Raw genomic sequence first — 141865 nt, forward strand, 5'->3', positions numbered from 1 at the left:
TTTCATTAATCCTCACAATAAATCCTAACATCAGTGGTATCACCCCAATTGTCAAAAGGAGGAAACCAAATCTCAGAGAACATCTTTGAGTTTCAAGGTCACAGAGCTAGTAAGTGGTTGAGCTGGGTTCAAACCCAAATTCATTTGATTTCAAAGCATGTGCTCCAATTTTAACTTTTATTTTCTTATTCTGAATAATCTGGGAGCTGAGAATATTCTGGAAATAAAATCCAGGTTAGAGACCTGCCAAGAGCCTAGAGAGCGAGTTAAGCTGGGCTAAGGCACTGAGTAAACTCAGAAATGTCTGTTTGTCATCTCCCTGTGCTTACTGCTCCTGTTGTTAAAGATGTCTTAGCATCTTAAACAACTGAGCTTGTGCTGAACCAATGGACTACACTGGGTGTGGGAGCTGGTCCTTGGGGGAAAAAATCTCTCCCTGCACCCATATGTTTAGAAGCAGAAAGTTACCCATGATTTTAAGAAAGCTGCCTTTTAGGAGACTGCCCTGGGCCTGGCTTATCACATGAATACAGAATACTGGTTTGCATTTCACCAGCCTACATCAGATGTTTGTTTTAGCATACCATACATTCTTAAAGCATGCGGGACAAGGAGATGCACTCCAGGAAGGGCCCTTTCAAAGTTTCGACTGGCTATAACCTCTTTTGACCTTTGCTCTAGTGCACAGGCCATCCTAGTCAAAGACTTGTCTTCAGCATTACAAAATTTAGAAACCAACTCTGAATTCACAGGCATTGTTTGCCAATGTTTTTCAAGTCTTCTCACTTCCAGCTGGATGGTCTTAAATGTACTCTGACCCACACAGTTTCAGGCAAGTTGCAGAGCGCTTTGTAGGTATCCGATAAGTATGCCCTGAATTAAGAGGCTAATTAAACAAGAGGAATTTAGCAATATCACCTCTTGGCATGAGTATTATGTAGCATCTGTAGTCAGGAGGGGTGGAGGGGTTGTAGAGCAGGGGTGACTTCTTTAAAACCTCTCAGTTTGCATATATGCCTCCCCTACGGAGAGTCCTGCTGGTAATAAACATAATCTGCCCTGTGTGTTCCCACCACAGGGGGGACATATAGCATGAATAAGAACTGGCTTCCCTTAGAGAGCTTTTCCAAAGGACACCATCTATTTACTCAGCAAATATTTACTGAGCAAAATGGGAGGAGAAGGGCCTTCCCGGGAAAGAGAAGAGTTTGAACAAAGCTAAAGAGGAGGGAAAACCAGGAGTATGTATGGGATACACTGAATAGTCAAATTCAGGTGATAAAATCTGAAAGGTAGGAGGGAACTGATAAGTAGAGCTTTGAATGCGTGGCAAGGAGTTTGGACTCACTGAAACAGGCAAGAGGGAGCCAAAGATGATTTTGAGCAAGTGATAAACATAATAAAAAATGCTTATTAGGCAAGTTAATTTGCCAGCATTTCCTAAATTGGACTGGGTTGAAGAATAACTACATAAAGCAGCCAGCAACGATTGAGTAGTCACTATGTACCCAGCACCGTGCCAAACTCTTTGCATACATTTTCTCATTTGATGAAAGTAATAGTTAATGCATTTAAGACTCAGTGTCTGGCCCATAATGTATTCCAACCATCACAATCGTCCTGTAAATTGAGTATTACTACTTCAGATTTATAGATGATGTCTATATTGGTCTGTTTGCTATTGCTTATAACAGAATACCTGAAACTGACTAACTTCTAAAGAAGTCTATTTCTTACAGTGATGGAGGCTAAGAAGTCCCAGGTTGAGGGGCTGCATCTGGCGAGTTTAATTAACCATTTAATCCATTAATCCATGAATGAATTAATCCACAAATGAGGGCACTGCTCACATCAAATGTTTGAGAGTTTTTTTTTTTTTTTTCTGTGTCTAAAGGGTTTTTTATTTAAGAGCCTGTAGTGCTGAGTTCCACCAAGGATTTGGAAGGTCACTCTCAGCAGCAGCCACTTCTGCCAGGACCAGTGGTGAGCACCTGGCAGGGCCTTGCTGTTTCCACATAAGGCAAAAGAATCCAGGTTTTCTGTAGGATTTTTGCTGCAGCTGTTCAAAACCTTGTGTGAGCCAGCAGTTCCAGTTCAAAGGTTAAGAGGGCGCATAGCACCTAGGTGGCCAGGTTCCTGTAAGTCACCACTCAGGCCATAAGTCACCATGGAGGGGAGAGACAAAGCAGCCACAGCTGTTCTGTTTCCAGTCCCACCCCTCTGGCAAACAGATGGGGGGAAATGGAGAGGAAAAGTTCACAAAGTCAGTGAAATGGCCAGTCATGGTGGCTCACACCTGTAATCCCAGCACTTTTGGAGGCCAAGGCAGGTGGATCACCAGTGGTCAGGAGTTCAAGACCAGCCTGGCCAACAGGACGAAACCCCATCTCTAAAAGTACAAAAATCAGCCAGGCATAGTGGCAGCCTCCTGTAATCCCAGCTACTCAGGAGGCTGAGACAGGAGAATCGCTTGAACCCAGAGGCGGAGGTTGCAGTGAGCCAAGATCATGCCACTGCACTCCAGTCTGGGCGACAGAATAAGTCTCCACCGAAAAAAAAAAAAGTAGGTGAAATGAAGAGGGCAGAGGAGCTGCAGGCAACTACGTGCAGGCCCCACCACACACTTGACAGTTCTGCCTTCAAGATCCAATCACCTCTTAAAGGCCCTACCTCTCAATACTGCCACAGTGGGGGTTAAATTTCAACATGAGTTTTGGAGGGGACCAATACTGAAACTATAGCACCGCCCAAGGTTCAAAGAGGTTAAGTATTTTATACCAAAGATCAAAGAGCTATACGTGGCAGAGCTAGGATTTAATCTCAGGTTGATCTGACACCAAAGTTGACTCTTAAGACAGGGAAGTATTAGGAAGCAATTTCAAAAGTCCTGACAAGTGGTGATGGACTAGGGGAGGGCAGGGGGAAGAAGACAGGAAAACGGATGTACAACTAATTTACAATTGCATAGCACACATGTCATGGCAATTGATAAACCTTTAGATAGAGAGAATGGTCAAAGATGACCCAAGGTTTCAAACATGAGTGACCAACAGAAAGGTGGCACCAGACTGAAAATCCAGAACCTAAGAGGCAAAGTCAGTTAAAGGGATTCTGAATACGTTGAATTTGATGCGTTGATGATAACCATGTGGAGATAACTTGCAAACATTTGGAAAAATTTTCTTATTCCTTATACTGTGTTCCTCATTTATAACTCCTCATTCTTTTATTTAAAAAATTTTAAGAACAACTGAAAAATCAACAGCTCTTCTTAGATCCTTCAGAGAAGTGAGGTCACGGGACAAATCACTGCCTCTAAAATTAGAGAGACAGATACAGAGAATTACAACTTAACCAAGGCAGAAACCCATGAGCAGAAACTTCTGCGGAAACCAGTATTAGGGTAGAACAACTTAAACTGTAATTGATAAATTGCTAGAGACTCCATTGTGGACAAGTCTGAAAAATAAAAACTCCACGGGGTCCCGGTCAGAGGGAGGCCCCACAAGTTTTTTGTGAGGTTTAGCTGCAGGAGCTCTACCAGGTTCTCACAGAGAGTACTAGAGAAAAAGCCCTTTATACTTCTAGGGAAAAGTAACCATTTTGAAATATGCCAGAGCATTCTGTTCTTCTGGACAAGGTCTGCCTTCAAGGGAAACGATTTTACCAGAGCCTAACCTAATGGGGTTTTATCAGCGCCTAAAACCAACTGGGGGGAAGAGAAATACCCAACTCCAGCCCACTGCAGCCATCGTGTCCCACATTGCAAGTTGAGGTGGATACTGAGAAGCACTGTGAAGTTTACAGCCCAGGGGCACAGGCTTACTAAAAAACTGAGACCTCATTACATAGAATGCTTATCCTCTCCCTATGTCTTAACTCCACACCACTAAGGACTGTTTACCAGAGTTCCTTTTACCCAGTACATTGTATCTGTTGTGCAACAAAAAAAGTATAAGACATACTAAAAGGCAAAAAACATAGTTTAAAAAGACAGAGCAAGCATTATAACCAAGCTCAGGTATAGCAGGGATGTTGGAATTATCAGACCAGAATTTTAAAACAACTATGATTAATATATTAAGGCCTCTAATGGAAATAGTAGACGACATACAAGAACAAATGGGTAAACAGAGGGATGGAGATTCTAAGAAAGAATTTTAATAATGCTAAAGATAAAAAACACTAACAAAAATGAAGAATGCTTTTGATGGGCTCATTAGCAGACTAGACATGGCTGAGGAATCTCTCAGATTGAGGATATGGCAATAGAAGTTTCCAAAGAGAAAAGAGACTGAAAAAAAAAAAAAAGGAAGAGAATTTCAAGAACTGTGGGACAACTACAAAAGGTGTAAAATAGGCATAATGGAAATATCAAAAGGAGGAGGAAAAGAGAAAGAAACAGAAGAAATACTTGAAGCAATAATGACAGAATTTCCCCAAATTAATGGCAGTTAACCAGACCTCAGATCCAGGAAGCTCAGAGAACACAAAGCAGAATAAAAGCCAAAAACAATAACAAAGCCCTACACCTAGTCATATTATATTCAAACCACAGAAAATCAAAGATGGAGAAGCCATGGAGTGGGAAAAATCCCTTTACCTATGGAGGAGCAAAGGAAAAAATTACATTAGACTTCTCAGAAACCATGTAAGCAAGAGAGAAGAGAGTGAAATATTTAAAGTGTTAAGAGAGAGAGAAAAAAGCACCAACCTAGAATTCTGTGAAATTATCCTTCAAAAGTGGAAGAGAAATAATTACTCAGACAAACAAAAACTGAGGGAATTTGTTGCCTGCCTTGAAAGAAATGCTAAGACAGTTTAATGAATGAATGATTAAAAGGATGAGAGGAAGGAATTAAGAATATTTTGTTATTATAAGGTACTTTCACTATCCCTGAAGTGGTATAGTGTTATTTGAAAGTAGACTTGGATTAATTGTAAACATATATTGCAAATTCTAGGGCAACCACTAAAAAACATTTTTTAAAAAGTATATATTGATTAATACGCTAAGAAAGGAGAGAAAATGGAATAATACCAAATACTAAATTAAAGCCACAAAAGGCAGAAAAAGAATAGAAGACAAAAATAGGAACAAAGAATAAGGATAATGAATAGAAAATAGTAATAACTATGGTAGATATTAATCCAAATGTATCAATAATAATTTTAAACATCAATGGTCTAATATACCAATGAAAAGACAGATTGTCAGAGTAGATTTAAAAAAACCCAACTATATGTTGTGTACAAGAAACCCACTTTTAATATAAACATATAGATTAAAAGTAAATTAATGGAGAAAGTCATACTATGCTAGTTCTAATCAAAAGAGAGTGTGAGAAACTATATTAACTTTAGGCAGCAGACTTCAGAGCAAGGAAAGTTATCAAGGGTAAAGCAAGGCATTAGATAATGATAAAAGGGTTAATTCTCTAAGAAGACAGGACAATTCTTAATGTGTGTGCACCTGAAAACAGAGCATCGAAATATGTGAGGCAAAAAGAGAATCGCAAGGGTAAATAGAAGCAACCACTATTATAGTTGGAGACTTCAACACTCCTCCATCAGAAATGGACAAATCCAGCAGGCAGAAAATCAGTAAGGACATAATTGAACTCAATAGCACCATTAATCAAGTGGATATAATTAACATCTATAGACGACTTCATCCAACAACAGCAGAAAACACAGTCTTCTGAAGCTCACACGGAACATCTATCAAGATGATCACATTCTGGGCCATAAAACACACCTTAACAAATTTAAATGCATAGAAGTCATGCCATGTCTGCCCTCAGATGTCAATGGAACTAAACTAGGAATTTATCATAGAAAGATAGCTGAAAAGCCCCAAAATATTGGGACATAAAACACTTCTACACAACACATGGATGGAAAAAAGAAATCTCAAGAGACATTTAAAAATATTTTGAAGTAAATGAAAATGAAAATACAACTTACCAAAATTTGTGGGATGCAGTGAAAGCAGCACTTAGAGGGAAAGTTATAGCATTGAATGCATACATTAGAAAAGAACAAAGATTTAAAATTAATAATTGTTATGTACTGAATGTTTGTGTCCCCCTGAAATTCATATGTTAAAGCTTTAACCTTGAATGTGATGGTATTAGGAGGTGGGACCTTTGGAAAATAATTAGATTTAGATGAGGTCATGAAGGTGGAGTCCCCATGATGAGATCAGTGCCCTTATAAGGAGAGGAAGAAGCACTAGAGCTTCCTTTCTCCACCATGTGAAGACACAGCAAGAAGGCAGCCCTCTGCAAGACACGAAAAGGACCCTCACCAGAACCCAATTATGCTGACACCCTGATCTCAAACTTCCCAGCCTCCAGAACTGTGAGAAATAAATGTCTGTTGTTCAAGCCACAGTCTCTGGTATTTTGTTATAGCATCCCAAGCTGACTAAAACAATAAATAATCTAAGCTTCTACCTAGGGAAACCAGAAAAAGAAGATCAAATTATAGACAAAGTAAGCAAAAGAAAAGAAATAATAAAAATTAGAGGCCGGGCGCAGTGGCTCACGCCTGTAATCCCAGCATTTTGGGAGGCCGAGGCGGGCGGATCATGAGGTCAGGAGATCGAGACCATCCTGGCTAACACGGTGAAAACCCGTCTCTACTAAAAATACAAAAAATTAGCCAGGCGTGGTGGCGGGCGCCTGTAGTCCCAGCTACTCGGGAGGCTGAGGCAGGAGAATGGCGTGAACCCGGGAGGCGGAGCTTGCAGTGAGCAGAGATGGCGCCACTGCACTCCAGCCTGGGGGACAGAGCGAGACTCCGTCTCAAAATAAATAAATAAATAAAAATAAATAAAAATAAAAAAATTAGAGACAAAATCCACAAAATTCAAAGCAGGAAATCAATAGATAAAGTCAATGAAACAAAAAAACTGGTTGTTTGAAAAGACCTATAAAATTGATGAGCCTCTAGCCAGGCTAACTTAGAAAAAAAGAGAGAAGACACAAATTACTAATATTAGAAATGAAAGAGGGGGCATCACTACAAATCTCATGGACATTAAAAGGATAATAAATAGATATTTGAGTGACTGTATGCCCACAAATTTGATAACCTCCTATATGAAATGAACCAATTACTTGAAAGACACAATCTGCCAAAACTCTCATACACACACACACACACACACACACACACACACAATCTAAATAGGCCTGTATCTATGAAAAAAATTGAATCAATAATTAATGACCTTCCAAAGCAAAAAGTACCACACTCAGATGGATTCACTGGTGAATTCTACCAAACATTTAAGAAGAAATTATGCCATTTCTTTATAATCTCTCCCAAAAGATAGAAGCAGAGAGAATATTTTCTAACTCATTCTATGAAGCCAGAATTACTCTAATACCAAAATCAGACAAAGACATTATAGAAAACTACAGACCAATATCTCTCATGAACATAGATGCAAAAATCCTCAACAGAATATTAGCAAATGAAATCCAATAATGTACAAAAAGAATTATACAGGCCAGGCATGGTAGCTCATGGGATTAAATGGTAGTGTAATCCCAGTGCTTTGGGAGGCCAATAGGAGGACTGCTTGAGCCCAGGAGTTTGAGACCAGCCTGGGCAACACAGTGAGACACTATCTCCACAAAAAATAAAAAATTAGCTGGGTGTGGTGTCATATGCCTGTAGTCCCAGCTACTTGGGAGGCTGAGGCAGAAGGATTGTTTGAGCCCAGGAGTTCAAGGATGTAGTGAGCTATGATCAAGCCACTACACTTCAGCCTGGGTGACAGAGCAAGATCGTGTCTCTTAAAAAAAACAAAAAGTATATACCATGACCAAATAGGTCATATCGCAGGTATGCAAGGCTGATTCAACATTAAAAAATCAATTAATGGGATGCATCTCATCAACAGGCTAAAGAAAAAATCATACAATCATATCAATAGATACAGAAAAAGCATTTGACAAAATCCAATACCTATTCACAATGAAAACTGTCAGCAAACTAGCAATAGAGGGGAAATCCTCAACTTGATAAAGAACATTTGCAAAAACCCTGCAGCTAACATCATACTTAAGGTAAAAAACTGAGTCTTCCAATAAGATCAGAATAAGGCAAGAATGTCCCCGCTAACCATTCCTTTTCAAGATCGTACTGGAAGTCCTAGCTAATGAAATAAGACGAGAAAAGGAAAGAAAAGATATTAGGATTGGAAAGGAAGAAGTAAAACTGCCTTTGTTTTCAGATGACATAATTGTCTATGTAGAAAATCTGAAAGAATCAACAAAAATCTCCTGGAACAATAAGTAATTATAGCAAGGCTGCAGGATACAATGTTAATATATAAAAGTCAATCACTTTCCTATATACCAGCAATGAACAAACAGAATTTGAAATCAAAAGCACAATACTATTTACATTTGCATCTCTGAAAATGAAATACTTAGATATAAATCTAACAAAATATGTACAGGATAAATATGAGGAAAACTACAAAACTCCAATGAAAGAAATCAAAGAAGAACTAAATAAGTGGAGAGATATTCCAAGTTCATAGATAGAAAGAGACAATATTGTCAAGATACGTCATTCCCAACTCAATCTGTAGATTCAACACAATCCCAATGAAAATTCCAACGAACTATTTTGTGAATATTGATAAACGGATTCTAAAGTTGATATAGAAAGGCAAAAGACCCAGCATAACCAATCCAATGTTGAAGGAGAAAAACAAAGTTGGAGGACCAACATTACCTGATATCAAGATTTACTATAAAGCTACAGTAGTCAAGACAATGTGCTACTGGTGAAGGAATAAACAAATCAATTAATGGAACAGAATAGAGTGTCCAGAAATAGGCTCCCACAAATATAGTCAACTGATTTTTGACAAAGGAGCAAAGGCAATTCACTAGAGTAAAGACAGTCTTTTCAACAAATAGTGCCAGAATAACTGGATTTCCACATGTGAAAGTATGAATCTAGACACAGACTTTATACCTCTTACAAAAATTAACTCAAAATGATGGCCGGGCATGGTGGCTCATGCTTGTAATCACAGCACTTTGGGAGACTGAGGTGGGCGGATCATGAGGTCAGGAGTTCAAGACCAGCCTGGCCAACATGGTGAAACTCCGTCTCTACTAAAAATACAAAACTTAGCCAGGCATGGTGGCGTGCGCCTGCAGTCCCAGCTACTTGGGAGGCAGAGGCAGGAAAATCTCTGGAACCTGGAAGGTGGAGGTTGTGGTGAGCTGAGACTGGATCACTGCACTCCAGCCTGGCGACAGACCAAGACTCCGTCTCAAAAAAAAAAAAAAAAAAATTAACTCGAAATGGATTACAGCCCTAAATGATGTAAAACTACACAAAACTATACAAACACAAAACTACAAAACTCCCAAAACTCCTAGATGATAACATAAGAGAAAATACAGATAACTTTGGGAATGGCAATGACTTTATAGATACAACATTGAAAGCATGGCCTGTAAAAGAAATATTAATAAGCTACTCTTCATTAAAATTGAAAACTTCTGCTCTGTGAAAGAAACTCAAGAAAATGAGAAGACAGGAATGTAAAATGATATAGTCACTGTAGAAAACAGTATGGGAGTTCCTCAAAAAAATTAAGAATAGAATTACCATATGATCCAGCAATTACACTTCCGGATATATTCCCAAAAGAATTAAAAGTAGGGTCTTGAAGAGATATTTGTACACCCATGTTCATAGCAGCATTAGTCACAATAGCTAAAACATGGAAGCAACTATTGCTTTTGCTTATGCTATTGCTTGCATATTTGGCCCTCCAAACCTCAGGCTGAAATTTAATCTTGTGTTGGAGGTGGGGCCTAATGAGAAGTGTTTGAGTCATGGCAGTAGATCTCTCATGAATGGCTTTGCTCTACTAGAGCAAAGATTGTTAAAAAGTCTGGCACCTTCACCCACACCCACGCTTCTGTTCTCTCATCACGTGATCTCTGCACATGCAAGTTCCATGAATGGAAGCAGCTTGAGGCCCGCACCAGATGCAGATGCCAATGGCATACTTCTTGCACAGCCTGCAGAACCACAAGCCAAATGAACTTCTTTTCTTTATAAATTACCTAGCTCAGGTATTCCTTTATAGTAGCACTAAATGGGCTAAAACACAACTCAAGTGTCCATCAACAGACGAATAGATAAGTAACATGTAGAATGGAATATTATTCAGTTTTTAAAAGGAGGGAAATTCTGACATATGCTACAACATAAATGAAACTTGAAGACATTATGCTAAGTGAAATAAGCCAGTCTTAAAGTGATAAATACTGTGTGATTACACTTATATGAGATACTTAGAGTGGTCGAACTCACAGAGACAGAAAGTAGATTAGTGGTTGCAAAGGACCGGGGAAAGGGGAAATAGGACTTATTGTTTAATGGGCATAGAGTTTCAGTTTCTGCAAGAAGAAAAGAGTTATGGAGATGGATGGTGGTGATGGTAGCACAACATTATGAATGTATTTAATACAACTGAGCTGTGTACTTAAAATGAGTAAGATGATAAATTTTATGTTACATGTATTTTACTGCAATAAAATTTTTTAAAAGAATGCGAAGATAAGCCACATACTGGGGAAAATATTTGCAAAAGACATATTCAAAATATACAAAGAACTCTTAAAACTGAACAATAAGAAAACAAACAACCAGATTTAAAAATAGGCAAAAGACCTGTACAGTCACTTTACCAAAGAAGGTATACAGATGGCAAGTAAGCATGTACAAAGATGCTCAACATTACACGTAACGAGGGAAATTCGAACCAAGACAACAATGAGATACCACTATACATCTATTAGAATGTACCACCATACATCTATTAGAATGGCCAAAATCCAGAAAATAGACAACACCAGGTGTGGCTGAGGATGTAGAGCAAGAGGAATGCTCATTCATTGCTGATAGGAATGTACATTTGTACAGACACTTTGGAAGACAGATTGGTGGTTGTTAAAAAGAACCTGGCACCTTTCCCAACACCCTTGCTCTGTTCTCTCATCATGTGATCTCTGCACATGCCAGCTCCCCTTCCCCTCTTGCCATGAATGGAAGTAGCTTGAGGCCCCTACCAGAAGCAGATGCAAAGGTAAACATACTCTTACTATATAATTCTGCAGTCTGGCTCCTTGATATTTACCCAAAGGAGTTGAAAAGTTACTTCCACACAAAAGCCTGCACATGGATGTTTATAGCACCTTTATTCACAGTTGCCAAAACGTGGAAGCCAAGATGTCCTTCAGTAGGTGAATGGATAAATTGTGGTACATTCAGAAAATGGAATATGATTCAGTATTAAAAAGAAATGAGATATCAAGACATGAAAAGATATGAAGGAAACTTAAATACATATTACTAAATAAAAGAAGCCAATCTGAAAAAGTCACTTACTATCTGATTCCAACTATATAATATACTGGAAAAGGCAAAACTATGGAGACAGTAAAAAGATCAGTGGTTGTCAGGAGTCAAGGGGCTGGGAGTAATGGACTGGCAAAGCACAGACTTTAGGGGCAGTGAAAATATGCTGTACAATACTGTCATGGTGGATCTGTGTGATTACACATTTGTGAAAACCTGTAGAATGTTCACACCAAGAGTGAACCCTGAGGCAAACTATGGACTTTGGCTGATAATGATGTGCTAATGTAGGTTTATTGATTGGAACAAATACACTACCTTGGTGAGGGATGTTCATGGTGGGGGAGGCTGTCCACGTGTGAGAGCAGTGGATACATGAAAAATCCCCATACCTCCTGTTCAATTCTGTTATGAACCTAAAACTGCTCTAAAAAATCATCTAATTTTAAAAATTTTAACATAAAATTAAATTGGCATGGATGTGTGTAGACTTGAAAATTTTAATGTATGTATAGGTTTGTGTAACCACCACCATAATCAGGACACAGAACAGTTCCATCACCCCCAAAACTTCCTCATTCTGTCTTTTTGTAATTACACTTTTTCCCTATGTCTAACCACTGCCAACCACTGATCTGTTCCCCATTACTGAAGAATGTCATATAAATGGAACCATGCAGTATGTAACCCTTTAAAGACTGGTCTCTTTCACTCAGCATGCCTTAGATTCATCAAACTTGTTTCATGTGTCAACAGTTTACTCGTTTTTAATCTATTGTGTGGATGAACTGCAGTTTGTTTATCCATTTACTTGTTTAAAAATATTTGGATTATCCATTTTGGGCAATCATGTATAGAGTTGCTATAAATATTCTTGTATGGGTTTTTGTGTGGACACAAATTTTTATTTTTCTAGGGCAACTATCTAGTTGCCCTATATAGTACAATTGCTGGGTCACATGGTAATTTATGTTTCTTTTTATAAAAAAATTGTCAAGCTTTTCCAGAGTGGCTGTACCATTTTGCATTTCCACCAGCAGTGTATGAGAGTTCCAGTGTAGGACAGCCTTCTCATCAGCACTTTGTATTGTCAATATTTTTATTGTCACCATTCTAATGTGTGTCATGCATCTTATTAAGGGTTTAATTTGCATGTTCCTAATAACTAAGGATGTTGAACATCCTTATTTGCTTTATATATCATCTTTGGTAAAGTGTCTTTTACTCATTTTTTTATTGGGTTGTTTGATTTCTTGTGCGAAGTTTTGAGAATTCTTTATATATTCTGTATTCAAGTCCTTTTAAAAATCTGATTTGCAAATATTTTCTCACAGTCTGTAGCTTGTTTTTCATCCCCCCTTATTATGTATTTTACAGCAGTTTTTTTTTTAACTTTGATGAAGTCCAATATGCCCATATTTTTATTTTATGGATCATGCTTTTTTGTCATGTCTTAGGTCTTTATGCCTAATTCCCGGTCATTAACATTTTCTCCTGGAAGTTTTATAGTTTTATGTTTTAAATCTGTGATCCATTCTGAATTGATTTTTGTATACTGTGAGGTTTAGGTTGAGGTTTTTCTGCATACAGATATCCATCTGGTCCAACACAATTTGTTGAAAAGATTATCCTTTCTCCAGCGAATTGCCTTTGCACCTTTGTAAAACATCAATTGGCCATATTTGTTTGTGTCTATTTCTAGATTCTTTTTTTTTTTTTTTTTTTTGAGATGGAGTCTCGCTCTGTCGCCCAGGCTGGAGTGCAGTGGCGCAATCTCAGCTCACTGCAAGCTCCGCCTCCCGGGTTCACGCTGTTCTCCTGCCTCAGCCTCCCTAGTAGCTGGGACTACAGGCGCCTACCACCACGCCCAGCTAATTTTTTGTATTTTTACTAGAGACGGGGTTTCACCGTGTTAGCCAGGATGGTCTCGGTCTCCTGAGCTTGTGATCCGCCTGCCTCGGCCTCCCAAAATGCTGGAATTACAGGTGTGAGCCACCAAGCCCGGCCTATTTCTAGATTCCTTATTCTGTTTCATTAATCTTTGTATCTCTTCTGTTTCCAATACCACAATGTTTCGATTACTGTAGCTTTGTGGTAAGTCTTAAAATCAGGTAGTGTGATTCATCCGCTTTTGTTATTCTTTTTCAAAATTTTTCTAGCTATTCTAGCTCCTTTTCCTCTCTGTATAAACTTTGGAATCAGCTTGTCTATGCCTACCAAAAATCTGCCAGGGTTTTGATTTGAATTGAGTTAAATTTATTTATCAATTTGTAGAGAATTGAATGTATACTCGATTGAGTTTTCCAATCCCTGAACATGGTTTATCTCTCCACTTATTTAGATCTCCTTTGATTTCTTTCATCAATGTTTTTTAGTTTTCAGTATGTAAGTCCTGGACATGTTTTAGGATATTTACATCTAAATATTTCATTTTTTAATTATTGGAAATGGCATTGGTTTTTTTGAATTTGGTCTTCAATTTTTGTTTTTAGTATATAGAAATATGATTGATTTTTATATGTTGACCTTACATCCTGCAACCTTGTCAAACTCACTTATTAGTTATATGGTGTGTGTGTGTGTGTGTGTGTGTGTGTGTGTGTGTGTGAATTCTTCAGGCTTTTCTACATATACAATCATGTCATATGTGAATAGAGATGGTTTTATTTCTTCTTGTCCAAACTGTATGCCTCTTATTTATTTTTATCATAAATAGATGTCATTTTGTCAAATGCTTTTTATGCATCAATTGCAATGGCTTTTTTCTTTAAATGGCAAATATGGGGATTACATTGATTGCTTTTTTTTTTCCTTTTCAAATATGGAACAAGGCTTGCATTCCCTAGCTAAACCCCACATGAGCATGGTATAGAAATCCTTTTGTGTCTATGTCCGTGAGAGATATTGGTCTGTAGTTTTCTGATTTTTTCTGGTCGTGGTACAGTGATATCCTGTTCATGTACCAATGCTTTATTTTTAAAGGATGGAACTTAAGAAATGACAAGGATTCTGCAAACATCCCATAAAAGACACTTCCTGGCAGCATTTGTTGGTCTGTGAATTGAATATGACTACATTTTGCTCCTGAATTTCAAATACAGATGATAGTCATGTTATTCTCAGTGATAATTGACTTTATAATCTCGCTGTCTTATCATAATTGTTAAAATGGGTTTTTCCTGCTGACATATTTTCGGTCACTGATGCAACAAATGTTTACAGTTTCCTATAGCTGCACGGTCAACTTGATGGCTTTTTCTTCTCTATTTCATAGCCACAGCCAAAGTGGAACAAAATCTACCAACTGGGTCAACTAAGACAAGACCTCTGTGCATTTCACAACTATGTAGATTCCAGGGAGCTGAGGGTATTTCTGTTTCCTTTTCCTCCAGAAAAGTACATATAGGTCAGGTAACCCAGGCCTCTAGCAAAGCACGGCATTTGGCTGAGGAGACTGCCCACCTGAGGCCCATGGTTGTTCAGATAAAGGCCATCCTGGGTCATCGGCTAGGGCATGTGAAAGCAGACAAGGGGAAATTTCCACCAGGCAGCCCCTCTCAAAGTGGTGGGAAGAATAGACAAGAAGTTAGTTATTCATTTCTCTTGTTCCATTTTTTAAAAAAACTATTTTTAAGTTTTTCCTAAGTATTAAATGTATGTAGTCCTAATGTGGAGGGATGTTTATGAAGTAGAGTGGGAAATAAATGATTAATAAGTATATTAAAATAGTTAAAACTCACATGGTGCTTTTTATATGCCAGATACTGCTCTAAGAGCTTTACATGTATTAACGAATTTAATCCTGATAAATATCCTAATAAAGTGGGTATCATTGTTATCTTGATTTTACTAGGAAACTATCACAGGAGGGCTTGCCAAATAATATGGATAGTAGCATATGTACAATTTTAAAATCCACATATGAAAATATGATGTGGAGGTGAGGTTCCCCCACTCTACACCTGGAGTGTGGGAGTCAGTAGAGAGATAGAAAATTTTCTACTTTTGTTGCATGTACAGCTGTTTGTTTAGATTTTTTTACAGTGAGTATGTCTTACTTTTATAGGTTAAAAAATTATTTTAGGCCGGGCATGGTGCTCATGCCTGTAATCCCAACACTTTGGGAGGCTGAAGCAGGAGGATTGCTTGAGCCCAAGAGTTTGAGACCAGCCTGGGCAACATAGTGAGACCATATCTCTACTAAAAATAAAAAATTATCTGGGTGTGGTGGCACATACCTGTAGTCCTAGCTCTGCAAGAGGCTGAGATGGGAGGATCAATTGAGCCTGGGAGCTTGAGGCTGCAGTGAGCTATGACTGTGCCTCTGCACTCCAGCCTGGGTGACAGAGCAAAACTGTCTCAGGAAAAAAAATAAAATTTAATTAAAATTTAATTTGAATTATTCGGCAACATAAGGTAATACACACTCATTGCAGAATTTTTGAAAAAGGAAGACAAACAAAAATGAGAAAATAAAAATGATCTGTAATCTCACCACATAGAGGAAATATGCATTTTGGTGTTTACCTTTCAGTTACTTTTTCTTTATATAAATATATAATTTCATGTTTACCAAAAAATTGGGTCACACCATGATGCTGTTTTCAAAACTGCTTTCTTTCAGCTACGAATATTATCATGAACAACTTTCCATGCCATTAAATATCCTTCTGCCAGGCTACACAGTATGGCCTTCTATGACTGTACGGTATTTTTAGTCACTTACTGCTGAACTTTTCTTTTGCTGTTGTAAGTGTAACATGGCGATTAATTGAACATTTAGTGTGGCATAATAACGTGATTGAGAAATCAGCCATATCTGGTTTTCTTGGCTGTGGACTCTTCAGAAAAGAATGTGAAGTATTTTCTCCACATCCTCCCAAGGGGGCAGCCAGGGCTTCAAGTCCAGGATGTCAAAGAGGTTGGAAGGTGGTTTTTCCATTGAAAAGCAGAGTAGCCTTACCTGTGGGCAGTGACTTCCAGCACCAGGAAAGAGGGTGGGAGATCACAAGTGTCCACAAGTGGCAGCAGTTGAGATCCAACTGGAACTCTTCCCTCCACCCTGGGGATGGCACAACCTGAGGTAGAGCTAGGGGTGAGGAGGCTGGAAGAAAGCCCACTAAGTAGCTTGCTGCTGGGAGAGACCACTGTGAGTGGGCAACTCCCCAGCCTGCCTAGAGAAGCAGTACCCACAGACAGGGAGGACCTGCATACAGCCTGAGGGGCAGCCATTAGCAGTGGTGAGCTCCACTGAATCCCAACCAGCTGCCCCAGTCCTGCAAGAACAAACTCTTTGTTTATTTGGGGGTTTTCATTTTGTTTTATTTTTTGTAAAATCCAATGAGCCAAGAGAGGAAGCCCTAAAAATGATATCAGACTTCTCACCCACTGTGGATGGGATTTGGGACCAGATTTAAATAAATGTGGGAAAATAAAAAATACTGGCATGTCTTTCCCATCACGTGTCAATGAAGCTATTCCTTCCTCATTAATACGCAAATATGCAACACCATGAGGAGCACTGATGTGTTCATCCATGATCACTGGTTGTTCATTTCATACATCTCCTTGGACCCCTAAGGGATAGCAGGGTCTGTTGGGTCAGCCAACTCCACGGACGAAGCTTCCTGGATTAAGGGACCTGAACTGAGCCAAAACAGATGGGGTGGGAGAACCTGGGTCCAGTTCTTGCTCTGTCACGAATGTGCTTTATAGCTCTGAGCAAGTTTCTCACCTTTCTGTTCCTAAATAGAGGATTAACAAATAGGCTGCTCTGTAAAGCTCTGGGAATCTGTGGGTCATTGGCACTTAGGAGCCCTCAGCCTGTAGGGAATCTACACAGACTCACACGTCCACGGAAACCGCAAGCAGCTCCACATTCTCCCATGTGCTCCAGTCAAACCAGATTGCTGGCCACGTTCCAGAGCATACCCTACATTTCACACCTCCATATTCATTCTCTTGCTGTTCCCTCCATCTAAAGTCAGTGTTCCTCAGGTCTGCCTCTTGAAATCCTAGTCATCTTTTAAGATTCAACAAAACCAACTCTCCTTCACAAGCCTGCCCCATTCCCTCCATGGGGAGCGTCTTTCTTTCTTCTTCCACGGGCGTCTTCCGCCTCTGACTGCAGTCATCTGGACACATTTTGCAAGCTCCCTGAAGGCAGGGGCTGGGCCTCACTCATCTCTGCATCCCCCACAGGACCCAGCTCAGGATCCTGCAAGCTATGGTGCAGCCAAATGTTTGTGGAACTAAAATTGGGACGTGGGCCTAGGCTTGGATGAAGTTTCGGGCTATTTCAGGCCCTGGAATGGGTACGGCGATGAGGGGAATGTTGGGGTTGGGAGATAAAAGACTTGAGAGGGAATGTGGTCTGGGCTTCACTGACTGGAACAGCCTCTCCATCCCCACCCCTTGATATCTCCTCATCTAGCCCCAACAGAAACAGGGAAACACTGTGTACTTGCGACTCTCTTCCATCAGTCCCTTGAGCCCTTCCAGGCCCTCACGTCATCCACTCCTTCCCTGAGCCCTTATAAAGAGGTCAAAGGGCCAAGCAGGTCTGCAGGCAATGGCTGAAGGGCCTTTGTGGAGAGGCCAACTTCCAAGCTCCTGGTCTCTGGCATGAGATCCATTCTTGCCGTTGGTCTAAAACATTGTGTTGACCCTCCGTCGGGACTCTGTGGAAGTGTGGAAGTGGCATGAGCTCATGTTGGAGGCTGAAGAGCTCTGTCCTCACTGCTGCAGAATGGGACAAATGCTGAGGGTGTGGAGGATGAGGCTTAACTCTTTCCCGGGGGAAGAGGCCAGGCTTGTGTTGTGCATGTGGAGCCTTCAACTCTTAAAAGGCTGTCCAGGCAGAGCTCCTGGAATCATGGAGCAGAAGGGAGGTTTTCAAGACCAGGGTTGAGAGGCATGACGGGCAGCCTTGGGAATCCAGGTCGGCTGCAGGGAGGGCTTGAGAGGGTGAAATGGTTAATGGTTTGTTGAAAAACAGGGAGAGTCCCTCCTCCAGGGGCCCAGCTGGCTGCAAAGCCAGGAGCAGAGACTCCAAGGGTGATGCAATGGGGCCCGCCCTGCACACCAGAGAGGGTGAGGAAGGCAGGCTCCCACCCCGCAGCAGCCTCCACACCACCAGCAGTGGACCACTCTCCTCTGGCTCCAGCAAACCAGCCACAGGCCGGGCCCTTCAGGGCAAAGGGGCAAGACCCTGAGCACCTGAGCTTTGGGAGATGGCAGCTTCTGTCTGTTCCACTCCATCGGCCCCAGAGCCTTTCCAGTCAAGACAAATCCTCTGCTAGCCCCCAGCAGGCATCCTGAAGGAGTACCCACCAGGATATCGAACCATCCTGGCCACCTGCGTCTCTGCGATTCCAGGACTATTTCCAGTCCTACAGGCAGGTTGCAGGTTGTGGGTAGAGAGGCAGGCCTGGGAGAGGCAAATACAGGCAGTGTCCTCCCTTATCCCAGAAGCTGACACTTAGATCTCGCCAGCCCACTCACCATTGTCCTGGGGGAGCACAACTGCCAGAGAAGCAGTATCCCAGAAGCTTCTAAAAGACTCGGGGCTACTTTAAGGGTGGGTCAGCATCTCTGAACTCGGGAGAGAGATTGCTCTTCCTTCCCTAGCATGGGGCTATTCACAGCCTCAGAGACAGGGAGGGGAAGCATGCTACACACTCTGGAAGACTGCTCAGGGTGGGGCACATGGAGACAGCAAGTAGGGGGTGTGCCCTCTCAGACTGTACTGGGAACCTCGATTTTCTGACAAAGCTCTGCTATGGACTGTAAGCCCCATGAGGACAGGAACTGTGTCTGTCTTGTTTACTGTGGGATCCCTGGCGCCCAGCACAGCTCCCGAGACAAAGCTGGTGCTCAGTAAATAACTGACTGGGCAGAGGCCAAAGTCCAAGGCCAGTTTCACAATTTCTACTTTTTTGGTAAACTCCTCACCATCCCCACCTCCATCCTCCGCCCTCCCATACACACACTTAAGAGCAGAAAAAACATACAAAGTGCACAAAGAGTCATCAGAACAGATTTCTTGAACATTGTTTACAATTGGTGGATGCCTTCTCAGTATGAACTTTAATGTGTGGCAGCTTTGGGAACTAAAAAAAGATACATCAGGATCTCTGGTCCAACCTAGAAAAAAAGCATGTGAGGAAGTTCCAAGGGGCTGCTGGTCACACAGCCAGACCCCGGGGCCAGGTTGGGCCAGGAAAGCAGCAATTGCTCACGGCTGGGGCAGTGTCAGCCCTCCCTTTTGAGGAAACACATCCACATGTCAACAACAAGTACTCAAAACCCACAATGACAATCCTTTCCTGCAGCGGACGGGTTTCTGCTTATTCCTGTCATTCTGGGAAGCGGAGCAAAGAGAGAATTCCAAATTCTCAACAACAGCTCCTTTGCCCTCCACGGTTAGCCTGGACCCACATCTTAGTACCTTACATTTGCACAATATATGCAACTTGTTCAAAGCTCTTGCATATTTATGATCTTACTGGATTAGGTCATCACAAGCCCCAGATGGAGAGCTATCAATCTGTCTTGCATGAGGAAGAGGAGGTCAAAAAAGGTCCAGGATGCCAGTGGCCAAGTTAGTAGCAGAGTGAAGATTTGAGCCCACATCTCTGCCCAGTTTTCCTGCTTCCTCACACGATGCAGCCTCGCCATGAGTCAGCTATCACGAGTTCCAGACACAGGACCTCAGATCCTCTAGGGCCAAAAGGTGTCTCCTTATCCTGGTCCTTGTTTACAGTCAGTACAACTGGCCCCACTACTTACATTTTTTCTCCCTTTCTCTGGCAGGACCTGGTGCCGTGACCCATCTTCGCCTGTTTTGCTTGAAAACCATCCCCACACCCACTCCGAAACCACCTCCCTCCATTCCATTATATTGCACTAGTTGGAAACAATTCAAATACCCAACAATAGGAAAACAGTTAAGCAAACTCATAAAGTAATATGACAGAAAGCTTGGGAAACGTGGACAATAATAACAAGTATGTCAATGTTCTCCGTTTGGGTCGCGTGTTTTTGAAATATTGTAATTTGATCAAAGCAGAATACAAAAGGACATGAACCTACCAATCACAGGTATGTAAAAATGAGTTTCTGCAAATTGCTAAGAACTAGGAGTGAACTTAACAAGATGAAAAGAGATTTTTAAAAACTCTTCATGGGTTTTTCTTTCCTATAATGTTCAAAATGATAATAAAGAGTAAGTGATCCTAATAAATATGATAATAATAAGCAGAGGGGGAGACAGAGGAGGAATGTTTTCCCACTGGAACTGGAGAAGGGGAAGGAGAAGAGGCTGAGGGTAGGGAGGGAGGGAGCTTGGTGGCAAGTAGGAGCCAGGAAGCCTGAGGACCAGCACCCACAGCCACAGAGGTGCAACCGGGAGCCCAGCCTCTGGGGGTCCCTCAGGGCCAGCGAGGTAGGTGACCAATCTGAAGTGGTGCTCCAGGGCACCTTTCACAATAATTACAATGTCAGTGGTGCCTCCTAGAGCTGTGCAAGGTAGCAGTTCTGGGACAGAAAGAAGGCTGGACCTGGAGGGTTTGCCCATGCTGGAGAGCCAGAGGCAGAGCCACTGCCCTCTTCACCTTCTTCCAGACTTCCATTGTCACCCAAGATCTCTGCAGTTTTTCTGCACTTTCATTCCAGAGGGCTAACACGAGGCCTGGCCAACAGGAGCTGAAAGGCCTTCAGGAGGAGCACAGCCTCCCCCTGGTGGGGAGCCTGACTGGCAGGGAGCAGGCAGTTCCAAAAGGTGCCAATCTGGGCTCCCCTGAGACTCAGGGACAGTGCCCTCCATAGACATATCAAACTCAACATGTCCCAAGCTGACTCCTCTAGGCAGTCCCCCTCCACCCCTCTAGCCACACCTGCTTCTCCTCTTGTGCTCCCCAGCATGGCAGACATCACCACCACCTACCCAGGGCTTAACAGGCCCTGCAGGATCTGGCCCTGGCTTCAGCGCTCACTTCACCCTGCTTTGCACCCTGTGCCCCACCCACATGGCGATATTTACAGTTCCCGTAATATGCCAAGCTGTTTTAATCACCATGCCTATTCTCAGGCTGTTTCTTCAGCCTGGAGAATCTTCCCTCCCTTGCCCAGCTGCTTATCTGTCAAGATTCAGCTCTGGCAGCATCTCCCTCTGTGTCATCCCTTTGCCCTCCACTGCACCCCACTCCCATCACCTGTCCCCACGTAGAGATCAGCACCTCAGCTCATTTGTCTCTGTAGTCCTGACTGACATCTAGCCCTGCTGCTGGCACTTCTTCGGCACTCAATATATATTTTATAAATAAAAGAACAAATGACTGAATGTGGAACATCAATTTGGGGTGGACGAACAGTGAATCTGATTAACAAGACCAAGCCCATGTGTGGTAGCCCAATGCCACTACATTTCTGGTGACAGCATCTCCCAATTCACCACTGCCCTTAGGCCGCTCCTTTCTAGCAAGGGTCCTCACTCCAGGCCCTTGGAGACTTCCCACCACCACACACAGCAGGTGCATCTGACTTTGGGTCCCTGCTCTTCTCCAATAGCCCCATAGAAGGGTCTCTCACCTGCGTGTGGACTGCGCTGTTCAGGGCAGTGAACTTGCCAGTAGAGGTGCTGAGTCAGGTGGGTGGGTAGGCTGAAGACAAGTCATCTCTTGGCATTCATGAGAAGCAATCGCCTTAGCTGTGCCATGCGAGGCTATCTTAGGATTGCTTTTGGGGGGGGGGGGGGACAGGATGCAATGATTCTCACGGATGTTACGTTGTCACACTCCCTGGCTGGGTGAGCTCTTTGCTCTCCAGTACACACATGATGGAAGGGATGGCAGCCACCCATGCCCCCTGCAGTGGCTGGTTTCCAAGAATGTCCCAGGCCCCTGGCCTCACTTGAACCACACAGGCTAATGCTTTCCACCAGGGTAGGGGGTGCTGCCCTTCCCCTTTCCAGTCTGAGCCCCCGGACTCTCCTACATCAGCTCATCAACCTCCCCTCAGGCCAGCTACTCAGGTGAGTGGAGTCTGACCTGCTGATCTCCTTCTTAGCCCAGACTGCTAAGGTACTGCATGCTCTAGGCCTGGCTCTGTCTGTCATTCTTGGTGGCAGCAGCAATACCAGACAACACTGAGCCTGGTGCTAGGGCAGACCTGGTTCAGGAGGAGTAAAGGAAAGACTGAACTTCAATCTCCAGGAAGCTCACAGTCTGGATGCTTAAATGCACAGCAGAACTGGGGGACTGAGAGACAACATGTTTAGACAAAGTGAGTTCTAAAAATCAAATCCAAAAGACAGATACATTGATGCTTCTCTTAAAAAAAAAAAAAAAAAAGATCATCTTAAGTCACATGTTTTTCTATTACAGGGACTTGAGATTTCATCCCTGGTTCCAATGGGTTCTGCCTCGAGTCTTTGGGCAGGCATCTCTGATCCCTGGGTTCTGCCAACAGTTTGGGCAAACCCACAAGGATGAAAGCCACTGTGAGCCTTATGTCCAGAGAGTCCTTAGTGCACCAGTTGTGGTTCCTGACCCCTAGCTGAAAGATGCCAGTCTGGCACCCTCATGGATGAACCTGATATTCTGCTCTCCATCTCTGTTCCTGTTCTGCTATAGTGATGCCCCTGATAGGGAAGTCTGAGTGCTCAAAAAAGTGAGCAGATGAAAGAATTCAAACAGTTCAAGACCAACGTCTGCAGATCTGCAAAGGGTGCATTCTTCCAGGCACTTCTACAGCCCTTTTCAAACAGACAGTCTCATGAGGCTAGGTGGCTGGAACACAGGATTCTCTGACTAAGACTTTTAGGGCCCTAGAGGTGAATATTTCACACTCTCCCCAGCCCTGAACACAAATCAGTGGGGAAAATGTCATTTCAAACCAAAACTTCCTTCTTGAAAGGGTAGGCCCTGTTAAAAACCTGGGAGGTCTCTGGATGTTAAAAGGTGGTCCTGACCAGGCGCAGTGGCTCACGCCTGTAATCCCAGCACTTTGGGAGGCCGAGGCAGGTGGATCACGAGGTCAGGATTTGAGACCAGCCTGGCCAAGATGGTGAAACCCCGTCTCTATTAAAAATACAAAAATTAGCCGGGCATGGTGGTGCACGCCTGTAGTCCCAGCTACTCACTCAGGAGGCTGAGACAGGAGAATCACTTGAACCCGGCAGGCGGAGGTTGCAGTGAGCTGAGAGCACTCCAGCTTGGGCAACAGAGAGAGACTTTGTCTCAAAAAAAAAAAAGGTGGTCCTGGGGAGGAATTTAGGGAAAGGGCACTGGGAAGACTGGAATTGCTCAGCACAGCAGAGGAGAATCTGGCTTCCCAGAGTCTATCAAGGAAGGAAGGATGAGGTGCAGAGATGGGAAGGGAGGAACAGGAGGAAGCTAGATTAGATGGTAATGGGCTAGGGAGCGTGGTGGGATCTTGTGGCCATTGAGAAATCCCCGGGTGGTGAGACAGCCAAAATAACTTTTCAGAACATTTCAGAAATGTGTTCTTAAATTGTTTGCTGTGTGATGTAATCTCTCCCCTGTGACCCACAAACCTTTATGAAAAGTTTTACTACATGTTACAGCCTTATTTTGTAGTTGTTTAGCATGGGGTGGGGGTTGAAAGGAGAAGCGGCTGAATTGACCCCAGGAGCTACAGAAACAGTCACAAGACCAGAATAGTGAATAAAATGCCAGACAAGGCAAAAAAACTAGAGCCAGGGGTGACCATGAAAAATCCAAGTCCTCCCAGTAACGGACTTTCCACAGGACATGGTAATAGGAGCCAATGTCATTTGAATCTCAAAGGACAAGCTACCTCAGCTGACATTAGGATACAGGCAGGCTTTGCCTCTCCAGCTGAACTAAGCCTTGCAAAACATAAAATGCGTCACATGCCCTTTTGCCAGCAGGGTCTTAGCACAGGCACTGCACGTAGTAGGCCCAGTAAAAGGGTGTGAACGGTCCATGAATGTCCTGGATGCCCACTGAGAGCTGGAAGGGTCTAATGCTTTGGTGGAGCAAGGACGGAAAGCCATTCTGGCTGGGGACTTCTCCATCAGCTCTCCTGGTCTCCACCCTCATACCCATCAGCCCTATCCCAGTGAGGGTTTTGTAAACAGGCAAGGTCCAGTCGGAGATGGTGGTGGAGGAAGTCACAAAGCGTTGTGCAGAAACCAGACTACTCTGAGTCAGTTCTGCCCCCTATGAAGCCAAAGAGACAGGCACTGCCCCTTGGGAAGGAGCTTTAATCCAAACGGCCTGGGGCTGGGCCAGTGAGTGAGTGGGCTGTCTCGAGCCCCGGACTTTTCCTAGGAATGGCTGTACGATGTGTCGTGTGGGGCTCTGGTCTTTGCTCCCAAACACCCCTTTCATGCGCCTCTGAGGCCTTGCCAGGAACCCCGCAGCCCAAAGACCCTCCGTTCCGCAGCATCGTTGCATGAACCTCGCGCTGCTCCCAGGGCTGATGGTGCCACCTGGTGGCACAAAGGGTCCTGCTCACCCTGGGAACTTCGCTCTCGAGCGGGAGAGGAGCGGCTTCGGTGGCCCAGCCCAGCGGGGTGACGTCACGACAGTGCCGTTTCTCCCCGCCTCTTCCCCCTCCCGGGAGCTGCCAGTACTTGACGTGGCGTCACCGCCCTCTACCCTCGCTTTGCGTGCGTGTTTGCGTACGGCGGAGGTGGCGGCGCGGGCAGGTCGGAGCTCGGAGCCGGTGCTTCTGGTTCTCTTGTGGCCGCCGTCGCTGTCCGGCTGCCGTGGGCTGCCGAACAGACAAGGCGTGGGCCACAGCACCTCAGAAGCCGACGCAGCTCGACGCAGGGCCCGGCAGGAGGGTGGGCGATCGCGTGTCGGAGGGCGCCGCGCGGGCAGGCGGGCGGGCGCCAGAGGGGGAAAGAGGCGGGGGCGGCGGGTCAGCCGCTGGCCGGGCCGGCCGGGGGATGTCGATGCCTGACGCGATGCCGCTGCCCGGGGTCGGGGAGGAGCTGAAGCAGGCCAAGGAGATCGAGGACGCCGAGAAGTACTCCTTCATGGCCACCGTCACCAAGGCGCCCAAGAAGGTGCGGGGGCTCTGGGTGGCGGCGGGGGCTCGGGCTCCGGCCTCGCGGAAGGGACACGAGCAAGCCCGGGCTCTGGCTAGTTTGGGACTTCTGGGGGTGACTGGGGACGGCGGAGGTGATGTAGGGGGTGGCGGCTGTGCGGCCCCTGGCCTATCCCGGGCTGAAAGGCCGCCTCTGACCTCGCTTTCCTTTGTCCCTCGGCCCAAGTCCTCCGGGATCGTTTTGAAACCCGACAGGGCCAGGCCTTAAATTTGCGACAGACTTTTCCTGGATGAAGGGCCTCGAAGACGAGAGTGGGAGGGGGTGAACCAACTCAGCTGACCCTTGTGACCAGTCCGGGGGCATGGGGTGTACAGAAAATCTCTCTTCAGGTGAGTGGGTAAATCTGGCAGAACTTCCGTCAAATCTTTGGGAGCAGTGGCCGGTTTATCCAACAACTGCGTGATAGCTGGGAGGCAAGAGTAAAGAATGCGTGAAGCTAGCTCTGATATACAGGTGAAAGCAATGAGGGTAACATGAAATTGAAAATCTATGATTTTCACTTTCTACAGCCTTCCAATTACTTCGAAATATGTAAGAAATTGACATTTGGAGGTTGGTGACAGCAGACACTGTCATGGATACAGGTGGATCCTAGAGTCATGTGAATAGATCACTTAGGCATCCCTGGAGAAAGGAGCTTGGGTGGGTTGGAGTAGTGGGTGGTAAGGAAAGATTGCTCAGTCTTGACTGTACTTTTGAGGCAGAACAAGTTTGATCTATTGTGCTGTAGGTTGAGCTCAAAGGACACCCTTCGAATTCTCTCATAAATGGCAACCTTTGGAGATTTTAGTCTGACTAGCTCTCTGAGTGGTGGAATTGGGATCCTTATTGCTTTCTGATCATTTACTGCCAATCACATCTTGATTTTCCATACACCTGGCACCCAGTTAGCAGTAGACCAGAGAACCTTTACAAAGAGGTGACCTTCCTGAAGCCAGTGAGAACCCAGATAAATGTCTCCCTTCTTTATAAAGACAGAGTCTTACAAAGCTGTCTTTGCCTGCATCCAATGTTTAATGGGATGCAGAGCTGAACAAAGCAAGGGCTGCAGAAATAGTTAAGTCCTTGAGGCTTCAACTAGTTAAGCTGTCTTAAGTGGGAGAGATGGCTTTTTTTTTAAGTGAATTAACCTGCCACTCCAGTAATCAAATGCAAGATTAAAAAAGACAAGTCGCCATTGTGTGCTTTTGCTCTGTTTTCTCACAAAATTAAGAATTTAATTCCTTTAAAAGATTGTGGAAGATTCCTTGGCTCTGAGGCATCTGATTAACTTTAGTGCTGTCAGTTCAGTTGACTGCTTTGTTGGGACAATGACCCTTTGCAATCTGCACTATTCTTTGGAGAAACAGTCACAGTTCTTATAAGCAGAATGATTGAGGGTGGGACCTTAGATGAGTTAGAGGAAAGAATGGGAAAGCCCTAGTACCTGAATTTCCCAGACTCTGGCATCTTTGCTGTTACTTGCCTTTATGTTAGTAAATCTGTATTCTTGAAAGTACCAGTGTTGATAAGACAAAGTCTATATTGTAGATTGTAAAAACTCATTAAGGCAGGGATTCTTGTTCACCTTTGTATCCAATGTGCCTAGCTTTGTACCCAGCATATAATAGGTACTCAAATATTAATTGCCCACCTGGCTAACTAGTAACTGAGATGTCCATATGGCTACCTACCAGGAATAACTATCCCTTTTCCTCTCTTCTTCCCAGGAGGAATATTACTAATGTGTATTATTGTCAGGCCAAGTGCTGATGATTTTAGACTTATATTGCATTAGCTAAAAGCAGCAGGCTCTGCCAGGAATGTGAGAAGACCCTGTTTTAAGTTTCCATTTGCCAGTAAATGTGCCCCACCGTGTTTCTTATTAATCTTTCTAAGTTTTATTGTTTAGCATTTACGTAGTACTTTGTAATAAAGTATTTTATGATGACTAATTACCCTTTCCCTAGTGATGATAAAAGACATTTATTTAGTTAATGGATCAGTTGAGGACTAGTCAAGGTCACATAGCAAGTCCTAGGCAATCTGTTTTTCAGAACTGCTGAATTGAACATTATAACTTAAGTCACTTTTGTACCTCTGCCATGTGTTGATAACGTGAAAGCATGGGAAAAGTAAGAAAAAAGTAACTTGGCATGGTACTTAATGGTGTGAGAAAAAGACCTCTTCAAATGGTGCAGTCCTTCACCTGTGAGAATTCTACCCTAGCTCTAGACCAGTAATCCTTGGATTATTCTGAAGCCCTGAGGCCCCTCAGGAATTGAGGACGTTCTTGATGCCAGAGGATATAGGTTACTTCAGGGTGACCTTGATGGTCCTCAATTAGATCAGATCCCAGTGTCACTTTCTGGTCAGCTTTTATTCATTTTGTTTCCTTTGTTTGAGATAGAGTGGATGTCCATCAATTAAAAGCATAAATATCTAGATTCTTCAACTATAATCATGACTTACTCAGTTTTGTGTGCCAAGGCCTATCACACTGCTATGAACAAAATAGGACTTGTTGGTTTGATTGAAAATTTGAGATGTCTGGGTGTTGAGAAGTCAACTAAAGTGATATGACCTTGAGCAAATTAATTAGCTTTTGTACCTGCATCTCCTCATCTGCCAAATAAATGCCTATTTTTTTTGGAACAGGTGGAGATAGGGGCATGTTGGGGAGTTAAGATAGCAAGTGTAATTTTTTAAAAATCTATTCGTATATTTATATTCTTTCTTCAATGGGCATTTGAAGCGGCTTATAACACAGAACATATATGTGATATAAAAGGAAGTAAAAACTATAGAAAGAATGAAAAAAATATTGTTAACCTCGAGGGCTAAGATAGTTGATGAGGTTGATCACATGCAACTTTAAACTTTTAGCAGCCAGAGGATAAAAAGAATCATAGTTACAGTCTCCTTAGCAGGCATGGGAAATAATACATGTCAATTCCTCAAGAGGACAACTTTTCCCGACACAGAGTTCTAAAATAATTTTTCACAGGACTGTCTTAATAGCTGTAGTGTAATTCACATTGTAAGGCTTGTTCACGACTGTCACTGGTGATTTCAGATGGTATGGCTAGGAAAATTTGAGGTAAGAAAAGGAATCCTTGAGTTTTAAGAGTTAAGTGTACCACAACTGAAGAAGATCCTTGTTTTTTGTTTTTTTTTTTTTTGAGACGGAGTCTCGCCCTGTCACCCAGGCTGGAGTGCAGTGGCGCGATCTCGGCTCACTGCAAGCTCCGCCTCCCGGGTTCACGCCATTCTCCTGCCTCAGCCTCTCCGAGTAGCTGGGACTACAGGCGACCGCCACCACGCCCGGCTAATTTTTTTGTATTTTTAGTAGAGATGGGGTCTCACCATGGTCTCGATCTCCTGACCTCGTGATCCGCCCGCCTCGGCCTCCCAAAGTGCTGGGATTACAAGCGTGAGCCACCGCGCCCGGCAAGATCCTTGTTTAATGTTGGCAGTTGTCAGTCAAACCAAGTAAGTAATCTAGTTCCCCATAACCACTGGTTATTTATCACTCTTTTTCTGCTACTTTGTGTAACAGGAGTGGTAACTGTCCTTGGACCTTTGGAAATTGACACTGTGTCAAGTTGATTCTTTTTTCATAGTGTAAACCCAAATCTCTTACAATAAGCTTGTTTCTCTGGAATGCCTATCAGAACATTTGCTGTTCTCTGAACTTCTGAACATTAAGGGCACTCTCCAGAGTGATCCATTAAACATTTTGACCTAGGATCTGTGCAGTCAGACCCACCAGCAAAATGTGGGGAAGGAGAAGAGCATAGAAAAAACTACTTTTGTTTATAGGATTTTCTTTATTTGAATGAAGCTGTGTGCCACTAATTCATCAAAAGGGTCAGCTGAGACTTAGGAAGCACACCAAGTAGAGCCCCAATGGGTACAGCTTGGGTGTTAACCTGATAGGTAAAATCCAGGTTTATCCTTTTGTCATCACAGTTATCTTATGGTTAATTTTTGGTGCAGTTGTATAGAATTTACACCAGGACTTGTCAGAATCACTGAAAGGAGATTTCATAGGTTGGCATTTCCTATCTTCACATCATTAGTATCTCTTGATTCTCCTTAGAGTGGCTGCTGTTTTAGTAGCAGTCTTCAACACAGGAGTTGGGGTGTAAGAAGATCCTCTTTTTAAGATTTCTCCACAGGTATTGATTATATCTCTTTTTCTTGTTTGGTTTAGTTAGTTACACTCTAGTTTCCAAATTACTTTGTTCCAAGTTCCTTTAGACATTTAGTTTGTAACAGAAAGAAATCTGTTAGAAGATTTCTAGATCAGTAGTTGTCTAGATCTTTTGCTGCCAAGGTTACAAATGTATACCTTTTCTTTATCAGGAGTGTGTCATTTGGATCCAGAGTGTTTTACCCAATGTAATATTCTTTTTTAAATTTTTTTTTTTTTTTTTTTGTAGAGATGGGGAAATCCCTGTGTTGCCCAGGCTTGTCTTGAACTCCTGGGCTCAAGCAATCTTCCCACCTCGGCCTCCCGAAGTGCTGGGATTACAGGCAAGAGCCACCATGCCCACCCCAATATAGTATTCTTGGAAAGTTGTCTATAAAGGATATTTTGATACATGGAATCATGCAGGTCTTTAGTTGCCTGTGACTCCTAGCAAGTGTACTCTACCACTCCAAGTAGTTAATGATCTGTAAATAAGCACTTTAATGCCCTCTTGGGGTTGTTTTAAAGGAACTGGCAAATAAAGGAGAATCATTTATACCTACCTGTTTCTCAAGTTTGGGAATGTGAGTATTGTATTTTTATAAAGAATGTCAACCCTGATTATACTGGACATATTTTATTATAATTCAGAACCAAATAGTAATTCAGAACGCATGCTAATGAGGTGCATCAGAAGCATTCCTGTCATGTGTGAAGGACAACCTACGTGCACAGACCAGAGTTTTTTCTAGCCTGAAATCTGAGAATACCCAGTTGAAGACAAATTCTTACCACAAATTTTCCTTTTGATTATTGTCAATACTATCAGTGCCTATTTTATAGTAAGCAGTTAATAAAAATTCATGCAGAATTTCAGTTGCCTTTCCTTTTCTGATTCCATATTTTCCTTTGACTCACTCAAGTAGTTCTTTTGTTCCACTGTTGCTTGGCTGTTACATAAGACGCCTTTAACTTCCCGTTTCTGTTCCTAAAACTGTGACTAGTAGTACAACATAAGGTAAGCACTGATTTTTGGAGTCAGTTTTACCTTTAGTCTCTACCTAATAGTTGTGGGACATTCAACAAGTGACGTCCTTTTCTCATCTATAAAATGGGGAACAATGATAGTGCTACCTATATAGATGGTTGAGAGGATTAGCATTTAGTAAATAGTAATTAGTGGGTTTTTTTTGTATCTAGAGTGGCCATATATCCTGGTTTGCCTGGTGCAATTCTGGTTTATACCTGTTATCCTAGCATGTAGTCCAATGAGTGCCTCCGTAGCTCTGAAAGTTACCCTGGTTTATGTGGCCACCCTATTTATAACTCTCTGGATGATGCAACACGATAGTGCAAATGAGAGCCTAATTTTGAAATGTTAAAGAGCCAAAACAAGTTTCTATTGGAATGTCTTTTCAATAAGAAAATTTTTTTTCTGACAAAAATGTTATTTTATATAGAGCTTACAGCTACTGAACCCCAAAACATTTTGTTAACTACAGGGGCGGGGTGCGTAGACAGAGATCTTAGAGCTTTTGATGGAGTTGAGATGTCCTCTATCTTACCGTTCCCCATTCATCCCCCGTAATACATAATGCACTCATAGAATGTGGGTATTTGTCAGACACTGGGCCAGTCTCAGTCCAGGAGTTTATTTCCTTAAACTGCAGGTGTTTGGGGGTTTCCCAAACTAGAATCCTTGAATTACATGAAATAATTCCAAAGACTTCTGAACTGTGACTTTATCATTTTAGATATGTACTCCAGCACCCCCGCCCCCATCCCTGCAGGTACTGTTTTCTCATTGCTCTTAACAGCCTGCTTCTAATTACGTATAACTGATTTTCTCCTGTAGAAATGTGTGGCCTTTGTTGCATGCCACTCATAGAACTAGAGTGGAGCATCCATGCCTTTGTTGAGAGACTCAGACTGCTTTCAATTTTGTTTCTATCTCTGTTTAATTTTTCTAAAGGATTTAGCCTGGTGCCTTAACCTCAGAATGTAGATAATGATTGATACTGCTTATCAGTATACATTGGGGGGCTTAATCATTCACTACCCAAATGGGACACAAAGTAAAAAGTTTAATGAACTATTGGTAAAAGGTAGTATTTGGAAATCTGGGGTAGAGATTGGAAAAGTACTTTTGAGAACCACAGGTACAAGACTCTCCAAGCGTGCTCCTGCTTCTTACCATAAAAGCCCCAACGCCTCTGCTAATGTGCCTGTGTACTTAACCTGTGGGGCTTAATAGGCTTAACATGTTCTTCTCTACCAGTCCAAGCCAGTTCACTTGTTTTAAGTGGACAGCCTGTACTCAGTTGTGTGATGGAAATGGGGCATATTAAACAGGAGGGGTCTGGGACTGCTCTCTGTTTCATGCTGTTCATCTTGGACCTGCCTCAGGCTTACTTCTTCACAATTTGAGGAACTGTTCAGCAAGAGCATACCCTATTGTTGACATGTTTTTCTTTTCTCTCCGGAACCTGCGAGTGTACGATGGCATTAGTGGAATCCCTCTGAGCCTGTGTGCCAAGGAAAATGCTAATGTGCTGATCCACAATGATGTGTGGCTCAGTGTGAACTAGATGGTAAATTTGTGAGTGACAGAGTAAAGGGGCAAGAGGCTGGAGGAGATGAGTGTAACCATCTTTCATTCACTTAGACTTCCTGAATGAAGCCGTTCATACTGAGTTTTGAGCAATGAAAGGATTTTGGAAGTTCTGTTTTTAATAAACGACTCCAACTCTTCTAGTAGTTACTAATTGTATTAAGGTGAACCTTTGGGACATAGGTTTCCATGTGCATAATGGGAAGTACTTTGTCCCTTTTCCCCCAGAACAGGCTTGACCTCACGTCAAAGCTTTTGGGCCGTGACCTGTTTCCTTTGTGGTTCCAGAAATCTGAGGGGGGGAAAAAAGAGAGAGAGAGAGAGACCTAGCATAAAAGTTACTAGGACAGGCTGGGCACAGTGGCTCACGCCTGTAATCCCAGCACTTTGGGAGGCCGAGGCAGGCGGATCACGAGGTCAGGAGATCGAGACCATCATGGCCAACATGGTGAAACCCCGTCTCTACTAAAAACACAAAAAATTAGCTGGGTGTGGCAGCACACACCTGTAGTCCCAGCTACCCGGGAGGCTGAGGCAGGAGAATCGCTTGAACCCAGGAGGTAGGGGTTGCAGTGAGCCAAGATGACACCACTGTACTCCAGCCTGGCGACAGAGCGAGACTCCGTCTCAAAAAAAAAAAAAAAAAAAAAGTTAATAGGACAGAGATTCTGATCTGCCCTCTTAGACCAGACCCACCCCTTCTCCTTCCTTGAAGACTTTAAGGAAAAGACTTCAGGTTCTCATGACTGTTAGCTTTATTTTGGGGATGTAGAAAATAGAGATTCACTTTGAATTTTCAAAATGCACATCCCCATCTTTGTTTCTAATTTTAGAAAAAAGGTCAGTAAGTAGACAGGTTTGTTTAGAAGATAGAGAATTGGAATATGCTTCTCTTTTGCCTATTTGAGGGAATGCTCTTGAGAATCACTGGATTAGAGACTGTAGAACAATGGTTCTTACTCTGAGTCAGAGGTCGTTTTAAGAGTTTAATGAAAATCCTGGTTCTTTCCTCAGGAAAATTCAGGAGCACAAAAATTTGCGTATTCTGTTAGAGGATTTGTGGGACTTCTGCAACTCATGGATCCTGGATTTTAAAGCCCTGATGTAGAAGGCCAGGCCTCCAAGCCACAGCATCTCTTTTCATTACAAGTCCACAAACTGCTAAGAGATAAGTTTCCAGCCTGCAGTTTGTCCTTATGGCTTGGAACAAAGCTGAGGTTGTTGGCATTGTCAGCTGCCTCTTTGGGATGCACCTCAGCTTCTCAAAGGACTCATTATAAGTGCCTTGAGAGTTCAGCTCAGGAACTTAACACACATTCAAACCGGCATTTCGGCCACTTTGGGGATTTTTTGGTATTATCTCAACTCTACCGCTCTTCATATGAAATGCAGATGCCCCTGGAGCTTCAGAGCTGATTCCATAGGAGTATTTGAAATAGTAGCTCACATAGTAGATTATCAAAACTAAACAAAATAATTTGCTTCTGTATGTCTCTCAAAAATAGGTTTGATTTCAATGTAGTACTTCTCAAACTATTATATTTTAAGGACTGACCTGATATTTGAATTTTACTCATCATTTGACTTTTCTAGATGGAACATGTTGAGGGCAAAGACCGTATCTCACTCATATGTATATAGTACCTGGCACATAATACTGTCAATAAATGTTTATTGAATAAAATAATGTGAGATAATCATTCCTAGGAGAAAGTAAGTTGGACTTATGTGGTGGCTTTGACTCACTTTCCCTTTCAGTTGGCTGGGGTGATTTTTCTAACTTAGAGCCCTCTCATATAGGTATAAGGAAGTACCGAGAACTGCAGGTGAGAAATTGATGAGAATTTCCAACTTAATAGATCCCTTTATAATGCCAGAAATAGGAGGTCAGGCAGAAGACATCTGAATATATGCCTCCAGCTTCTTAGCCCAGTGGCAGTGGGCATAGGGATATCCTTAGACAGTAATGGGGAAGGTAACTTGAATTTCTCACCATTGAAACAACTTTTAAACTCTTAGCATTAGGGACACTCTGCCCAAAGTTGAAACTGGTATCCTGGTTTATACATGCTCTTGATTTAAAGAACAGGGAGGCTTTCACATAGGGTGTTTGAGCTTTGGGGATTAGTGATGAGTTGAATAGTTTGATTTTGGAAAGTACATTGGAACTCTGAAAGTAATAAACAACAGCTCTGCCCAGCAGTGATGAGCAAACTTCTGGTTCTTACTCTGCAACCCTGGCTGCCCCTTCTGAGCCAAAGGCTGAGTTTGATGCTCAAAAGCTATACATGCCCTTCTCTCTTTGAAACACACCTTCTTTAGAATTACAGTCTTCTGGGAACTGGGCCAATGCTTATCCTAGCCAGAAGCTCAGGCTCTAGTTGGCACTACATTTTCTGTGTTCTGTTTCACTTCAAGTGTATAACTTAGGCAAGATTCAGGGGAAAGGGAGACCTTCAGAATCTTGCTATTTTGTGTTGTTTGTTTGAGATGGATTTTCGCTCCTGTCGCCCAGGCTGGAGTGTGATGGCACGATCTTGGCTCAATGCAATCTCCACCTCCCGGGTTCAAGTGATTCTCCTGCCTCAGCCTCCCAAGTAGCTGGGATTACAGGCATGTGCCACCACACCTGGCTAATTTTTTTTTTTTTTTTTTTTTTTTTTTTAGTAGAGATGGGATTTCATCATGTTGGTTAGGGTGGTCTCGAACTCCTGACCTCAGGTGATCCACCCACCTTGGCCTCCCAAAGTGTTGGGATTACAGGCGTGAGCCACTGCGCCCGGCGAATTTTGCTATTTTGGAAGTTGAAATAGGTGCTTCCTAGAGATAGCAGATGTATCCAGTTGCTTTGGTAACTAATTCAGTTTCCTATGGGTGGCCAAGTGGTATCCCACTTATTATTCAATACTTGAGGGTTCAGTGCCCAGCTTCTGAGCACCAGCTTTCTTAGCAAGCAAGACATGAAGATTCCCAGTGTTCATTTATGAGAAGTAGCCCAGCTGGCTTGTCATGCTGGACTAGATGAATTGTGAATGTTAATTATATTGATAATACAGTGGCCTTGGTAACAGACTTGTAGCTGCTGTAGAATCTGTTTACTTCAGGTTTGTAACAGAAAAGAGACCAAGCTGGTTGGGAACATGGTGTTCTCAGTGTAATAAGATGTATTGTAAGTCCAAGGAAAATGCATCTTGGTGGGGCTGACCTTATTGCACCCCTTCCCCAAGATTTTCCGGAGAGAAACATTATTCTGGGGTTAGTTTCTGTTCTTGTTTGCCAATCAATAATGAATTGAGGTTGGCAAAGGCCGGGTTTTTAGTGGAAGTGGGGTAAAGCATGTTTACAAATCATAAAGTTTAGAAGGAGAACACCTGTGTTAAGCACCTTATTTCTCTACCTAGTTTATAATTAGGAGGGGATGGTTGACGAGATTAGTTTCGGCCCTTGCATTCAGGAGGTGGAGCCCCTCCTATTTGGGGAGCAGGGGTTTCATAATTCTGTACATTCTTTTCTTACTCCACAGTGAGGGGATTAGCTGAGCACTGGGCATGTCTGGAATGAGAGCACTTTGCCAATTTTTACTGAATTTGGACCAAACTAATAAAAATACAGCCTCGGTCTTCCTCAGACAGTCTCTCTATCATGTTCTCCTAACCCCTATGGATCCATCTGATGGATTGTCTGTTCCTAACAGATGGAGTTGGTATTAAAGGTAGATTCTCTACTTCCTTTGACTTATTTGTTTTATTTCTGAACAAGGCATATCTAATGCATTTGTTCCTGTATTGGAAGTTGCTTTATCAAGAGCCTGGTAAACTCAGTGTACTTGTGTTTCCTTTTCAGATCCTGCTTAGATTATTTCTTAGATCAGCACTTCTCATTCTGTGGAAGGAGAAGAAGGTATCAGTCACACAGAGAGCTTTTTCACAATAACTCATTACCTGGCTCTAAACTAGAGCTGTGTAATCAGAATGGGGGAGGAGCTGAGAGTAAGAGAGCAGATGGAGAATGGGTTGGCATTTTGAAACAGCTTCACCAGATAAACTTGAAAGCTCCCAGATTTAGAACCATTCTTTTAGATTATCTAGCAAGAGTGGCCAACATTGTTAGGAAATCTAATATTGAGATGGTAATGGGCCAGGCACAGTGGCTCACGCCTGTAATCTCAACACTTTGGGAGGCCAAGGCAGGCAGATCACCTCAGGTCAGGAGTTCGAGACCAGCCTGGCCAACATGGCGAAACCCCATCTCTACTAAAAATACAAAAATTAGCCAGGTGTGGTAGCAGGTGCCTGTAGTCCCAGCTACACGGGAGGCTGAGGCAGGAAAATCGCTTGAACCCATGGGGCGGAGGAGGTTGCAGTGAGCCGAGATGGCATGATTACACTCCAGCCTGGGCAACAGAGCAAGACTATGTCTCAAAAAAGAAAAAAAGATGGTAATGCAGCTACTACCTCTCCTGGATGATTTTGATCACGAGGAGAAATCTTGGTCCTCCCTCATGTGAAAGGTCCTGAAAATAGTCTACTGTTGCTCTTTTTCTCCACGTATTCAGAGTAAACCATGACCAGAAATCATGTAGCCCTGTCTGCTCAGGGTGCAGTGTCCCGGGACCTGTGCTAAGCACTTAGGGTACATCAGTGAACAAAACAAAGATTCATACTCTGTAGAGCTGACATTCTTGTGAGGTTATTATTTGGATCATTTAAGTCCAGTGAAGTGGTTCTTAACCATTTGGGGTTTGGAACCCTCTGAGAGATGTGTACATATTCCAGCAAAATGCACACAGTTATGTGTCACTTAACAAGGGGGATACATTCTGTAAACTGTGTCCTTAGGCGATTTTGTTGTTGTGCAAACATCATAGAGACTTTAAATGACTGGCAATGCAGTAGGTTTGTTACACCAGCATCACCACAAACATGTGAGTAATGCGCTGCACTACGGTGTCACCAGGCAATAGGAATTTTTCAGCTCTATCATATTGTTATGGAACAACCACTGTATATGTGGTCCAACCTTCATTACACAGCAAAGGACCTTATAAGGGGGAATTGGCAGCCTGAAACCCATCCATGGACCCAGGGCTAAGAACCTAGAAGACTTGTCTAGATTTGAGGATGTGGTGATTGGGATAAAGCCAGGCCCTGAATTGGGTGTTTGGAACCATTATCTCCTCGCCAGACCGGGTTGTAGTTTCTTGATCTGTACAGCCAAAGCAGTATGTAAACAACTCAAGGGTATCACTAGAAAAAGAGGGAATGGCTAAGTCTTCTCTAAGCTAAAGAGTCTGTGTTTTATGTGAAATGCTAAGAATGATTCTGACTCTGTTCTCACCCTTACCCCTAGTTTCTAGTTAGCTGGGCTTCTGGCGCTCAATAGATTAAAAGTCAGGTCAGAATAAGAATTTCCCTAATGTGCTAATTTATGTTATGAATTCCTAGACTGAGAGTGATAGTTAAGTTATAAAGATCATGAGGACATTTTAGTGAAATTCTGGCTTCAAAAACACAGAAAGTGACAGTAGTTGAGGGGCTGATGAAATAGCCAGAGTAAAGGTTAGAGAAAGATGACAGGAAGAAAAGGAGGGCAGAACTCAGACAGTTGACTAAGCTGGTGAGCCAGTAGCCAGGAGAGCAGCTTTCTCCTTAAGCCAAAGTGAGCAGATCTGAGACTCATGCAGAAAAATACTCCTTTTTGGTCTTGAAGGGGTCTGTCACTGTTGCTTTGTTACCAAATAGTACCCGGGATAAAAAGTGGGAGGGCAGATAAGGGTTTGCCTTAACATTTATACCAATGTTAATATATCTCTGTTGCTGGAAAAGTTGGTGTTAAACTTGAAAGAATGGCCAAACCCTGCCTGAGGGTTAGTGCAGTGTGTAACGTGTACTGCAGAAACATGAATGAAATGGAACACTGGGAGAGAGAATTATATAGACAGACACAGCCAGATTAAGAGTTTGGAGCACACAGAGTCCTGTGCCAGTTCCACCTTTACCTCCCTGAAATCGGATCTTTAGTACAACCACATGCCAAGACCTCTTTACTTTAGGTTGATCTTTACAGGGATATCTAAGGGAGACTTTCCATATGCACACTGAAAGATAGCTGAATAACGGCTGTGTTCAGGCTAAACTTGTATAAACTCATCTCATTAGAGAACAGAGCCCACAGTCCTCCCCAGAGGAGTGAGGAGGCTCTAGATGGTTCCAGTTATAACTGCTCTCCAGCATATGGAAAAACTGTTCTGCTATGAAACCTTCCAACCAGCTACTCATATAAAGACATCTCATTGTTTGCCCAGTGATGCATTAAAGCTGAGGCTGCCTAAGCTAGAGAATATAATCACATACCAATTATCTTTATTTTTTATCTTTAAAGAAGCCTTTTAAAGTAACCAAAAGAATTTCACACCTCACTTCCTGGGACTGGGACTGTTTTGCAGTTGTATTCAGCTTGTGAAGTTATATAGTTAAAACTTGCTACTAAGTTTTTGGAAAAATTATTCTTAAAAATTATAATTAAAAATTCTTATTCTTGGGCCAGGTGTGGTGGCTCATGCCTGTAATGCTAGCACTTTGGGAGGCCAAAGCAGGAGGATCCCCTGAGCCCAGGAGTTTGAGGTCAGCCTGGGCAACACAGGGAGACCCTGTCTCTAAAAAATAAAAATAAAATAAATAAAAATTACTATTTTTTTGAGACGGAGTTTCACTCATTCGCCCAGGCTGGAGTGCAGTGGTGTGATCTCACCTCACTGCAACCTCCGTCCCCTGGGTTCAAGCAATCCCCTTGCCTCAGCCTCCTGAGTAGCTGGGATTATAGGTGCCCACCACCACACCTGGCTAATTTTTGTATTTTTAGTACAGATGAGGTTTTGCCATGTTGGCCAGGCTGGTCTCGAACTTCTGACCTTAGGTGATCCACCCACCTTGGCCTCCCAAAGTGCTAGGATTACAGGTGTGGGTCACCGAGCCTGGCCATAGAAATTCTTAAGTGGAAAATTTTCTCCATTCATTGAGTATTTGATATTTTTTTCAGCTTTATTAAGGTATAATTGACAAGTAAAAACTGTATGTATTTGGACCAGGAGCGATGGCTCATGCCTTTGGGAGGCTGAGGTGGGAAGATTGCTCAAGGCGAAGAGTTCAAGACCAGCCAGGGCAACATAGTGAAATCCCCATCTTTGACAAAAAAGAAAAAAAAATTAGCTGGGCACGGTGGCACATGACTGTTATCCTAGCCACTCAGGAGGCTGAGGCTGGAGGACTGCTTGAGCCCAGAAGTTGGGGGTTGCAGTGAGCTATGATCCTGCCACTTTACTTTAGTCTGGGTGACAGTGAGACTCTGTCTCTTTAAAAAAAAAAAAAAAAAAGTATTCAAGGTGTACAGTGTGATATTTTGATGTATACATTGTGAAATTATTACCACAGTCAAGCTAGTTAATATATCCATTACCTCATAGTTACTTTGTGTGTATGTGTGTGTATTGTATGTGATGAGAATACTTAGGATCTACTTTTAGCAAATTTCTAGTATACAATATGTTATTGTTAACTGTAGTCACCGTGCTGTTCATTAACTCTCCAGAACTTATTTATCTTATAACTCCAAATTGTACCCTTTAACCATCATTTCCTCATTTTTTCCACCTTCCTGACTCCTGGTAAGAACCTTCTGCTTTTTGCTTCCATGAGTTTGGCTTTTTTAGATTGCAGATAAAAGTGAGATTATTTAATTGATTACTTTAAATAAATATCTACCATAACTATGAAACCAAGACTCAGTAATCACATATCATGTTACTTAAATCCAGAATACTTCAATAAAAATAATAGCCTTACAAGAACTTTTGTTCGTCATAGTAGTCAGAAAGGTGGTACCAGAAAGTAGAAATACATCAATGGTAATTTTTTTTTTTTTTTTTACCTGAGGTCTCCAAATTTAATATAACTTTTTTTTTTTTTTTTTGGAGACAGGGTCTTGCTCTGTTTCCCTGGAGTACACTGGCACAGTCACAGCTCCCTGCAGCCTCGACCTCCCAGGCTCAAGTGATCCTTCCACCTCAGCCTCTCGAGTAGCTGGGACTACAAGTGTGCAACACCATTCCCCACTAATTTTTTTTTTTTATTTTTTGTAGAGACAAGGGCTCACAGTGTTGCCAGGGCTGGTCTCAAATTTCTGGGCTCAAGGGATCCTCCCTCCTTGGCATCCCAAAGTGCTTGGTTTATAAATGTGAGCCACTGCACCTGGCCAACTATAACTCTTTTTCTGTTGGTAGAATTCAGCTGTACTAGATCTTTTAGACATAAGATGTGAGGTGACTTGGAAAGAGTGCTTTTTGAGTGGCACACCACAAATGAGAAAGGAACCTAATGGAATGTTTTTAGTTTAAATAAATTCTCTGATTGTGCTAAGTGTTCATGTGTGAAAGAAATATTCCTCCAGCACCATTCAGCACAGGATAAACCTCTTCAAAAAGCACATTTAAAGTATATTCTCTGTTGCAAGTTTTAGAATATGGTAACTTCTCATGAAATAACCAACAAATTTCCCCAGTGACCAAAAGAGGAAAAAGAAAAAAATCAGTGGTCAATTTAACCATACTAAACTAAAAATTTTGTTTAAACACAGGTGGAAATGATACAAATAGGGAATTCTGAATTAATTTCTTTTGTCCTAGTAAAGTAGTCAAGATTAGATTGCCCATGCATTCTCTTCCTTACTCCATCCCCAAAAGACAATGGTAGTGTATTCTAGAATGGAACATTTTGTTACCACAGTGTTTGGGCTCTGCTATTACTGGGCTCTCCTCACCCTTTCCAGATCTATGGTGCAGTACTTCTCAATGGCAATTCGTTGGCAACTTAAAAACATTACATTTCTTTGCATCATTTTACTTTTCTGAAAATTAGTAAAGACTTTTGGAACTGAAAGAATTGTTTTCCTTTACCAGTGCTTACAAATGTTTATCTGGTATTATAAGCTCAGAAAGCTTATAGTGCAACAGTAGACCCATTCCAAGGTAAACTGACCCCTTGGAAATAAAGGGGAAAGCTGCTGTTTCCCCAGCCTATTCCAAAAGAAGGAAAATAGAACTGGGCTTGTGGGTGTTTTTTGTTTTTTGTTTTTGCCTTTTGCTTTTTAAATCTCAGTGCTGGTAGCAAATTGCCTTAAGCAAGTCACTTAGCCCCAACCCCTGTTCTGTTTTCTCATTTGTGAAGCATAGATGCAACATTGAAAGGATTCTAGAATGTTTTGAAAATACAAACCCTCTGTAAACTGTAAGCCACAGGTGTTGAGGCAAAGCATGTAAAGTCATATAAATCTAGGTATTCAGGATCTTGGTGTCCACCCTACTAGTAAGTGTGGATTTCAAACTTCCTGTACAATCAACTTTAAGTAAAAATCTCCATCTAGTGCTATCAGGTGGTGTTACCAGTGATGCTTGTTCTTTGTATGCCAAGAGTTCAACAAAAATGGTTTGCAAAATATTTAGATCAGTGATATTCCAGCAGTGATACATATTGACAAAATTTGCCAATATTTTCCTATACAAAATTTAATTTTTTTTTTTTTTTGAGACGGAGTCTCGCTCTGTCGTCCAGGCTAGAGTGCAGTGTCATGATCTCAGCTCACTGCAACCTCCGCCTCCCAGGTTTAAGTGATTCTCCTGCCTCAGCCTCCCGAGTAGCTGGGACTACAGGCACACGCCACCATGCCCGGCTAATTTTTTTAATTTTGGCTGAGACAAGTTTTACCGTATTGGTCAGGCTGGTCTCAAACTCCTGACCTTAGGTGATCCACCCCACTCGACCTCCCAGAGTGCTGGGATTACAGGCGTGAGCCACCACACCTGGCCTTGACAGCTTTTTATTTCCCTGAGCCTATACTAGTTGGTTCTTATACCCTATGAACCAATACAAAATGATTCCCAAGTGAAAAAAACAAGGTGCAGACTATATTATCATGCTACCTTTTGAGTAAGGGGGGGAAAATAATACGTATTTGCTTCCCACACTCCTAAAAAGAAACATAAAAAGGATAAACCAGAAACCAATGAAAATGGGGAGGGACACATAGAGTATCAGGGCTAGGAATAGCAGTGAAACTTCTCTGAGTATACCTTTTAAAGTTTTGAGACATGTAAATGTTTCATATGTCAAAGAGAAAAAAGGAAACCTTTAAGTTCTTACAAACACAAAGGAATGAACCCAACTAAAATTTAAAATCTTAACCTAATATATCAAATTGATTACTCAGTCACCCAGAAAATAGTTCTTTGATTATACATCTTTATGAAATGTATTCTGAGGACGAGAAGAACTTCAGTGAAACCTTGAGACGTCACTCAGTAAATTTTGGTGCGTAATAACAGTCTTGTCATTTTGAAACTTTTATATGCATTATAGAATAAACATCAGAGACAAGACATAAAAATAGGAAAATTAAACTTTTTTTAAAAAAGGTAATACTGAATCTGAAGTAGAAATATCAATATGAACTCATAAGTAAAAGGATTGATTTCTCTCTCTACCAAAAGAACCTAGGAGTAGTGGCATCTCTAATAGCAATTATCACACCTCTTACTCCAGATATTAGCTTCTAAATACTACTCCCTCCTAAAAGAAAGGCTCCTGAGAGAAATGGTTGATTCCAGCTTTGGAGAAGAGGAAGAACAAGGTGAGCCTGGTATATCTTATTTTGTCAAAAAGAGTGGAAGGACTGTAATGGAATCATGTCAAAGGACAGAAGAGCCAGCTTGAAGGAGGCTCCCACGGGCTCAATTTGAGACAATATGAGTATTCAGTGCAATTAATGTATAATTAAGTGTAATCTGTTAAATACATAAAAATCTGAATGACAAAGGGAGAAGATTTTTCTTTACAAAAGAATGCCAGCTAATGTGGAAGGATTGATAGAAAAATACAAGTTGCGATTCTATAACCTTCCCAATATAATTGGTTCAGGCAAGGATTATTAACAGATGGTAAAGTCATTAGGGAATAGGATATTAACATGATGAAAAATGTGTCACCCTACAAATTAAATTTTACTTGCAAAAGAGAAAATGTCCCTTTCAAAGAAGAGATCTGATGTTCTCACTTTAACCAGGACTCAATCTTAGCATTGCTAATAGTGGAACAACCCGACATGTGCCTCCTGATGATGACCCAAGGTGAAATATACTACATAATCCAGGAAATATTCTTGCCAGAATTTTAACCTTTTTCAAAATAAAACCTCAGAACTGAACTTCCAATTTATAGGAAGGAAACCCTCTGAAAAATTGAAAAATAAGTGATTTTATGAGACAATTAGTCTGGATTCCTCAAAGAAAAGTCAGTATCACAAGGGGGTAGGAGACATTGGAGAGACTGTTCTAGATTAGCAGAGGCTAAAGGAACCTAACAACCAACTGCATTTAATGAACCTTGAATCCATGCTGGGTTGGCAGGGTTGAGGAGACTGTTGGGATATAAATAAATATTCTTGAGAAAATTGGGGAAATTTCAATATAATCTGGACAGTCTGGATATATGAAGATATAGAATAATTGTTAATATTAAGTGTGATATGTCATCATGGTTCTGTAGGAGAATATTCTTATTCTTAGAAGATACATTCTGAACAATTTATTGGTAATGTTCATGTTTGCAACCTTTATTTTTACAGGACCATGTGAAAGTATGCATGTGTATGTGTATATATATAGAGAGAAAACTATTATGGAAAATGGAAAGATTCATTCTAGGTGGAGAGTACAGGTGTTTATTATACTATGCTTTTAATTTTTTTATATGCTGAAAATGATTATAATAAAGTTGGAAAAGTAAAGTACAACAATGGTGCTAGCAAGTGGGGATGGAGGGTAGCGGGTGGGAGAGGAGACTTTAGTGTTGTCACTAAAGTAGTGGGTATGTTCCAGGAACCAGGATTTCTTCAGTCACCTATACTGATTTTTTTTTAAAACCTAGAATTGATGATAATTCAATGTCGGGAGAAACAGATGTCTGGCATGTGTTTATATAATACTGGTGGTGGGACTGAGAAAAGAGAAGTATGGACAGGTCAGGCAACTAGGTAGGTAGTAGATAGCTAAATAGGCATTGAAACAGTCTCGATGTGTGTTCCATTCTGTTCTAAATTGTGGTGTTCAAAAGATTGGGAAGCCCTTTTCTGTCCTACTTACTGCCTTTTTTCTAACCTTATTTTTACTTCTAGTTGGCAGTTGCAGGCCTCGATTACTCATTGACTGGAGCACTTTAGGAGATAATAGTGAAGTCAGTGAAGTGTTTTGTCTTATAGGAAGAGAGGGGAGTAGCTCACAAGGGTCAAACTACTCTTTGGCAGAGTTTTTCAAGCTGTGTGTTCCTTACCTTTTAAGTGACTCAGCAGTTTGGGGCCTGGTATTGCCTCACCTCTTCTCGCCGCGAGCATTGACAGAAGATCTAGTTGAGTCCTACTTTGAAAGGAGTATTGCTTCTGACTGTGGAATTGGATTCCAGCTGTGTGTGTGTTATATCCTGTTACTGTTGAGACACAGAGGCGAGAGTCGGGGGGAAGATATGTGCTGAGATTAGTCAGCCTGCCCTCCCTCTCCCCCTAGAAACTCAGGCCCCATCTGGGGAGACTGAGAATTTAAGAAACTTGAGACAGGGAAGGAGAGCAGGGAACAGCCAAAACCTGCTGAGTCTCAGAAGACTGGTTTCTGCACAAGGGAATGGAAGAAGTGACTGGAGGTGGCTGTGGATTCAACTCTGGCCTGAGATTGATTCCCTTGAGATAAGTTGTTTTCCGGTGGGTGTGTCTGGGGGCATTGTGTTGGGAAGGGAATTCCTTTCTTTGGGAAACATTTTTTTTTTTACTTGAAGTGAAAGGTATTCAGACTTGTGTATTTCTTGTACCAAGGAGTGGGTGTTTATTGATAACTGTTTCTTTGGGTTCATCTGAAATGGGAATCAGACTGGTAAATATCAAGAATAACTGGGCATGGTGGTGTGGGCCTATAGTCCTAGCTACTCTGGAGGTGGGAAGATTGTTTGAGCCCAGCAGTTTGCAGCCAGCCTGGCAAACATAGTGAGACCCTGTCTCTTTAAAAAGAGAGAGAACGTAAGGAAGTAAAGGTATTACACCTGTTTTGGTTGTCTGCCATATCCTCTTCCTTTCCTCTGAAAAAGGAGTGGGTGAGGGTAGAATCTGTAGAAGAAAAAATAATTTAACCAGAAAATATGTGTGAAAGAGGGATTAGAAAAGATGTAGGAATCTTGAAAATGTTCTGACACACTATGCTTAGTAATGATGATCTTGTTAAAATATCTAGTTTTTTATTGTTACTTTTTTTTTGCTCAGTTGCTAAGAAATATGCTGACCATAATTTCTAAACAGAAAAATTTCTACACACAATATGATAGGAGAGACAGTGGGACAGAATATATAAATTTAGGAATGTCCCAGAGAATCAGTAGTGTACCAAAAGAGGGATACTAGCCCTTCAAATAATTCTCTGCAGTAAGAAAGACTGCTCTGCTCACTTCTGCATTACACTTTCTTAATGATTTGTTTTCCTAGTAATTGCTGTTTATCTTTGAATCTAGTTCTTGACACTTAGGAAGAAATCTTTCTAAGGAAATTAAAAGCTGTTAGATTGGTATTTGAAATAACGAATTTGACAAGATGTCTAAGTTAAACCTAAGTTAAACAATATCCAGATAAGGCTGTGAAGACTATAATATCTGGCATGTTCCTCATGGAGCAGTGAAATTCCATGCCAAAGCCACTTACATTACTATACTATGGGTCAAAACATGTCTACAGATTTTAAGGGACCGTGTTTCCTTGCATAGAACTTTTCTGGAGTAGCACTGGATACTTAGTTGGTGCCTAGCAAATGTGATGACTAAAGAATATAATGCATGACAGATATTATCCTGATCACCATTTCTTGGCTAAAATGTTGTAGTGGAATTCTGGTCGCTGTTAATTCTTTCTCATTCAGGAGATAGCAGGCAAAATTGGGTGGGCCCTGGGAAGGAGTGTAGCTGGGCTATTTAACATCTGAGAATATAGGATGTGTGTTTGTGAAAGTAAACTCAGCTTCTGATGGTAAAAAAAAAAAAAAAAAAAATAGGATCAACTAAATGAACAGCATACAATTTTTCTTCTCTTGAGGTGTGTAACTTTTTTGGATTGTCTCTGATCCCCTTTTCTTGGTAAGGTCTGCACAAGTCTTTCAGCTCACTTTGTCAGCAGACTCCCCACTAGGTAGTGGATATACCCCAAATTATTCGTTTGGTAGAGCTTTTCTTTACCATTCTCAGTATCACATGGAGGAAAGTCAACCATTGTACCTGCTAAGCTATTTGAAGAGGTGCTTTAAATAGCATGTTAAACTGGCCTGATATTTAATTGGGTTTTTAAGACACAGCAAGTAGACTTCTGTATTTGGGTGTGCTATTTGAAGAATGGGTCAATCTGACCTTCTAGCCTTTCATAAATATGCTCTTAGTGTAAGAATGGAACACTGGTGTACTTGTTCAGTTGTGGGTAAGGCTGTTTATGGGATGGTGAGTACTCAAGCATAACATCGTTCTTTAACATAAGACTTTACTTAAAGATACTTTCTGCATTTCAGCCACTTTATTTCCTTTCCATTCCTTCTCTTCCCAATCCTACTTTTTATTTAGGTATAGTATTCCTTGTAGATGTAGATTTGAAGAAAGATGAAAGCACAGTAATTAAGACTTAACGTTTGGAAGAAATTATGATGATAGGAATTAATAGAAACAGAACAACTTTGTAGTCTTCATTTTTGTCTTACCCAGATTATCATATTTGCCATAAATGAGTGAGTCCAACCCAATCAGAAGGTTGTTGTTGAGATCTGGAGAGAAAACTTGTGATATCCAAAAGTTGCTTTTGGCAGCAGTGTTTATATTTACAATGTGAGGGTGAACAATGCTCCAGGAGATACTTCACCAAGAGAAAACAGAGCTACTAGCTGTGAAGATAACCAGTGGAGCTAGCAGGTCTGGAGGAAACTGGCAGAGAAGATGTATTCCACAGCATCAGTTGTAACACAGATTCTCTTCAGCATGTAATTTGGGGTGGAAGAGAAGACCAGGTTTTCATGCATCTTTGTATTGCTGGGACACCTTATAAGTGATGAGAATGTCAAACAGCTGCAAGAATACACAGCCCATTCATCCTTGCCATGGCTTGGGTTAACTACATTCTACCTACTTCAAATATGGACCATATTCATTATTTGAGAGATGGGGAGGTAGGGGCACTGCACTGGTTAGTAAGCTGCTAAGCTGCTTGCAACACAGTCCAGTATTTTTAGATGGGAAAGATTTTGCTTCGCTTTAGGCTACTGATGAGCTTTATTAATATAAGGGGAAATTATGACTATTCAGTTTTTAAGTTGCTGAAGAAACACATTTCTCTCTTGCCACAGCCACCTTTCTATATAAAAAACTGCAAGTGTTATTGCAGTTCCCTCCCCCACCCTCACCCTCCATGTACCTGGTATCTGGGAACATGCCCAGAACCCTTTGAAAAAAGGCGAACAGGGGAAGGAATCATAGCAGAGGGGAGAGTAGCTTCCAAATAGAATAGGCTGCATATGCCGGCAGCAGGGAGGCTGGTGGAAGAAGGGCTGCCTCTGGAGAGTGTTAAGAGGGCTTGATGGTCTCTTGACTGTGTATTTTTTTCCATCATCAAAATAACAGCATATTGAGTTGGAAGTCATTACCTTGGTCCTGGATTAATCTCTTCAGTGAAACTAGCTTTACTGACTGCAGAAATCAGTTTCCAATTTGTTTATATTAGCTGCTTATGCCTAGGCCGCCCGCTTAAACCTGATTCCTGCACTGCAATCTGGTGCTCCCCTAGCTGAAGGGTACATGTGAAAGAGGAGGGGAAGCTTTTGCAGCTGTAGCTAATAGGTAGTTTACTGTTACTGGCTTTAAAGTGGCTGTAACCATGTTGCCAGTATTATACAGAGAAGATTTGAATCTGTAGTCATTTATCTTTCCAGAGTATTTGCTAAAGACTTAGCTTAATGGATTCTCCACGGGAACCTTTTCAGATTTAGTCGGATTGTGAACAGAATCTCAGTTCACATACTCAAACCATCCTGCTTATTTCAGGATGGTGAAGTTTATTTTATTTTGAAGAAAGGGTTTATCAGAGTTTAAACAGGAGTTCGGGAGGAAAGTTTAAACCATGTAATAAAAGTGTTACACACTTTATAAATCTATAAATAATATCAATTGCAAGCTATTTGCTATTGATTAGAGCCAGTTTTCTTCAAAGAATTATCTAGTTCTGGCTTATTTCATTTAAAGAAGTTTGTTTTTTGGGGATTTGTTTTTGTTTTTGTTTTTGAGATGGCGTCTCACTCTGTCACCCAGGCTGGAGTGCAGTGGCACGATCTCGGCTCACTGCAACCACCACCTCCCGGGTTCAAGCAATTCCCTGCCTCAGCCTCCCAAGTAGCTGGGACTACAGGCACCTGCCACCAAGCCCAGCTAATTTTTGTATTTTTAGTAGAGATGGGGTTTCACCGTCTTGGCCAGGCTGGTCTCCATCTCCTGACCTCATGATCTACCCACCTTGGCCTCCCAAAGTGTTGGGATTACAGGCGTGAGCCACCGTACCTGGTCCATTTAAGGAAGTTTTTAATACAAAGTTTACCAAGTCATTATTTTCTCCTTCCTTCAAATTAGTCCTAATGAGTTAGAATTTACTATAGTGTATGTGGGTTTTTTAATTTCTTTTTATCATTATATTCTGGTATTTTAAATTTTTACTAGGATAGAAGGTTCTGGAGATACTACATTGGCTTTGTGAAGTATAGACATATGGTTGGGCTCTGAGTATTGGCACCGTAATGCCCATCACCATTTCTAGGCATCTCTTCATAATTCTTTCAGAAAGCAAGACCATTGCCAACTCTAGGAGTGTGCTACAAGGGAATATTCTGAAAACAAAAACCAAAAAACTCCAGTAGCACTATGAGATTCTGTTTTCTGAAAGATTTGGGAAGAAGGGTAAAGAGTAATCTGTCAGGGTTATAAGAGGGGAAAAAACTTGATGGAATGTGAGAAAGATTTGTAAAATTGAACATATACTAAAAGAAGTTGGTTCTTAACCTTGGCCCCTCCTCCCCAAATCCTGCAGAAACAATTGGGAGGAGACAGTGATTGACATGTTGGGAGAAGTCAGAGAGTAGCCTCGGCCTTCCCCCATTTCTGGTGGGAAAGTTGCTGGCTTAGTAGGAGCCATGTGATAACATGGCTTTTAGGGAAAGACAATGTATAACCTTAAAAAAAAAGACATTTCATGGATTTTCCTTATAAGTTTTCAACTTTTTGTCTTCCTTTTGTATAGCAAATCCAGTTTGCTGATGACATGCAGGAGTTCACCAAATTCCCCACCAAAACTGGCCGAAGATCTTTGTCTCGCTCGATCTCACAGTCCTCCACTGACAGCTACAGTTCAGGTAGGTGTGAATGAACTCCATGTCCTCTCTAATCTCTCTTCCCTGTTTGCTACCAGTGCTCTTCACTTAGCAATCTGAAAATACCTCATGTTATGACTGCCCACCTTTGTGCTGAAAACTGTTAGTGGCTGGGCAGTGGGAATGTTCTGCAGCCAAGCTAGTAGCTGGGGAAGCTTTTGTCGACTCGAGACTTTCTTCCCCCTGGCTGTCTGTGTGTGTGGCCTGTGGCCAGTGCCCAGTTGGTAGGACTAGGCTAGTTCCCATTCCCACATTGATCCGCCCATTTCAAAAGGAAGAAATCAATGCTATTTTGGCTGACAGAATTGGCCTTAAAAAAGAAGTGCATTTTGAAGCACGATTTCTCTGTATAAAATATACCCTGCCACCTATCTCTTTCTTTCTTGTCTCCAAGACTGCTTAGATTGTAACAATAAAATTAGTATTTTGGCTTCTCTTATTTATTAGGTTATTCTTTCTGTTGGAATATCCTCCCCTGTTAGCCTCTGGAGTAGGAAGATTCAGACTACTGTAATGTGACTCCAGTTCTGTTTCTTTTTAGTTCTCTCCTCCTGTCTTAACTCTCTGTAAATAAAGTCTTTTTCTGTTTTGTATTGTGTCCTTCCCAACTATAGAGCATGTATTAGAAAATTAGCATGGAAAAGAATATAGAATCTTGGCAGCTGAATACAGGAGAAAACATTAGGGACATCAATACAACCTTGTCATTGTTTAACTGAAGACTCATTGTTAAAAGATTAAGAGGTTACAGATTGCTATTAATGTCAGCAGAGATATTGGTACCAAAAGCCATTCATTGTCCTTTGCCAGAATACCTTTTGCATTGTATTATCAACATTAAGGATTAACATAAATGAAAAGCCATTATATATGATCCTGGAGTGACAGATAAAAAGTGGTGTGTGACAAGCAGGCTAATTGTAGCCAAGAAAGAAGAAAAATTAATTGTGAAAAATTGAGTTATGAGAGGAAGAAAGATAAAACGACTGAAGAAGGCTTTTAAAAGGTCTTCAAAGATCTTGATGGCCATGTTACAGAAATGTATTAGAGCCTTTTAAAAAGTTTAGTGATATGGTTAAAATGTCATAGTGGGGAAGATAATCTTTAGTAGTATTTGTGTTAGCTGGACAGGAGGAGGACCTGTACATAGAAGTCAGCCAGTGAGAGAGTCCAGGTATACTAGCAGAAACCATGATGAGGAAAGTACTCAATACAGAGAGGAAAGAAGTGATTTGAGAGGTAAGGAATGATTGTTGTATATCCTCTTGCATATCTGTCAGATAAGTGGTATTTTTAGCTTTTATGTGAAACCACTTTTTAAAGTTGATCATTTTGACAGACTTTCCCATTGACAGACTTTCCCAGGGCTATCAATAGAACCAGAGCTGTTTGCCTTTTGTGCCATTTCTTTCTTTCTCTATTCCTTGAGCACAACTTAGTGTAAAATCCCTTGTAAGACTGTCTTATCACTTTTGTCTATATCCATGGATCTTAAAGTGTGGTCCTCTGACTAACAGCATCAGCAACACCTGGTAACTTGTTGGAAATACTAATTCTTAGGTGCCACTCCATACCTGCCAAATGGGAAACTGACCACGGGGTCTAGCAATATATGTTTTAAAAAACCTTCCATGTGATCCTGATAGATTCTTGAATTTGAGAACCAGTGATCTATAGAAATAGCATTCCTTATCTGCCCTCAATTATTCTTCTGTTTTTGCCAGGTCTGGTTCCAATCCAGATGGGACCAAGTACCTCTACTATCTGGGATTACTATAGCTGGTACAGGTTTAGAATCAGTGGTCCCTTGTCACAGGCACTAATGGCACAGTATTGTTAGGGTGGGTGAAAGAGCTGCAACATGGAAGCATCCACAACAGTTTCATTCATACCACCTATTAGAACCTAGAGGAGCAGAACTGAGAGCGTTGTAAAAGGTAGCTCCAATCAAGGGTGTTCCCTTAACTTAAATGAAAGTCCCTTGGGGACTGCAGTCTGTAGAGTTGGGGACCACTGAGGTTTTTCTATCCTTGTTTTTTTCTTTCCTGGGTCTAGCTGCATCCTACACAGATAGCTCTGATGATGAGGTTTCTCCCCGAGAGAAGCAGCAAACCAACTCCAAGGGCAGCAGCAATTTCTGTGTGAAGAACATCAAGCAGGCAGAATTTGGACGCCGGGAGATTGAGATTGCAGAGCAAGGTAAAGAAAGGGAGTGGGTAGGGGACCAGAAACAACCCTCTTGTTGACCATCAGAATCCACAAACAACTTAAGACTTGAAAGCTGACTTGAAAGTATACTAGGAAGAAAAACAGTATTATGGACTTTCGGATAAACGCTTCTCTCTCTATGGAACTTAAGTCTCGGGATTTTGTTCTCTCTTCCTTCTGTTCTCAGCATGTGGTGATTACACACAGAGTAGTTTCTGTTTTCCTCCTTGCCCCACCCCACCACTGTATTCAAAGATCTACATGGCAGAATTGGCAAGTCCTAGATCACTACGTGGTAGTTGGTTATATGGGATCTTACTATAGCTGCCAATGGCAGAGACCCAGATTGCCCAGAAGCAGCTGATGAGGAAGGGTTTTAAGGTAAAGATGTGGTGACCTAGAGTCTTGTTTGGTCCTGAGCACCCTCTGCTGGAGCAGAGTAAAAGTGACTGACAGTTAAATCGTGGTTTCTGTACCCCAGCCACTCCCAGTAAGGTCCTCTTTACTCTTGTGTTGTTTACACATTGAAGGCATGTTCTATACTGAGAGAGTAGAGAAACCAAACAGACTGACAGGACATGGTAAGACAGAATAGAAAAACAGAAGTTAGTGGTTTCGGCTGAGGGTACAGTCTTTCTGGTCTGATGATTATATATAGGAATCTATTAGCCAATGCCTTGACTATTTTCCTCTCTTCCTAAATGAATGATGAGACTCACCCTTCATTTTGATCAGTACTTCATTCTCTGTTCAGTCCTCTGCATATAAAGCTGAAGCAGTAGAGGAAGAGAGAAACTCCAAGTGGTTGCATGACTGCTCTCCACTATTACTGTGCTGTTGAAGCTGCCAGTCGTCATGGAAATAGGCTTAAAGTTTTTCTGCCTCATCTCACCATATCTCAACAGATCCAGACCAGCCCTGGGGCAGGAACTGATGATACTGCTAGTGCAGACCTAGCTCAAATCCTCTGTTCTTTCACAGACATGTCTGCTCTGATTTCACTCAGGAAACGTGCTCAGGGGGAGAAGCCCTTGGCTGGTGCTAAAATAGTGGGCTGTACACACATCACAGCCCAGACAGCGGTGAGTTTGTTGGGAGAAAAGAGGGACTTCTGATAAGGGGAAGAAAGAAATCAATTTTTTTTTTGTTTCACTTTTCCTTTCCTAACTCGCCAACCTCCAAATGCTAACTATTAGTAGGATCTCCCTGTTACACAATAATGGGGTTTTCTGGGGTCTTTTTTATATGTAAACCCACTTTCAGCAAACTTGACCTAGGAAAGTCTAGATTTGCAAACATATGATTGTTATAAAATGTTATAAAGACTTTTATAAAAACTTTTATGTTTTATGCAAAGTTAAATACCAGTGCACCACCTCGCTGGAGTACACCCCTTTGTAACTTTCCAGTGTAGCGCCTGTTGGTGCAGAGTTGATAGGTATTGTTATCTTGCTGAGGCTTGCTCTCCATTCCTGGGTGGCCCTTCTCTTCCTCACCCTGTCTTCCTACACTCTACACAGGTGTTGATTGAGACACTCTGTGCCCTGGGGGCTCAGTGCCGCTGGTCTGCTTGTAACATCTACTCAACTCAGAATGAAGTAGCTGCAGCACTGGCTGAGGCTGGTAAGTTCGGGTTTTTTCCACCAACTTTGCCCCAAAATAGTTATCCAAACATATAAAATTTATGTATCAAAATTGTCATTACAATATCATATATGTCTAGAGGCTGTAAAATTGCGATGATAAAAACCTCAACAGGAAGAAAGTGGATAATGAAATTAAGACGGATATCCATGATGGAATATTATGTAGTCATTAAAAATGGCCTTTGAAAATAATCTAATGGCATGGGGACATGCCCAGTGCTAGTGTTAGTTGAACGAGGAGGAATGTTAAACTATATAAGTGCCATCAATTTTGTGAGAGAGCACAAGTAAGAAGTACCTTTTATATTGATAGTGCATTAAATAATTTGGTATTCAGTATAGCATTGAAAATATATGAGCTATTTGTGAGTTTAATTAAACATAAAATAATTTTTTATTATTCAGGCCAGGCCTGGTGGCCCACGCCTGTAATCCCAGCACTTTGGGAGGCCGAGGCGGGCAGATCACTTGAGACCAGGAGTTCAAGACCAGTCTGGCCAACATGGTGAAATCCCACCTCTACTAAAAATACAAAAGTTAGCCTGGAGTGGTGGTGTGCGCCTGTAATCTCAGCTACTCAGGAGGCTGAGGTAGGAGAATCACTTGAACCTGGGAGGCAGAGGCTGCAGTGATCTGAGATCATGCCACTGCACTGCAGCCTGGGCAACAGAGTGAAACTCCATCTCAAAAATTAATAACAATAATAATAATTTTTGTTATTCAAATATTCAGAAGAAAATCACCGTGAAGTTTCTTTGAGGACCTCTCATCTTTTTTTTTTTTTCTTAAGAGGGAGTCTTACTCTGTTGCCCAGGCTGGAGTGCAATGGCGCAGTCTTGGCTCACTGCAACCCCTGCCTCCTGGGTTCAAGTGATTCTCGTGCCTCAGCCTCCTGAGTAGCTGGGATTGCAGATGCATGCCACCACACCCAGCTAATTTTTGTATTTTTAGTAGAGAGTTTCACCATGTTGGCCAGGCTGGTCTCCAACTCCTCACCTCAAGTGATCTGCCTACCTTGGCCTCCCAAAGTGCTGTGATTACAGGCATGAGACCCTGCACCCAGCCGGACCTCTCATCTTTCTAAAATCCTCAGAAAGCAACTTTATAATACTTTTGGGTTTTTTTGTTTATTCTTTTCTGATAAGTGTTAACTGCAAAAAATTTAGGAAGTTCCCCAAAACCCTACAATCCCACTACATAGAGTATTTGATTAATATTTTTCCTTTTCCTTTTTTCTACTTTACATGGATGAAATAAATTCTAATATGTATACAGTTTTATAACCTAAATACAATATTTTCAGACGTAGTTTTCTATGTCACTGAAAACTGTGACAGCATCATTTGTAATACTCATTCATATGGCTATGTGATTTTACCTCACTATTTTCCTAATGGAGAACATTTAGGTTGTTTGAAGATGTTTACTAATATGAATAATGCTCCAGTTAACAACTTTTATTAATTCCCACTTCATTTTATCTCCTTCTAAGTATAAAATTAGCCCAAAGAAAGGAACACTTTAAGGTTCCAAAATACTTTTAAAACAAAAATTTCTTAATTTCTTAACCTAATTAATATCTGAACCAAAAGTGATTCTTTGACTTTTGGCTCTAAATTTTTTCCTTTCTGAAATTGTTTCTTTTGCCTTTTTCTCTTCACATGGATCTCAGAAAGTGATTTGGTACAGGACACTCCTCAAAGGAGGAATCAGCTGATTCATTTCTGTCTCTACAGGAGTTGCAGTGTTCGCTTGGAAGGGCGAGTCAGAAGATGACTTCTGGTGGTGTATTGACCGCTGTGTGAACATGGATGGGTGGCAGGCCAACATGGTAATAATGCATATACATCCTACACTTTGACAATAGATTTATTTCCTTTTTTTCCCTCAAAGCATGGTTCCCTAAATATGTTTTGGATGTTTGGTCTTATGCACTGACTTTGTTGCTAAAGTGTTCAGCTTGATACCTATTCAGAATGGGTCTGAGTACTGAATGGAAAGGTGGGGGAAGGGTAAGACTAGCTGAACACATGGCTCAAACACACCAGAACAAAATAGTGGTGCTTCTTTGGAGTAGGATTCTGCTTTCTTTCCTTCCTGCCCCAGTTCTCCTTTTGCATTCAAAGGGGCTATATATTTCAAGACTCTAGACTAAAAATGAGTCTGTGATTAGCTTAATACTCATCACTGTAGCCTAAAACAAACCTAGGAATCCTTTTAACCATTTTACACCAACAAATTTGACTGTATTTCCACTCTCTAAGCCTGCTCTAAGGAGCTCTGAGGAGTACTCTTCCAAAACATACAGGGCTCTCTTACTAGTACAGAAAGTGGGTTCAAAGTTCCCCCCAGCCCTAGCAGCCTGAATGCCCATAGAAGTCTTCTGGCTGTTCTATAGATCCTGGATGATGGGGGAGACTTAACCCACTGGGTTTATAAGAAGTATCCAAACGTGTTTAAGAAGATCCGAGGCATTGTGGAAGAGAGCGTGACTGGTGTTCACAGGTAACAGATTCTGGAGTAGCTGCCCCTTGTGTCCTTGCCTCAGCAAACTCTTCTGGTCTCTGTTAGGCTTTAGGACTGTGTTTCAGACTTATAACTAAATGGGAATATCTTCATTAGATAAAACTTTTGAGTTTTTACTTTTGAAAAATCAAGTTGATCCTAGAAGGAAGTTATTTCAGGTTCTAGTTCATACATTTTTCTCTCCCATTTACTCCATTGAGTGATTCTCAACTAGTGTTGAGGGGCGGGTAGGGAATAAGTGTATCTTGAAAAACTGTATTCAATATTGTATTATCATTTTATATTTGAAATATGAAAAACAATCCTATTGTCGAAACTACATGTTATACACACTACAGAAAGTAAAACTGGGCAAAATATTCTTGGCTTGTTGGAATACTGAAAAGATATCTGAAAGAGTGTTTCTTGGGGGTACACTGCACATGCTTACTCACACGCACACGGAACCATATCAGAATCATTGATAGTCTTTGTTTATCAGAAGTAGGCATGGGTTTCTATTGAAAAATGCTGATCAAAGGAAATAACACTCCCTATAAAGGGAAGAGAAGTACATTTCTTCAATTGAAAGGCTTTTTTTTTCTTCCAAATAAGGGGTAAAGGGAGAAGAAAATGAAAAGAAATGTGGAGGGATGACAAGGAAATAATCTATGTTTTCTACTATCCTTGGGCGATAAATGAGACTGGGAAGGGCAGCATGGAACTTGAAGAAAATTAGGCAGATTTTGCCACGTATTATGTTGTGCCAGCTAACTTGGTTTTTGTTTGTTTTTGTGACCTCTTCTCCCTTTAGGCTATATCAGCTCTCCAAAGCTGGGAAGCTCTGTGTTCCGGCCATGAACGTCAATGATTCTGTTACCAAACAGAAGTTTGATAACTTGTACTGCTGTCGAGAATCCATTTTGGATGGGTAGGTTGAATGTATATATATTCAAACTTCTAGGGGCTCTGGTCTTGTCCCCTGGTCTTCCTTTGGCTTTAAAAGTTTATTAGAGGGACCATTTCATACTGACCTCAACCAGCTTCCAATTGATATTCTCATGGGCATTGGCCCACACTTTTAACTTTGTGAAGAGGGACTGAGTTTGAGCTGTTAACGTTTGAGTTGAGCCCTTGTCTGTTTCCACAGCCTGAAGAGGACCACAGATGTGATGTTTGGTGGGAAACAAGTGGTGGTGTGTGGCTATGGTGAGGTAAATAGCTGGGTCTCAGTGTCTCTTTCTTTTTGTGTACTTATTAGAAATATTGGGTAAAGCAGGCTTGTGCCGTCAATCTAGAGTCACTGATACAAGGTTTAAATTTTTTTAGGTAATGTATCTCAAACAATAGCAAAAGTCCTTTATTCAGATTTATGAATAGAAACATACAAAATGAATTGAGTTTTCAGATTTTACCATTTTGTCTTGTGGAATAGATACCAGTATCATTTTCTCCAATTATAACAATAACCTTTAATGAGACTTAATTCAAGTGAATATATAGCATTTTAGCCCCACAAGTGACTTGCAGTAGAATTAAGGGTGGAATCTGAAATGGCATATATAGTTGACTATCTCCAGACTGGAATAGGTCACAGATTTTGTTGTCTTCAGCAATGACCCAAAGAAGTTCCTGAGCTACGAGGGTATCCTTGAGTAGATTCTTCTGAAGTAAGAGAATAAGAAATTAGAGGTTGCTTAGAGTAAGTTGCTTTTGCTTAGTCTTGTTTCCCTGATGAAAACTGCTATGCAAAGCCCCAGTCCTGCCTATGACATGTCTGCTAAATTACCTCTCTAACTGAGGTTCACAACGTAATCTGGGTCTGTTTCTGTTCTGCTTGGGATTGGAGCGTCTGTGCAGCTGCTCACCAGATGACGGGCTATTTCATGAAGGTTAATTTCTGTCTCACAAATAGCCTACCTCCCCTAAATATCCATGACTTAATGAACCTAACGACTTGACCTTTCTTTTGTTCTGCAGGTAGGCAAGGGCTGCTGTGCTGCTCTCAAAGCTCTTGGAGCAATTGTCTACATTACCGAAATCGACCCCATCTGTGCTCTGCAGGCCTGGTAAGAACAGAGTGATAATACTATTAGATTCACTCTAGGTACTTTATGTTACTGAGAGTTCATAATTGAGTATATTAATCATTTTTGCAGAAATCACCTAGGGGAAGAGAAGGCTAGGACTGCTCTGTTCTTCTCACTCTAACCCTAGGGCTCTCTTAGAGCCTCTTGGCATTTTTCCTTCCTGGAGGGAGTCTTGGGGACTCTGAAGAGGCCAGTTTATATAGTTTAGCACAGCTTATCACTCACCATTCCTCTGAGGTGGCACTGGATCCAACTTTAGAAGGGGATCTTGTCTCATTTCATGACCATCTTCCCTCCCACTGCCTTCTTGCTTTACTCATAGTGTTCCTTTCTTTTCTTCCAGCATGGATGGGTTCAGGGTGGTAAAGCTAAATGAAGTCATCCGGCAAGTCGATGTCGTAATAACTTGCACAGGTAAATAACTTGCATAGAGAAGTGTTTATTCAGAGGCTAAATCTTGAAAGTAGTCTGAGTGACTTTCATAAAAAGGAGGTGAGACCTCTGTTCAGTATAAAGATCTCAGAACTAGAATAAGCTATCAGAACCTTAACATGTTTTCCAGAGTAAAAAACTTTTTTCCCTGGTGACTTTCTATACTGCTTGATCTGAAGACCAGGTAGCCTAAGGAGCGGTTATGCATGTCTTCTCTCAGAATGTCTACATGTTCTTTAATGCCAGCAAGCCTCTTGTCTCCTATGTTCTACCTGAAAGCCAGCCAGTACCTTTGTTGCCTGGCATCTCTTTCCTTAGCCACCCATCTTTTCTTCTAGGAAATAAGAATGTAGTGACACGGGAGCACTTGGATCGCATGAAAAACAGTTGTATCGTATGCAATATGGGCCACTCCAACACAGAAATCGATGTGGTAAGGCTTCTCTCATTTGTTGCTAGGCATTTGTCTACTACCTTTCATTAATAACCACAGTCAACTGTGCTTTCTTCCTTTCAGACCAGCCTCCGCACTCCGGAGCTGACGTGGGAGCGAGTACGTTCTCAGGTGGACCATGTCATCTGGCCAGATGGCAAACGAGTTGTCCTCCTGGCAGAGGTACACACAGAGAAGGACTCTGGAAGAGCAGCACAAGCAGAGTAGTTAGATCCACGAGGGGAGAGGGGAGGGAAACAAATATTGGGCCTATGTTTCCCTGAATTTTATCTTTGGAGAGAGAGATATTTCACAAATTGGTCCCCAAAATAAAACCACTTAAAAAATCTACTTTTTACTAAGTAACACTATTTCCTAACCACAGCTGATTCTTTAACCTTTCAGACTCAGATGGATTTGCAGAAAATAGGAAAAAGCCTAGAGTCCTGATCTGGAACTGTAATTCTTCCTCTTCCAACTGAGTCTAGAGGGGTGTAAAGTCCTCTCCTGCTTTGGCTTGACTTGTATGCCATTGGAATCTGAGACAGAGCTCATCCCAGGGCTCCCTCTTACCTTTCCAGGGTCGTCTACTCAATTTGAGCTGCTCCACAGTTCCCACCTTTGTTCTGTCCATCACAGCCACAACACAGGTACGTGGCAAAATGCCTGCTTACACTGCACTGCAATTTGTGGAACTGGGCGTAGATCAGTTCCAGTGAGGGTGTACTGTACTATGTTCTCATCATCCTATTCTTTTTTTATGTAATAAATTGTTGAGACAGGTATTCTTAAGTATAGAAAAGAGTCACTAGTCAATATTTGTTGAATTGGCTGTTTTAGTTGAGAATATAATGTTCCAGCCTAGTTTTATTTGATTTGTTCTTTTGTCAGGAACTAAACAAAAACAACAAATCCTCTTAGGATGTGTGCTGCCCTTTAGTATAGGCAAAGTCCTAGGTGCTGTCACTATGGTAGATCACTGTAGTACTTACCCATGTGCTGGCCTTTAGTATAGGCAAAGTCCTAGGTGCTGTCACTATGGTAGATCACTGTAGTACTTACCCAAATGCTGTTAAACCTGGTTGTATTTTTATGTGCCTGTCTAAGAAATATTTTTGTGCTTTCTGGCCTTCTTTTCCCACCTTAGGCTTTGGCACTGATAGAACTCTATAATGCACCCGAGGGACGATACAAGCAGGATGTGTACTTGCTTCCTAAGAAAATGGGTGAGTGAAAAACGGTGGAAACCTATGCAGACAGCTGCATAGTTTGGCAAAATGACTGCTATGAAAGGCATTGGATTTAGAGTCAGAGTTCCAATTCCTGTTCCTGTGCTTACTGGTTGTTTGACCTCAGGACAAGTTCTAATCTCCATGATCCTCAGTTTCTTGATTGGTAAAATGAGAATAATACTACATACATTGTAGAATTGTGTGAGAATCACAGCTAATGAGTAACAGTGCTTAACACAATGGTTTAGGGTAGATGTTGTTATTCTAAGTAGCCTTATGAAGTTCAGCAGACTTCCCAGTGCAGCTGAGTACATACAGCCTTGGAACAAAATGAGAGAAACAAACACAGGTTTTATTGTCCATTTTCTGTGAGTGTATGCAAACCACCCAATCTCTTGTAAGCAACCCATGCTGTGTTCATGGGACATAATACATCATCTCTAGTCCTTTACCCTTCTGCACGGTGTACCCATCTCCCATATCTCCTTGGCTAGCCCAAATCCCTGACTTCTTAATGCTAAAATACTTCTTGCTCTCCTCTCCTCCAATAGCTTACTTCAGACTTTTTTTTCAGTGTATAATTATAAAAGGGAAGCTTATCTATGGAAAAGTAAAAATTCTGTGCCAACTACCTTAGAAATTCATGATCCTAAGATCCATGGATCTTACCCTAATTGAGTGTTATTGACACAGGGTCTTTCTAGCTTACTGGTGTCCACTTTGATTGCTAATTTGACTATAATTTAATCTAGTTAAGGAGGTTGCTACAGGAAGGTAGGAGTAGCATGTGACATGTTGGCCACTGCAGGGAAGCCCCCTGCTTTGCCAGAGAAGGATAGAGAGGTAAAAGCCCACTCCCTTTTGTTACCCTGGTAAGTGGCTTTTCTGAACGCGCTGGAGATGTGCTGAGAGAAGCACCCTGCCCAGAAAGGCAGCCTTGAGATTTTTTTTTATTAAGCAAACATTTCAAGTTGTGGATTCTTTCAGAGTTATTCCATCCCTTGTCTGCTTTCTTAAAAAAACTTCAAATGAAAATGGGAAGTTATAACCTGAGAGACATTTTGAAAAGGAGTCTGCTCTCCTGCCACTTTGCTCTTCCTAGATGAATACGTTGCCAGCTTGCACCTGCCATCATTTGATGCCCACCTTACAGAGCTGACAGATGACCAAGCAAAATATCTGGGACTCAACAAAAATGGGCCATTCAAACCTAATTATTACAGGTAACCTGGGGAGAAGCAAGTGAAAAGCTCTTTTTCCCAGTATTAAACCAAGCAGGCTAGCCTGTTTCTGACATAAAGATCAAATGTTGTACCTGATTTTGAAGAGTACAAGAAATCTGTTCCAGGCCAGGCACGGTGGCTCAGGCCTGTAATCCCAGCACTTTGAGAGGCCTAGACGGGTGGATCACTTGAGCTCAGCAGTTCAAGACCAGCCTGGCCAACATGGCGAAACCGTATCTCTTAGCCGGGTGTGATGGCGGGCACCTGTAATCCCAGTTACTCAGGTGGCTGAGGCACGAGAATCACTTGAACCTGGGAGGCGGAGGTTGCAGTGAACCGGGATCACGCCACTGTACTCCAGCCTGAGTGGTGGAATGAGACTCTGTCTTAAAAACAAACAAACAAACAAACAAACTGTTCCAGTTAACAAGGTAGATAGAGAAATTGTGGTAGATGTCAGGGAGTTAGGGGTTTTTTTGAAATGTTGGAGCCTGGGCCTCACCCCAAGAGATTCTGATATATTTGGTCTGCGATGGGACCAAATTACAAAACATTATTTTGTAAAACCTCCCCAGATTATTGTAATGTTTAGTCAGGGTTGAAAAACACTGACTCATTCCTGGGAACAGGCGGTAACACCAAAGATGGCATTGTCAGAGACCCTATGGAAGAACAAGGGAGACTGGTGCCCTGGGGAATGACTGCAGGGATCCCACCCAGGCCGGGGAGGGGCCCTGGAGAAGGTGCTCTGTTTCCGATTGTTTTTTGGAACTCTCATATGGAAGACATAAGTGTTAACCAATCACTCTCTCTCTTTACAGATACTAATGGACCATACTACCAAGGACCAGTCCACCTGAACCACACACTCTAAAGAAATATTTTTTAAGATAACTTTTATTTTCTTCTTATTCCTTTCCTCTTGATTTTTTTCCTATAATTTCGTTCTTGTTTTTTCATCTCATTATCCAAGTTCTGCAGACCACACAGGAACTTGCTTCATGGCTCTTTAGATGAAATAGAAGTTCAGGGTTCCTCACCCTAGTCACTAAAGAAGGATTTTACTCTCCCAGCCCAGAAAGGTGATTCTTTCTTTACCATTTCTGGGGACTTTAGTCTTAATTAGGTACCTTATTAACAGGAAATGCTAAGGTACCTTCTCTGTGGAACAATCTGCAATGTCTAAATCGCCTTAAAAGAGCCCATTTCTTAGCTGCTGAAATCAGTGCTCTTTCACTTCTTCAGAGAAGCAGGGATGGTACCTACCCGGCAGGTAGGTTAGATGTAGGTGGTGCATGTTAATTTCCCTTAGAAGTTCCAAGCCCTGTTTCCTGTGTAAAGGTGGTATGTCCGGTTCAGCGATGTGTATAATGAGCTTGCTCGTTAAGATCAGGAGGCCCACTTGGATTTATAGTATAGCCCTTCCTCCACTCCCACCAGTCTTTCTCATTTTTCTAGTTTTTAACTAGACTATACTCTGTTGAGTTTAATTTTGTCCTCTAGGATTTATTTCTGTTGTCCAAAAAAAGAAAAATTAAGAAGAATTTTTAGTGTTAATGCTGAGGAACTGCTTGAGTGGTTAGTTGTTACCAATTTCTCTTTTGAACCTTTGGAGCTAAGGGTGCTGAGTCTAGAGAAATGCTAGTCTCAAGCCCTGTTAAGTCCCTCTGTTTCTAGCCCATAGTTCATAGCATCAGTGAACTGGAGCCATAACAGCAAATTCATACAGCTTGTGCTGAAGGCGAATTTCTTGAGCCATTACTCAGTATAAAGCACTGAGTTCTATCTTTAGGATTTATCTTTAAGAGCAAATTTCTGGTCAGCTGTGCTTCTGCAACCTAAAATATTTGAAGGGAGGTAGGTGTGGGCAGGAGGAGGAATGATAAATTGGGCCAGGGCAAGAAAAATCTAGCTTCATATAATTTGTCTGGGACTATACACCCTATATAATGTTAGTTTTACAGAAGTAATATGACTTTTGATTGCTACATACCACAAAGAGTTTATGAACTGAGATCATAAAGGGCAACTGGTGTGTGAAGAAAGTAGTCAGTACATCCTGGCTCATGCTCTGAAAGAATATCCAGAGAGGCTCTCTCAAAGATCAGGGAGATGTATTCCCATGCCATGCACCCTGCTTCCCAGCATTTCTGCATGGTCAAGTGAGCTTTATGCTCATGAGCTTTAAGTATATAATTATCCAGGATATTAAATCCTCAACTTGTTCTAGCTTGTGATCCTTCAAAGTTGGGTCATACGTTAGTGCTAGATACTAGAAATTTTCACTTTTCCACTGATCAGAGAGACAGACATTAAAAACAAAAATAGAAGAAAGGAAAGCTTTCACCCTGCAACTTCTTAGCAGGGGACAATTGTCTTGCCAAAACTTTTTTCCCTTTTCTCTCCCATTTTCTTTCACCCAATCCCTTCTTAGTCCTTGCCAGTGTGACCATGCTTTCTTCTCTGTAGATGTTAACAGTTAAGGCCTATTTTCCTCGGGCACTTAACCAGCCAATCAGAACACCGCATCTGTTAGGGGAGGTAACCTGGCCAACAGTGTATCCATCACATCAGCCCTGCTGGAGGGAAGGGACCCACATTCACCTGCCCTCTGGCCTGCCCCTTGATCCCATATCTATTACCGTGTCCATAGGAATAATAGGTAAGGGCTCTGTCTCTGTCAAGCCATGTAACAAAGGACACTGTAAAAAAAAAAAAAAAAAAAAAGTCTGGCATCAGAGGGAGCATGTGGAGAGCAACTTGGGAAGAACAAGTTCATTTTGTATTGAATGATTTTTAATGAATGCAATATTAATCCTTGCAGATGAGCAATAATCATTAAAATCGATTAAAATGATAAGACCTTATTGGCAGTCTGTATGTGTCATTCTTTGTTGAACAGCAAAACTTCATTAGAACCTGTTTTCTAGGGTGTGACAAATTATAGGTCAGTAGCATTTAATAGAGATTTGTTGAGGGCCTAATATATAGAGGCTGGATACAGGATTCTTCAGTAATACCTGAAGTTTTGTATGCCTGCTCTGTGCCAAGCACCGGGCCTGGGTACTTTCACTCCTAACTTCCTTCAGGAAGCAGACTTGCTGCTTAAGCCTCAGGGTTCCTCATTTGCATAGTCCTTCTAAGACCTAATTTCTAAAGAATGCCCGCAAAGTTATGTAAGCTTCAGCCTCCTCCCACACCTGTATCCATTTCTGAAGTGGTCTCAGTGTCTTTTTTTTTTTCTTTCTTTATTTTTTTGAGACAAGGTCTCACTCTGTCACCCAGGTTGGAGTGCAGTGGCTTGATCTCAGCTCACTGCAACTTCTGCCTCCTGGGCTCAAGTGATCCTCCCACCTCAACCTCCCAAGGAGCTGGGACCACAGTGTCAGCTAATTGTATTTTTGGTAGAGATGGGGTTTCGCCATGAAATCTAGGCTCATCTCAAACTCCTGGGCTCAAGTGATCCTCCTGCCTCTGCCTCCCAAAGTGCTGGGATTACTGGCCAGTGTCTTCTGATATAAGAAAGTATTTATCTTGGTCAGTTTCTGCTGCTCCAGCAAAATCCTGAGACTGAGTAATTTATAAAGAACAGAAATTGATATTCTCACAGTTGGAGGTTGGGAAGTCCAAGGTCAAGTCGTCGGCAGATTTGGTGTCTGAAGAGGGCTGCTCCCTGCTTCCAAGATGGTGCCTCTTATACATCCTCATATAGCAGAAGGTAGAAGGGCAAAAAGAACCTATTACTTCATATATGCCAAAGTCTGTTTTAGATACTGGGGATACATCAGTTTAAATCAGATGATCTCTTCCTTTGTGGTGTTTACGTAAAATTCCAACAAGATCCAAATTCCATCCCTTTTTCCTTTACCCACAATCCGGCCATTAGGTAAGACAGAGCAAGCTAGGGATTCATGTGGATTTGCAGCCTGTGAGTGTGGGTGGTATCCCTGTGGGAACTGGGGATGTAGCTTGGTACAAGGAGTCAGATCCCAAGTGGTGTGGGGAATGCATCCATGCAGGGGATGAATGGCAATGGCAGATTAGTTAGGGATAAGGGATTTGATCACTATAAGTGAAAATATTAAGGGTAGTGGAAGCCAGCTGTCTCATTTTGGAGGAAGGTATTACACATTGGAAAGGGAAAACACGAATGAACTCTGCTGTTGGGTTTGAATAGGAGATGGTGGTGTGAAGTCATAAATGTCAACCTAGATAAATACAGATGTCAATGTACGTGTGTGTGTGTACAAACACTCTAGCTCTCTCTACTAAGCAAGCCTTGTAGCAGCGGTTCCCCTCTTCCCCGAGTGCACACACCTGACCTCCAGGTCTAGGCACTACATTCTCCACTGAAAGAAGCCAGGACTCGTTGGAGAAATGACTGATTCCATGGCAGAGCAAAAAAAAAGTACAAGATAAGCCAGAAAGCAAGGAAGGACTTAAAAAAGGATACATAAGCCAGCTTTAAGGGATTTACATGGGGTAAATCTGAGACAACCTGAGCATCAGCATAGTAATGATTTGTAACCCATTGAACAAAATAGAAAACTATGACTCTGCTAATAGAAATGAATGAGTAAATGAACAGAAGTTTAATGAGGAATTGTGTGTGTGTGTGTGTGTATATATATATATTCTTTTTTTCTATTTATTTATTTATTTTTGAGATAGAGCTTCGCTCTGTCACCCAGGCTGGAATGCAATGGCATGATCTTGGCTCACTGCAACCTCTGCCTCCCAGGTTCAAGCGATTCTTGTGCCTCAGCCTCCCGAGTAGCTGGGATTACAGGTTCCCATCACCACACCTGGCTAATTTTTGTATTTTTAGTAGAGATGGGCTTTCACCATGTTGGCCAGGCTGGTCTTGAGCTCCTGACCTCAGGTGATCCCGCCTCAGCCTCCCAAAGTGCTGGGATTACAGGCGTGAGCCACCGTGCCTGGCCTATGTATACTTTCAAAGTAGCCTTCCATAAAGTATTTCTTAAATACAATAATGGGGAAAAGAGTAGCTTCACAGTAGTGAAGTCTGGCTGGCAGACCACCTTAATCAATGGAAAGAAACGAACTTCAGTAATGGGACAAATCTAGATCTTCACCACTTGATAAGTTGCATTGAGAAGAACGCAGCATCCCTTCTATGACAAATCCACATTGAAGGACATTTTACAAAAGGACTGGCTTATAATATTCTAAAGTATTAAAGTCAAAGAATGACTAAAGAATGGCAGGAGACTAATACAACAACTAAATGCTATCCTGAACTTCTTCATTTTGCTATATAAAGATACAAAGGACCTTATTGGGACAACTGGTAAAACTTGAAAGGGCTTGGAGGATGAAACGATAGTAATATCTGTTAATTTCCAAATGTTAATGGCTGAACTGTGGTTATAGAGAATGCTTGTTTGTAGGAAATCAACACTAAAGTATTAGAAGTGATGGGTTATCAAGTCAACAATTCACTTTCAGATGGGTGCGGAAAAAAAATTATTTGTAATATACTTGCTACTTTTTTGTTAGTTTGATTATTTCAAAGTTAAAATTTTGTTCAATGAGAATTTGAAGATAAAAAAGTCAGACCAGCTTGATCAAGAAAATTTTAAAAATCAATTGTGCTCTATTTAGGGACATCTTAGACCAAAAATAAAGGTGAAGGCTTTTGGATTAGTAAAGGAAAATAAAATCAACAGAAAAACAGTATTTCACATATCTATACAAAAAAAGCATTTCATTGACAATACGTCACAACTAAAGTAATACACAGACCAGGGGGTTCAACAAGAAAGTGGAGGCCAGTACAGTGGCTTTCTCCTGTAATCCCAGCACGTTGCGAGGCCAGGATGGGAGGACTGCTTGAGCTCAGGAGTTTGAGACCAGCCTACACAACACTGGTGAGACTCACTTAAAAAATTAGCCGGATGTGGTGCTGCACGCCTGTAGTCCCAACTACTCTGAGGGCTGAGGTGGGAAGATTGCTTGAGACCAGGAAGTCAAGGCTGCAGTGTAACCCTGATCACGCCACTGCATTCCAGCCTGGGTGGAAGAGTGAGACCCTGTCTCAAAAAAAAAAAAAAAAAGTGACGAGTGGGGTTGCAAGAAACTACTCCAGAGTGTTCCTTCGTTATGGATACTGAACAAAGTCTTCCCCACCAACTAACTTCTGAATTCAGGACATGTCTAGAGAAATTTGTAAATTTTGAAAGAACGTAAAAGAAGAATTAACGTCGGTACTTCTCTGCTAACTGGGTATGAAACACTGGGTTAGAGCAATGGCTGGCAAAACCACAGCTCTCCCACCAGCCAAACCAGCCTGCTGCTTGTGTTTGTGTAGTTCACAAGCTAAGAATGCTTTTTACATTTTTAAACAGTTGGAAAAAAATCACTAATATTGTGTGACATGTGAAAATTATATAAAATTCAAATTTTAGTGTCGAACTTTTATACATAGCCACACTCATTGATTTATGAAATGTCTATGGCTACTTTCATGCCACAGTGGTAGAGTTGAATAGATGCAAACAAATGGCCTACAAAACTCAAAATGCTTACTATCTGGCCCTTTACAGAAAGTTTGCTGATCCCAGGTATAAAGGTTGTGTGAGGTATAAAGGGAAAGATGTATCAGAATGCGTCTGATTTGCAATCTATTAGGTAAGAAGAGAGATCTCTGTGTGAGAGCAGAAACAGAGAATGAACATATTAGAAAGAAAAGGATAAGGATATCAAACAAAGCGTTTTCCAGTCTAGGTTGCAGTTGCTAAATTCACCTGCATCCTGGCCAGGATTCACTTTAGGATTAGGAAATCTCAGCAAACTGATAAAGCAACTCAGATAGTGCTTGGGAAGGTAATTGTTATTGCAGTTTAGAATATGTACTTGAGTAATCAATTTAAACTTGCAATTTTAAGTTGCAACCAATTTTACATACAGTATTGGAAATTTATATTATGTATTGGAAACATATAAGTACACAGTATCAGAACTTTTAAGAATAGCATTTTGGCCAGGCATGGTTGCTCACGCCTGCAACCCCAGCACTTTGGGAGACCGAGGCGGGCAGATCACCTGAGGTCAGGAGTTCGAGACCAGCCTGGCTAACATGGTGAAACCCCGATTCTACTAAAAATACAAAAAATTAGTCGAGTGTGGCGGCATGTGCCTGTAATCCCAGCTGCTCAGGAGGCTGAGTCAGGAAAATCGCTTGAACCCGTGAGGCGGAGGTTGCAGTGAGCCGAGATTGCAGTGAGCAGAGATTGCACCGTTGCACTCCAGCTTGGGCAACAAGAGCAAAACTCTGTCTCAAATTTAAAAAAAAAAGAAAAAGAAAAAAGAATAGCATTTTGTTTGCTTTTATTTTGTTTCTATTTTGTGCCAGACAATTGAAGTAATCCCAAAAGGTAACTTAATATATTAAATGTGTAAGCATATTTGAAAAGGTTTAAAGGAGTTTAAGTTTTTAAGTGGGATATTCAAAACCCCTTAGAAGTCATTAATATTTGCTAGGTTTTTACAATAAGATTTATAAGCTGAACTTTTTTTTTTTTTCTTTTGAGACGGAGTCTCACTCTGTCATCCAGGCTGGAGTGCAGTGGCCTGATCTCGGCTCACTGCAACCTCTGCCTCCCGGGTTCAAGTGATGCTCCCATCTCAGCCTCCTGAGTAGTTGGAACTACAGGCATGCATCACCACTCCCGGCTAAGATTTTGTATTTTTAGTAGAGATGGGGTTTCACCATCTTGACCAGGCTGGTCTTGAACTCCTGACCTCAAGTGATCTACCTGCCTTGGCTTCCCAAAGTGCTGGGATTACAGGTGCAAGCCACCGTGCCTGGCCTATAAGCTGAACTTTGAAAAGCTTAAGTAATGTTTTTGTTACTTTAATATATTGGATATTAATTTATTAAGCTGAAGTAGCATCTCATCTGTCCACACAGGCAGCCCTTGAAGACATTTTATTATTATTATTATTTTTTTTGAGAAGTCTCACTCTGTTGCCCAAGCTGGAGTGCAGTGGTGCAATCTCGGCTCACTGCAACCTCCGCCTCCCGGGTTCAAGTGATTCTCCTGCCTCGACCTCCCGAGGAGCTGGAACCACAGGCGCATGCCACCACGCCTGGCTAATTTACTTATTTATTTATTATTATTATTATTATTATTATTATTTGGTATTTTTAGTAGAGACGGGGTTTCACTGCGTTAGCCAGGATGGTCTCGATCTCCTGACCTCGTGATCGGCCCACCTCGGCCTCCCAAAGTGCTGGGATTACAGGCATGAGCCATCCCGCCTGGCCTTTGAAGACATTTTAAAATGTCCTCCAGAAGGAATTGTCCTGGGTTGTGGCCCTGAGGGTACTTACTTGTCTTTGATCCAGGCCTTTCTTCCTCATCTGGCTGTCTTGTGGCGTGGCTCTCCACTACAACCACCAGATGGCGCGTTTTCTCATGTGATCTGGTTGTCACGGTCTCCTGCCAGAAAAGGATAATAAAATAAAGGTCTGGAATTCTTTCTCTGAATCTTCTGTTTTGAAATTGAGAATTTCCCAGGTGTTTAGGAAATAGTTAAAGACACAGTATATTACATGATACTTTGACTTAATCTTTTAAAAAAATTTTCTGTTTAGAGACAGGGTCTTGCTCTTTCTCCCAGGCTGCAGTGCAATGGCAGGATCATAGCTCACTGCAGCCCAGAAATCCTGAGCCCAAGCGATTCTCTCACCTCAGACTCCTGAGTAGCTGGGATGACAGGCGCACCACAATGCCTAATTTTATAATTTTTTTGTAGAGATCAGGTCTCGCTATGTTGCCCAGGCTGGTCTTAAACTCCTGATCTCAAGTGATCCTTCCACTTTGGCCTGCCAAAGCGCTATGATTACAGGCATGAGCTACCATGACCAGCTTTGACTTAGTCTTTTGACTAATTCATGTTGTATGTAAGAAAGCTGAGATTTTATAAATTAATCTGACCTGAGACAGAGTGAAGCTGGCTGGTCCCTTTGGAAGACAGAATTAACTATTAGTTATCTGCCCTATTAGTTAATTAACCAAAACATTATTAATATTATCCTCTTCTCATAGCCATTAATGGAAAGAACTCCATGTGACACAGTAACTAGAGTGTAAGACTGGACCCACAGATGTTTTATATGCTATATAGATTACTTTAATATTGAGCATTTCAGTGACTAGCAATGTATTTACAGTCCAGGGCTAGGATGGAAATTGCTAGAAACAGGCTCACTCTGCCTCCCAGCATATACTTAGGTATCAATCAATGTGAAACATCTTATCCAGTACCTGACACCCTGTAGGCACAGAATACATGCCAGTTTCCTTCTACAGAGCCCAACTGGAGCAGCCACTATGTTCTTGCAGCTCCTGCAATACTAGAATGGCTCAAATATGAAATTTCTTCCTCCAGTCTCTTGAACAATGACTGCTCGTGGCAAAGGAAGGGCTTCTTACCTTGGGTATCACCTCTTGGTAATAATTCTCCTTTTTTTTAAAAACAAACAAACAAAACAAACAAATAATGCTTTATAGTTTTCTTTGTTTCTTTTTTTTTTGGAGACCGAGTCTTCCTCTGGCACCCAGGTTGGAGTACAACAGTGCAGTCTCGGCTCACTGCAGCCTCTGCCTCCCAGGTTCAAGCGATTTTCCTGCCTCAGCCTCCTGAGTAGCTGGGATTACAGGCGCGTGCCACCATGGCTCAAAATGTTACAGGAAAGGGTCTCAATCCAGACCCCAAGAGAGGGCTCTTAGATCTCTCACAAGAAAGAATTCAGAGCAAGTCCACAGGGTAAAGTGAAAGTAAGTTTATTATGAAAGTGAAGGTATAAAAGAATGGCTGCTCCATAGGCAGAGCAGCTCCGAGGGCTGCTGGTTGCCCATTTTTATGCTTATTTCTTGATTATATGCTAAACAAGGGGTGAATTATTCATGCCTCCCCTTTTTAGACCATCTGGGATAACATTCTGGTGTTGCCATGGCATTTGTAAACTGTCATGGTGCTGGTGGGAGTGTAAAAGTGAGGAGGACCAGAGGTCACTCCATCACCATATTGATTATGGTGGGTTTGGGCTGGCTTCTTTACTGCAAACTGTTTTATCAGCAGGTTCTTTATGACCTGTATCTTGCGCTGACCTCGTATCTCATCCTGTGACTAGGAATGCCCTAATCTCCTGGGAATGCAGCCCAGGAGGTCTCAGCCTCATTTTACCCAGCCCCTGTTCAAGATGGAGTTGCTCTGGTTCACACATCTCTGACAAAAAGACAGGTGGGATTATTCTCATTTTACAGATGGGGAAGGAAAAAAAAAAGAGAAGTGCATGAAGACACTTCTACAACTTCTACTCACTACTGGATTGTGCTTTTCTCGAAGTTTCCTAACAAGTTAGAGTAGTGAGCTCTCCAGCTGTGCTTCTGCTCCTTCACATTTGGGACTCTTTTTCCTTCTAGATCTGTATATTCTATCTTATGCATGCCCCATTCCATTAGTTAGTCATTTTTCTTTTTCAAAAATTTTTTAAATTTGTTTTTTTTTTTTTTTTTTTTTTTTTTTAGAGATAGGGTCTTGCTCTGTTGCCCAGGCTGGTCTCAAATTCCTGGGCTCAAACGATCCTCCCACCTCAACTTCCCAAAGTGCTGAGATTACAGGCATGAGCCATGGTGCCTGGCCCCTCAAAGTCAGCCATTTTCTTATTGGCTATTTTTCAAATTAGGTTGATCCCAACTTTACACTATTGAAAACACCATTGCCTGGAATATTATTGTATACCTATCTTTATCTAAATCTAATTATTTCCTTAGAATCTATTACTAGAAGTGGAATTATGGAACCAAAACCTTCCCTGTTCTAAATTTAGCTGACAAATGTTTTTCCCCAGGTGATACAGCTTATGATAGGCGCAGGAAGATAGGTAGGAGGAAACAGCAGTGTGGTGGTTTTGGATTAATTTACTAATTTACAACAAAGACTTTTTAAGCACCTACTAGGTTGGGCCTCAGGAGAAATCACGGGAGAGTTGTATCACAGGGGCTTTCCGGACTTGAGCCTGGGGTGTAAAGCAGGCAATATGTAAAGCTGGAGAGACAAAGATGGATAAAATGCCTTTAAGAATTTCACAGTATAACAACAGTAAGAGTTGTAAGAGTTATTATTACACAACACTTCTAAGATGTCTGATGAGTATCTCGAACTTGATGTGTCCAAAACTGTTTTTTTTTTTTTTTTTTTTTTTTGAGACGGAGTCTTGCTCTGTCACCCAGGCTGGAGTGCAGTGGCGCAATCTCGGCTCACTGCAAGCTCCACCTCCCAGGTTCACACCATTCTCCTGCCTCAGCCTCCAGAGTAGCTGGGACTGCAGGTGCCCGCCACCACGCCCGGCTAATTTTTTGTATTTTTAGTAGAGACGGGCTTTCACTGTGTTAGCCAGGATGGTCTCGATCTCCTGACCTCGTGATCCGCCTGCCTCGGCCTCCCAAAGTGCTAGGATTACAGGTGTGGGCCACCGCGCCCGGCCTCAAAACTGAAGTCTTGATCTTTCCTCTAAACCTGTTTTTCTTACTCTCAGGCTTACTTATTTATTAAAGTGATACAGCCATCCACTCAGTTGCCCAAACCTAGATCAAGGGGGTCATTGTTTATTCCCCCCACCCAGCTGATAAGATTCCAGCAAATCCTGTCCCCCTACCTACACAATATAGAAATATCAACCCAGTGTTCCACTCTGGTACAAGCACCACCATCTCCATCTACATGGTCCCTACATGGTCCCCTAACTTGTCTTGCCTTATCCACTCTGGCAACTCTGCAATCCCTTCCGCTAAAGCAGCCAGATTGAACTTGTAAACATCACACCATAACATCTCCCTGGTTAACACCCTCGAATGGTTTTCCATTTCACTTAGAATAAAATTCAAACTCCTTCCCACTACCTTCAAGGCCCTGTTTTTCTTCTGGTCCCTGCATTATCATTATATGGCTCTATCAATTACCATCCCTCCCTTAGCTCACTCAATTCGAGACACTCTAACATCAGGGGTTTTGCATTTAGCCCTTTCATCTGTCTGTGTGCCCTTCCTGGAACTTTGCAGGGCTTCTCCTCACTTCTTTCCGAACTCATCTGAAATCACACCCTCAGGCCTGCCTTCCCTGGGCAGCATGCTTATATTATAGCCACATTCTCCGCCTCCACCAACCCCCGCCCCCCACCCCACTGCCACCTTTTAACCTCTTAATTTTTGTTTCTTCTAACAAAGATTCTCTTCTTTGGCTAAAACTCTAGTCAGGCTCCTGTGAGTCCTCTGCCTACTAGGACTAACCCTTTGGGCTTCCCTTTCTGTCCTTGTTGAATCCAGTTTGTGCAAGAACTCTCCACTCTTGGCGTCTTAGTCCATTTTTTGTTGCTATAACAGAATACCAAACACTGGGTAATTTATAAAGGAAAGAAAGTTATTTTTTGCAGTTCTGGAGTCTGGGGAGCCCAAAGTCGAGGGGTTGCATCTGGTGAGGGCTTTCTTAAACTGCATGGTAGAGAGCCTCTCACGGTGAGAGAGCAAGAGCATATGTGCCAGCAAAGATCACTCTTCCTCTTCTTATAAAGCCACCAGTCCCATCACAGGGGCCCTGCCCTGACGATTTTATCTAAACCTAATCACCCCCTCAAGGCTCCACCTCCAAATACCATCAACATATGAACATTAGGTTTGTGTTTCCAACGTATGGAATTTGGGGGACACAGTCAAACCATAGCACTCGGTATCTGACCACCCTCAACATCTTAGCACCCTGTCCTGCTTTCAGCAATAATCCTGTTAGGTCAGTTTAGCAAGAAACTTCTTATCCTTGATGTCTCTCTTAGTAGTTTTCCATCCACTGACCCTCATCCTGCTCTTTGGTTATAAATCCCCACTATTTGTTGTTGGAGTCAGAGTTGAGTCTAATTCCTCTTCTTCACTGCAAAATCTGGTTGTAGTGGTCCCTGTAACTATCACCATGGGCTCTCTTACATAAAGTCCGCCTTACCATCTTTAATTAGTGCCATGAACAAATTTTCCTTTAACACTTTTCAGCATTTATTTCTCTATATTTGTCTATTGTTTGTCTGACCCACCAAGCACTGTTGTGTACCATGACTGCAGACACTTGTTCCTCATTTTATCCCACTGCTTGGTGCACAGGAGACATTTTTTAAATGTTTGTTGAATGAATGAATGATAAGCACTTGTCACAACTTGTTCACAACTCTGTGAAGACTAGGATCCTATCCATTTTGTTCATTACAAAATTCCGCCTAAGCCTTGAACAAGGCTATGAGTTATAAGTGCAAAGCGATTTAGAGGAAGGCGGGGTAACTAAACTGACTGAAGAAGCTAAGGGAAGCCTCACAGATAAAATTACATCTAAACTGAAACTGAAAGGAAGGAGGAAAACAAAAAAGGTCAAAAAGGGAAAGACTGCAGACAGAATATCGCGAGGTATTGGTCAGCCAAGATGGCTTCTAACACAGGCCGCCACACTTAATATGGCGGCCAGGGAAATTTCCTGGAGAAAATCACGCGAGAGGTGCATACTGAGGCTGTCCGCGAGTTAAGCTGGGGGTGTGGAGCAGCCAAGATGGAGCCGGCAGCCGGCGGTCCGGGCCCACTGATCGTGAACAACAAACAGCCTCAGCCTCCGCCACCTCCGCCGCCGGCAACCGCACAGCCACCACCCGGGGCACCGCGGGCCGCCGCGGGCCTCCTGCCTGGGGGCAAAGCCCGCGAGTTCAACCGCAACCAGCGCAAAGACTCGGAGGTCAGGAGCTTCGGGGGGCGAGGCTCGCACTGGGTCGGGCGGCGCCGGGGGTCCCGGGCCCGGGGCCACTCTTGGGGCCAGGTTGGGCTTCCCGGAGGGCTCGGTAGAGCCCTGCCGAGAACTGTCACTATACAGCGAAAGGAGCAGGAAGCGAGGCTGGCAGCTCCTGGGGTCGGGGGCATGAAGCTGGAGTCCTTGCGCTAGCTCCGCAGCCCGGGAGAGCTTCCCGGAGCCGGCGACTGCTGGTTTGCTCCCCTGGGCCCCAGCTGTGGGCGTGGCTTCGAGGCCCTAGCTCCTGGGGAAGCCGCCCTCGCCCCAGCCCGGGGGTGAGGAGTCGGGGGTCTTGGTGCACTGCAGGGCGCTGGGCGGCCGCGCCCCCAACCTGATCATCTCGGGCGTCTGTCCCTGGCACGCGGGCGCCAGCTCCTGGGTCCTGCCGCGCGCAGTGGAAGGCGCGTGTGGGCAGGGAAGGCGCCGGCGAGGATCTGGAAGGCACTTAGAGCCGGACCGAGCTAATTATCACTGAGAGTAGAGTAGGAGGGGGAAACATGCCCTGTTCTTCTGACCTGAGCCAGATCAAGCCATGGGTTGACAGTGCCTGTGGTGGGTATTGTGCCCAGTGCGCCTGATACTGAACTGTTAAAGATGAGAAATAGACATTTTAAGCATGCGTTAGAACCCAGCATTCCTTCCTCTCTCGCTAGTGAGCCGTTCCTGCCGTTCTGGAGATGGCATAGTCTGGAGCTGACTAGTAACCTCACCCCAAGTTAAAGAATTCCTCCCACTGCCTCCTTTTGCAGAATTCATGAATGAAGATACTCATGTCGCGGCGTTTTAGGGCTTCTTAATCAGCAGGTTCCCAGAGCACTTACTATGCCATCTCCTAGATTGATCAGCAGCCAAACTGATCAGCCAAGTTAATGAGAGGGAATTGTCCAAGCATAATGTACCAATTCATACCAAAGAGCAATGATACTATCTTTAGACCTGTGAAATCAGTTCCTCAGAAGCTTTTATTTTTTGTTAGCAAGCCTAAACCCCTGAGAAAACATGTCAACAATTGGCAAGCCCGAAGTAGACGTAATTTGAACTTGGAGTGAATTATTTGAAAAAACAAAAACACTGACCTTTTAGGAGCCCTTGCATGGTGGGATGATGGACATCAGTGTTAACTGCTCAGTTTTTCAAGTGTGGAAGATTACGAAAGTGGAGGGGGGTGAACCTACCTTCGTCATGAGAGGAGTTATCATTTTGAAAAATGGTTTAAAATTTTCCAGAGTAGCTATGAATGGTCAAATAAATAACTCTTTGACGAGTTTTAATTTCTCTTTGTACCCTTTAATTTCCACATAGAGGCTGGCTGCGGTGGCTCACGCCTGTAATCCCAGCACTTGGGGAGGCCGAGGCGGGCGGATCACCTGAGGTCAGGAGTTCCAGTCCAGCCTGGCCAATGTGGTGAAACCCTGTCTCTACTAAAAAATACAAAAAATAGCTGGGCGTGGTGGCTGGTGCCTGTAATCCCAGCTATTTAGGAGCCTGAGACAGGAGAATTGCTTGAACCTGGGAGGTGGAGATTTGCAGTGAGCCGAGATTGCACCATTGCACTCCAGCCTGGGTGACAAGAGTGAAACTCTCCCCGTCTCAAAAAAAAGATTTCCACATAGACTCATTACATGAAAGACCAGTCAAATGGACACATTTAAGCAGAGACCTGTCTAAATCTATTTCTTTATAGAGAGGCTGATGCCATGATCTTTCTTTAGTCATAGCTGAAATCGGTAGTTTGGGAGCCTCATCAGTGAATGCCTGGAGGACTGGGAGGCTGACATTTGATGAGAGCCCACTATGTACTACATAATTTTGATTAGTCCTTAAAAATCTTCAAAGTAGATTTTCATCATTGCCATTCAATGAATGAAGAAACCGAAGCTCAGTAACCTGTGAAAGTGTACACTGTGTTATCTCTGAACACAGCGTGGAGTTCTTGTTTGTGGGTATGTTTTTTGTTTTGTTTTGTTTTGAGACAGAGTCTCTCTCTGTCTCCCAAGCTGGAGTGTAGTGGCGTGATCTTGGCTTACGGCAACCTCCACCTCCGGGGCTCAAGCGATTCTCCTGCGTTAGCCTCCCGAGTAGCTGGGACTACAGGCACACGCCACCATGTAAAAATATATTTAAAAAAATTTTAAATATTTTTATTAGAGACAGGGTTTTACCATGTTGGCCAGGCTGGTTTCGAACTCCTGACCTCAAATGACCCGCCCACCTCAGCCTCCCAAAGTGCTGGGATTATAGGCATGAGCCACCTCACCTGGCCATTGTGGGTATGTTATGTCATTTTGTGGCTGGTCTTTGTCTTCCCAGGTAGATTGTAATTAAACCTAAAGACTTTACCTATTTGTTTCTCACTTCTGTCTTCCCAGTACAAGGCTTCCAAGATGGTGTGTTCTCAGTAATCACCTATTTCCAGCAGGAAAAAGATTGTCTTTGTCACATTTTCTCTTATGTGTGGGAGGGAAGTTGATCTGTTTGGCGGCTGCCTTCTTTGTCATTTCTCACTGAAATTTGAGACAAAGATGGGAAAGCTGAGCGTTTCAATACTCATTTTTGTCCTGAGCTGTTGACAGCCCACTAGCCAGAAAGAAGTTAAGACTTCTGGAATCTTAGCATCATATGGAATGGTCATTTACTGCACAAAATACATAGAAACCTTGTGTTTATTCATTTAACAAATATGTGAGTATAAATATTCATTCATTCACTTATTCATGCCAAGTACCATGCTGGACCTTGTGAAATCATTGGTGAGTTAAATGGATGATGTTCTTGTTCTCAGGGAACTTGCAGTCTTGTGGAAAGGCAGACACTAAACACATCCTATAATGATAAGTTATGATGAGTGCTCTGAAGGAAAAGTGTAGGATACTCTGAGAGGTTTTAGGAAACAAAATGTGAAAAAACATAAAAAAAAGTGGAGGCAGTGGTGTCCTGTAACACAACAGCATCTCGAAGCATGTGTTTCTGTGATAAATAGAGTGATCCTTTTTCCTAAAGCTCTCTCCTCTTGTCAGCAGGGCTATTCGGAGTCACCAGACCTGGAGTTTGAGTATGCTGACACGGACAAGTGGGCTGCGGAGCTCTCGGGTAACGCACAGACCTTTGTGTTATTTGGGGGTGGTTTTTTCCTTATTGGTCTTTAATAAAATTAAGAATGAATATCATTTAGGGCTTTATTGCTTTCCCTAGTTAGTTCTATCAAATGTATATATATATGTATAAAACATGTTATTTGATTCAAGCCTTGTGTATCTTATAACTTTGTGTTGTCCTTTACTTTTATGAAGTTGGCTAGAGCCCAGTCCCATTGTAAGACAGTGATGTTCCTTGGCTATCCACTGTGACCCTGATAGTGGTCTCTCCTCCGGCAATGGGTCATGAGGGATGCCTACATCTGTGCCCATCTGCTGCTGCCACTGCCACTCTCATGTAATGCGAGGTCGGTGTGAGCTGCTTCTCCAGCCTCTATAATACACGTCCTGCTCAAGAGGTAGCAGCCATTTGAGAGACGTATCCCAGGTGGCCATCAGCCCTGGCGTGACATGATGGGATGGATGCACATCGGACTGGAAGTGTCCAGATGGCATTCTGGCACTCTGGTTCTCTCTATTGTGCACATCAGAGCACTAAGATCCCTTTCATAATTAGAGAGCTTATTCCAGGAGTCACTGTGACTCAGGGGCAGAGTTGAGAGTGGAAGCAAATGCCTTGCCTTCTCTGCACTTGTGAGACCTGGTGTGCAATGCAGACATGGAACCAATGGTGATGAGACTTTGTTCTGACAGAGCTTTACAGCTACACGGAAGGGCCAGAATTCCTGATGAATCGAAAATGCTTTGAGGAGGACTTCCGGATCCATGGTGAGATGATTTCCCGCACTTCTTGCTTCCTTTGCCCTGCATGACGAGAGCTGCAGGTTTCTTTTAGGCATCTGAATGACCTGAGTCATCCTGGAACGGCCTGAGAAGCCTGCTGAACCCTGATGGTTCAAAGCCAGATACATGTAGAGTGGACTTGTGGCACATCGGTGGGAGCTTTTCAGAATGTGCATATTGGGGGAGAAAAAAAAAATCACGTGATTAAAATTGCACCCAAAATACCAGCGTTTCAGTTTGGAAATCAAATTCATAGAGCAGCAGTATGATCTTACCACTTATATAGGGCGTAACTTGTCTTTCTGGTCCTATGCCAGTCATGAATTTGGTGATTTAACATGGGTCCATGCCATTGTGAGGATTTTTCTAGGCTCAGGTGTAACTGGTTTCTTGCCCTGCAGTGACAGACAAGAAGTGGACTGAGCTGGATACCAACCAGCACCGGACCCATGCCATGAGGCTCCTGGATGGCTTGGAAGTCACTGCCAGGGAGAAGAGACTCAAGGTGGCTCGAGCAATTCTCTATGTTGCTCAAGGTATTGAGTGGACCTCCCCAGGGTTCCCTGGCACCTCTGCCCACTCAGATGCAGGGAGGGGCTCAGTGAGCTGAACCCTGTATTGCAGGCACGTTTGGGGAGTGCAGCTCGGAGGCAGAGGTACAGTCCTGGATGCGCTACAACATCTTTCTCCTCCTGGAGGTGGGCACGTTCAATGCTTTGGTGGAGCTTCTGAACATGGAAATAGAGTGAGCATTTTTGAGAGGCTGAGTAGGGAAGGGGAGGCTGGGGTGGGAAGGGGGACAGAGCTCGCAGAACTAACTGGCTTTGAGAGGGTTAAATGGGGCAGAAGCTCTGGTCCCAGGCTGTGTTTTGACCACCTGGGTTGAATAACGGAGTTGGTCACTTACACCTTGAAGACTAATGGAGACTAATGACAGGTCCCTGCGGCTCCCTGATGCCAGAGTTTTTACACCAGACAGTGCAGGCCCTGCCCAGGCCTGGGGTGCTCCTCAGAAGGAGACTTTTCACTTTGAGCTCTCTTTTGAACCTGCAGACTCTGCTGTGTTCGCCCTGCAGTTTCCCCCTTGTCAGGAGGCCAGGCACAAGACTGACATGGGCTCAACCAGTGCCTGGCCTTGCCTGTGTCACCTTTTTCCAGTGGACAGGTCAGCTGCTGCTCATCTAAGGATAACACCATCAATGATAATAGCTAAGACCGCTCATTGAGTGCCTGTGTGTCCCGGGCATTGTTCTCAGAATATTACATGTGCTAATTCATATTAAGGATATAGGTATTACTCTCATCCCCATTTTACAGATGAGGAAACTAAGGCGCAGTTAGAGCCAGGATTCAAACCGTGGCAGTCCAGTGCATGGCTGGGTTTTTTGTTTTTGTTTTTGAGAGAGTCTTGTTCTGTTGCCCAGGCTGGAGTGATATGGCACCAACTTGGCTCACTGCAACCTCCACCTCCCAGCTTCAAGCGATTCTCCTGCCTCAGCCTTCTGAGTAGCTGGGTTTACAAGTGCCTGCCATCACACCTGGCTAATTTTTGTATTTTTAGTAGAGATGGGGTTTCGCCGTGTTGGCCAGACTGGTCTCAAACTCTTGACCTCAGGTGATCCACCCGCCTCAGCCTCCCAAAGTGCTGGGATTACAGGCATGAGCCACCATGCCCAGCCATGGCCTGGGTTCTTAACCGCTGTGTCCTGTGGCCTCTTGTGCAGTCCAAGCACGTATCACAGCATTTTGTTTCCCCATTGGTCAGTACTTGTCAGGGACATCACTTATCTTCCTTCTTGGAGGAAGATGCTGACTCTCAAAATCTCCTGCAGCAACAGTGCCGCCTGCAGCAGTGCTGTGAGGAAGCCTGCCATCTCCCTGGCTGACAGCACAGACCTCAGGTGAGGCGAGCAGCAAGCCTGGGCTCCCGAGCGTTAGTCAGAGATGAGATCAGAGCAGGGTGTGGGAGGCTGTCTATGGGTGTCATTGCTGTGTGTGCTTCTGTACACGTCATCTGCATGTGTGATGGGCTCAGTGTGAATGATGAGTAGGAACTGCTGAGGGCTTGTCCTAGGTGGGACTCTGGGTTGAGACTCCCAAAGGCAATCCAGGGTCAAGTGACTTATTAGAGCCACAGCTAAGTGTGGGCCTCCTACTCACCCTGTTACTCAGGACCTGGTCGTGGGGTGTTTTGTATTTGGATGAAACACTTGATGATATTCCCTGGACTCCCACCTTCTTGTGTACACAGCTTGATGCTCATCTTCATTGGGTTAGACCGGACAGCTTCCTAATGTTTCATAGCTGCACAGGAGCTCACAGCAACTGCTGACCACCAAGATCACCCCTCAGTTTTTGAGGGTTGAAATCTGGCTCTTTTTATGAATTTGGAAGTTTTTAGACTAGGTGGTTGTAGTGTTCCCTCCTGGGTGTTAGGATCCCTGGGTGTCACCTCTCAGCTCCTGCTTTCCATTTCCTCATCATAAACCCTGTTTTTGTTCTCACTGTGACCCTGTTCTGCTTTGACCCTACAGCTCACTACCACCTCTGTGGTTGTTTTCTTTTCAGGAAGCTTAGGGTGGTAAATGCTTTTGGCCATTCTTGTTCATACTCATTTATTCAGCTACCGTTTATTAATAGTAAGCCCCTGCTTTGTGTAAGCACTTTGTTAGACACTAGGGTGCTCCTTTGACCCCCCCATCCCACTCCATTGTGAGCTGGCTCTTGTCATCAGGGTCCTGCTCAACATCATGTACCTGATAGTGGAGACCGTTCATCAGGAGTGTGAGGGTGACAAGGCTGAGTGGAGGACCATGCGGCAGACCTTCAGAGCCGAGCTAGGTAGGACCCTGGGGATCCTCTCTAGAGGCCCTGCCTGGAAGCTGAGGCGGAAGGCTTTGGGAGGGTCCTGATACCTTTGTGTCACCTCCAGGCTCCCCGCTGTACAACAATGAGCCATTTGCCATCATGCTGTTTGGGATGGTGACCAAATTTTGCAGTGGTCACGCCCCTCACTTCCCCATGAAGAAAGTTCTCTTGCTGCTCTGGAAGACCGTATTGGTGAGCACCTCCTTGGAGGAGAACTCAGGTGCTAGGGGATGGGCAGTAGGGAGACTGTTCCTTGAATATCCTTTTGAATATTGAATTATGTGACTGTAAAACTGCTTTGGTAAAGAAATTATTTAAAAAGCTGCTGAAAGGAGATGACAAAAGAAGTGCCACTATTGTCCCCTTGCAGCCAACGAGGACGTAGGCCTTGAGTCAGAGTAGGCTATTGGCTCTCTGACCCCTGGAAGCTGTTTTCTGTCATAGAACAGCTCTCCCCAGACAAGTTGCCTCTCAGCAAGCAGCTCTGGACCTGGAGTTTGTAAAGGGATTTGAGGCAAAGTTACAGCTGGTGTAATTGGGGCGCTGTTTGGATGTCACTTGAAGGGGCAAGAGTGAGCCCTGAGCCAGCCTCCATTTTCTTCAGGATATGGTGTCAACCTGACTCTGTGTCTAGGTAGGGAGGGACTGGGAGCCAGGGTGGGCTGTCCAGCACAGTGGGCTTGGAGTGTTGTTAGCAGCCAGGCCATGCCAGGAGGCCTTCCCAGGAGGAGTGGCATGGGGAGGCAATGGAGGTGAGTTGGGCCTCTGCTACACTGGGGCTCATCCTTCCTTTCAGAATGGGTCAACTCTGGAGCCAGGGCTCAGTAAGTGTAGGATTTCTTAAGAGTCATTGACACATTTTATCTTGGCCACACATTCTGTTCTTCATAAAGCCTTGCTAAGGCCAGAGAGGAAAGCCGAATTGCTCAGAAACAGTAAAACTGAGCAGTCTAAAGCTGGATGTTGCTGGGGTTTCTGCTTCTTGGGAGATGTTTAGATGAAGCTTTTTTTTTTTTCTTTTAAATTTGAGCAACCAACTGTATTTCTAATTTGACTTTGAAAGACTTGCATGTACAACTTGTGAAACATACGAGTCTCACCAACTTTTCTAGAAACTTGCAGGGTTGGGCTTTTTGCTTCTTTTTAAATTGAAGAGTATGTCATAGGTGCAGAGTTAGTGTATCTGCACTAGGGTCAGTCAGCCTGCATCTCTACTCTTTCCTTGTTCCTTTTTCTCCTTTGCCTTGCGGATGTTGTGGAATTCTCCATGGGAGTGGCTTCAGTCCGTTGTTCGGGGGTTGCCTGGGTCTCTATAAAGACATGGGTCATGATGTCATGGGTGCTTCTGAGCCTGACACAATGGTCAGGGACCAGCCTGTGGACACATTGACCCTGGCTCTGCTTCCCTGTCTGTGATGCAGTGCACGCTAGGCGGCTTTGAGGAGCTGCAGAGCATGAAGGCTGAGAAGCGCAGCATCCTGGGCCTCCCCCCGCTTCCTGAGGACAGCATCAAAGTGATTCGCAATATGAGGGCAGCCTCTCCACCAGCATCTGCTTCAGACTTGATTGAGCAGCAGCAGAAACGGGGCCGCCGAGAGCACAAGGTAAGGGCTACAGAGGTCCCTGTGACTCCTGAGGGCCCTCAAGGTGCATGCTTGCAGCAGCACAGTCCTTGGAGCAGGGCTGCTGGAAATGATCTCTGATCAGGCAGTTAGAATCATGCCTCCACGGCAAGGACACTTTGTCCCCAGCTCTGGTCCAGTTTATGGTGAGTGCTCAGCACGTGGTGCTTTTGAGGGACTGCAGCCAGAAGTAGTTGATGGTTTGGCCCCCATCTTGCCTCCCCCTCTGGTTTTTCCACTGTTCTTGCCTCTACCAGACACCCCTATGTGCTGTGTCTCCTCTGGCCGCACTTCCCTGGTCTATGTCCTCAGTTGGCTCTTGTCTCATCTCCCTTCCCTGGTTTCAGGCTCTGATAAAGCAGGACAACCTAGATGCCTTCAACGAGCGGGATCCCTACAAGGCTGATGACTCTCGAGAAGAGGAAGAGGAGAATGATGATGACAACAGTCTGGAGGGGGAGACGTTCCCCCTGGAACGGGATGAAGTGATGCCTCCCCCGCTACAGCACCCACAGACTGACAGGCTGACTTGCCCCAAAGGGCTCCCGTGGGCTCCCAAGGTCAGGTGAGTCTCAGACCTCCAGAGCACTCATAGCTCCTGAGGCCAGAGCCCTCACACCCTTAGGCCTGCCACCTGGCCTGTGTCACCATGTGTGGTCCTCTGCAGGGCAGGCTGACCGTGGCTCTGGGATGAGGCTCTCTTAAAGCACACTGTGCTGTCCTGAGGGTCTCAGGGAGGCTGGCCTTGCTGGTGTCACACAACATGGCCACCATGTGGCTACGGAGTCAGTAATTGGAGTTAGCTCTTGGTTAGATGTGCTAGTGAAGGGGGACAGGAAACAAATAAAAACAAAAGCATTTAAGCAAACATGTCTCCACCCATCCTGGGGTTGTATATGATTTTTAACAGAAAAATGATAGATTAAGGAAGAGTTTCTTTAGAGCCATAATGAAAATGTTTGAGATATATGTGGGTAAATCGATGGATGGAACGGTACCTGGAGATATATAAATGGTGTCTGTTTGATAGGCAGCAACTTAAGAAATAGATGAACATGTGAGAGGATATAGAAGTCACTTTCTTGATCCAGGTAAAGCCTCAGTTTTCAGTGATCTGTGAAGGGAATGCAAAACAGATCATCAGAAAATGCAAGGTATGCTGATTGTTTGGGATAGGAAAAGTGACCCATATGAAAAATCAGTAGCCTATAGCTTTAATTGTTTAAAAGTTTTAATATTTAAGAAAGTCTGTTGACAAACTTGTCATACTATCTGAATAAAGTATGTTTTTAAGTTTGATGTATCCCTTTAATTTTATGAGTAAACTAGTTAACATGTATTTCCAGGTTACTGATCCAGCAAAATTATAAGAAACATTAAAATACTCCGAAAATTTCAGTTTTTTCCCTTTTTTCAAAGAGAAAAACAATTGTGGGTGACTTCTGGCTTCACAGTTTCTGGATGCTGTGTTTTTGTTAACTGTAACACTTTGAAATAGCATTTGCTAAAAACCTTTTTCTTTCTCTTTTTTTGGTGATGTGGCAGAGAGAAAGACATTGAGATGTTCCTTGAGTCCAGCCGCAGCAAATTTATAGGTTACACTCTAGGCAGGTGAGTAAAAGCCGAGTTCATTTTGCTGTTAGCTCTCCCGGCCTTTGGTGTTTGGGATCCCAGGTGATTTGATGTCGAGACTCAACACAGGGCCTTCTTTATTCTCCAGTGACACGAACACAGTGGTGGGGCTGCCCAGGCCAATCCATGAAAGCATCAAGACTCTGAAACAGGTGAGTGGCTCTGGGTGAGCTTTTGGCTTGTTTGGCCCTAAGTGAGTAGAGTGAGTAGAGTGAAACCAGCCTGTAGGGAGAGGCCTTTTAAGACTGTTGTCTGCCTGCAAGAACCTGGGGTAGAGGCCGGGGTGGACTTTGGAATAACCTTGCAAACAGTCTTTCATAAGTTTTGCTTGTTTTATTGTAAGTTTTACTTGTTTTAGCTGAGCTTTTGTTTGGGACTGACTGGAAAGTCTTTAAAGATTATATTACCTGACCACCGGGCACCAAGGCATGCGCCTGTAGTCCCAGCTACTCAAGAGGCTGATGCAGGAGGATTGTTTGAGCATAGGAGATCAAGGCTACAGTGAGCTATGATCATGGTCCTGCACTCTAGCCTGGGACACAGAGTGAGACCCGGATTCTTTGGGAAAAAAAAGGATTATATTACTTGACAGTTGTTGAAATTCTAAAGAACTCAATAAATAGCCCTCCTTTTCCTTGCCTACGTTCTCAGGCGGTTGAAACAGAGGAGTAGGCAGATGGAGATTGTAATGCCAACTTTATAGCTCATAGAGCCATGGAGAATGAGGCTTAAGAACACAGCAGTAGTGTCCTAATACATTGTTCCAGAATTAGGCAGAGTTACCTACCAGTCCCAGGCAGTGTGGGGAGGTTCTGCTAAGCCTGGTGGTATGGAGGAGAAGAGAGCACAGACTCTCAGCAGGCAGACAGGTTCTTAAGGGAAAAGAGAAGGGTGAGGACAAGGCCGCCCTGTGTCCCCTCCCATACTCTCCAATCAGAGAAGGGAGGAGTGAGTGTGTGGATGGGGCAGAGAGAGATGAGGGGTGTTTGGCAAACCTCTGTCCCTCCACATGGGAGAGAACATTGAGAGTGGGGAAGAGGCATCTCCCCTAACAGCTATCTGGAGTGAAACTTTATATGTTTTTGAAATATATTTTTGGAATTTGTAGTACTAAGTGGTCTCTCTGCAGCTAGGCTTTTTGAGTACTTGATTTTGCTTTCAGTTTTTCTCCTGTCGCTGTAGCCATCTGAAAGGCCATTTCCCTCCTTTAATTTACTTTTTTTCTTATCTACCGTGGGCTTCTTACCCTTGTTGCAAGAGGAAGGGGCCCTTTTAGAAAAATATTTTGGGGCCAGGCATGGTGGCTCACGCCTATAATCCCAGCACTTTGAGAGGCCGAGGTGGGTGGATCACCTAAGGTCAAGAGTTCAAGACCAGCCTCACCAACATGGCAAAATCCCATCTCTACTAAAAATACAAAAATTAGCCAGGCGTGGTGGTGCACCTGTAGTCCCAGCTACTTGGGAGGCTGGGGCAGGAGAATTGCTTGAACCTAGGAGACGGAGGTTGCAGTGAGCCAAGATCATGCCACTGCACTCCAGTCTGGGCAACAGAGGAAGACTCCATCTCAAAAAAAAAGAAAAAGAAAAATATCTGGGTTTGGGATTTTAGTTAGGGATTTTTGTGGTGACTTAATCCTCTTTCAGAAGACTGTGTTTGAAGACAAATGTGTGGAGTTTTTGCTAGAGTGCAGGGAGTTTGGCCAGAGAATGTTTTCCCCAGCCCTTCTTTTCCCATCTCTCCCTCCAGCACAAGTACACGTCGATTGCAGAGGTCCAGGCGCAGATGGAGGAGGAATACCTCCGCTCCCCTCTCTCAGGGGTAAGTTGGAGGTCCTCAGGCCAGGCGTGGTGGCTCACTCCTATAATCCCAGCACTTTGGGAGGCCGAGGAGGGTGGATCATGAGGTCAGGAGATTGAGACCATCCTGGCTAACACGGTGAAACGCCGTCTCTACTGAAAAAAAAAAATTAGCCGGCCTTAGCCGGCCATGGTGGCGGGCGCCTGTAGTCCCAGCTACTTGGGAGGCTGAGGCAGGAGAATGGTGTGAACCCAGGAGGTGGAGCTTGCAGTGAGCTGAGATGGCGCCACTGCACTCCAGCCTGGGTGACAGAGCGAGATTCCCTCTCAAAAAAAAAAAAAAAGTTGGAGGTCCTCTTCAGCCCCCGGGATCCCCAGCTCTTCCCAGGCATTGTGCTGGGATTAGACCACAAGGTTGCCCCAGGCCCTGCCCTCAAAGAGCTCCCAGTGCACAGGCTGAGACACATCTAGTGCAGGGTTAAGAATACAGACTGAGTCAGGAACCTGCCTCTGATGCCTGGGTCCACCACTTTGTGGATGGCAACTTAGGCAAGTTACTGGGTCTCTATGCTTTATTTCCTTGTCTGTGAAATAGGAATAATAATACCTTTATAGGGTTATAATAATAAGGATGAACTGAGTTATTACAAGTAAAATGCTTGGCACGTTGTTTGTGTTCAGGGTTTGCTGTTATCATCATTAACATCGTTATGTACATGACTGTTTACAGGTTTTCCTCCAGCCAGCTAGCAAGTTGGCTCAGGAGATTGTATTCTGGGCTGGGGTTTTATGCTTGTACCCATTACGTTAAAAGGGAGAAGAAGAAGTTGAGCAAGTCCCTGCAGAAACCCTCTACCAAGGCTTGCTCCCCAGCCTGCCTCAGTATATGGTGAGTGGCGCCTGCAGTAGGACCCTCCCACTACACTGGCCTTAGAGCAGGCCCTGCCATCCTCCTGCCACCTGCGGACCAACAGGAGTACTGCTCAGAGCTTAATTTTGACCCTGGGCTCTCAGACCTGTGTCTGAATGGTCTACTCTTCCCAGATTGCCCTCCTGAAGATCCTGTTGGCTGCAGCACCCACCTCAAAAGCCAAAACAGACTCAATCAACATCCTAGCGGACGTCTTGCCTGAGGAGATGCCGTGAGTATCGTTCTGTGAATGAAGCAGGTGGGGCAGAAGATAGATGGAGAAGGGCAAACGTTTTCCTCTTATCAGGTTGGTTGTTGTTGGCCCAGCTTCTCTACACGTTAAATGTAGGTATTTTTGACCCAAAAAAAGGAAACTACGAGATTAAAGAGTTTCACTGGTTGGGGAGGTGGCTTGGTCCTGTTGGCTTGGATTCTAGTGTAGACTCTGCCACTGAGCGAACTCCTGAGTGAATTGGGGAAAGTCATTTCCTCCTCTGTAAAATGAATGGGGCCACCCTGGACATTGCCCCAAAGCCCCCCTCTCCAGCTGTGATCGGGACACCCAAGATGAGGAGGGTTAGTTTGTAGACAGCTTGCCAGCAACAGCTGAACCTGTGCCAGGTATAGAGACTTCCCTTTTCGCCAGTGATTGGGCACGCAGAATGCTGGCAAATGTCTCAGGGCGATAGAGTGAGATTCTTCAGAGCTCTTCTGCTCTGTGCCCTGTACTTGTCTTTCATGTGAGAGTCCAGATTGAGCTCATGTTCTACTTTGAGAAGGACCTGGACCTTGACCTGATCTTCTGCCTGCCTGGGCCACCAGCCCTGAGCCCAGCTTCTGGGTGGCTGTGGCCCTGGAGTATGGCAGTGATGGCCAGGTGAGGGAGGAGGCAGGGGTTGACTAATACCAGAGGGAGGATCACAGAACACTAGGCCATCATGTGATGGTCCTTGGAAAAAAGGTTCTAGAGTCAAATACTATATATTTGATTCATGGATTTCTCTTATAAGGAGGAATTCCTCTTACAAAGATGTACGATGAGAAGTCCTGAATTAAGAAACCAATGTAACTCAGTGCTTCCTAAATTTATCTTACTCCAAAACCCTTTTTTCCATGACATGAAACTTGCCAATATCCTGGTATTCCACAGAACACATTTTGGAGAACTCAGGTTAATATGGCAGCAGAAGCTTAGGGGAGATCTTGGAAAGGAGAAGAAGTTCATTTTTGGAGGAAGGGCAGAGAAACAGACTGAGAATGTATTTGAGGGCATCATGGGGAAGAAATAAATTGTGCCAGACTACATTGCTTGGGAGGTGGATGGGGGAGCCCTCGGCTGACTTCTGAGATGTAGTTGGGGTGAGTGGGGAGGTGGGAGTCTTTGCCCAGGGGGGCTCAGGAGTCCATCTTTTCTGTGGGCACCTAGAAAGGAGGTACTGCACATGCTGGTGGCTTACCCAGGCAATTATGTTTCCAGCACCACAGTGTTGCAGAGCATGAAGCTGGGGGTAGACGTAAACCGCCACAAAGAGGTCATTGTTAAGGCCATTTCTGCTGTCCTGCTGCTGCTGCTCAAGCACTTTAAGTTGAACCATGTCTACCAGGTACCCGCAGGGCTTTCCCTCCTGTCCTGTGGGCTGGGACCTTGGGCACTGCTGCTCCTCCAGCCCACAAGGACGGGGGCCTTGGCCTTTGACCCGCTTGAACTCTGCATGAATGTTCTAAGACATGGCCCTCCAGCCAAGGCCTTTCATCCCTTGAGGAAAGAGGGCAAGGTCCCAAGGGCCGCGCCTTTTTTTTTTTTTTTTTTTCCTGTTGGCTTCAGTTTGAATACATGGCCCAGCACCTGGTGTTTGCCAACTGCATTCCTTTGATCCTGAAGTTCTTCAATCAAAACATCATGTCCTACATCACTGCCAAGAACAGGTGATGAGGGCCAGGGACCACGCAGGGGTGGGAATGGTCAGACGGCAGAGTTCCCAGCTGGTATTTCCCACTGCGTCCATTTTTCCAGCACCTATGAGCCAGCACTGTGCCAGGCATCAGGACACAAAGATAAATGAGACATGGCCCCTGCCTGTGGAGAGCCCAGTGGGTCAAATCTGAGTCTAGCTAGTCCTGCCCCAGGTGACTTGGTTTGTGCCTGGGCAGGAGGGTTTTCATCCCAGGATCTAGTACTTTCCTCCCTGTCCCTTCTGTACTTTTTTTTTTTTTTTTCTTTTGAGGAGACCATGGGCTGCTTGCTCTCTCTGAGGGGCTTGGCCATGTGCCTTGTAATGCCCTGTCTGCTGACTCTTAGCCCCTGCTGTTGGCCTGGTGCCAGCTGTACTTGACATTACTTGCTCGTCAGTGTGATATACCACAGGGCGCCGGCCAGACCTTGTCTCCAGAAAGGTTTGGCATAAATTAGTTGCCCTGAGCGATCTCCTCCCCCACCCCACATTGATTGCTGTGGGGGAAGCTGTGAGGGTCTCTGCCCCTTACAAGATCAACAAGCTGGCCTCTGGCTACAGGGGTGCCTTACAAGTTCTCTTGTAACAGATATTTCCTCATCTTATAACTGGGGAAACGGGTGGGACAGACCAGGTAGATTCCTACTTCTGCTCCAACAAGTGAGGGAGGAAAGCTGGGAACTGTCTCAGGCACGGCTGCTCCACCAGGCCCTGGGCCTTTGCTCATGGTGGGCACCTGGGTCCTCTCCCCTCTGCAGCATTTCTGTCCTGGATTACCCTCACTGTGTGGTGCATGAGCTCCCAGAGCTGACTGCAGAGAGTCTGGTGAGTGGCTGGGCTCTCCTCAGCTGTTCCTTTGGCACCAGGGTCAGTGGGTAGAGAGCCTGCCTACCCCAACACTGCAGGAATAGAGGTGTCTCCCACAGGTGAAATCACTGTGGAGTGCCCGGCTTTTAAAGCACTGTAAGTATACAGAAGGGCCAAGAGGAGGGCTCTTGCAGAGCAGAGAGATTTGGATTTAGGGATTAGTCAGGGAGTGTGGTCTTCAGGGGCTGCTGATCCAGAGCTCACCTAGTAGAGGGCTTCTCTCCCTTAACACTGGACTCGGCAGTAGGAGCTCTGGGGCAGCCCAAGGCCACAGCTCCCAGTATCATGGTTCATGTTTCCTGTAGGAAAAGTCTAGGGAGCCTCCCTCTTCCCCTAGTCCCCTGCCAGCTTCTGGGATGGAGTCCTGGGGCTGCTCTGAGAGCAGGGGGTTCCTGGTAGAGGCCTGGAGACCCGGCTGTCCTGAGATAATGTGTGAGGGACTTTTGGAAACTGCTGCACACACTGCAGCCATGAGGGCTGATTGTTCCTGGGTTTACCCTGCAGGAAGCAGGTGACAGTAACCAGTTTTGCTGGAGGAACCTCTTTTCTTGTATCAATCTGCTTCGGATCTTGAACAAGCTGACGAAGTGGAAGCATTCAAGGACAATGGTAAGTGAGTCAGTGCAGTCAGCAGGCTTGGAACTTGGAGCTCAAAGAAGAGTGCTGGGAGCAGGGAGTCCCCAGGGTGGGGGCTCACTGTGCCTTCTCACTGAACTTTGCTGTAGCCATATCCTTGCATTTTAAGGGCCAATTCCCAGTTCCTTGATGAATTGAACTGGAAGCTGGAAGAGGCCAGTCATGCACTGAAACAAATCTACATTTATAGAAGAGCTTTTTCCATGTCGTCTTAATCTTGATTGGTAACATAACCAGGGTTCTGAGAATCTTCCTTAACTCTGGGTCTGTGGATGCCTTTGGGGTGGGGAGGTCCTTGAATCCTCTGATAACTGTGTGTACATGTACACAGGAATGTTTCTGGAAAGAATCCATAGCTTTCTTCAGATTCCAAAGTGACACATAGTTAGGGTGACCAACCATCCTGGTTTGCCTGGAACTCTATTGGTTTTAGCATTTAAAGTCCTATGTATCAGGAAACGCTTCAGTCCAAGGAAAACTGGGATGGTTTGTCACCCTGACCATAACTTCCAAAGAGTTAAGCAGCAGTGTGATCTGGGGTGTGTGCATCTATTTCTATCTTCAACTTGGGCTGCTTGCTTGTTTCCCTTCCCAGATGCTGGTGGTGTTCAAGTCAGCCCCCATCTTGAAGCGGGCCCTAAAGGTGAAACAAGCCATGATGCAGCTCTATGTGCTGAAGCTGCTCAAGGTACAGACCAAATACTTGGGGCGGCAGTGGCGAAAGAGCAACATGAAGACCATGTCTGCCATCTACCAGAAGGTGCGGCATCGGCTGAATGACGACTGGGCATACGGCAATGGTGAGGCTCTGCACTCAGCCAGATTTGGGTGGGAGTGTGTCGGAAAAGGCGACATCTTTCACTCCCTGCCCATGGTACTCAGGTGCTTCTCTGCCCTGATCTTCCTCCCAAGGAACAGGAAGGAGCCTAGCTCCTGCTTTTGTAGCATCAGGATGGGCACTCTAGGAAGGACTTTGAGAAGCTACCCAGGCTTGGCATCTGCGATCATCCCCATCTCCCCCTGTACCTCCAAGTCATTCCTTTTCTAGAACTTGTTGTAAGACTGTCCCCTCTCTTCATCCCCATTTTGGCCACCTAAACTCTTATAGCTCTTGACTGGCTTTTCTGCCTCTAATTCCTTCCCCTCCATCAGTGTCTCATATTTCCCTAGTGATCCTTTTTTTATGTTTTATGTTTATCCTTTTAATGTTTTTTTAAAGATAGGGTCTCGCTCTGTTGCCCAGGCTAGAGTGCGATCTCGGCTCACCACAACATCTGCCTCCTGGGCTCAAACTACCCTGCCTTAGCCTCCTGAGTAGCTGGAACCACAGGCACATGCCACTGTGCCCACTTAATTGTATCTTTTTTGTAGAGACAGGGTTTCACCATGTTTCCCAGGGTGGTCTTTTTTTTTTTTTTTTGAGACAGAGATTCTGTGGCCCAGGCTGGATTGCAGTGGCATGGTCTCAGCTCACTGCAACCTCTGCCCCCCGGGTTTAAGCGATTCTCCCCCCTCAGCCTCCCAAGTAGCTGGGACTACAGCTGGACGCCACCACGTCCAGCTAATTTTTGTATTTTTTGTAGAGACGGGGTTTCACTATGTTAGCCAGGCTGGTCTCGAGTTCCTGGCCTCAAGTGATCCACCCGCGTTGGCCTCCCAAAGTGCTGGGATTACAGGCATGAGCCACTGTGCCCAGCCTTCTCAGGGGGTTCTTGAACTCCTGGGTTTAAGCGATCCACCAGCCTCGGCCTCCCAGAGTGTTGGGATTACAAGCGTGAGCCACTGTGCCTGGCCCCCTAGTGAATCTTTTCAACATGCAGATCCTGTGCTGTTACCTCCCTAAGTAAAATCCTTCATTAGCTTCTTATTTCCCTTAGAATTAGATTCAGACTCTTAGGCAGGGCATGTGAGGCTCCCTCATCCTTTTTCATTCTCCTCCTCTGTAATCTGACCCAGCTTCCTTTTCAACCTCCTTATGGGCTGTCAGTCCAGCCTCCATCATACCCAGAGCTCCAGGCACAGGGAGTGCTTAGTTCCTGAACATAGCCGTGTGGTTCCCACTGCTAGGCCTCTGCAGGCACTCTTCCTTCACCCACAGTGTGTCTCCCCTGCCCACCTGGGCTGCTCTGTGTGTGCATGTTGCTGCGTTGTTGCGTTTCTGGAATATACCACCATGGCTGAATGACTGTGTCTGTACTCTCAATGCCCTGTGAATGTGTGCAGGCCCACAGTGGCACACGGTACCTGGTTGGGGAGTTGAGAGAGAATGAGCAAATGAGAGGATCTCCAGGTTCCTCCCTCTGACCCCAGAAAGCCAGGGAGAATGCCACTTTGAAAGAAATGTATTGTACACATGGTTCTCCCTCTCTGGGTCTACATAATCCCTACAGTATAAGCCTCTTTCTCAGTACCTCTGGCTTTTCTGCTTGTACTTGACTCTCTTTTGGATCTAGGAAGGAATTCCTGGCATCTTTCTGAGGATGAGCTCGGAGGTATCCTGCTCTTAGTTGATATTCCTGGCCAGGTCCCTGAGCTGCAGTGAATCCATGGGGATCTGGTACAGGGCGTGGCTCCTAACTGTGTTTCTTCCTGCTTTGTCTCAGATCTTGATGCCCGGCCTTGGGACTTCCAGGCAGAGGAGTGTGCCCTTCGTGCCAACATTGAACGCTTCAATGCCCGGCGCTATGACCGGGCCCACAGCAACCCTGATTTCCTGCCAGTGGACAACTGCCTGCAGAGTGTCCTGGGCCAACGGGTGGACCTCCCTGAGGACTTTCAGATGAACTATGACCTCTGGTTAGAAAGGGAGGTCTTCTCCAAGCCCATTTCCTGGGAAGAGCTGCTGCAGTGAGGCTGTTGGTTAGGGGACTGAAACGGAGAGAAAAGATGATCTCAAGGTACCTGCAGGACTATCCTAGTTCATTGCTGCAGTGCTCCCATTTCCCACCAGGTGGCAGCACAGCCCCACTGTGTCTTCCGCAGTCTGTCCTGGGCCTGGGTGAGCCTAGCTTGACCTCCCGTTGGTTCCCAGGGTCCTGCTCCGAAGCAGTCATCTCTGCCTGAGATCCATTCTTCCTTTACTTCCCCCACCCTCCTCTCTTGGATATGGTTGGTTTTGGCTAATTTCACAATCAGCCCAAGGCTGGGAAAGCTGGAATGAGATGGGAACCCCTCCGCCATGCATCTGAATTTCAGGGGTCATGCTGACGCCTCCCGAGACACACAAATCCTTGCTTTGTCAGCTTGCAAAGGAGGAGGGTTTAGGATTAGGGCCAGGGCCAGAAAGTCGGTATCTTGGTTGTGCTCTGGGGTGGGGGTGGGGTGTTTCTGATGTTATTCCAGCCTCCTGCTACGTTATATCCAGAAGTAATTGCGGAGGCTCCTTCACCTGCCTCAGCACTTTGATTTTGGACAGGGACAAGGTAGGAAGAGAAGCTTCCCTTAACCAGAGGGGCCATTTTTCCTTTTGGCTTTCGAGGGCCTGTAAATATCTATATATAATTCTGTGTGTATTCTGTGTCATGTTGGGGTTTTTAATGTGCTTGTGTATTCTGTTTACATTAAAAAGAAGCAAAAATAATTCCCGTTGGCTTGTCTACAGGAAATATGGCCTATACATATCTCCTCCAGGTCTAGAAAGTGTTTTTTTCCGCTAGCATTGCTGGTCAACGCTTGTCCTTGCCAAGCTGCCTGCCTTTCCCATCCTGGGGGAAGAGGAGAGGGAGTTGGCATTTATCCAGTGTAAGTTAACCCCACAGTAATCTGGGATTGCTCTCGCCCAACTCCAGGGCACTAGGTTACTTTACTGACACGTTGTCCTGCATCCCTGGGTTTGCTGTAATTTCAGTAGGAGCCCCAGGTTTCTCTGGATCACATCACTGAGCTGGCCTCAGCCAAACCAGTGTCAGTGCTAGGGAGGGAGGGGCTAGGTCAAAGCAAGGGGGTCAGCTGCTCTAGGTCCCCCCTGGGGCAGATGATTGGGACTGAGCGGAAACTTCAGGACTCAGAGCCTAGGAAGCAGACCATCAGGAGTCAGGTTCATGGTGGGAAACAGTGTTGGAGGGCCCAGGAGCCCCCTGTGGCTGAGAGAAAAGCAAGGAAAATCTTTGTGGTAGGTGTCAGTGGACACCTGGCACCTACACTTTGGCCTCCAGACCCCTGGTTGCATCTGCCTGAGAAGATATTACTGTTTTGATGCTGGTGAAAGGAGTGTTCCCTTTTTAGAATTCCTGGAAGCTCTTATTTTACCTGTAGGCAGTTGTTTTGTAGGTTGTTAAATCTCCAAGGGGTCTTGACTTGTAAAGGAAACATGTTCTGGGGAGCATTTCCCCTTTGTTGGGTCTTGTGTTCCTGCCTGCCTGGCCTGGGACCTGCCGAGCCTCAGGACAGGCCTTTTGATGTGCCAGCATGGTTAGGGACAGCAGGGGTGGAAGGCAGCAGTGTACTCCTGGTGGTCACACAGTCTGTGAGATGGGAAGTCCCATCTGTGACTGATGGGCCCTTTGCCCCAAAGTAACTTGTACAGGACAGGGGAATTGACACAATTTATGTGTAGATGATGGATTTTCTGCTGTTTCTTTCCAGGACTGATAGAAAATATGTATCTTGAGATTTCAATTAGGGAGAGATGGATTTTTCACATTCTTATTCTCCCATGAAGCCTGAGTAACTGAACCTGCGTGGTCGAGGCCTGTCTCTCCTCTGATCTGCAAAAGAGAATGCAGGACTATCAAAGCTGCAAGGGCCATAAAGCCTGGGCAGGCAAATCCCTTCAGCTGTAGGCCCAGGAGCCAGCCTGGGGAGAGGAAGGGGCTTCTCACAGCCACAGAGTGTGTTAGTGGCAGGTTGGCTATTTGAACTCGGGTCTTTGTACAGAAATGTCTTTTGGAGCCACCCAGTTTTTGTGGCTTTTTAAATCTCATATGGGTCGTGAAATGGGCAGAGTACATGAAGACCCTTTGTACGTGATTGAGTTATATAAAATGTTTACTGCTAAGCAGGCTCAGGGTCCACTGCTCCTTCAATCCACCGAGGGACAGATTACCCTGAGGCAGTATCACTCTAAGGATGGGAGCTGTCCCTTGTTAATCATAAGAGTTACCACTTATGGGTTGCCAAGTAGGTACCAGGCACAATATTAGATGCTTCTCAAAGCCTTATTTTCTACAAAGCCAGCAGATGCTGAGTACTTACTATGTGCCAGCCAGCGTTCTAACCACTTGATGTATGTCTTACATATTCCTTGTAATATTCTGAAAGATACATGCCATTTTAATCCCTGTTTTGCACAGGAGAAAACTGTGACACAGAAAGGATAAAGAACTTGCCCCAGGTCATAAAAGGGCAAGAGCCAGGATTCAAATCCAGGCCTCTGTCTCAGCGCACGCATTTTTCACTCCCTCACACCCTTTGCTATTAGTCGTTGTCATACCCCAGCACCTACCACCAGTGCATTCATTTGCTCATTTATTCACCACAGCCAATACTTACATTTGCTCTAGCATTGTCCCCGGCATGAAAGATTCATGGTAAGTGTCCATTGCTTTAGGTCCTAACTGGACCACCTAAGCTTAGCCTTGGCCTAGCCTCTGGTGTTCCCTGAATGTGCCCTCTTCAGGGTAACTTGGCTGTTGCTGCCGTCTTGTTTTCTTTTCAGCCTGAGCCTAAATTTCTTCCTCTTCTGGGTCCCAGAGGACTCTTGTGTTGGCTGCCCCTTCTGTACCTGTTAGGCTCATTTCCCAGGGGGCTGGCTTCCTGTCTGTCCTCAAACAGCTGACTTCTCAGAGGAGAATAGCTACATTCATTTGGCACTTGGCACAGTCAGCCTCAGGCTGCTGGCTATAAAACAAGGGAGGAGCACCCTTTGGGAGTGAGACAGCCCTGACTTTCAATTCGGGCTCTGACATTTACTCACTGAGGGACCTTGAGCTAGTCAATTTCCAAGCCTCACTGTGGCTCATCTGTAAAAATTGGTTTAATAATAGCCGTGTTGCGTGGGCTGAGTAAAATCATGGAAATGAACCTACATGTCTGGCTGACAAGGGATGACAATAAATGGTAGCAGTTCTTAGTCTTGGCATTGGCCCCTCAAACTCTAATGTTTTATGAATTTGCACCGATTTCCTGTGTCCCCTAGAAGACAGAAATCCCCTTCAAGGACCAGAACCATGTCTTAGGCCTCCTTAAAGCCCCTGGACCTAGCTGGCTGCTGTGAATCCAGAGGCATCTCAGAAGAGTCAGCTACTCATCCAGCAACCTGCCATCACACCTTGAAGGCCTGTTGGGGCCAGGCCCTGTGGTAGATGCCCTGGATATCCAGGTTACTAGGATACCACACTCTCTCACTTCTCTCGAGCTCACAGTTGATGGAGACATAGCCATAAGAGCAAGTAAAAGCAATAGCATGATAGGTAACAGACGTCTGAAGGGCTTACCACAGGTCTCACTGGTCCCAGCCTCTTACTATTGGAGGAGAGATTGCTGGGGGAGCCAGCAGTCGCTGAGTGGGAAGGAAGGGGGCTCCAGCATCAGAATCAAGGGCTCTGACAGCTGACGCTTGATGCTCACCACCTTCCAGGTGAAATGGCTGGGATGAGCCTGTGGAGGAGGCTGGGGCAGGGGCAGTCTTTCCTCTGCTGGATAAAGGAAATGTTAGGGTCTTCCCAGTTCCTGGCCATGCCAGACTCTTCCTGTCTGGAGCTGCAGAGGGTCTGCACTTTGGGGTTGTAATTCAGGTTGAAGTGTAAATGGGAGAGGTGGGGAAGGAGGATTGAATGCCTTGCATGAGAAGCATTTCCAGCCGCTGACTGAGGTGGGCAGACTAGACTGATGGGCCCCCTGGCTGTGGCCCTCCAGTCCTGACCTGGTGTCCATGTTTCTGCCAGGACCAAGATTTAGGGCTCTGGCATCTTCTCTGGGGGAGACAGGAGCCTCAGCAAAAGCAGCTGGGATATCAGGAGGGGCCACTTCCCCTTTCCCTTCCCAGAAGGAGTGGCCAGAGCACAGGCCTGGCCTTGAGGAACCACTGGCCTGGGCGGAGGTCTGAGGTTACCTCTGGAGTGAGGCTGGGGGCAGGGGTATCTGGAGACGGGGCCGTGTCTTAGGGGTGTGTGGGAGGAGGAGGGACACAGCTAATGAGAAGCAGGTGGAAGGGCTGCTCATGCCCCAGCCAGGGGACAGGCTGGCTGGGATGGCCCAGTGAGTAGGAGGACCTGTCACCTCACAGACAATCCCACAGAACAGGCTCCGGGATGCCCATTCATATTCATTATATGTGAAGTGGGCGGTTGTAAAGTTAGCTTTCTCTTCATTTAGCTGTCATTGGACAGAAAAATATGAGCTGTGGGCAGATGCCCCTGGATGAGAGCCAGTAGCCAGTCTCTGGCCTCCCTGTGCCCTCCCCTAGGAGCCCCCCACTCCGCCATGGGTCCCCTCCTGGCCTCTGCCAGCCTCTGCCAGCCTCTCCCACTCTTGCTTCATTGACCTCTGGCTCACCTTTATTTTTTCTCCTGTCTCTTCCCACTTCTGGTTTCTTTGTTTGGGTTTATCACAGATCCTTTCCTCTTCCCTCCTTTCATCTTTCTAAGCCCTCTCAAGAGAGAAGAATCATATTTTTCCTCAACTATCGCTGTATCTCTGGCACCCAGCACATTGCCAGGCTGAGTTGGCACTCAAAAATGTTTGTAGAACAAACTACTCTCTCTATACATCTTTCTGACTTGGTGGGGAAGAAGGTCCAAAACTTTGCTGATCACTCCTTGGATGAAGAAACTTCTCATACAGTGGTGTGAGCCCTGGGGTCAGAATGGTTGGCTTGAGCCCCTGTTTCATTACTGCCTGGCCAGGTGAAGGAGATTCTGTTCATCAGTGGCAGCCAGGGATGTCTCTCCTTCCTACCCTGACTCTCCTCTTTCTGCTGGGTCCCCTCCTGGATACAGGGCTCACACCTGTGGACCTCAGAGCCAGCGTCAGGACGGAGAGGAAAGAAATCACCAAAAGCCAGACCCTTGTATAGAGGGAAGGGGAAGGGAGGGAAGACAGACTCCTCTGGGGATACATGCGACTGTCTTGGCTGGGAAATCTGTTCTGGTGGGGGACTCACCCCCTCCTCTGGAATCAGCTCAGCCCTGATGTGTCTTTGTGGGCTTGGGTTTCTCTGTGCCTGAAAGATGAGGCGTGGGGTGGGGGTGGCTGGGCTGCTGGTTGAGGCTGAATTCTGAGCAATGTGGTTGTGTTTACTGGGAGGGTGGGAGGGCCAGACCTTTTTCCTGCCTTCCAGGCTTCGGAGATAAGGCAGAAAGTGAGGATGAAGGATAGAATGGATAATACTCTGAAACCACAAGAAAGAGTTCTGGCTTTTGTCTCTGCCCCACAGCTCAGACATGTTCCTGGGGCATCTGGAAGGAAGCAGCCCCACTCCCACCACCCTGGGGTCCCAGCCCATGGGGAACGCAGAACCTCAGTGGGCACCCCTTTCTTCCATTCTACTTCCCGTCCACTGTCAGTTTAGCCACAAAGTTATTTCAGCTTTTTTACTGCCCTTCCAACCCTCAGTTTTCCCTGCCACATGAGCCCAGCCCTAGAGCTGAGCTTTTCTCCCTGCCTCCCAGCACAGCCAAAGCCACAGAGACCCTAGGCAGGTGACAGAGCCCGGCCTGGCATGCATCCGCCTTGAGGGCTCTGCTGCAGGACCACCTTCCCCTTCCTCGCTGGCCCCTCAGGGGTTGTGGCCAGCCTGCATCGTGGACATAGACCAGCCCCAAAGCAACCAGTGCCAAGCCCTGGGGATAGACAGTCACCTGATATAAAACACACCACCACCTTTATTAGAATGCTGGGCAGCTTTTTTTTTTTTCTCTCCTTAAAAAAAAAAAAAAAAAAAGTGTCTGTACAAAAATGGGGATCAGGATCTCAGTCTGTGGAAATCTGTTTTATTCTGACCAACATCCAATATCATTTCCATGGCGTAGCTCTGGGCTGGTCCTATGGAAGAGATTCCAAATATGTGGTGATTTCTGGTGGAATTTCTGCCCCCTTGGAGGGGAAGATGAGCATGGCATGCTGGGAGTGCAGGCACAGGGCAGGAGTGAGGGTGGCTGGAGCTGAGAAGCCAGTGTTCCTTAGTCTATGCTGACCTTGGCCTTTACACCCTCCTTAGTGTCAGATGCCAGCGCGCCCCCTGCTGGTGGGGAGGGGAAGCAGGGCTGACTCCACCCCATCATGGGAGACTCCCTTTTGGTTTCCGTCTCATCATGAAGAGCTTCAGTCCACTCGGCGTCCTCCTCCTCCCATTTTCCTGGGTTCCTTGAACGATGAGCCAAGTAAGCTGTCTTAGCTGGAGAGATGACAATGGACTTGGACAAAGTCTGGGGGAAGCAGGGCAGTGTCTCCCTGCCTCCAGCCCAGAGTTCAGGTGAGGGGACTCAGTTTGTGGTAGGAAGAGTCCTGGCTGCTTTGAAGCCCCTTCTCCTAGGCAGCCCCACCTTATTCTAAGAGAAAAGACCCTGTAACCTGTTCCCTGCTGGGGGCTGACAGTGCCAGCTGCTCTCCCAGGCCCCCAGAACCATCTGGGGCTTGGAGGCAGAGGTGCTTCCTCCCTGGTGTTCAGGCAGGGGTGAGCTGGGAGCAGCTGGGAATGGAAAAGGAGGTGGGCAGCTCATTCTGCAGGTCCATACGACTGATCACGTGGTCCAGTTCAGCAGGCCGGGTGGCTCCTTGGGCTTTACCCTGAGCGAGACGAGGCTTGGAGACTTATAGTCACCATCTGAGGAGGGCTCAAAGCTGTGGCCCCCCAGGGTGGGGGGAAAGCCATGGATGGAGTAGATGCCAGAGTGAGCCGCAGAGGGGGCTGGCACCCCCATGAAGCCAGCCACACTCCCATGGGGGTGGGAATATGGAGACATGCATGGGGAGGGGATGCCCTCTGGAGACACAAGGCAGGGGCCCCCAGGGCTCCCAGATCCTGGACCGGCCCACAGGGAGTTCTGCAGCTGAAAAGAGAGGGGAAAGAAGGCCCATGAGCCGGTAGCCTCAGGAGCTGACTTCCCTACCCAGGGGCTTTCTCTTTGTCCTTGGGGCCCCAGAAAATTTCCAGGAAACCTCCATTTGGCTCAGATCTACCCCCCCCAACCCCCAACACTGGCAGTGGCATCTCAGGAGGCTCCTGCCACTGTTCTCAAAACGAAATTTTCTTCTGGGATTCCTTTGTATTCCGCATGTGTCATTCATGAGACAGGCAGGAGCCCCGGTTTGCAGAGGAAGAAGTGAAGTGGTGTACCCACTGTCATACAGAATGCTGACGCTCTCCAGGTCTCTTCAGGCCAGACCTCATATTCTTTTTGGTGACCCTGCCAGGTCCTGGCTCAGGTAGGGCTGGGGTCTTACCTGAGGGTGGCTGTCAGTGCGGGGCAGCACAGAGATGTCATAGGCAGCCGTGAAGGGGTTCCGCCCCTCCTGGATCTTCCCATAACGCTCGCGCTTCCGCCACTTGGCTCTGCGGTTCTGGAACCAGACCTGGGGGCAGGTTGTGGGAGTTTGAGGGGGCGATAGGGCAGCCCTGAGGAGAGGAGCCTGCTAGGGAGAGTTGATGGTTGTGTCCTCTTGTGGGATGGGGAGCAGGCTCCAGGATGGAGGATCTCAACTGTTAATCCACACTGTTCTCCTGGCCAAGGAAGCCTGGGAGGAAGCCTGGGAGAGGCCCAAGCCCGAAGTGGGTTAATTGGCCCCATGGGCCTCCAGCTGTCACTCCCCAGGTTGAATCACTGTGGTCCTCCAGCCTGGCTATGTCTAGTAAGGGTGTTGTGGGGGCATCTGTGGGTCTCAGGGGCCCTAGGTACTTCCTGGGTATACTGTGCACGTGTGTTGGGTTTCTAGTCTCCCTGCCTCATCTCCTTTTCCAAGCTACCCACCTCATAGCATCCAAGGAATCTTAGACATTTCTGTTCAGGTCATGTCTAAACAGGGTTTAAACCCTCAGTGACTCCCTGGAGACCTTGGTCCAGAGCATAGTTTCTTAACAAGGCCCCTGCCTCTCTGCACAGCCTTATATCCTGCCAGGCAAATACATTTATTCTTCTGGTTGCCTCCCAAGCAGCTGCCCAGCTCTTCTGAAACACTGCTATCTTGCTCCTTCCATGTTTTGCTTAGGTTTTCTCTTCCTGGGCTACTCATCCCCTCAACACATACATCCACGCTGGGCATCCTCCACAGGACTTCCAAAATACCCTGGACCTCTCTTTGTACTCACCCCATTCCATTACCATGATCTGTTTTGGAATCTGTTTCTCCCATTTATTTGTGAGCCCTTGGCAGATAGGGGTGGCACATCTGTGTGTTGTGCACATCTGTGTACATATCTGTGATGAATTTGTTGTTTGGTATATGTGTTGTGACTGTTACATTTAACTGTATTGGTATATATGTTTTGTATTTCTATCATTTAATCAACATTTATATGTCAGCCACTAAGCTAAATTTAACAATGTCAAAATAAAACCAACCAAACAAAACAACCCCTGCTTTCCAGGGATATCTAGCTGGGAGTCACAACAGAAGAAAGCTGTGTGTGTGTGTGTCAGTAATCCATCCACCCCAGCTGGGATGAGAAATCCCACCCCAGCCCCTCAGGCGCCCTGCCCTCATGGTCATTCCTACACATGCAGGCAGGTAAGACACCAACAGTGAAGGGGCTGTGCATACCCCATCCCCCTAGCTCCCAGGTTGCCAAGATAACAAAGCAGGCCTGCAGCAAGGTCAGCAAAAGGCCACCCCCACCTGGCCAGCTGCCTGGATTTCCCTTCTCTGCTCTCCCTCCCCTGACGGAGGATGAGGGAGCCTGGAACCAGTGAATCTGGCTATTGGGACTCACTTTTCTGTCACCACCCATTCTCCCTTGGAGATCCCACTGTAGGCCTTCCCTGGGCTCTGGACCTGCCCTCTGCATTATCTGGTGTGTAGTCTCATTCTTCCTCTCCATGGGGCAGGGTGTATGGGTGGGTTTCACACTCCTGTCAGAGAAAACATTCCTACTCCAGGGTCTCTGTCCTTCAGGAAGCTTCCAGACTAGGGCTGAGGGCCTCATGGCTACTCCTGCACCCTCTCAGGTTGAAAAGGCCTAGGATAGGAGCAGAGGAAGTGCTCTCCACCTCCCACAAACACTTGCTACGGGAAAAGCTGTTTAGACCACACCCTGGAGGCCTGCTAAGGTGACTCCATGGTCCTGATTCCCATGGCTTATATCATCTGGAGTTGCCTTGAATGCCGGGCCTCTTGCCCTGATGACCTCAGCCCCTGGAGGCCTTGGGGGACAGTCTTGGAAGTCTGTTTTGGCTGCCACCTCGGAGGAGCAGGGAGGCAGGAGAACTCAGCAGAGAAGGGGAAACAGCCCAAGCCTCTCATCCTGTTGGATGCAGCCGTAGGGCCTTCTCTGTTAGATGACAGCTGGCCTTCTTATAGACTGGCCTGTCAGTCCCCATATCCTGCCAGGACTGTCTCCTGCCCTAGTGCCTTCACAAAGAGTCTCTGGAAGGGCCCCATGCAGGGTGGGATAGCATGAGCTTTGTTCCTGCTAAGTCTCCTCCATGGTGGGAGAGAGACTCCTCTGCCTAAGAGGTCACCTCCTCACCTTTCCCCAGAACTCCAACCCACCCCTCCCAGTGCCTCCTGCTTGGTATTGGGAAGCCTGCTTTGATCGAACCGGTTCAGTGCAAGCCAGTGAATGGCCATCTTCCTCTTGGGCCAGACTCCTACTGAAACTCCTTCCCCATCCCCAGCCAGCTTGCCACCTTCATGTGCTTGACACTTCCAACATGCTTGGACGTGGGCTTCCGTTGCCTTCCTCCCTTCTCAGCATTTACCTACCCACAGGCTGGGCTCCCGCCGTGTAAAACTGGCCACGGCCCCTCTGGGAAGCCCTGGCACCTGATCTCCATGGGGGAGTTTGTTAGGATAGGGAAGAGCTCCCAGCCAGCCTTTCCCAGCCAGGGTCTGAGCTCTGGCAGGGACCCAAGGTCGGTGGCTCCTGACGACTTTGAGAATCACTGACCCTGAGACCTCCTGACAAGGACCATCCCATTCTAGGCAGCCACCTCAGGAGCAGCCCTGATGTGTGTTCAGCACTTCACCGCTTCTAAAATGTGGCCATCCCTGTGATCAAGATAGTCCCTACGTGGCCAGTCCCATCATTCCCTTTTCCTGAACTGGGCAACTGAGACTGAGAGATTCATTAACATACCCTAAATCACTTCCAGTAAGTGGCAGAGTTAGGACTTCCACACAGGTGATGGCTTCCAGAGGCCATCGCCCTTACACCCAGGCATAAGCTTCAATTTGGGCCAGAAAAGCGTGTGGCTGCAGCAGAGCTGGGCATGAGGGTGAGCCCAGGAGGGGAAGGCTGGGGCAGGACCCTGAGAAAGGTAGCTCTGGGAGGCACCGGTGCCCACCTCTCCCAGCCCTTCCAGGGTCTGGTCACTGTGTGGTAGAGGCAGCCAGAGAGCCCCATCCTTGCAGTGCCCTCACCTGTACCCGGGCCTCGGTCAGGTCTGTGCGCAGGGCCAGCTGCTCCCGGGCGTACACATCAGGATAGTGGGTTTTCTGGAAGACCTTCTCCAGCTCCTCCAGCTGGAATGTGCTGAAGGTCGTGCGGTTACGACGCTTCTTGCTCTTGTTCTTGGCCAACTCCATGGAATCAGGGAGTCCCGGGGAAAGAGGAAGATGCAGGCTGGCCAGGCAGGGGCCTGGGGAGCCTTGCAAGTTAGAGGGCCCGTCTCTGGGGCCCCCTCGGCAGTCCAAGGGCAGCTGGGGGAAGCTGGCAGCTTTGGAGGTCTTCTCCTCAGCTGCAATGGAGAACACAAAAAGGAGGATGGCAACTGAACCAGGGGCTTTTGTGGGTTGGAATGGAGGGAGGGGGAAGAACATTGACGCCTCAGTCTCCGCCTCCCCCTTCCTTTCCCTTCCCTTCCTCCCAGCGGCCACCCTCCATGGGAGCCTGGCATTTAGAGGCCTGCCTGCTGAGCCTCCAGCTGGGGAGGGGGCCCTGGGGAACTATGTGCTCTGTGGTCTGGGCGGATCTGCTGGGGCCAGAGTGGGGTTCATTTCGGGGAAGTGCTCTGTGGTGGTGCATTCCACAGGGATGTGAGAGGACTGGCGCCACAGCAGGACCACCACCCTGGCAAGGCCAGGAATGGGGGCAGAGGGCGGGGTGAGGATGGGGTGGTTGACATCTCCTGCTCCTGCCAGAAAGTGCTTCCTTGTTCCTAACTCTGCAGGCCCTGGTTCCCAGGCCCCTATGCCCACGCCTCTGCTCCCAGGGCCAGGCAGGCAGTGGACGTGGGTGCTCAGACCACCTTTGGCTGGTCTGGCTGAGCTTTATTCTCTGAACCCCAGGTCTCAGGTAAATATCAAATTCCCCAGCTCTGGTGTAAGAAGGGCAAGATGGCACAAAGAAGCTTCCAGAGGGATTGCCTCTCTCCATTCCTCCTAAAATTGTGGTGTCTCGGCAAGGACTTAAGCTCCAGCAATAGAGAAGCAGAGCTGAGATAGGCTGTGCTCAAAGAAGGAGAGTTGGGGACCAGTGTCACAACAGGGCACAGGCCCTGTCCCCATCATTCCCATCACTGACCACCCCCTCCTTCCTCAGGAGTTTCTGACTGCTCCCCCATTGCCTGTGTTTAACAGGCAGGGAAGGACTTGATTGCAGACTGGAACAGTTTCCAGCAGCCCCACTCTGACGTGCTAACCCCTACTCCAGAAGCTTGGTGGAGCCCCACCATGGCGGATTGACCGATGGAGCATGGTGAAAAATAGGTCATCCTGATTGCGCACGCCCTCTCCCTCTGGCAAGGACCCCCAGCAGTGTCCCCATGAAATCCCTCCTCAACAGTCCACTGGGATGGCAGCTGAGACGCCACAAAGACGCCCCACTGACTCACACAGCCTCTTGCCTGGCTCTGGGCCCATCTCCAGTAGGGGCCTGGCCCTGACGAGGCCCAGCTAGCTGGCACAAGAGGCAGTTTCTTCCCAGGACTTGGTGTGGGGATCACAGCTGTGGTTGGGGGAGGATGGGACTGGAGAAATGGGCCTCTCAGGATCTGGGTCTGATAAGTCCCTGTCTGCACTGTGAAGGACAAATCAGGCAGGGTCCTCCTCAGCTGGAAGGTGGTCAGTTACTTTTCAGGACTACCCAGGCCATGAAATAAGCTCCCGGTGTGTGTCCTGGAGGACTGGGAGAGTCGGGCAGGGCTACCTAGCCTTGGACCATGCCCAGCCTGTACACAGGCCTGTACACAGGTAGCCCACAGCTACAGCCCAGGGACCAGGGCTCCTTCACAACTCAGGTGGAGCACAGGGGAGAAAGTGTTCCAGTCCCTGACTTCCATTCTTGGGCCAGCACATTTCAGGTTTAGGGGCAGTTCCATTTGATAGAAGCTTAGGAAGGAAGACTCATAGAAGTTGAACCAAATAATTGAAAATGATCAGGAAGACTAGGGACACTGGAATGGGACATCCACCCCACCCCACCCCCACCACACGCATACACACAACAGGCCATGGAAATGTTCAGCCTGAGAAGGAAGAGTCTTGGTGTCTTGGGTTTGTAGGAAGGCTGTGCTGGACTCCAAGCAGAAAAGGGGTGAGGGTAGCTCAGGGGTAAGGGTCAGGGCTGGGGTTCAAGAGTATTGACATCCTGGCAGAGGCCCTCCAAAGCCCTGGGGCTTGCTCATCTGCCTCTTGGGTCTCAATAGGACCTGCCCAGAGGAAGTGACCAGATCTGGGGCCCTGAGACTTGTGTTCCTGACCTTGAGCCACCAAGCTGCTAGGGACAAGGGATGAAAGTGCAGTAGGACTTCTCAGAACAGCTTCCCGAAAGAAGAGGCCAAGACTGCTGACCTCTCCCCAACTCCCACGCCTGCCCAGTCTACATACAGCCCTCTCAAGGGACCACAGAACTGCTCTCCTCCTCATTGTCATTGCCCTGAAACCTCCTTGATCTACCTGGAGGACACCAGAGGGAGGGTGGCATTCCCCCACTTTGGGAGAGAGGGGCACTCCTCAGAGAACACAGAGCAGCCTCCTGAGGAGCAAGGCCCAGAAGAGGAAAGGGATAGAACTGGGATAAATGGAAGGCAGAAGCCAGGAAAGACAGGCCAGGAATAGCAGCCAGCAGCTTGAACCTAAGCTTGTAAAGGAGAGAGGGCTGCTCTGCTGAGCACGGGGCACATCGGAGGTGTGTGTGGATTGTGCAGAGGAGTCACTGCACCTGATCCAGACACTAGGTGGTTAAGACGGGGTACTCATGTTGGAGACAGCCTGAGACAGCGCTGGGGTGTCTTCTGCCTGCATAACCGCAGGGCCACGGCAGCAGCTGTTGGACGTGAAAGCCAGGAGCCTTTTAACGTAGTAAAGGAGCCCTCTGTCCCTGACCCAGCTCTCAGGCCTGCCGTACCCTGAGCACCCCTCACCCGGAGGAGTGCCAGAGCCCCTACCAGCGGCTGCTTCTAAGCCACTGTGCAGCCAGGAAGCAGCGTCGTAGCAGGCCCGAGTGCTCCACTGTCCCCACAGAAGGCATCCACTGAGACCGCGGGACAAGCCTCGGCTTTCACATTTCGCTGCAGCCTTGTTCCGCGCCGCACTGTTTCCTCCGGCCACTGTGTGGTCGCTAAGCGACCTGCAGAACTCGCTGAGGCCCAGGCTCCTGCAGCTCCCGCCGAAGACTCAAAGCCAGAGTGGACATAAACGCCGTGGGCAGGACCCCGGTGAGGCCTCGGTGCCCTTCTTGGGGGTTCTCAGCCTTGGCCCAGAAGCCTCGGCCCGGGTCTAAGAACTTGGGACTCTCCTCGACGTCGGCGGTCGGCCGGGTCATCCGGCTCAGGGCCTCAGAGGCAGCGGGCAAAACTCTAGTAGGAGTCTCTTGCGGAGGGCGTGCTTCGACGTCAGAGCCAAACTCGGGGACAGACTAGCCAAGCGCGGAGGGCGCGAGAGTGGCTGGCAGCGCCAGCACGCAGCCTGGGTTCAGAGCAGGGTTGGGCGCTCTCAGCAAAGGGCGGCCTGGGGCTGCGCGGGCGGCGGACGGCAGGCGGGAGACGAGCGAGGTGCGCCAGCCTCTGGGGCGCGCAACTGCCCAGCCTCGTGAAAGATCGCGCCGCAGATGGGGCGCAGCTGCGCGCTCACTCGTGTGGACTGGAAACGCTCCGAGCCGGTTATTTTAAAAACCGGGAAATAAGGCGGGTTCCCTCTTCGCCCGCCACTTCCCACCAAGTAGGCTGCGCGGCCCTGGGGGCTGACTGTCCTCAAGCAGCCAGGCTCCACCGCGCGCCGCGCAGCGCCGAGGTCCGCTCTGCTGCAGGGACGCTGGCCGCCCATTGAACACCGGCCAGAGCGCCAGAGGCGAGCGGCCGCCAGGATCTCTACCAGGCTCTGCTCGCACCCGCCTGCCTCCTTTTCGTTTGGGTTCAGAGCAGGGAATGTCCTCCATTCAACTGAAATCGTTAATTTTCTTACCCCCTTGTTCTCATTTTGATATATTCCACGCTTTAAACATGCTCCGTTTTCTTTTGTTTAGTCTGCTTCCTCCCTCTTTGTCCTTTCCCACTTCTCTAGTTATCCGTTTCGTTGGATCTTGCTTTTTTTATTCGTTCGTTCCTAATTTATTCATTTTAGTTCATCCCAGCTCGCCGACTGCCATTTACCCTCTCGTTCTCGCCGCGCTCTCCGTTGTTTTGTTCAATTTCCCTTTCCCTTTTCTTGGTTGTCGTTCGCTTTCTTTGGTTTTCTTTCTCGGTATTTCGTTGTCAAGGACACCCTTGCCGTCGGATCCCAGGGTGCTGGGTTCCTCCCGGCCGCTCGTTCCGCACCAGCGCTCTCTGCAGTTTGCGCGGCATCGGTGTGGTCCGGGCGCCCGTGCTGTCGGTGCCGGATGCGGCGCGCCTAGCAGGGACGCGGGCCTGTGGGGGTGGCTCCTGCCCGACGCCGAGCGCTGAGCCAGGCCGGGTACCTGTCTCTGGCGGTGCTCACCGAGCTGCGCGGCCTCTGCCGTCTGGCTGGGATCAGAGGAGCCAGGCCAACTGCTTCTCATTAAGTCCCAACTGTGGTTTTTATCAGGAAAGCCTCTTTCAAAGGGCACAGACACGAAGCTCCGCGGACTCGTTCATTTCCTCCGTTGACCCACATACACCTCCCCGCCCTCCCCTACACATTCCCACCGCCCCGGCTGGGCGAAAGCCGGAGATGCCCGGCCACTCTGTGGAGGCCCGCGAGGCGCCAGCCGGGCGGCGGCAGGGGGTTGAGGCGGATCTTGGAGGATCCAGTTCTGGGCTTAGGCTGCGGGATATGGCAGCGCAGATAAGGTGGGTGCGGTGCGGGAGCCAAGACGCCTTACAGGTCATAGGGTGCGGCGGACGGCGGCAGAGCTGCCTATCAGCCTGCCAGGCCCCTGCCTTCAGGCGCATTCTCGGATGCCGGCGCGGTCCAGCCGGCCTTAGCACAGGGCACCGGCCCGGGAACCCGCGGCGCCTGGGGGTTGGGCTGCCCAGGGCTGCTCCTGACTGCCCAGCGGTGATGATCCAGCGCGGGGAAGCCAAGACTGCCAGAAGGGCGGCTATCATCGTGCATAATGGCAGGGAGGCCAGCTTAGTATGAGAAATAAGAATACAGTTATTCCGTCTTGAGAACAGCCCTGGCATTGCACGACCAGTCGCGGCCAGACTGTGCCAGTCTGCCGCACAGGCAGCACCATTCCTGTGAAGGCTAGGCCCGGGGAGGAGAGGCGGGCCAAGGCCAGGCCGCAGTCCCCAGCCGACCCCGATTTGACCACTCTAGGTCGAGGCCCAGCCTCAGGGCCCTCAAAGGGCGCCAGACACAAAAGCCGCACTTCTTCGTCAGGGCTCAGTGTGGCTCCACAGCCCTTGGCCGGGTCTGTGCTTCAGGGTAGGTGGCAGTTCTAGTCCAACTTCGGCAGAGCATGCTCTCTCCTTTCAAGGTCCGTATGCTTTCGGGCCCCGACTGGACTCCGGGCCGTCGCCACTGCACCTTCCCTCGACCTCCCGCCTCCCATTCCCGCCACCGAGGAACGGTGGTTCACCCTCCCGCCCCGCACTGGCCTTTGCCTGGCCCGGGCCAGCGCCAACCCGGCTTCCGTGGGAGCCGTGGCGAAAGGCTAGAGGGGAAAAAGTTGAGAAATAGGCGAGCGGGAGAGATAAGCAGGAAGGCCCGGGTGGGCCCGGGTAAGGAAGAAGGAGAGAGGGTCGGGCTGCGCGCTACGCCCCGCGCCGCGCGTTACCTTCCGCGGGGCCCTCGTAGAAGTGGCCGCCGTTCAGCGCCGGGCCGGGCCCGAGGTCCTGCAGGTACTTGGCGGGCGGCTTGGCCGGCTCTGGGAGGTAGGGCTCCAGGGGCCCGCAGGCCGGAAAGCGGGTCAGCCGCGGGCCTCGGGGCGGCGCGGGGTGCAGGTGAGGCGCAGCGGCGGGGGTTCCCTGCGGGCCCGGAGGCTCGTCCCCCGAGGCCACATAGGGGCCGGGTGCAGGCCCCACGCGGAAAGGCGCGCAGTGCTCGGGGTCCATGCCGGCTCAGGGCGCACAGGCCTCCGGGGCTCCGGGGCTCGCGCTGCCCGCGCCGCCTGTGAGCGCCCGCCAAGGGGGAGGGACCTGGGCGCGGGGGCGCGGAGCCCCCGGGAGCGGCGCGCGCCGCGGGGGGCGGGGGGCAGGGGAGGGGGCCGCGCCTCTGACTTAATGCTGGAACCATCCACGTCACGTGTGGCCCCGTGCGGGTTAACCCCTCGGAGCCCGGGAACCCCCTCCCCCCATTCACCCAGAGCCCAGTCCCAGGCAGCTCAGGAGAGGACGAAGCAGCCTCCTCTCTAGGGCAGGATCCCTTTATCTACCCATCCAGGTGAGTCTCTTGCTCAGAGCAACACCCGTGGTCCTGATATCCAGCCTAGAGGCACTTGCCCCTAGAGGGGTGAGGCCGTGTGGGCATCCCCTCAAATACTTTTAGGCCTGGACTCTGGACATCAGCCTGGGATGAGGGCCTGGGAGGGCAGGCAGGCAGGCCTTAGGCTGCAGTTTTACTTAGGTCTCCGCTAGGAGCTGGACAAAATGTTGCCTCAGCAAAAAAACACCTCCCTTAGAGATCTCTTGTTCCTCACAGTGAAAGGAGCTATTGGGAATGTTGTGTGGAAGCAGATCTAAGCTGGGAATGGGGTGCTGGGGAGCTTAGGCCTGGACACTATCATTAATTAGCTATGGATCCTTGAGCCAATCATCAGTGTCCTCATCTGACTGTGGAGGTCGGGCCAAGCCAACCCTGGTCTTTCTATGTATTTGAGGTGTGTTTCAGAAGTAGAGACAGGGCCAGAGCAGACAGGGAGACTCCCATGGGCAGCTCAGGACTGGACAGTGTCCTGCAGGGGCAGCCTTTGGAACAGGTGGAGGATGAGCAGAAGGGCTGGGGTTTCCTCTGGCAGCAGCTTGGCGTGAATGCGTTTCAGTGGGCAGATGGCCCAGGTGTCTGGAGGCCCACTGGAGAGACTGTCTGCAGCTCGTACCTCAGGGCTGTGCTCCCCCAGGCCTGACGATTCAGAAAGGGTGAGGGTAGAACTGCATCTTCTAAGAGTTGAGTCTCCCCATCCAAAAGGAGACAGGATTAGAGCAGTAGCTTAGAATTTCGGAAAAGAGAAATAACCACCACCCTACCTAAGATCTGGGGAGAAATACCCAAGGACCAGAGGACCCTGCTCACTTCCCATGGATTGAGGAGCCCGTGGGGCTGGGTTGAACTGTTTTTATTTTCAATGCCCCCAGAGACTAGCAAGAGAGGTGGGGAGTCAAACATCATTTGTATTTCATTTGAATTCTCAATTTTTAAAGGAATCCAAGAGGCCTGGTGTGAACACCTCCCTCTTCCGCTGGGGGCTTAGAAGGGGTTTCTTGGCTCCTCAGCCAGAGTTGGGCTGTAAATCAAGACCAAACAGGAACCAGAAGCCTTGCATCTCACAAGGAGTCATTAAGGCGTTATTAAACATACCATAACTTCTCTGAAGCCTTATTGGTTTCAACACCACATTGGAGGCATTATGGCCATTAGGGCCCCTAATCACGGCATGCAGACTGGCCAGAGAGATGTGAGCACCTGGGGCTGGTATTTCTAGTCAAGAGGGAGGCTCGGCTTGAAATTAAGCTTCCCTTCTGGCCTCACCAGAGGGATCCTTTCTCCAGGATCTGGTGGATCCAGCTCTGGGCAACCAATTTGAACCGATCACCTTTGCCCATTAATAAGGTTTTTCAATAGTTGTTGATTGGATATTGTTTTCTTTTCTCTCTTCCCCATACCTGTGAAATTGGATATCGTTGACTTTCTAGGACATCAGTTTAGGATGCCTATTCTATTCAACAGAGTTATCAAGAAGTTTACTGTAGAGGATGCAAATATCACCCAGGAAAATGTCACCAACAATTTAAACAAGGCAGCCTGGATCAAAGGCTGAGTCTTCTGCCTCCCATGACAACCTTGCTGAGCCTCAGTTTCCTCATCATAAAGGTGGGCCGCACACGGAAGTAGGGTATTTGCAAAGCATTCGTGTTTTGATGCACTGTGTTAATTTAACAGATGGTGATGATGATAATGATTACCATCTCCAGTGGGTTCCATCACTGAATAGGTGAAAGGCTCCTGACTTCAGACTGAATGGGCCTAAGGCCGGAGCTGAGCAGAGAGACGCAGGGACCTTCATCCACTTTCAAGCCCAGAAATTTCTCTTGACATTCTCCCACTATCTGAACAGAGCCAGTTTCCATGCTGGGATGGTGTTACCAATTAAACTGAGGAGAGAGACAACCCTAGATTACATGAGAGTTTTGTGGGTAAGTGAAGTTGCCCCTTCTGGGAGAGTTTTCTTCCAGAACCACACAAATCAGCACATGGGGAGGAGACTTTTCCACTCGTCTTTTAAGCCATTCGTGTAAACTTTTATCTATCTGTATGTAGTCTGGAAAGAGTTTGATGGAGCAGGTGCATAGAAACTTCAAAAACAGCAATCTCAGAGTTAATAAGTTTTCCTTCTTAGGGGGGCTGGGAGATCATGGAGTGTCACAAAGGCCCTCATATTATAGGTAAAAACAGCAGCTAACACTTACATATACCTATGGTGTGCTGGGTGCTAGCTCATGTATTCTACATACATTGGTTTATTAATTTTTTTTTTTTTTTTGAGATGGAGTCTTTCTCTGTCCCCCAGGCTGGAGTGCAGTGGCGCGATCTCGGCTCACTGCAAGCTCCGCATCCCCGGTTCACGCCATTCTCCTGCCTCAGCCTCCCGAGTAGCTGGGACTACAGGCGCCCGCCACCACGCCCGGCTAATTTTTTGTATTTTTTTTTAGTAGAGACGGAGTTTCACCGTGTTAGTCAGGATGGTCTCGATCTCCTGACCTTGTGATCCGCCCGCCTCGGCCTCCCAATGTTAATTTTTATTTTTAGTTTTTTAGACAGAGTCTCACTCGGTTGCCCAGGCTGGAGCACAGTGGCCATGATCTCAGCTCACTGCAATCCCCGCCTCCCGGGTTCAAGTGATTCTTCTGCCTCAGCCTCCCGAATAGCTGGGATTACAGGCATGTGCCACCATGCCTGTCTAAGACTGGTTTATTTAATCCTCACAGCTCCATGAAATAGGTACCCTGTTTTCTAGAGAAAGAGCCTGAGGCCAGGAGGGAGCCATTTGTTCAGGTAGACACAGCCAGTTAGTGCCAGAACCAGAATTTACGCTCAGATCCGCGGTCCCCCACTCCACATGACTCCTCAGTCATTCTTCAGTTAACGAAGCTGAAATCATTCACTGTGCACCCTCATTTTCCCAATGGGAAAGGAAGGCTGAGGCCAGAATGGCCTGGGGACACTGCACTACTGCCTTCATGATCAGCAAATGGCATCTGTTGGGACTCGCACGCCTAGCTGCGGCCGCTGATACAGTAGGTGGAGGGTGGTTTCTGCTAAGCTGAGACCAAATGAAACAGAGTGCTTAACACTTGAGAGGCTTATGACCAACACAGCCAGATGTGGGGCAGAATTTTAAGAGAATTTGTGAATTCACCATTTGTGCTGTTTAATAACCAATTGAATTATAACAGCATTTGTCACTGAAAAATTGTCCATGGAGTGAGAGATGAGTGGATAGCAAGATCCAGATAATTCCAGGCCCTGTAATGAAAAAACTGAACAAAACCCCTCTCCATCTGCTAAGAAAAGCTACCTTTTAAATGGAAATGATACTTACTAGCTGTTTTACACTGGCCAAATGTTTAATTCATTCATTTAATAGGAGAGACTACCATGTGATCCCCATTTGCTGGTACCAGGATACAGTGGCACACACGACGTGTGATCCCTGCCTTCACAGTGCTTACACTTTGCTGGAATGGAAGTGTCTCATCCACGTTGAGGAAAATCAGCCTCATTTGGATGTGAATTAGAATAGAATCTGGTCTTGTGAGAAGAGTTCCTGGCTCTGGGCCTCAACTGTAAGGTCAGTTCTTCATTTAGGGAAACATCAGCCCCAGCACCGCTTTCCGTTTCATTCTCTACTTCCCTCAGCCTGCACCACAGGAAGGGCATGTGCTCCTTTTTCCCCTAGTGGATTTCCAGAAGGGATAGGGACGATGAGAAAGAGGTAACCTCAGATCTGAGATTTCCTTGACATATACAAAATTTCCTTCCAACAGGGAAAACTCAGTTGCTTTTTTTTTCCTTCAAAAGAAAGACAGTTGGTATTACCTTTGTCCTGTTTAGATACTGAAATCCTAAATTGATTCATATAAAAATTCTGGGTTTGGGAACCCAAAAAGATTGTTTCTCATTAGTGACATTCTTCCTGGAAGGTCAGGCTGAGGAATGGTAAATAAACCTGTGGATCTGGTGCTTCCTCCTCACTCATGATCTCAGAGAGAGAGAGAGAGAGAAAGAGAGAGAGAGAGAGAGAGGAAGCAAAATGAAAGGAAAAGAAAAGAAAAAAACTTTGTGTTGTGGACACCCAGAATCCTTGGCTGTGATTCTAACAACCCAGGCTGAAGTCTGCTTTGGAGTAAGATTGGTGGGGAGTTTTTTCTCTTTCATTGATTTGATCTGTTTCATTGGGAAAGACACTTAACCTCTCTGTGCCACAGGTTCTTATGCAAAAATGGGAAGAAATGAGTCTGTACTCCAGCTTTATGGGAATGAATGTGATAGTAATTATACACATGTTTCTTGAGCCTGAATCCACCACTGAACCTATGGTTTTCTGCTCATTCTCTGCTCAGCTTACTGAGGTTGAGTTGTAATGGAGGGAGGGGGCCAGAGAGGCGGAGCTGTGTCTCTTCTCTGGTAGGCCTCAGTTTGACCTATTGCCTTTGTGTGAAAGTGAATAGATTCTGTGGCAAGTGCTGGCATGGACCATAGAGAAGTCATTTTGTAGAGGAGTTTATTTATTTTTTTTTTGAGACGGAGTCTCACTCTGTCACCTAGGCTGGAGTGCAGTGGTGTGACCTTGGGTCACTGTAACCTCTGCCTCGTGGGTTTAAGCAATTCTCCTGCCTCAGCCTCCTGAGTAGCTGGGATTACAGGCATGCACTACCACACCCTGCTAATTTTTTATTTTTAGAAAAGACAGGGTTTCACCATGTTGGCCAGGCTGGTCACGAACTCCTGACCTCAGGTGATCCACCTGCCTCGGCCTTCCAAAGTGCTGGGATTACAGGTATGAGCCACCACGCCCAGTCTTGTAGAGGAGTTTTTGATGAACTAATTCTTGATATAAAACAGACCCTTCTGTTTTAGGTTAGACTTTTTGGCAGTTTTAACAGTTTGATTAATTTTATGCATTTCTTTATTCTCCAAGCATTTATTGACTGCCTGCCATGTGCCAGATAGTGGAGTCACACAGTGAGAATAGATCCTGAGAGAGTACCACTTACTCCCAGGGCTTTTCCAGACTAGCAGAAGAAAGACACAGAGCAACAGGCATTTATGCCATGGAGTGTGACTGTGCTGAGGCTGGGAGAGCACAGGGGGCCTGGGAGCTAGGAGAACGGCAGCTGTCCCAGCTTTGGGCTGGGGGCAGCTGGTCATGGAATGCTTTAAGTTTGAATCTGGGAATCTGGAAAGTTGAGTGGGGGGTGCCTGGGTGAAGGAGTACTAAGGGGCAGAGAGAGAGGGCATTCCAGAGAGAATGGCCCAAGAGTGAAAGCGAGGAAGCCAAGCTCAAGGAACTCAATTTGTTGAATTTTCCTGGAGCCTGGAGAAGGAAGAGAGTTTGGGTTGGGGTGGGAAAAGAGAAACAAAGTCCACAGGACTCTAGAGACTCTAAACTCTGGGGTAGGGAGAATAGCGCTATAGGCATTGGGTCTGCAGTGTCTGCCAAGCACAGCTTGAAGCACCAAGTCACTAGTGGGAGATACGGAAGAAGCCCCAGGCCCTGGGAAGCACCCCTACTCTAAAGGGGGGACCCAGGACCCACACCAGCAGGAGACATTAAGAAAACACAAAAACAAGAACACCTCCAGGAAGACAAACAGAAAGCACATTTGTTTGCTGGGAGTCATGAGGTGGAGAGTTGAGTGGGTGGGGCAGAGACAAGTGACATGAGTCTGTGAGGCCTTTTGTAGCCATATTTTGACTCTTACAGAGAATGCTGGCCAGGGCACCCCTTGAACTCATTTCGCCAGGAAATCCATTGGTTCCAGAGTGCAGATTCCAGATTTGTTATTTTACAGGGCTAATAAGTATGTAATTATCACATTTGGAGCCTTTCAAAGGAAATGCAAACACACATCACTGAACACCCTGAAAAATGTGAGTGAAACCGACTACAGAGTTCTGGAAGGAGCTCCTCACCATATCACACAGAAGCATCTACCCTAGCCCAGGGTCTGCTCCTGCACTGGAGGAAGAGAGAGGAGGGAGATTGGGCCTGAACTTTACAAGGAACTGGAAGGAAAACAAGAGAAGAGGGTGGAAAGGCCTCTGCCCAGCTTCCAGACTCCTCTGGAGTCTCCAGGGAAGGAGACGTAGAGGGTAGGTAATAATAATAAAATCCGCTATTTACGGAACACTTATGATGTGCCAGGAAAACACCATCTCATCTAATCTTTACAGTGTTATAAAGTTGGTGTTCATATTTCCATTTTACAGATGAAGAAACTGAGATTAGACTGCGTGTTAGTTGTCTATTTATGTCTATGCTGCATAAAAAATCACCCCAAAACACAGTGATTAAAACAACAATAGGCAGTTACCGTGGGTCAGGGATTCAGGAGCAGCTTGGCTGAGTGGTTCCGGCTTGAGGTCTCTTAGGACGGCAAGTTAAATATTGGCTGGGCTACAGGATTCTGCAGGCTTGACTAGGCTTGGAGGACCTCTTTCCAAGGTGGCTTGCTCACATGGTTGGCAAGTTGGTGTAGGCTGTTGACTGGAGGCCTCCATCCTTCTCCACGTGGGTCTCTCCCCAGGGCTGACTGAGTGACCCCATCACCTGGTAGCTGGCTTCCCCCACAGCAAATGGCCCAAGAGAGCAAAGTGGAAGCTGCAGTGCTGTTTATGGCCTGGCCTTGACTCACTCACCAGTACTGCTGCCATAGTCTACTGGTCACACCGGCCAGCTCTACTTTAGCACGAGAGAGAGGATTATACAAGGTGAGGACCCTTGAAGGTCATCCTGGAGGCTGGCTACCGTGGACTCGTTCAGAAACCCCCCATATCCCACCACAGCTAAGTGCTGCTGGGATTCAAAACCAAGTGGCCTGACTTCAAAGGCAGGTTCTAATGCTAATTATTGGGTCAGGAGTGGCTATCTTGATGGGTTAAGAGGAGTCAAAGGTTAGCAACTGTCACAAATAATTACTGGGCAATGAGAGTCATGTTGCCTATCCTGAGAAAGTCATGTTGCCTATCCTGAGAAAGACTGCCTATCCTGGAAAGGGACCAAGGTGTGCCCTGGCTTTCTCTACACCCTGGCTCTTCGGCTGTCATAGCAGGCAAACTCCTGGAGAGCTCCCTCAGTACTGAGAGCTGACCTCAGAGATCCTCCAGGTCTTTTGGTTCATCTGGGTGGAGGAAGGAAAACCTACTTACCTTTTCTCTGTGTTTTTCAGAGGAGAGGTATGAGAAGTGCATTAGGATTCCATATTTGCTCTGCTGTTATCTCACCCAAGGGAACCCTGGCCTTAGACCTTGAACTGAATGACAGGGAAGGGAGATGTTGTTGAGAGCGCACCATAAGTTAGGTCTGAACTGGTCACTCTACGTTTTAAAATTGCAATAATTATGTTAGGAGGTAGCTATTATTATTTCAACTTTACAGATGAGGATACAGAACTCAGGAAATTAAGCAAACTGTCATGGTGTCATACTCTTTCTAAATGACTGAATCAGGAAGGACCTCAGGCAGGTGGCCTAGTAGACTTGCACCTTTGTCGGAGTCCCAGCTGCCTTGAGCCATCTCAGATGGACGAGGACCTTTCCTCCTACCATTCAGGAGATCTGAGCATTCAGTTGGGCAGAGACTGTGCTCAGCAGAATGAAGGGGCTAAAAAGGTGCCTCCATTCCACAGCCTAGGTGGATCCTTCTTACTACATTTTTTTTCTCCTGGGGAAGCAAGATTTGGACCTATGAACAATTACCCAGAAATACAAGACATTTAATAAGCATGAGATGGCCTGCCCTTGCTGAGGAGCAAGTGTGAGCAGGAAGGAGCTGGAGTACTCCCCGGTCACTTCCAGGTAGAGAAGGAAACCATTGTGTGGTCATGAGCATGTTAGTACCAATCGCTGGAGTCCCAGCTGTATGACCTTTGGGACCAAGGGAAAGGGCCATACCCACCTCAGAGAATCCTAAGAGGTCTGTGAGCTGTGGCCTGAGAAAACGTGAAGGGCCAGGACAATGCGGGCAGATGGAGAGGCAGGCAGGTGCTGACTCTGGGAAGTGGCCTGGGGTGTTGGCACAGGGAGCTTGGTGCCTTCAGCAAGGGGTTCTGTGAAGGAGTAGCAGAGATGACAGCAGCAGAGACAGACAGATAGGGTGGGATGAAAATGTGGCAGATGCGGAAAATGCAGCCAACTTTCTTTTGGGCAACGAGGAGCCATTGAAGAGTGTTGAAAAGCACATGGGGCAGGGCCTGGCCTGTAGTAAGTGTTCGATAAGTGTGGGTGTTATTACTGCTGCTGTTGTTACGTAGCAGGAGAATGAGAGCTATGCTTTGGGAAGATAATTTTGGTAGCTTAACCAGAATAATGACAGTAAATGATAATACCTTATATTTATTGAACACTTACCATGGGCCAGGCTCTTTAAGTACATTATTTTATTTAATTTTAACCTCCTTAGGAGAGAGGTACCATTATCTCCATTTTACAGATGAGAAAACTGAGGCACAGAGAGGGTAAGTAACTTGCCCAAGGTGTCCAGGGGGCATAGGAGAAGAGGAAGCACTCAGCAGGTAAGAATTTGGTCCATATGTGCGGTGACAAAGGCCTGCACTGGGATGTGGTCCAGAGAATGGAGAAGGATGCCTGGAGGGAAGAGGTATTAGAGGGAAGTAATGACCAGACTTATTGCCAGATCAGGGTGGGGTGGGGGTGTGTGTGTGGGTGACCAGCAGCCCAGAGAACAGGGGCCACAGAGGCCCCACATTGGCATCAGTGGGAGGGTTAGCATGTCTCCAGTGGACATCAGGAACCTCTCAGCCAGATTTCTATGCAGGAAGGAGTTCTTCATCCAGTATTGTGAACTGCAAACTCAGGGCATCTACAAAGCCCCAGGCTACTCTCTGGACTTTGGGGATTCTTTAAGGGAGCAGAGGGTAGAGGGCTCAGAGTAGACTTTCGAGGCTCAAGAATCCTGTGATTGGGACAGCACTGGGTATACTAAGTACTGAGTGAGAGTGGGCCACGCTGCTGGCTCTCCTGTCCCTCAGAGAGCGTGAGCCACCCCCAGCCTAGGCTGAGAGGCCCCAAATGGGGTTAGAGAGAGAGAGCCCAGCCCCTGGGATTGGGACAATTGCTGGGAAGCAAGCAGGATGTTGGTGGGGAGGGAAAGGGAGATGAGGAGTAAGGGAAAGACCAGGCCTGTGGCTGCTTGAGTCTTCCTGTGGAGGTTATGAAACACCTGGACCCTTTAACAGGGTGGAGTGGTGGCTCTCTCCACATAGGTTCCAAACTTTAGGATTGAGGCAGTGATCTATTCTATTCTATTCTATTCTATTCTATTCTATTCTATTCTATTCTTATCATTTCAAAACAGAGTCTTGCTCTGTTGCCCAGGCCGGAGTGCAGTGGTGCAATCTCAGCTCACTGCAACCTCTGCCTCCCAGGTTCAAGCAATTCTCATGCCTCAGCCTCCCGAGTAGCTGTGATTACAGATGTGTGCCACCACATCTGGCTAATTTTTGTATTTTTAGTAGGGACGGGGTTTCACCATGTTGCCCAAACTGGTCTTGAACTCCTGACCTCCAGTGATCCGCCACCCTCGGCCTCCCAAAGTGTTGGGATTACAGGTGTGAGCCACCGGCCCCGCCCAGTGATGATTTTAGAAGTGGCTCCTGTCTTTGGGACAGCCCTATGCCAGGCCAGTTGCATGGAGGTGTAGAGGGAGGCAAGCCTGCTGTAGGAGAGAGGGGCTCTGTTAGTGGGGTGCAAACAGAGCATGTACATGCTTGGAGTATCTGTGTCTGTGTCTCCCTATTTGGGAGATGCCTTGTAGCCCTACATCTGCTTTGGGGGCCCCTTGCAGCAAGAAGCAGGCAAGCCCTGGATGGTGCAGGGTCCTCACAGGGGAGGTTATTTGTAACCACACACAGCCCCTGGGACCTCTGGGGAAAAGCAGCTCTGTAGGCACATTCACACCAGATTCGTTGGACAAAGATGCCGGATATTTTGCTGTTTGATAAACTTCATAAAACTGGAGCTGAGTGGTTTTGCTGTTGTCTGAATGGAAGTATCCTAAGAACCCATGCCAAGAAGATAAATAAAACTGTGGCTGCAGGAGAGGAGCTGAAACAAATGTGCAGCGAGAGATACATCAAAGTAAAACTAGTTTTCTTGATGACTGGGTGCTCTGTGTGTGGGGAAGTGTGTGTGCATGTGTGTGCATGTGAACATGTGTGTGTGCGCATGTGTGTTTGTGTGTGTTGGGGCAAGTGTTTGGCAGATACTAGGCCACATCGAGGGGCCCGGAGATGTACCCTGGGCTGTTGCCAACCCTTCCGAAGGCAGCCCTCTACACACCAGGCCTGCCTGGGATTTAGCTAGGATTAGGCCCAGCTACGTTTAGCATGAAAGAAAACCAGCATTAGCCACTGTTGGAGGATTCGGGTGCTGTAGTCAGCCAGCTGAAGGAGGAGTTCAGATTGGAATATCTGCCCTGAGAGGTCAGGAATCCCTCAGTGGGCAGGGTGACCAGTCTCTGTGGGCCAGCTGAAAGATTTATTCTGCATTGATGACAGGGGGTACAAGCTTCGGTGTAAAAACATTGGCCTCTCATATTTGGCTGTAAACACTCTAGGGTGTGCAGGGGAAATATAGGAGCACGGGATAGAATAGAATGTTGGTTCTGGATGGGAGCTTAAACATCATCGAGTCCAAAGGTTCTCAAAGTGTAGGCCTCAGGCCAGCAGCAGAAGCAACAGCTAGGAACTTGTTAGGAAGGCAAATTGTGGCCGGGTGCGGTGGCTCACACCTGTAATCTCAGCACTTTGGGGAGCCGAGGTGGGTGGATCACTTGAGGTCAGGAGTTCATAGACCAGCCTGGGCAACATGATGAAACCCCGCCTCTACTAAAAGTACAAAAATGAGCTGGGCACAGTGGCAGGCACCTGTAATCCCAGCTACTCAGGAAGCTGAGGCAGGAGAATCGTTTGAACCTAGGAGGTGGAGGTTGCAGTGAGCAGAGATCTTGTCACTGCACTCCAGCCTGGGTGACAGAGCGAGGCTCCGTCTCAAAAAAAGAAAAAAAAAAAAAGGCAAATTTTTAGGCCCTTTCCCAGAGCTACTAAATCAGGAACTCTTGCGGTGGGGCCCAACAATCCTTGTTTTCACAAGTTGCTTCTAGGTGATCTTAATGTACTCTAAAGTTTGAGAACCCCTGATCTAGTTTGCCATTTTCACTTAGAAATAAGGGAACAGAGGCCTAGAGAAGGAAATTTTGCTAAGAGCACACAGCTAGTTAGGATACAGCCACTCTCCCCCTCACCCATATGGTCTCAGCTATTTATTTTGCAAATACCTTGGGGAGATTTTAATACATTTTTTCTTAGAGGCAATTGTTGTGTGGTTTATATATTTTCCATTTGTTAATAAGCTACTTAGATCAGTAGTGTCGCTGGGACCCAAACTATGGAATTATTTTCCGTTAAAGTTCAGGCTCTTGGAAGTGGACTTGGTAGCTACATGGTCCTTTTCCCGTCTGGGCCCAAGCTCAGGTGGACAAGTCATGCTCCCCTGGCTGCCCCCCAAGACACTGGCACCATCTTCCCCTATCTGTCCCCAGATGCTCTCCCTGTAATGACACCCCAGCACCATAGTCTTGCTCTGTTCAGATGTTTTGGTCAATAATCCCTCCCTTAATTTACCAGGCCAAGTGAGGGTGGATGTGGCAAGAATAGTTTTGCCCACTGGCCTTTGCTGTCTTCCTGGGAAGATCTGCCTCTTCTTCCGGCTCTCACAGTGGGCTCAGCATGTTTCCAATATTGCATCAGTCTTTTCCCCAACAGAGTAACGCTTTAATGGGGCAGATTTGTTCTCTGCACGGGAAACATGTGGGCCCTTGTCAGATGCTGCATCAGAGTGAGTTGCCCTCCACCAGCTTCCAAGATCTGGCCGTGTGAGGAGGCAGGAGGAGCCCTCTGACACTTTGGGGTGAGTAACTCTTCTAAAAGAGCAGAACCGTAATAGACCGTGTTTACATCAGCTCCGATTCCTGGGAAATTCATACAAAAGTTGTGTTGTGGTCTGAATTTTCTAGCAAACAGGGAAGGAAGCAGTTGGCTTTGTCCAGTGTAACTAGACCTTACTGAAGGATTTTACATGCAGTGGGAAGGAAGAAACCCACTCCCTTCATCCTCCGAAAACCAGGATGGAGATGGTTAGCAAGGGGGTGTGGGAGGAAGCCCAGGGTAGGACAGAGTCTCCAGTCCCTCTTGTCAGTGAGAGCCTTCCTTGACCCCAAACCTTAAATCAAATCCCCACTCTCCTGGGAACTTGGTTTTCTTTTCTGGAGCCCAGATTCGTTCCTCAGCCCCAAAATGCTGAAGCCAGCATTCCTCACCTCCAGGGAGCTGTGATATCCTGGGATGGTTTGTTTGATTCACCAACATCCTCTCTGCTTCCCCTGCCCAATCAGGGGTCTATAACTTGCAGTTAAATAATTAAAGTCAGTTAAAGTTTATTTCATTTTGAGCATTTCCCAAAGCCCTAGAGTAAATTGGAGTCTCCCTGAAGTATTGCAAAGCCGGGTTTGGAAATCTCAGATGAAGAGAATGTTGGGCGATGGATGATGGAGAAAAAGGAGAAACAAAGAGAAAGAGGAGAGGGAAAGACAGAGCTTTCAGTTTTACTGGGGCTCCGCTTGGGGAGGATCTGGCTGGTTTAATGGTGATTCGATGCAAAAACGGTTGATTCCATTCTGATGTACACAAGAACAGAGATGTCTGGAGACAGAGACAAGGAGAGTCAGAAAGCGACAGAAAGTAAGTCCCTCCGCGCCTCTCCACCCAGCCAATGACAGTATCACTTCAGGAAGAGACACTCCCTGTTCCCCAACTTCGGTTCCCCCTCTGCCAAAACCGTACGTTATTTTAGGGAAGCCCCTCTTTATTCATTAGAAATCGGCTGCTTTGAGTTTGGCCCCTAAAAACTTGCCTCCTGCCCCGGAAGATTTATTTTATTAAGTGGTCCACACCTGAAAGTAATTGAGTCTCGGCGTGGGTGCGGGGACTGCGGAGGGAGGGCCCAGGCGCGGCAGCGGCGGTGGCGGCGGCTCTCGGCTCCTCTCCAGCTTCGCACCCTGTGCCTCCGGGCGCCCTAGTCTCCCCGCCACACCGCGACCTTGCACCGGCCTCCCGCGTCCGCTTTGCGGAGAGGTCCGGGGTGCGTGTAGGGGAAGGAGAGAGAGGTATGTAGGGCGAGCGGGAGTTGAGTGTGGATGTGGGGAAGGGGGTGCGTCCTGCGTCGCCCCCGCACCCTCGCGTGGCCGGGCGCAGATCCCCGTGCCCGGGTCCCTCCGCACACCCTTGCCAGCCCGCAGGGATTGTTCGCCGCGTTGGTGACTCCTTCCCAAAATGGGAATAAAAGATCGAAATAGCTTGTAAGCATGCAAAGTTTAATGTCAACCTCAGGTCTCTATAAAACAAGATCAAAGGGAACAGTCGTTTGGTTTCTTCCCAGATCGCTGGGGGGCCTCGGGGCTCAGGGAGCCCCAGGAGTCCAGCCCGCGGCCGCTCACTGCGCTCTTCTCTGCAGCCGGGTCCAAGAGCTCGAGCACCGCAACCTGCGGCCTGAGTTGGCCCCGGGCGCACGCGAGGGAAATGGAGGCAGTGCCCGTGAACTTGGGGCCTGGATAATTGATAACAACCCGCTGGGTGCCCGTCGCGCGGCCAGGCCTGCAGGGAGCCGAGCCGGAGGCAGCAAGCAAAGGAAACGCACGAGCCGGGAGCGCGGGCGCGCGGGGCCACGAAAGACGGACCGACTGTCCGATGGGCGGCGGGACAAGAGGACGGATGCCATGGGGGCCCCCCGGAATCCGCCGCCACAACTCGCGGCCCACGCTGGTCCCAGCCGCCAGCCATAGGGAGCGGCAGAGCAGCGACGACGTTCCGCATTCCGTCGGGTTCCCGCGCCTTCCTGGGGCCTGTGCGGCGCAGGGCCTGCGTGTGCTTTCGTTTTCTCAAGTCCATTCTGATAAAACATACGTGGTGGTTCCCTTTCTTTTCTCAAAATGATTCTTCAAGGCGGATGACTCGAAATGGAGATTTCTTCTAACCCCGCGTGATCACCGACAACTTTTGCAGGACGGAATGAAACTCCTCTGGGTTTCCAGTGAGATGTGCGAGTGGGCTCTCTTTAAATTATAAACCTGCAGTCTAACAGAGCCCTCAGGGTTATGGCCATGAGAAATGTGAGTGGAGATAAAACCTCACATCTTGAAGATTAACATGGAGAATTTTTTAGTAGCAAAATTATATTCTCTTTCATCCCACATAAAAAAATTGTAAATTGTGGACGTTTTCTGCGTGTTATCAGTTTTATATCCTGTAGAATTCCACCCCTCCTGACAAATTTCCATGCCTGCAGAGCCTGCTCATAGGTAAGACCACATGTCTATTTTCTGTGCCTGCATGTGCTGGCACAGTTATAACGAGGCAATGGACAGTTCTTGGTGATGGACCTTGGGAGAAGGGTCCCTAGTTGGGTGGACATAGAGGGTCATTCATGTTTGGACACCTGGGAAAAATACCCAGGACTCCTATTGGTAAATAAACCAGCTGAGGAGGACCTTCACCACTTCCACAGTCTGGAATTGCAGGAAATTCGCAAGCAGAAAAAGGGCAGAAAAGTTAGAGACCAAGGAAAAAAGATTATTGCTGAGAGAGAAAGAATACAAAATATAAAGACAGACACAATGCTGAAATACACAAAAAGGAAGGAAATTCACAAAATAAAAGATTCTGAGAGGCAAACAGTACAGAGAAAAAGGACAGAAAGAGATGGAATACTGTTAGAAAAAGAAAGAGGACAGGAGAAGAGACAAATGGAAGGAGAAAGAGTAGGTACAAAAAGATGTGGCAGAAGAAATGCATCAAGAAAGATGAAGAGATAAAGAACCCCAGCCCAGACTAGGGGGAGGGAGGAAAGGATAGAAGCCTTGGAAGCTGGGAGCCTCCCCAAGACCAGGCACCTCCCCAGGGCGTTGCTTCTCAGGTTTCCCCAGTGCAAGGAAAATCCAGGGAAGCCTTTGTGGGCGCCGTTTGTTTGCTCCAGACCTGGATCTGATGATGCTGTTGATTTGGTTTTTAAACAGTGGGTTTGCAGCCTTCTGGGCTGGGGCAGGGGTCTGCTAGCCATACTTAAACCAGAAGATTGGATTGAATTTCGGCCACTTTGATGGTCCTGTAATCGTCTCTCAGTTTTCTAATTTCCAGTCCCCTCCACCCAGCTGGGGGTTGGAAGGGGACTTTAAAAACGCCTTTGATAACGTCTCACAGTTACATATTTCTATAACAATTTTCTCTACCAGATCGTTATGTTTGATGCAGCCCCAGATGTTCTGGGGGAGAAAAAGGGAACCAATTCCCTCTGTCCCAGCCTGCCAGGCACAGGAAACAGGCGTGGGGAGGCAAACTCAAGTGCTGCAGGACGAGACCCTCCTCCAGCGTTTGTCTCTCCTGCCACCCCTACTGCCAGCTCTTCCTCAGCCACACTTTGACTCTTTCACAGGGCCAGAGACCCATCCTGTGCATGCAGCTGTGGTACCACTGGGGCCCTAGATGTCTCTTTTCACCAAATCTTCCTTTTCCTGGATCCCCTTCTATTCTCTCTGCTTGGTGACAGTTTGCCGTATATAAATTTCATGCTAATGTCATAGTAGGTCAAATTGGTTCCAGCTGCTCTCCTGGAGACACAGCGTCCTAAGGAACACCAGAAGACCTTTCTTTCTTCCTCAAACATTTATGGAACGTTACTGTGGGAAGGCATGGAGATGGATGCCAAAGTCAGTCAAACATCTCCCACCCCGGAGCCGTGCACTGTCTACACCACTGGGGAAATGAGACATGTATGTCAGGAACTTAGGCAGAAGCCTGAGTGAGTGTGAAGGATGCAGGCGAGAGAGAGGTAAACAAGTGGCTACAGCGTTCAAGGGCAATGAGATGACTCTGGCTGGAGACATCTGAGAAAGCTGTGTGGAGGAAGTAGTGTTTGCTCTGGGTCCTGAAGGACATGCAGGGTTAGGCTGCATGGTGATGGGGAATGTTAGACACCGTGGTAGGCTGATGGGGAGGATATTCTGAGGCAGAAACACTTTCTAGTGCCCCCTCCCCAAACCTGACCTGAGTGGTGGTTGGAACAAGTTCGTCTCCTTCAGTACATTTCACCCAACATTTGTTGAAATGAGGAACCAAACTGGGCATGTGTTGGTCACTGGGCATAGGAATGGAGGAAACAGATTCCTGCCCTCCTGGCCCCGATGGTGTAGATCTCATTCCACAAATCTGCCAGGGGCTAGTCAGGGCTGCTGGGGCAGTGGACGGGGAGGCCGAGTAGGCAGCGGGCAGGCCCCACCTCCACTTCAGCCAGACCAGTTTCACTTTATGATTTTTCATGTACTGGGTTTCCATGAGGAGTTTCCTTTGGAAGAAAAGGGAGGTTTTGTGGCAGACAGAGAGCAAAAGAAGGAAAAGCCCTGGTTCACAGGGGCCTGTGCAGTATGAAAACTAAGTGAATAATCTCTGGTTCACAGGGGCCTGTGCGGTATGAAAACTAAGTGAATAATCCCTGGTTCATGGGCACCTGTGCATTATGAAAACGAAGTGGATAATCCCTGGTTCACAGGGGCCTGTGCATTATGAAAATGAAGTGGATAATCCCTGGTTCACAGGGGCCTGTGCATTATGAAAACTAAGTGAGTAATCCCTGGTTCACAGGCACCTGTGCATTATGAAAACTAAGTGAATAATCCCTGGTTCACAGGCGCCTGTGCCCTATGAAAACTAAGTGAATAATCCCTGGTTCACAGGTGCCTGTGCCCTATGAAAACTAAGTGAGTAATCCCTGGTTCACAGGCACCTGTGCATTATGAAAACTAAGTGAATAATCCCTGGTTCACAGGTGCCTGTGCAGTATGAAAACTACCTAAGTGAATAATTAACTAAATGAAAGCTCGAGAGCCTGTCAGTAACCAAAGACTACGATTAAGCCATAATCCAGTTCTGGACACCTGAGTTTCCATTTACCCTCCCCCACCCACCTCATCCCCCCTACCCTGTCCCAGGGTGTCTTCTGTGCCTTTCCTGTGTGTCTGTGGCCTGTGGATGGAGAGTGTATCAGATCGCATGCTACCCTTTTCTCTGGCATGGTCTTCCCGAGTCCTGCTCTTTTCTCCCACGCCCCAGCTGGTTGGGAGTGGCGGGTTCCAGCTATTCCCAGAACACTCAGGAGTCCCATCCTAATGATATCTCAAAGCCAGACCCCAAAGACGGGCGTCCACTGGGCTGAGCTCACACTCCCTCTTCTGTAATATCCCATGAGTTGCAATATGATCAAATGCCACCAGGGTGCAGGACAGAAACATGGGGCTCTGCTGTCTGAGGGCCAGGCTTATTTTCCACGTAAAGGGTGGAGAGCTTACTGTAAGCACTGCCCTGTGGCCCCCACCTGCAAGAAGCTTACAGTCCCTCAGTGGCTTCAATGATACAATCCCCTACTCCTTAACTGGGGAGAGGAGTCTGTTGGAGTTGTAGCTGGAACCCCAAGTCTCTTCCAGCACTGCTCCACTTCCTTGCCCCCACAGCAAGTCTCTGTGTGTTTCACCTACTTAGCTTCTGCCCAGGGTCCCCACTGGCTTCTCCACTGGCAAGGACCGAGGCCAAAGGAGCCTAGGCTTGGCTCTGCCTCCGCAAGAAGCCCCCAGGCACACATGGGGCACATTGACTCTTGTGGCTTCTCTTCATGTAGGACCTCTGAGGGAACAGGATGCTGGAGCTCAAGGCCAAGGCCTCTCTGCTCAGGGAAGACAAACCAGCTCCTGTCCCACTCCTCCATCCTGGGGACCCCCACCCCCACGCTAGACTGGGGTCTGCCCCCAGGCCTGCCTACTTTCCCCAGCTGAGGAGAGGACAGGTCAGCCCCACTGTGCTGGGGCAGGGAGAATGCTGCTTGACAATGAGGCGTGCCCTGCGCATATGGGTGGGTGCCGGCAGTGGTGGCGGGGGGCTGCGACCATTGACAGGTGACTGAGGGACCCCCATCTCCAGCTGGCCCTCAACACCTTAGCTCCTCAACCAAAAGACATGTATTATGCACCTCCCTGCACAGGGCCCTATGCGAGGCACCATGGCAGGTGGGACAGTGATTTAGACACTGTCCCCACATGTGTCTGTGGACCCCACATGGGTGCTCTCATCTGACTCTGGCAGGCAGTTCTGTGTGTGGACCACCTAAGACTGTTGAGGGAGGACTCCCTAGAAACATGACCCAGGGGGATAGGCGGGCGAGGCAGGCAGCAGGGGAATAAGGGTCCCACGTGGCTTTGAAGGAAGCATAATCTCCAAGCTCTGGGATGGCAGAGAGCATGCCTGTCCTTTCACTGCTGAATTCCCAGAGCCTGGCAGCAGGCCTGACACACAGTAGGCATTTTGTTCATGTTTGCTGAATGAATAACTAAGGGGGAGAAGTAAGAAGGCATTGAGACAAGGTGGTGGGTGAGCCTGGGACTCTGGAGAGGGTGCAGGTGGCTGGGTTCTGACAGTCCCCTAGCCAGGGCTGCTTCCTGGGTGACCAATCATCCCAGTATTTAATGGGAACTTCTATGTCCTGGGAGGCTTCCCAGTCTGGGGCAAGCCTGGGTGGCTGGTCACCCTGCTGCTCCTCCCCTTGGGAATGGGCCATACAGTCAGTGCTCCCAACCCTTTCCCTCCCTGGCCCTTCCTCTACGCCCCCTTTCTCTTTCTTCCCTACCCAGCAGGGTCTCCTCTCAGGAGACCTAGCCTAGCCTTGCCCCAGCCACAACCCCACAGCCTGACCTCCGGGGCTGCCACTTCCCTTTCACTCGGCTACCCCTGATAAGGAGACTGGAAACAGGTTTGCCCTTTCACCTCTGCATATCTCTCCTCCAGCCTGCGGGTCCTCACATCCTGGGTCATATCCTGCGGGGGCCTGTGCACCACTGTATCAACCCCTGCTCACTTGCAGGCTACCAGCCCGAGGCTTTAGGTGGGAGAGGAGTGCGGGATGAGGGGCAGCAAGGCCATAGCCCTTGGAAGATGGGCCTCTCCTGTCTTGGCTGAGGACAGTCCAAGGGCCTGCTCCCAGGACACAAGAGCTGGCTGGATAGGAGGGCTGAGCTGACTGATCCCTCCCTGGGATTTTGATTGACATTCTTGATGGAATTGACCGGATGTTTCTCCTTCACAAGAGACACAGCCTCAGGCAGGACAGCTGTGCCTTCCTCAGCCCAGCTGCAGCTGGAGGTGCTGAGAACCCAGAACCCACACTTCCTACTTTTGGGATAACATTGCTGGGCCAAAAGGTCTCCTGAGAAGGGCTGTGGGGGCTTCCAAAGGGTCCTGGAGAGGCCGCAGGAGTCGCATCTGGTTATCTCCTGACCTCATTCCTCTGGAGCTTTGGTCTCTGCTTGTGTCTGTGGACCCCACACGGGTGCACTCATCTGACTCTGGCAGGCAATTCTGTGTGTGGGCCACCTAAGACTCAGAGACCCCTCAGGGTCGGCCCTAGGCCAGGCACTGAAATGTGCCAAAACCCACTCATTTTTGCAGAGTGCACCATCTGGCAACACTGTTGTCCAGAACTTCTACTCCCGTCAGAAGTGTGATCAGTTGCAGCTATTCTTTAAAAGAATAATCAGTAATCTTTGCTGATTCAGAAGTCATTTCATGGATTTGCAGCATTTAGAGGGATACCATTGGTAACAACATAAATTTTGTGGCCTCGAGATGGTAAGAATTGTTTATCAGAGAACTTTTCCCTTTGGTGAAATCCCTGCACTGCAAATCCCGAAGTGGCCTGGAAGAGGGCAAGTTATCCACCTGCAGCCTGCAGGGAGCTGTGAAGGGAAGGGGGATGTTCCATCCTTGGTCTTAGGGTGGCTTGAGTGATTATGAGATTTGTATATGAATATAAGGCTCAGAGCTCATATATATGTGTGTATATATATACGTGTGTATACACATATATATATACACACACACAGACATATATATTTGAGACAAGGACTCGCTCTGTTGCCCAGGCTGGAGTGCAGTGGCACAATCTTGGCTCACTGCAGCCTCCATCTCCCAGGCTCAAACAATCCTCCCACCTCAGCCTCCTGAGTGGCTGGGACTACAGGAACGCACCACCATGCCTGGCTATGTTTTGTATTTTTTGTAGAGATGGGTGGTCTCACTTTGTTTCCCAGGCTGGTCTCGAACTCCTGGGCTCAAGCAGTCTGCCTACCTTGGCCTCCCAGTGCTGAGATTACAGGCAGAGCTCATATTTTTGTTTTAGCATCTTTCAGAGCTGTGTTTTTCAGACTTAAGTGACTTGAGTAGAACCTTCATGATTTTTGCCACATCTGAGTGCCACTTGTATCATTAACATTTTTCTTTAACTCATGTACACACACACACACACACACACACACACACACATCTTTTTAAAGGAAAATTTACATCCTTACTATAAATGGAACACCAGTAGCACTCGTTATTAACAGAGTAGCTATACAAATACATGAAACATAGCAGTGTTATCATATTGTACCTAGAGGTGCCTGTGGAAGGCTTTTAGTCTCAGGTTTGCTTCCTTAAACAGGAATGTTACCAAGTGTTAGAGGGACATTAACCTCCCCCCTGCCCATCTGCCATATCTTTGGTGACCAGATGTAGCTATCATTTAAAGGGCACATTATAATCAGACAGGAAAGAGGACAGGAGAAGAATGACTTTCTCACTGTGTGTTTAGGGTGCCAGCTAAGATTATCTCAAGTTCTGCCCAGGGTTACTGAGGGGTTCCCTGGGCCTCTCCAGGAGGAATTTTTCCCTGGCCACTGACCTAAAGTGTCCCTCTCAGCTCATTCCTGACTGTCCTTTCTCCAGAGCACCCTGCCATCAGACATCTGCTCCACTGCAGCCACATTCTCCAACCCACAAGGGGAAAACAAATGGAGTTGCTGGAGATGGGGGGTGCTGATGTTGCCCAGAATATTCCATCTTTAATGAGGCAACCCTAGAAGGATTGTTTCCACATTCCTCAGTGGAGCTACAGAGAATTTTCCCAAATGACTATGCTACAACCCCAAGCATGAGAACATGCAGGGAATTCAAGCAACGCTTCCTCTGTGGACAGTTGTTAAATGATTTTCTCAGTTCCACACGCTCCCCTGCCTTCTAGACTTGAGTGTCCAGCTGTCCATTTGTCCTCCCCATTTGCAGGCCTAGTGGGCATCTCAAACTTAACCTGTTCAAACAGAGCAGCAACTTTGATTTCCCCCACAAACCGGCTGCTCTCTCAGGTCCCTTCTCAGTTAAAGGCACTGCCAGTTTCCAGATGCTCGGGCCCAAAAGCTTACATGTCCCTTTTCTTGTCCCCACACTCCATATCCAGTTCAATCATCTGTCCCGTTGGCTCCACCTTCCCAGAATATCCAGAATCCAGTGACCTCTGCTGCCCTCCTGGTCCAGTCCATGTCCCCACCATCTCTTGCCTGGACTACCCCAAATTCCTCCTAGCTGGTTTCCCTGCTCCTCCCCATTTGCCACACACCAAAGCCAGAGTGATCTTTTGAAGACTTAAATGTGATTGTATCACCACTTGGCTCAAAATCCCCCAGTGGCTTCTCATGACACTCAGAACAAAATCCAGTCTCCTTCCATGCTTTGACTCTTGCCTGCCTTTCCTTCCTCACCTCACAACCTCTGTCCTGGCTCAGCACATGCCAGTCAGGATGAGCCACTTCTTTCTGCAGCTCTGACACTCCGTCCCACCTCAGGGACTTTGTCCTGCTGTTCCCTCTGCCTGGACCACTCTCCCCTGATCCTCACATGGCTCCTGCCCATCAGCTACACTTGGTTGGAATATGAATAATAATGGTGAACCACTTACTGAGTAATTACTGCATGCCAAACATTATTTGATGGTTTTCACATGTGTTAACTCATTTGCTCCTCACAGGAACTCTTTGAAGTAAGTACAATTATTATCCTCATTTTGGAGATGAGGAAACTGAGGCACAGAGAGGTTAAGTAACTTATTCAAAGTTGCACAAATACTAAGAGGTAGAGCTAGAATTTGCATCCATGACATATGGCTCCTGGGTCCATGAGCTTAATGTCTGACTTCTGCCTCTATTTACTTTTTCATTGAGATGCATCTTATGCAAGCAAAGTGCACTGATCCCAACTGCGCAGCTCAGCAAATATCTGCATGTGTTACATCTGTGTATCCACCTCCCAGACCTGGAGCCAGAACTTGACCAATGTGCCCCAGGCTACCTCCTATCACTTCAGTCAGTTCCCTTGAAAGTAACTCCTAGTCTAACCCCTGTCACTATTGACTGATATTGGGAAAGACTGTCTTTTATCTAATCCTGTTTGTTTTCTTAAAAGTGCTGAAATATCTTAAATATTTTGTTCTTTAATGCTCCTGCTTGATTCAATGAAAAGAAAATTAAAATATTTCATGGACTTGGCTGGGCGCAGTGGCTCATGCCTGTTATCCCAGCCCTTTGGGAGGCTGAGGCAGGCAGGTCACTTGAGCTCAGGAGTTCAAGACCAGCCTGGCCAACATAGTATTGCAACTGTCTCAACAATTTTTTTTTTTTTTTTAATGAGTATAATGACACATGCCTATAGTTCCAGCTACTTAGGAGGCTGAGATGGAAAGATGGCTTGAGCCCAGAAGCTTAAGGCTGCAGTGAGCTGTGATCACCACTGCACTCTAGCCTGGGTGACAGAGTAAAATCTTGTCTCAAAAAAAGAAAAAAAAAATCTGTTAATACCAAATTTGGGAAGCAGCAATTTAGAGCCCTCACCCCCACCCTGCCTACCTCAGCAGTACCTTCCTTAATCTCCTAGACTGACGGAGAGGTAGGCTGTTTGGGGACAATCCTGCTTGTTTGTCACAGTGCTGGGCCTGTGGCAGGTGTTTAGAACACCTGCTGATGGGTTGACCACCAGTGGTAGATGGTGCATCGCTGCCCTTGGAGTTTCTGGAGACTGGGCTTTTTTTGTCTAAGGAGGAGGCTCCAAGTTGCTGGATGTTGAAGTTAGATGCTCCAGGCTGCCAGCCTTGTACCAGGAACTGTCCTTTGCTTTCGGGGGGTCCCTGGGTGGACTCCCACTGTCACCAGCCCATTCTCACTCAGATGCTCAACACCCGCCCGCACTCCATCTCCATCCAATGGCCTGTCCCCACATTCCTCTACCTCTGACCTTCCTCATCTTCCTGCTTGGGGCAGTCCAGGTTCAAAGCTATGGGGATGTCACAGCCTAGGAATGAGGGCTTTCATCTGGGAGGATGGGTGCAGTTCAGAAGGGAGAGAAATCCACAGATGGTTCTTTGCAAGCAGGTTGGGCTCAGCCTCTTATAAGTATTGCACTTGAAAGTCCTGGAGTGCGCTGTGTCCCTGGTCATTCCACCCATGTGCACACACACACTAGCATGCATACACACATATGCGTGCATGTGCACGTGTGCACACACACACACTTCCTAGTGTAGAACAGGGAGTGGGCGGTAACAGTTGGGTGACCTGAATTCCCAGTCTGAGGATCCCTCCCCACCTTCTGCCATTTACCCCAACCCCCTCTGTAGTTTCTCTCCAAATCTTTGAAATGCTCCGAGGTGCCGGGGAGCCAAGGCATGTTTTTATCGTGACAAATACAGCAGAGAAGAGAGACAGCAGGGAAGTGAGAGAGAAAGGGCTGGAGTGCAGACCCAGGATGAGGACGTGGGGCAGGCTGCCAGGACGCAGAGCCAGGCCAGGGAAAGACACCATCCTCCGCAGGTTAAAGCTGCTGGGGGACCTTTGAGTGTGCACGTGGCCCAGCAAGCATGGGGCAGCCCTGGCTTTGCCCTAAAGGAGGCTGAGAAGCAAGTTTGTACAACTTTGGGGGTGGGGATGTGGAGGAGTCCTGGGGCCCTCAGATGATGCTGCCCCTTCCCCTCCATGCCCAACTCACCCCATGTGGCCAAGCTGGTCATAAGCTCCACGGTTCTCCAGCCTCCTGGGCACATTCCAGGAGGGGCAGGATGAGGATGGAGAGACTCAGGGGCCCAGGCTGCATGGCAAGAATCCCTTTCAGACCTAGAGCTATCTCCCCTGCTCCAGCACCACTTAGCACTCACTCAGAACTTCACAGGCTCAGACTTCCCAATCCCTGGCCTCCCCACTCCTGGGGCCTTTCCCCAGGTGTCAGCAGCAATTTCCTGCCATGCCTGGTGACAGGAGCCTGAGCCAGCCCACGGGAAACCCAATGCCATGGTGTCAGCAGTGAGTGTCCTTCGGTTTCTGGGGAATGGGGCTGAGAAAGTGCAGAGCTGCGCAGCTCGAGGGGGCAGGGAGGACTGCCACTGCCCCCACCCCATGAACCCCTGCCCCTTCCACATTTAGTGGAGACCACTGTGCCCATTCCTCTTGCACCCAAGGACCCTGGCAGAGACACCTCTTTCCTGCCTCATAAGTGGACCAAGGCTGGAAAGAATCACCCACATCTGGGAGACAGTGCCTGGGTAGGCAGTGTCCTGCTCTGGGCAAGCTCATCCTTCCCTCCCCATACTGATGTGAGGATGCTGCTTTGGGGTGGAGTCAGAAGGGCCTCACCCCTCCCCCTCCCCCTCCCCGTTCTAATCTAGCACCAGCATTCAGGGAAATGTCTTCCTCTCAGGCTTCATTGATGACCAGCAGTTTACATCTTCTGCCTTTGGTTTTGCATAGTTGCTAGATCTGTGCAGGGCACCCACCTTCTCCTGGGGAAGGTCTGGGTCTCCTCTCTCCTCTCTATCCCCCTTAAGGTCCGCAGGGCTACTTTCTAAGAACTGGTCCTCGAGCATAGAGGCTGGTCACACTCATGTGTGATCTCTACCCTGCTTCCTTTCCCTTTGCATCTGTGTGCTCTCTGAACCCGGAGCTGTGCTAAATACCAGACAGAATCTCTGTTCTTGGAGGACCCATAATGTAGTAGGGGAATCAGACTGGAAAACTTATATAATAGAGGAGAGAAAGGCTGTAATGAAGAAAATGCTGGCTTTAGGGCCAAACATTCACCCTATAATAATGTGAGCTTGGGAGATTTGTCAATGGTACACATAACAGCATACCCCAAATGAGATATTTTATTTGGTCTAATTGTCTCTTAACAGGTTTGGATGCAGTAGATACATTGAATACATAGATTCAAAATGTAGATTTTGTATCCCTAATATATTCAGTCTTTTCCTAGATATTGCATGTGTCCCCTACCCTTGGCACAGAGCAGGGGCTAAGTCAAGTTTTGCTACATTGGATTGGATTGACTTACCTACGGTGGAAGTGAGAAGGTGAGATGACTCATGGTTGTAGGAGACACTCTGAGAAATGAGACTGGTCTCAGCCAGGAGGGGCTGGGAGTTGCATCCAGAGGCTTGGGACAGTGGGCAAGGGCCCATTGTTTGGTCTGGTCCCAAGTCCTGGCAGATGTCAGATTAGCTCTTTTCCCTTGGTTGGCAGGCCCTTTGTTGTTGTTGCTATTAGAACTTCTCTTGCACAGGCTGGCTGAGTAAGTATGTCCCCTGCCTCGCTTCATCAGAAGTCTTCTGCCTGGGGCATAGCTGTGTGCTCAGTGCTTGAGACTGGTCCAGTACCTGTTTTCCATGAGCTCAGCTGTGGAACGCTGCTGCTGGGATTCATCTCAGAGGTCACCTTATAGTCCTGTCTCCTCCTTTTGCAGAAGAGGAAACAGGCTAAACATAAAGTAATTTGCTCAGGCCTGCCCATTTGAGGTTCCAGGTTCTAGAGCTCCCAATCCAAGGCCCCGCTGACTCCAGGTATGATGTTGCCCAAAATGTCATTCTTCTCCCAGCCTCTTGCCCCACCAGGACTTTATTCCATCAGCCTGGTCCTGACATTTATTAAGTCCTTATATCACGCAGCACTCTGGACTGTGCCTCATGCTACGTGAGAATGTCTTCAAATAACATAACGTAGTAGTGGAAGAATCACCTGAGCCCAGGAGGTCAAGGCTGCAGTGAGCTGTGATTGTGCCACTGCACTCCAGCCTAGGTGGTGGGAGCCTGTCTTGAGGCCACCCTGGCCAACACAGTGAAACCCCCTCTCTACTAGAAATACAAAAATTAGCCGGGCATGGTGGCAGGCACCTGTAATCCCAGCAACTCGGGAGGCTGAGGCAGGAGAATCACTTGAACCCGGGAGGCAGAGGTTGCAGTGAGCCGAGATTGCACCACTGCACTCTAGCCTGGGCGACGGAGCTAGATTCCATCTCAAAAAAAGAAAAAAAAAGAGAGAGAGAAGAAATGATATCATTTCAAATGTTTAAACTAAAACGTATACAATGTAGGTGTACAGAGGATTTGCTACTTATTCTTCTGCTTCACCTCAGACTGGTACAAGCATTATCATGGACCAAAACACTTCTGTGGGCCTGAATTAGACCCAGATCTGTCCCAAGGAACCCATGCTCTGGTCTAAGGTGGGGATCCCCAGACATTGCCCACAGTCCCCTCTGGGAAAGGGCTGCCCACAGCATTGGAGTCAGGTTGGGGCATGGGTAGAGCCAACCCAGGCCCTTCTCCTGATGCCTGGTAAGGGAATGGAGGGCCCCGGGAAGGGCCTTTAGGCTCTGCCCTCAACTGTATGACATCATTGTTTCCATCCAGATCCTTTGACCCGCACACTAACCCAAGGCCGTTCCACCCTGGGGTTTGGGGCACTGGCTGGATATAGGCATTTGTACCAGCTGCTTTTTACACTGGCTGTGTGACCTTGGACCAGTCCCTGAACCTCTCTGTGTACCTTTCCTTGGCTCACTGAGCTAATGTTAGGATAGCCATGAATGTAGCAAATGTACAGATGTATGGCTCTGGGGGCTTTTTAAGAAGTGACTAAATGTCCCAGTATCCCAGAGCGCTTAGCTTACACCCCACTGCTCTGTCTTACGGGTGAAGAGACCAAGGCCTAGAGAGGAACAGTGACAGACCCACTGCTAGCAGCAATACAGAGTTGATGCTGGGGCCCGGGTTCTTGGCTCCCACTTCAGAGCCCTCCTCCACACCTAACAGCCTCCAGGTCTTCATCCAGCTTGAGATCTGCCCAGGAATGTAGTTTTTCTGCAAGCCTCTTGCCCTACCATGCCTTTGTTCCCTCAACCTGGCCTTGACACCATCTGCTTTCCACTGGATTCTGCATGTTCAGCTTACTCAGCTGTGTCCTCTCAGTGCCAGAACATCTAGGCACAGAGTTTGAGTCCAGATGCCATTGGGCTGCCACTGGGTGGTGGATACCATCGTTGATGCCCCCCGTCACCTCCTTCCCATCATCCCTCATTCCAAAGGCTAGGAGGTATCTCCTCCTCTGGAGAATTACTCTCCACTGGCTCCTCTAGGCCCCTGGGGTATCCCATGGCTTCTCATTGTGACCTCCCCTCCTGCTTCACTCCAGGACAGGGATTGTGGGCAGCCCTGGTCCCTCTGACTCTCAGGAAAACCCGTGTCTTCCCTCCCTCCTCCCCATTCTTTTTATCCTCCCTCCGCCCTTGGCCCCAGGTCCTCTCCCCCAGCCTTATCTGTCCAGGATCTGACCTGCAGATGCACTCACTGCTCTGCGTGCTCCTGACCCCAGGATGGCATCACCGCCCAGCCTGCCTGCCCCGGGGCCAGCTCCGGCCTGTTCTCCTTTCCTCTGAAAGCCCCCATGTCTTGAAGCTGATTAAAACAAACACAGCTCATATTTTTGTTCTTAATCCAATTCTGTGCTGGGCTAGGGTCGGAGAGGGAGGATAGGATGACAGAAGCACATTCCTCACTATGCCAGAGGGGAGAGGCAGGGCCAGGTACCTGCCAGGAAGTACCCGGCATTGGGGAGGCCATGATCCAAGTGGGGTGCTGATGGGCAGAGGTGGATGGGCCCTTCCCTGGGCAGGACTCAGCTGCTGCTCCCCGGTGAGGGGAGCAGCAGGGTCAGAAGTTCTCCAGGGCTTTCCCAGAGGCAGGGGCAACAGGCCTTTCCGGAAACAGCCAGCAGGGGTGGGGGCTCCCAATAGAGGCCTTTATTCTCTCTTGTCTGGGAAAAAGACAGGATCTTCTTGTCTCAGTCAACCCCTTCCCATGACATCCCTCCTCAACACTTTGCCTTGGGGTTCCTCAGGACACACAGACTCAGATATGTGCCATGGACACCTTCATATCCTGTAGGCAGGGCTCACAGGCCTCTGAGTTGGAGGAGAGGGTGTGCGATGGTGCATACAGTCTGGAGGCTCAGCAAGTGACTGGGTTTGAATCTTGTTCTACCACTTACTAGCTGTGTGACTGTGGGCAAATTCTTTAATCTCTTTGCACCTCAGTTTCACCATCTGTAAAATGGGTGTGGTATTAGTACCTGCCTCATAAGATCATTGTGAAGTATGGACCTACAGTGTGGACACTAACAACAGTATCTGCATCGTATTGCAGACTATACTAAAAGTACTCTCTAAAAATATAATAACAAGCATCAGTGTGCCTAACACTGGGCATGGCACGTGTTGATTGGATCTTAAAATTGTGTGATTTCATTGCTAACTGAAACCTGAAGAGACATTTTTGTCCAAGAAAGGGGGGAAGAGATAGCTAAAGCAAGTAAAAAGGAAAAGGAGAAAAAGAAAAGTTAAAAAAAAATAGAATGATTTGGAGGAGAAGAGGAATGAGACTAAAGAATATGAAAAGTGAAGAGTGAGGAGGGACAGGAAAAACTGCCAGGAAGGGAGGAAGGGAGGGAGGGAGGGAGGAGAAGAAAGCAAGCTAGATAAGAGGATGAAGAGGGGAGGGGGTGGTGGGAGAAAGATGGGAAGGGGCCCAAAGAGAGGGGACTGCTGGTGAGGGGCCTCAGTGACTGCCTTGGGAATGTGCAGGGCTAGGATTTCTTCCTGTCCACCAGAACATAAGATTTCTTCTTCCCCATCCACTGGAACAGCCTCTTGCCCACCTCCAATCCTCAACCTCCACCCCTGCCTTGCACTTCGAGTCAGGATCCCTGCGAGAGGTTTCTGGACTAGCTAGGATCAGAGGACCAGCTGGGGAAAATCTCTCTTGGGCAGTAGGTTTATAGTAGGTTCCTGGAACTGTAAATTCATAATCTTTCAAGGCTAAAAAAAATGCTGGCATTGATAGCTCAACTGCCTGGCCTCCTCCAGAATGGCCTGTGTACCTCTCAGGACAGGGCCCTCACCACCCGTTCAGAGGTGTTTACTGGGCACCTTCCAAGACTGAGCTACAGCTACTGTGGCTGCAAATCAGTCGAATGATAAATAACAATTTTGTGGGTACTTATTTTTTGCCCCACGAGAAGGACAGAGGGCAAATCAGAGGGACCCTAGCATATGCTGGGTCCGCAATGGGTGGCTGCATCGTCAGCCTAACTGGTCATCCTTGCCTCCCAAGTTCCAGGGGTCTTTTGTCCCCCTTCTACACCCCAAGGCCACTTGGCTTGGGCTGTGATAGCTCCCCATACCACAGCTGGAAACCAAGATGTGTCAGCAGGTCAGAGGAAGGGGGACTAGAGATGGCCCATAAAAATCCTGGGCTCCCTGTAAACAGAGAGGGTCTTTGAAAGCCCAAAGCACTTTTATGTGCTAGTTAAAGGGCCTTCCTGTTGTGTCGCCAGGATTTATAGGGACGTGGGCTGGGGAATGGGGGAAGGTGAGGCCACATGCAGCCTCTACCTGCTGATACACCTCACTCCCTGGGCTTTTTGGAGCTGCTACTCTCTGGGTTCCAGGGGAGAAGGGAGGAAGGGGATATCTTAGTAACTTCTTGGCTGTCACACTCCATTTACCAATCAGGGACTGTGAGGCTCCTCCTTGATGCTTTAAGATCCTGAACCAGCCCCCTGGGGCCACGTTGATGACCAAGGCAGCAAGCACATATTCCAGGCCAGCAGTGTCTACAGCTAGGGGGAAAGAGGCATCAAGACAGAGGCAAAGCTCTTGAGGCAGAGGCCAGGCTACTGTATGCATCGTAAGTGTGCAGGACTGGGAGAATCCAACTGTTCCATGGCAAGTCTTTCCCATGCCCTGTGCCTGATGCTAGTAGCACCAAGGGATCACAGGGAGTGACCAGGTGTCAGTCCCATCTCAATTCTGTGAGTTAGGGATGCCCATCCATCGACCTGCCTCCTCGTGACACCCTGTAAGAATGTGATATCCATTAATTTAAACTTAAAAAAGCTGGGCACAGTGGCTCACACCTGTAATCCCAGCACTTTGGGAGGCTGAGACTGGTGGATCCCTTGAGCCCAGGAATTGGAGATAAGCTTGGACAACATAGTAAGACCCTGTCTCTATTACAAAAAAAAGAAGAAAA

At 46.4% G+C, this 141865-nt stretch overlaps 3 protein-coding genes and 1 long non-coding RNA gene across 8 annotated transcripts; 2 read left to right on the forward strand and 2 right to left on the reverse strand.

Annotated features, from left to right (window-relative positions):
* Window positions 1-25058: 25058 nt before the first annotated feature.
* Window positions 25059-64455, forward strand: AHCYL1 (adenosylhomocysteinase like 1). 3 transcript variants are annotated; one of them, XM_063624550.1, is made up of 17 exons: window positions 25059-25468; window positions 49690-49801; window positions 51875-52018; window positions 53009-53109; window positions 53548-53650; window positions 55410-55504; window positions 56072-56178; window positions 56993-57109; window positions 57329-57392; window positions 58159-58247; window positions 58612-58682; window positions 59039-59133; window positions 59218-59316; window positions 59715-59783; window positions 60281-60359; window positions 61468-61588; window positions 62410-64455. In XM_063624550.1, the coding sequence occupies exons 1-17, from the start codon at window positions 25349-25351 to the stop codon at window positions 62414-62416; spliced, it is 1593 nt and encodes a 530-aa protein (XP_063480620.1). In that variant the 5' UTR covers window positions 25059-25348; the 3' UTR covers window positions 62417-64455. The 3 variants fall into 3 exon arrangements, with proteins under 3 accessions (XP_063480620.1, XP_063480618.1, XP_063480619.1); XM_063624548.1 differs by lacking the exon at window positions 25059-25468 and adding an exon at window positions 25641-25839; XM_063624549.1 differs by lacking the exon at window positions 25059-25468 and adding an exon at window positions 45073-45093.
* Window positions 64227-71380, reverse strand: LOC134733806 (uncharacterized). The gene is made up of 3 exons (XR_010117375.1): window positions 71050-71380; window positions 69945-70053; window positions 64227-65291 (listed from the first exon to the last, which is right to left on the reverse strand). It is a non-coding gene; the product is annotated as an uncharacterized lncRNA (long non-coding RNA).
* Window positions 71381-75158: 3778 nt separating this feature from the next.
* STRIP1 (striatin interacting protein 1) lies at window positions 75159-95177 on the forward strand. Of its 3 annotated transcripts, none has more exons than XM_063624552.1 (21): window positions 75159-75382; window positions 78454-78523; window positions 79222-79296; window positions 79713-79847; window positions 79936-80056; window positions 81144-81212; window positions 82046-82152; window positions 82244-82371; window positions 83601-83783; window positions 84149-84366; window positions 85347-85412; window positions 85522-85585; window positions 87183-87254; window positions 88047-88121; window positions 88277-88374; window positions 89620-89746; window positions 89968-90068; window positions 90853-90919; window positions 91466-91570; window positions 92193-92397; window positions 94201-95177. In XM_063624552.1, the coding sequence occupies exons 1-21, from the start codon at window positions 75203-75205 to the stop codon at window positions 94446-94448; spliced, it is 2514 nt and encodes an 837-aa protein (XP_063480622.1). In that variant the 5' UTR covers window positions 75159-75202; the 3' UTR covers window positions 94449-95177. The 3 variants fall into 3 exon arrangements, with proteins under 3 accessions (XP_063480622.1, XP_063480623.1, XP_063480621.1); XM_063624553.1 differs by having other exon boundaries at window positions 75168-75382; window positions 83601-83789; XM_063624551.1 differs by having other exon boundaries at window positions 75173-75382; window positions 78451-78523.
* Window positions 95178-100519: 5342 nt separating this feature from the next.
* On the reverse strand, window positions 100520-111147 carry ALX3 (ALX homeobox 3). The gene is made up of 4 exons (XM_063624554.1): window positions 110871-111147; window positions 105113-105429; window positions 101981-102109; window positions 100520-101586 (listed from the first exon to the last, which is right to left on the reverse strand). The coding sequence occupies exons 1-4, from the start codon at window positions 111145-111147 to the stop codon at window positions 101278-101280; spliced, it is 1032 nt and encodes a 343-aa protein (XP_063480624.1). The 3' UTR covers window positions 100520-101277.
* Between the last annotated feature and the right edge of the window lie 30718 nt (window positions 111148-141865).

This window comes from Symphalangus syndactylus, chromosome 12, assembly GCF_028878055.3.
Source record: "Symphalangus syndactylus isolate Jambi chromosome 12, NHGRI_mSymSyn1-v2.1_pri, whole genome shotgun sequence".
In the NCBI taxonomy this organism is placed as follows: domain Eukaryota; kingdom Metazoa; phylum Chordata; class Mammalia; order Primates; family Hylobatidae; genus Symphalangus; species Symphalangus syndactylus.

Excerpts from the sequence above, each read along its gene's own strand:
- ALX3 (XM_063624554.1), bottom strand. The coding sequence starts at position 111,147 with ATGGACCCCGAGCACTGCGCGCCTTTCCGCGTGGGGCCTGCACCCGGC. Across the intron at positions 105,430-110,870 it reads CTACGAGGGCCCCGCGGAAG|CTGAGGAGAAGACCTCCAAA; the intron begins GTAACGCGCGGC and ends TCTCCATTGCAG. Across the intron at positions 101,587-101,980 it reads GCACTGACAGCCACCCTCAG|CTGCAGAACTCCCTGTGGGC; the intron begins GTAAGACCCCAG and ends CTCTCTTTTCAG.
- STRIP1 (XM_063624553.1), top strand. The coding sequence starts at position 75,203 with ATGGAGCCGGCAGCCGGCGGTCCGGGCCCACTGATCGTGAACAACAAA. Across the intron at positions 78,524-79,221 it reads GTGGGCTGCGGAGCTCTCGG|AGCTTTACAGCTACACGGAA; the intron begins GTAACGCACAGA and ends TTGTTCTGACAG. Across the intron at positions 91,571-92,192 it reads GGAAGCATTCAAGGACAATG|ATGCTGGTGGTGTTCAAGTC; the intron begins GTAAGTGAGTCA and ends TTCCCTTCCCAG.
- AHCYL1 (XM_063624550.1), top strand. The coding sequence starts at position 25,349 with ATGTCGATGCCTGACGCGATGCCGCTGCCCGGGGTCGGGGAGGAGCTG. Across the intron at positions 49,802-51,874 it reads CACTGACAGCTACAGTTCAG|CTGCATCCTACACAGATAGC; the intron begins GTAGGTGTGAAT and ends TCCTGGGTCTAG. Across the intron at positions 57,393-58,158 it reads TGGTGTGTGGCTATGGTGAG|GTAGGCAAGGGCTGCTGTGC; the intron begins GTAAATAGCTGG and ends TTTGTTCTGCAG.